Below are 110,495 nucleotides of genomic sequence, written 5' to 3'. Positions count from 1 at the left end.
TGTCCCAGGCAGGTGGTAAGCTCAGGAAAAGGACCCACAACTTGTCAGAACCTGTGCTTCAAAGAACACTCAGCAAAATGAGTGTGTGTGTGTGAGTGTGTGTGTGTGTGTGTGTGTGTTAGAGTCTGAGTATGCACATCCTCTACATTCTCCCCAGACCCACTCCCATCTCAGACCCACTCCCTCAGTCCTCTTCCCTGTCTTTCTTCACCTGCTTCCCTCTCCCAGGAATTCCTCTAACGCTCTCCTCCACCTGTCTAAATCCTCCCCACCCCTGAAGGCCTGGCTCAAAGGCGGCGTCCTCTAAGAAACTTTCCTCACCACTCCACCGTCACCACAGCTCTCTACCCTTCATTCTTTACCACCCTCGGTCATTGGTTAGCCTTTAATTAGACACAGCCTTGTCTTGCTGGCCAGTGGTTTATGCATTTAATTCAGGGACTGTGTCTGATCCATTTGTCAACTCTATGGCTTGCCCAGCAGGGCTGGGTGCACAGCTTAGGAACAAGAAAATACTGGTTGGTACATTGTGTGTGTGTGTGTGTGTGTGTGTGTTTATTTATCGTCTCTGGATCCTAAGGGGTCTACAATGTGACTGAATATATGTATCTTGTGCAGCCCTTCATTTAGCCAAATGACATTTATTGTGTCTATGTGTGTGCAGCTTGTGGGTGTGAACCCTGTCAGTGTGCTATGTATATTGTGCAGGCATTTGGGGCATCTCTGTGATGTATGTATTTTGTGTGCATGGGAACACATGAACTGTTGATATTGTATGTTATGTCTGTGCAAAAAAACCACAATCTTAAGAGTCAGAGACACAGGTTTGGGCTCCTACTCTGCCACTTACTTAGACCTGATTCCAAGCAAGTTAAACTCTCTGGGCCTCAGCTTCCACATTTATAAAATAGGGAGGATAATCCTACATTGCTCTAATCCTAGAAATGTATACCTACTAGAGGTCTATCTTATAGGATTTTATGAAGATGAAGGATGCGAAGTAACTGGTGTGAAGTGCCCAGCACAGTGGGTTCCGTGTGTGTGTGCGTGTGTGTGTGTGTGTGTGTGTGTCTAAGCCAGAATCTTGAGCCCAGGGAGTGTCTGACCTGGACTTCTAGACACCCTCTCCTCCTCATGCAGCCCCTGCCTGAGCTCCCACCCAGAGAAAATCTAGTCTCAGTGGATGGAGGAGGGACGTGTCCCTGCTGGTAGCAAGACTAGGACTCAAAGCGGCTTCTGAGCAGCTTGAACTTAGACTTGTTGTACTTAGTGATGAGGTCCAGTTTGCTGTGGCCCAGGGTCAGCCGTTTCTCATCCCTAAATGGGCCACTGCTACTACCATTGCAATGACCACCTGCAGGGCCGCCGGCGAGGCCAGGTTCAGGTCCCTGCCTGGCACCCTGCAACTGATGGTACTTGGTGATGAGGTCCAGTTTGCTATGGCCCAAAGTCAGCCGCTTCTCATCTCCAGAGCCTACTCCAGGTTTGCGAGCAGGATTCGGTCCAGGGAGACCATTGGGCCCAGGCCCCTCAGCCCGGAATGGGCCAAACTTTGTGATGAGATCCAGCTGGCTGTGGCCTAAGGTCTGCCGTCGCTCATCTGGACCCTGCTTGCCAGCCCTGGCTGAGGAGTTGGGTTCAGGGGGCACTCTGGAGCCCCTGGCCTTGGGGTACTGTACCAGGAGGTCCAATTGGCCATAGTTGTGGTTTGGAGACAGCCTCTTCTCCTCTGGTGTCCGATTGCCAGGTCTGGGGGAACCTGACTCAGGGGCACCCCCAGCATCCTGGGCCCGAGGCAGGAGATCCCGCTGGTTGTATCTCTGTTTTGGGGACAACCTCCTGTCCTCTGGGGCCTTCTCACCAGGCCAAAGGGAGTCTGAATTGGCAGTAACCCCAGCATTAGGGCCTCCTGCTTCTTGGGCTCTGGAGAAGGGGACGAGGAGATCCAGCTGGCCATGGCTCTGACTCAGAGACACCTTCTTCTCCTCCAGGTTGCCAGGTACCCAGCGACCTCGTGGGGGGCTAGGCTCCTGGCTTCCCAGGAGCCCATTCTCTGGGAGCCGGGACAGGGCTGGGCCACCCCGGGGCAAGGGGAGGAGGGGGCGTGGGCGAGCAAGCAGAGGTGACCCCACTGCCCGGGTCAAGAGACTGGTGCCATTGTGGTTGAGGGCAGGGGAGGACTGGGACCATGGAGATGCCCCCAGCTTGCCCAGGTTGGCCCTGTAGGGCCCTGGTAGGGAGCCATGGTTAAGATCTGACAGCTGGCGTTGCAGGGAGGACTGGCCACTGGCCTCACAACGGGCAGGGCCTGGGGAAGAGGACCCCATACCCGTGTCACTGCAGCCACCATCCCCTGGTAGAGCGAGGTAGGAGGAGCGGCCCATGAGAGGGGAGCACTTGATGCTGTTGAGGCTGGTGCTGGAGGGCGATGAGGATATGGGGCTCGGGATGCCATGCCTGAAGGCCAGGGCCACCGGAGGAGGGCACTGTGCCCTGGCATCCTCACCGACACAGAAGCCCTCCACAGGCCGTGATTCAGCATACAGACAGCGGAACTCCCGGTCAAAGTCTTCCACGATGCGGCCCCTCAGCTGCAGGACCATGCTAGTGTGGGCCTGGCTGCAAAGCCAGGTGAAGCTGGGGGCAGAGGGTCAGGGTCAGGAGACAAAGTTCAGGACTCTGGGGCTAGGTAGGGGTCACAACCAGAAGAGCATACCAATACAACTGCACCACGAGGGCCCATGAGAGGGGACAGAGCTCTGACTCCAGAGTCTATGAGAGTCCTAACCAGCTTAGTGGACTTGGGTACGTGGTTTCCCATCTCAGGGCCTCAACTTCCCCATCTGTAAAATGGACCAGGGGCAAGGTTTCCTGAAGCCCTTCCAGTTCTGAGGTGCAATAGTTATTTTCTATACCAACGGCATTAAAGTCCTTCCACAGGGCGAGTCCAGTGCCTCCAAGGGCCTAGCCTGGGGCTGTCTTGCTTCCCACACTGTCCCCTGAGCCCTGCACAATGCCTGACATGGGGCAGCTGCTCAGTCCATGTTGGAAGAAGTGGATGAATGAAGGAAAGGTCAAAGCTGCCAGACCCCAGGCGCCCTGGCCAGCCAGTGGCCCAGCCCCAGCACCCTCTCCCCTCCATCCCACTTGCGCACCTGTAGCTGCCGGCCACCACCTGCTCACAGTCGATGATGATGAACTTCTCCAGAGCCTGCCCGGTGAAGCGGCGCCCTGCCTTGCTGCAGTATGTGTCCCCACATGTGCTCCGCACACGCATGTTCTGCACCAAGGAGGGACGAAGGTTGGGGGCCGACCTTGGGAGAATGGGGCTCAAGCCATGTCTAAATCCCACGGGGATTTAAACAGCCGAGGGAACCTGGTTCCCACTCCCATTGACCTCCAATGCTTCCTGGCCCCCCGACTGACTCCTCCGCTCTCCCTGACCCCCCCCCCCCCCCCCCGGTTACTGCCCCCCCCCCCCCCCCGTCCCTTACTGACCGGCAGGTGTCCCGCATTGAGGTCCATCTTGTAGCACATTTCCAGGAAGTGCCGCAGGTGCTCCTGAGCCAGAAGCAGGTAGACAGGGACACCACGCCGGCTGGAGGCCTCTATGAGGTCACAGAGAAGCTCCATGTCGGTGAAGACGTCCATCACCACAGCCACCACCTGGGGGAGGGAGAGAGCTCAGCCCTGCCAAGGACACTGCCCAGTCTGGGGCAGGGGCTGGATCCCAGGAAAAAGCACCGGACTGAAAATCAGGCCAGAGCCTGCAAGAAAACCTGCATGGGAAGGGCTTTCAGCAATGGGCTAGACAAGGAGTTCTTCATTTAGACACAGGGAGGTGTCACTGTCTGAAACCCCAAGAAGTTGTTTGCAAGTTTTTGTGTGCATTTTTTCTGAGGACAGAGTGTGCATGTGTCATAAGATTCTCAAAGATGTCTGTGGATTAACTGCACCAGCTTAATGCTCCACTCTACGTATGGGAAAACTGAGGCCCAGAGGGGGGAAAGAGTCAGAAGCAGAACCCAGGCCCCAATTCCCCATCTAGATCTTTACACTCTCCCCCTAGTACTAGCTCAGAGACTGTCTGTCTGAGGCTCTCTTCACAAGAATCAGAGCTGCAAGCCAGTTACTGGAATCTTGATTGCGTATTGCCAGACATGCCTGTTTCCCTGTGAAGCTACAGAGATCTGTGTGACATCTTACACCCAAGGACTCCCTCACTTCCACCCACGCCAAGTGGGACCAGGTTTCCTGCTCAGTTGAGGGGCTGGAGCTTGTGGCCTCTCTCATAATGGCCTGCCTCAGAGAAGCCCTGAAAACCCCCAACTGTCCTTTCCCATTGAATAGATCTGCTATGAGAACCTCCTCTCCCAGTCTAGGCTTAGAGGCAGGAGGAGGTACAGAGCAAAGCACTCCAGCTCGAGCCACACAGAACTGGGTTCAAACCTGCACTCTGCTACTTCCTAGTGATATAGCCCTGGGCAAGATGTTGCACCTCTGGGAGCCTCAACTTCCTCATCTGCTAAATGGAGATAATGATAGCTACATCTCAGAATTATGGGGAACTAAATGTAAAAATACTCAACACACAACAGAGGCTCAATAAATGTTCCTTTCCTGCTGCCTCCTTGAAAAGGAGGACATTGGCTGACAGGGAAAGGAAGCTCTTTTCAAAGTCACTCAGTGACAACGCAACGTGGAAGCCTGACTTCTGGCCCAGAGGTGGAGGATCTAGATGTGGGGTGAGGAGGCAAGGCTCTGGGGGATGCCCTGGTCCATGCACTGTCCTGGCCAGGAGTGGGTAGAACAAGGACAGGCACGGAAGATCAAAGGGGCAGGGGTGATGACAGCAGCCACCTCACTAACAACTTCATTCTCAGTGCCAATTAGGCCTGGCCCACTCCTGCCTGGGGTGCAGGCGGGTCTTCCAGGAAGGCTCTGGAGGGACCGGTGGGATGCCAGCATCCTGGCTCCTGATCTGGGTAGCAGGTACCTACCAGGCTGCTCCCCCAGACAACAGCACTGAGGCCAACCTACCTCAAATCCTGCCTGGGGTCATCTGATGCAGTCCCCTGCCTCTTGAGTGAGAGGTCGCCTGCTTCTGGCCCAGCTGGAGATACAGTGCAGTAGGGGCGAGGGGCAGATGGGGACTCGCACCAGAGGCAGGGCTGTGCCTGGGGCCGAGGGCCTGAGTCAGGACCCTTTCCTTTCTCCCTGAGCTCTTCACCAGCTGACTGGACCTTCCTGAGCAAGGCCCAGCCCCTCTCTGGCTTCAGTTTCCTTCTCTGTAAGTCAAAGGGGTGGCTCAGATGTTCACCAAGGTTGTGGCTCTTAGTTTGGGGATCACACACCTTTTTTGAGAATCTGATGAACGCCGTAGACCCTCTCCCAAGAAAGATGCAGGAAGACTCCCTCCCTGCAATATCTACACCTTGGCATGCATTTTTAGGGTGCTTGTGGAGTCCCTGAGGGCCATCCCCTGTTCTGTGCTTATCCATCATGTTCTTGAGTGCCAAGGGGTTACCAAGGTGCAGGAGACACCCTCCCACCTTTGAGGAGCTTGTGATCTGAAAGAGGGCAGAGGTTCTAGTCCCAGTGCTGCCTCTACGCCACTATCTGTCCTCAGGCTTGTCCCTTCCCTCCCTGGGGCTGTCTCCGTATCTGTGACATCAATGTCTGAAGAAATGAAGTCCTTACCATGCGTGCCTGGCTAAAGAGGAAACGCAGAAGGTCTTTGATGTTCTTGCTCTTGTCCCGCTGGAAGTGGACCACAGCTTGGGTAGGGCTGAAGCCTGTGGCCTGTGGCACCTCAGGCCAGCCCAAGTCCAGGTCTGGGGGGTCTATGTCGGAGGCCATGGGAAAGTAGGTGCCTGAGGTGACTTCGGAGAGTAGGCTGAGGCGGTCTGGCCCTGAGGCCTCCAGTCCCTGGGCTTCTCCGAGCTCAGGAGTCCCATGCACATGGCTGGTCATGTAGTCCACATCCAGGCTGCTCAGGAAGGGCAGTTCCCGCTCCTCTGAAATGACCCGCAGGTAGGCAGCCTCACCCCGTTCGAGGAGGGCGTCGGTCGCCAGCCGGGCGGCCTCGCTGTGCTGTAGCACCAGTGGGGCGCTCTCCCGCCACCACGGCCGCTTCAGCTCCTCCACCCTCCCTCGCAGGGGTCCCGCCATGCCCTGGGCTCCCAGACCCCCAGGCCCTAGGCCTCCAAACATGCCCACCTAACTAGCTGCCGTCACCCTCCAGCAGTCTCCATGCCTATACCCGGGCTGGCTGCAGCAGGAAGAAAATACCAGCAAACCTGTCTTCTGCCTGCTCGCTCTGTGTGTGGCAAGGCCCCCAACCCGTTGCCACCCTAAGTCAGAGCTACGCTCCGCCCTATTGCCCCTGGCTTCTGAAACCTGTCAGATCAGCCTCACCTGTCTGCCTGTTGTTGGGACTTGCCCTCCTAGGAAAACATCAGGGGTAGGCTCTTAGCACTGTCCTGCCCCCACCCCGCCCCAGCATTGCCTGCCCAATCCCCACCAGGCTCCTAGCAGGTGTCCTCCAAACCCTGACCTTCCAGAGCCCTCGTGGGGGTTGTATGATGGTCCAGAGGGGTCCAAGCCTGCTCAGGGACACACACACACACACACACATGCATACACCAGGGTGGGGAAATGACTCAAGACACTGAGGTAAAGACGTGAACACACAAGCAGACAGGCTGACTGATATACTGCGAGTTGACAGACACAAAGACAGACTACAGGCTGACATGCGCAGACCACACATTTTGATCACACGTAAACTGACCCAAACACTAATTCAGAGAACGGCCATAACCCCAAACATACCATAATTGATACTGCAAGCCTCAGCATACCTGCACACAGGCTCTAAAGAGCTGAAGGGAGTGTCACATAGACCTGCCAAGACATCACCTATCTGTCCCTATCTGGGCCTCTTTGCTCCCATAATGGCCCTGTCACTTTCCACCTCCATAGCTGTGGCACTCACAGTCTCCTACAGCTTTGAGCCCATCCTCCAAGGGTCTAGAGCAGTGGTTCTCACCCTACAGTCCCCAAGAATAGTCAGGATGTGTTAAAATGCAGATCCCTAGGCTCCACCCGCCTGATCAGGCTTCTGGAACCTGCCTTTCTAACAAGTGCCCTGGTGCATCTGCATTGAGCCAAGGCCCACCCCTGAGAAATGCTGCTCCAGATGGCTGCGTTTCCAACACCTTCAACTCCAGGGAAGCTTTTGGCCTGGCGGGGATCAGACTGCAGCCTTCTTCCCCTCCTCAGGAACTGAGTAGTAAATGGTTGGTGAGAAAGCTTGTTTCAGAGGATGCGGGACACACTGCAAAGTCAGGAGATAAACAGGGCTGGCAGGTTCCTTATCTCTGCTCCTGATGCGGGCCAAAGTCCCAGAGTCTTCAGGAGTGTGGGAAGCTTTGCTCTGGAGAAGGGGGGTCAGCTGATCGCAGTTAGCTGGGAAGGCAGGCCAGGCAGACGTGGTCACCACAGTGCCCAGTGTCAGCTTGAGGGACCACCTTTCTGTGGAGGGACGAGGTCCAATGAGGATGGCCAGGAGGGCAGGAGACCTAACGCCCTGTCTCAAGGTCCTGTTTAGTACTGACTGTAAATTGGTTTATCTGGTCTGTGATCATGTTCTTCTGTGTCCACAGAGCTTCACACGGGGCCCAACACTTTATGGGAGTGGGGGACTGGTTAGGGCTCTCAGTGTCAAGCTGGGCCCTCGGGCCAAAGATGAATGGGGCTGGGCTTTATCTTTAAGGAATCTACAAGTGAGGGGACAAGGCGGGCAAGAGAGAACCATAGGCCAGGAGCTGAAATGCTGGAACATTCCATCCCATCTCAGGGGTAGGGGTAGAACTTGGAGCACCTGGCACTCAGAGGAGGCCCTTTCCTGGGGGTGAGGAGGCTCTGTAGGGGCACGGGGTTGAGTAAGCAGAGCCAGACTGTGGGAGGGCAATGAGCTGTTGGGGGTAGCCGAGGTGGCGCCTTCATTAGGGCCTTATCTCCAGATTTGTTTAAGGGGAGAACGGGGCCTTAACCTAGGTCGAAAAAGTGCTTCTGGGAGAGGAGGCAGTCCTGTTTCTGTGTTGCTGTCTTTATCTGTCAGTGTGTGTGTGTCTACCTGATGGTATATATTTTTGGCTCTGTCTTTTTAAAAATTATTTTCATCTTGCAAAACTGAAACTTTGTACCCATGAAACACCAGCTCCCCATTCCGCCTCCACCCAGATCCTGGTCACCACCACTCTACTTCCTATGAATTTGACTGCTTCAGGTATCTCATAAATTGGAATCATACAGTATGTGTCCTTTTGTGACTGGCGTAGTTCATTGAGCGTAATGTCCTTAAGGTTCATCCATGTTGTAGCCTCTGTCAGCATGTCCTTCCTTTTTAAGGCTGAATAATATTCCAGTGTGCGTATCTACCACATTGTATATCCAGTCACCCACTGATGGACATTGAGTTGCTTCCACCCTTGGATTACTGTCAATAACGCTGCTTGAACGTGGGTGTACAAATTGGGCTCTGTATTTTTGTATATTTCCCTCCACGCCCACATTTGTATTAGATTCCATTTTTGTAGGTAAAAAACACAACACTGAATACTGGCAATTTTTTATGGCTCAACTCAATATATATACCCATACCTAGGCAGCACTATACCTGTGCATGTTATGTACACAGACATACTGTGACGTCTGTGCACCTGCTTGGCTGTCTTTAAGTATCTAGCTGCACGTCACCATATATTTACCCATGTGTGCATCTGTGTGTATGAGGTCTGACAATTAAGTGCGCGAACTTGTTGCAACGATATTGCTAACCTTTTTTTGATATCAAAGGGATTATTCATTATGAATTTGTACCAACTGGAGAGTTAACCAAGTTTACTATTTGGAAGTGCTGAAAAGGCTGTGTGAAAAAGTTAGACGACCTGTACTTTTTGCCAACAAGTCACGGCTCTTGCATCACAATGCACCAGCTCACACGGCACTATCTCGGAGGGAGTTTTTAGCCAGTAAACAAATAACTGTATTGGAACACCCTCCCTACTCACCTGATCTGGCCCCCAATGACTTCTTTATTTATCCAAAGAGAAAGGAAATATTGAAAGGAAGACGTTTTGATGACATTCAGGACATCAAGGGTAACACGACGACAGGTCTGATGGCCATTCCAGAAAAAGAGTTCCAACATTGCTTTGAAGGGTGGATTAGGCACTGACATCGGTGCATAGCTTCCCAAGGGGAGCACTTCGAAGGTGACCATAGTGATATTCAGCAATGAGTATGTAGCACTTTTTCTAGGGTGAGTTCGCGAACTGAATTGTCCAACCTCATACATACTCCTGTGTGCCTAACTGGGTGCAGATCTGTTTGGGTGCATGAGTGCTTGGGCGGCAGCGGTCTTTAACCCTAACTCTGGACTGTGGTACAGGGAGTTCAACTGAGAAGAGCAGGGATGGGAAGATTGAGTTGAAGGGACCCCCGACATTCTGATAATGAAAGCATGTAAATCAAATCGAATCCCCCAGGGATGCAGCGCCCCCACCATGGGCTGAGTGGGTAAACGGCAACGTGAGGGTAGATAGATAGATCCTGGCCATGGGGCTGGGCCTAAGGCTGGGGACCCAGAGTGATGGGAGCCATACAAATAGCTAAGCCCAGACCCTGGCTGCTGTGTGTTGGGCACCTTAATAACTGTTATTAAGAGGAAGAAAAATATTTTCCTGTCCAGGAGGTGTGTCAGGCGCCTGTTGGCATCATTCTGCCATCCTGGGGGCCATTTAGCCTCGTCTCTAACAAGCCGAGTGGCGCCTGTGCAGGTGACTGTCCTGTGGGGGTGGCAAGAGCAGAGGCTGGGCTGCAGCCCTCCAGGTGCAGGATGCCTTGCTGCCCACACTGCCACACACCTTTAATGTGACACCTCTGGATCAGGGGAGAAGCAGCCAAGGTGAGTAGGGGAACCAGAGTGTGCCCAAATCCCTTGAATCACGGCAAAGCGACCTAAGATGTAGAGATACAGGGACAAGTGGTTAAGGATTCCAAGACGTTGGCTCAAGCTGGGTGTTAAAGGATGAGAACAATTTCAAGCTGTGCAGAAGGGCAAGCAGGCGTTCCAGGCTAGAGGACGAGAGGGGCAAGGGCATGCCTAGTGAGGGAAGCGGGGGGACGACGCCCGGAAAGGGCTTTCAGAAAGGCCATCGGGAGTCACACTGTGAAGAGGGCCTTGATAAAGGGCTGGCTTTCACAGTAAAGATGGCACAGAGGTTGGCAAGATTCCTACAGCCATAGTTTAGGATAACTTAGGAAGCAACCCCCCAGGGGGAGAGTGATCCAAAGCACCAGACTCTCCGAAACAACCCAGATGGGTGTGGCTCAGTGTCCTCAAGCATCACAAAGGCCGTCAGGAGGTCACACTGGCTCTGGTAGTAGTGGATGAGTCACAGTGGCTAAATCTGTAAAATGGGACCAACACCACCCCCTCTACCAGGTTGTTGTGAGGAATACACGGACTACTGTGTCAAGTGATTGAGAGGAGGAGGAGGAGCTCAGTACGTGCTGAATTCTGAAGCTTTTCCAGCTCTCAAAGGGCAGGGGCTCGGTGAAGGCCTGAAGACAAATGACGCAGGAATGCCTCCTGGTCAGTCTCTGGCCACTTCTGGACCAAAGGCTGGCCCTGAAGGTGAGCATGGCTCCAGGGCTGTGTCAGGGGCGTGTGGCCCTGAGATTTGGCCCCTCATCCCAGCTCACAGGAGACGAGTCCCTCTCTCCACTCTGCAGACACACCCGTCCCCAGCACTGAGCACTCAGGACCGCAAGGAATGAGAACTTGGGCATTCTATTTCAGAATGGTGGTTGTGTCTGGGACTAGACTGCAGACACGGTGATAACGGGGTCTCCTCCTTTCCCTCACATCCTCTCTCCACCCCTTTCCCTTTCATCCCATCCAGTAGTGGGAGACTTCTCCCCATGCCACATGTTTCCGTAAGGGGGGGGATTCCTGCCCCACTCTCCTGGAGGAGAAGTAAAAGATGACCACTCCCTCTTCTCTCTGCTTCCATACTTGCTCCTTCCTCCCCAGTGGAGGGGCAATGGCTTGTCTGATCGGTGGCTTAGAGGAGGAGCTGGGCTCAAATCTTTCTGGAGTTCTCTCTTTTGTCTTATTTCTCAATTCCTTCTGAATTTGGGAGGGGAAGAGAGATCTTACCTATTGACCCCTTAAGCCCCCAACGTAATTGATCCAGTCACCTCTTCCTCCCTATCCCATTCCAGCCCTTCCCTCTGTCCATCCCACCCACCCTGTATGGATTGAATGCCTTCTTTAGGCTAGTACTGTGGCTCCAGAGATGAGTAAGACGTAGTCTCTGCCCTGGAGGAACTCAGTTTAGTGCGGGAAGGCAGACTCATAAATAATTATAAGCCAGAGATTAAGCTGAGGTATAAACCAAGCACCTGGGATTTAAGAGCTCATGACCCATTCTGGAAATTTAGAGGAACTGTGGTCCTCTCTCCACTCCCACAATGAGGGTACAGCCCTGTGGCAGGCTCTCTCCCAGATGGTGACTAGCAGGTGAAAGAGCCGTCTCTGTCCACAGGAGGAGAGACGAAGAGGGGAGGAGCAAGCCAGCACAGGCCTATGGGTTCTGAAACCTTGTGTGAGCCCCAGGGCCTCAGTCTCCCAGCTGTAAAGCGAGCGCCCTGGGCCAAGGGTCTGCAATCCCTGGTTGTGCTCACACTGTATTCCTTCCCTTTTTGACCTTACAAGTTAGTGCTTGAAGATTCCCTCCCTGGAAACCTCCCCGTCAAGATCTCTAGGACCTTTTCTCCCCTCAATAGAAGGGAGAGGGTCCTTAACCTGGGCGGGTCTGGGTCCTAGGCTCACCAGTATGTCTCAAGGGAAGTCCCCTGGAAGCCACAGGAAACTTGTGATGGGGGGCAGGGTAAGTGGGTAGAGGATCACAGCCAGGGGCCTGAGGTCTGACCGGCCCCACCTGAGGCTACACCCAGCGGGGGGGTGGGCACAGCACGGTGGAATGCAGTGGGGAGAAGGCTGGAGGTGGGCAGAACCAGGACAAGTACCGGAGGGACGAGGGAAGAGCTGAAACACTACGGGACTGGCCAGTTCTCTGCCCATGAACCTGCCAGCTTCCCTTCCTTCCCACTTCACCTCAGTGGCTGACACACTCTAGATTCCTGAGTGGCTAGACTAACACGAGTGCTCCCCTTTCAGCCCTCCCCTCAGAAATACCTTGTCCCTGGTCTGTTCTCAGGAAATGGTTCCCTCCTCACCTCCAAAGCCTAGGTTCTTAAGACCAGGCTTCCGCTTTCAGAGGGAAATAATAATAATAATAATAATTAATAATACCACCCAAGATTTATGAGACATTTCCTCCCACTAAGTAATCTTTCATCAGACTCCTCCCCACCCCCACGCACATCTTCAGCTGCTTCCTGTTCTGAGGCCTTCATTTTTACCCTGCTCTCCTAACTCCTGATTTTCCTTCATTTCTGCTCAGCTAGGCACCGCCCGACACCACCGCTGATGCCACACCCTGCCTTCACCCTTCGCAACTTCTCTCAAAAATCTCATTCCTGAAGTAAAGCCCTTATGCCTCGCCACTGACTGCCTGGCCCCCACTCTCCACAGCGCAGTATCAAGAGCCTCTTCCTCCCAGAACCCCCTCGCTCCCACCCCCCCACCTCTACTCCCTATTTTCCCTTCTTTGCCAGTTCCTCTTCCTATGAATCCTTCCTCTGAATGCTCTTCCCTGTGAATGCTTTCCCAGTCCCTGGTCTACCCTCTGCATTTCACCTCTGGAAGCTCGTCCAGTTTCGGGATTTCAAGTGTCCCTTCTATACCCAAGACAAGGCCGGTCCTTGGCTCCTGCCCTATGCCCCACCCTCCCTGCGGATCTCCATCATCTAAGGTCTTCCACCAGACTGGCTCCCACGCAAATACAACCACGGTGCACCAAAAGCAATGGGGACGGGCTCAGGAGACGAGACTGTTCAGCGTTACTACGGGGTCACCTTCACCATTAAGTGGTTTCTTCTCCGTGGATCTGTTCCCCTGATGCATGATGGGGCAATAATCCCTGCCCTGTCCCATAGGGCACTGTAATTAGCACTTGGAAAAAAACAACGCAAAGATCCTTCTTTTCAGGCTCCCGTCTTCCGCCAGACACCACCATCTCCCAGCTCCCAGGAGAGCGCTGAGATTTTTTTCTCTGAACTGTCTCTGGTGTTTGAACTTCCCTTTGAATTCCTACAATCACCCCCCAGGCCTTCAAGCCTAGATGTCTAGAATCCCCTCCTGACTCAGCCAATCCACCCTGCACACTGCCGTGCATCTTCGCAGGTGGCTCCGTTTCCTGTCAGACGCAGCATTACCCAGGCTACCCCCATCCATGGTCCCACCTGGATCTCTGCAAACTTTTCTTCCCTTAGCAACCAACTCGTCTGGTCCACTTGGGTTTGAAGAGCTTCCTGTTTCCTGCCTTCCCCTGGGCAGCTCCTTGCTTCCTGTTCTTCCCTAAACCTTGCCCATCCTGTGTGCCCCGAATCCCTTCAAGGCTTTTCTGATTTCTAACCCCCTTGTTCTCATTTTTTCCTGTCAGTATGTGTAGGTGTCCACACAACATCATGTGGCTGGAACACTGCTTTAGGTTTCCTTTTACTTTATAATTGTACCACAACTGACCCTTTCCCCATCTAGTACTCCTTTTCCAGAACAAAGAGTGTTGGACGTGGGTGTCAGAGCCACCTAAGTCTGCATGCAGGGTAAATTCAGGCCTCCCTGAGCTTGTTTCCTTCAGCCGTAACATGAGCTTAATAACGCTTACCTCACAGAACTGTCACTGAGGATTAAATGAGATAACAAGTGAAAATACCAGTGTCTGCTACAAAACAGAAATGCAAAAAATACCGGCTGAATTGTGGCCTGAGCTTCAATCTTAGCTTGATGTAAGAAACAGCAATTATGTATGATTTTTCAAATTTTACACAAAATGAAATTTGAGAGGTACTATTCACTATGTTGCTCAGGATTTCTCATTTAAAACCCCTATAGTACATTCTTCTCTGAAGAGTAAGGAAAACATTTGTTTCTTCTGATGAATAAGTACACTTCCTCATATGCCACAATAGGAACGGCATAACCTTAAGGCTTTCCCGTTTCTCCCTTTGACTGCCAGGAGGCTCAGAGCGAGGGTTAATACCTAATTGCAGATTTCCTCGCTGACCTGCGGGAGGCAGTGTGAGATGAGGAGAGAGCAAGGGCCCTGAGCGTGGAAGGTGTGGGCTGGGGCACGCGTGGCCCCTTCTTACCCCGGATAACCTGCCAGGCCTCTCCGAGCCTTAGTCCCCTCACTTATGTAAAGTGGGGAAGAACGATGAGAATAATACCTATTTATAGGACTGCTGTGAGATAATGATTAAAAACACTTCACAAATTACCCAAAAAGTCATATGAAAGTTGGATATTAGCAGCCCAGATTTTCTAACATGATTATTTTCCTTCTTTTCCCTTCCAATACTTGCAGCTTATCTTTTAGCCCTTGTTTTGTTTTGTAGTTTTATTACAACGGTGTCTTTTAATTTGCTGTGATCCTTTCTGGAAGTACACAGAGTATAAATAAGTGACAAAATTATTCCCAGACAGCAATCTCCCTGAGGGCAAGAAATCATGTCCTTCACTTATTTTGTTGAGTAACAATTTACAATAGAAAAAACATGTAGCTATATAAAGAATGTTTTTGTTCCTACCTAAAGGCCAAAGGAGGTACGTGATACTGAATTGTTAAAATAAGCCAAATTGTAGGTTAGACTGAGAACGGTCCAGAAAGGGGCTTTTTTGTTGGGGTTGTACTGATAATAACTAATGATTCAGTCATTCATTCCTTCTTTCATTTGTTAAAGCTTACACTGATGTCTACTATGAGCCAGGCAGTCTGCTGGGAACTGGAAAAACGAAGGTGACAACCCAAACCCAGTGCCCACTCTGAAGGGGCTCACAGTGCAGAATGGGGGGTGGGGACGTAGAAGAGTTGCACCAGAGGACACCGCCTGGGGCAGACAGGAGACGGGAGGGTATTTGAGGACCTGTGGCATTTCTTTAGTCAGAAGAGGGAGGGAGAAGGTCCAGGTAAAGAACACACAGGGTAGCCTCTTCAGGTAACCCCTAGTGGTTCAGTTTGCGCAGGGAAGAAATGGGTTAGCGACTCACAAAAACAAGCAGGGGTCAAAATAAGAAGAGCCTTGTAGCCTCCAAGCAGCCTGGATTTTATCTTGAAGGGGATGGGGCGGGTAGTCAGTGAAAGACGCCAACAGCCAGAAAGTGAGGGCTTCGGGACATCATAGACCAATCTGGACATGACAGTCCAATCTGGCTCTTTGAAGCAGCTCCGTATACAAGTTGCATGCAGTGTTTGATGATTACTCATCTGATGAAGACGGGACTTGCCTCCCAGGCCAGGACCATCTGCTGCTGGAAGTATTCATATAAGGGCCTGTCTGTATGAACGAGGCCAAATGGGATGTTGAGAAGCAGAATCAAGTTCTGGACCAGGGCTGGACTAAAGGACCTCTAAAGTTCCTTCCAAGTCGGAGATCCCATGATTCTAAAGCAAGCCCGGTAGCTGAACTGGGATCTGTGGCTGGGGAGCTGCTGTGGGCAGCAAATGGGTTAAGGCTCAAATAACTTTTATATATGAATTAATGTGCAGAGTTGGGAGCCAAAATCTGTTCCATTAATTTTTCCATCCATTCCAGGAGCAGTTAGGTACACACAGTAAAGTTTATTTTGGTGCATGGTATACTTCACTCCATTAAAAATAAATTAATCAGCAAATTCCTGCCTGGCTCAGCTCTGGTTTATGTAAATAGTGCCCAGCTGTAATGAGTTACAAGGTGTTATTATCTCACACACACAGAGGAGGCTTCACTCTAGAGCTCCGTTCGCAACAAAAGCATCTTAAATAAACTCAGAGAAGGCGGTTTGATTTGTAATGTTTTCACAGAAGTGGGATATACCTCACCCATATAGAGTTTCTTTATATGACTCATTTTATAGCAAGTTAAATGAAGGAAGTTTGATGGGGGGGAGGGGCAATATGGTTCCCCGCCCCCTTTCTTCAAGTTAAAGAAAATCCCCCAAGAGATGACCCATACTCAGAGGGAGGAGGGGACTGGGCCTCAAGTGCTCACACCGAAGTGGCTCCGCAGCACGCACTCCAGGAGTTGGGAAGGGCGTAGAAAGGTGGGCACGGGGCTGGGTCCTGGGATGGCACAACTAAGCCAGGAAGAATGTTCTCCTCTTTTCCCCAGTATGTCATATAAGGGGGGAAGCAAGAGAGGGCAGACAGCATGTTCCTCACCTGGTTCATTGGAGGGTGACAAAAGGTCCTTTGTTCTTGAGGCCTCTATCCAAATGACTTGGGAGATGACAAGCCCTTGGCCGTCAGAGGCCTCTGGGGCCCCAGATGACGGGGGCTGGCAAGCTGTGGCATGGCCAGAACAGTGACGTCTCCATGCACTGGAGGCAGAAGCAGCAGCAGAGACCCTCCTGACCCTCTCCCCATCCCTGTCTCGGAGCTGGGCGGTACTCAGCTTATAGCATCTGCCACCTCGATAAGTTTCTAAAAGACCCTGGAATAAAGAAGAATCATGGCAGAGTGAAGTCTCTGTTTCCTTTAATGGCCAACTCAACCTCAAGGCTCAAAGCCAGGGCACAGAGCATGGTTAACCTGTCTTGACTCAGCAGCATTACGAACAAGTCCTAGGCCACAGTGGGCGCTTGGTGGGGGTGTCGCCTTTCTAGCCTCTGTCCCTTCTGTGGCCTTTGGGAAACGCTGTCAATCACAAGGCTGCTAGAGGGCACTTGGGAATGTGTGCTGGGAGCTCTTGCTCAGGGCTTCTCTTGAGGAAGAGGACACCCCAGAAGAGCTTCTTCCAGCACTGTACCCAACCAGGTCAGATTCCTGGGCGCACACTAAGAGGAAAAGCAACACAAATGGGGCCAGGTATTTGACAGAGGCTGTTCGTAGGTCAGTTCAGGCCACTTTCTTCAGGGTCCTGAGCCAAACAGGCACCTCTCTCCTGGCGGTTCTTCAAAACCAGCTGGCCAGCTCTTTCTTCAGAGGGACAAGCCCATCAAAGACCCTCGTCATTATAAACTGGGGAATGGGGCTTCAGGATGCTCTGAGGATTCTTCTCCACCAGAGGGCGCCAGCTGACCTCCCCTGTCAGAAGCAGGTCCTCACCATTCATGGAGTCCAAGTACTGAATCTGCAACGGGGACAGAAGGAAGCAGGAAAGGAACAGGGCAGGACAGACGTGAGGTGGCATAAGCAATCGGCTTTCCAAAGGAGAGAGTGGGAAGGGGGCATGAGGGAACTTCTGACTATCCCAGGCCAAGGGATGCTGGGGGCGGGGGGTGAGGGGGGCACACGGAGAACGACCTCTGATCTCCCAGATTAAGTCACTGGGGAAACTCTTTAGGAAATTCTCCATCATGCCTCTGAACAGACACACAGACACACAAGCCCTGACTTTCAGGACTGAAAGACTTCTAGGCAGAATGTATCAGGAGGAGACATGTCCTTGAGGTAGGTGTGTGTGTCCATCCATTCAGACTAGCAATGGTACCCACGGCAAGCCAGTCCCCTTTCTGAGATTTAAGTTTCCTTGTCTGAGAGAGGGGGTAGTAGCATGCACCCCACAGGACTTACGACAAGATTAAATGACAGAACATGTGTACACTGCAAGTCACTGGAACTTTTTTCGTTTTAACAACGTACATCTCTAGTGAGCTTTGACCCCTTAGTTGGTTGGTCCTGACTCTAGTCAGTGGGTTTCTTCCCTCTAGGATGGATGGCTGGGGAGTTTATGCCCCTGAACAGCTCTGCAGAGAGGGGACACCTGTGACGGAGAACAGGGACGGCTGCAGGGGAGGTGTGGTCAGGCAGTTCTGCAAGAAGCAGGTGATCTATTGAGTGGCTGAGTCTCAGGAGATACAGGCGGTCTCTGGGAGGAGTCCCCAAGCTGCTGCTAACAAGGGGGGCAGAAGAATGAGAAATGCTCGAGTGGCCAGGCAAAATCTAGGGTGAGCTGGATCAGAGCAGGGGTCAGCACTGGATCCGGAAAGACGGGGCTCCATTTGGAGGTGAGAAGGCATTTGGAGGCTGAGGGGAGGGGGCAGGAGTCCGGAGGCCTCATCTTAGGCCTTGGGTCATCTCCCTCTTCCAAGAATTCCTTTATTCCTGTTGTTTCATCTTCAGGCTGCTGACCCTCAAACTGAACCCGTCTCTCACATGTACCTCAGGTCTAGATGTCCACATGTCCTGCTGGCCTCCAGTGCAAGATCAACTGACCTATTACCTTCCCTAAATCCACTTCTCTTTCCAAATACTCCGTTTCTCTCCCTAAGGCCACCACTACGCGCATCTCCTGGGATGGAAATCTCAACACGATCTCTGACTGGGTCTCGGGCCCCCTACCACACCAACCAGCACCGGTGCCGGACTACAGTTTGCTCAGCTTCCTGGTCTCCCCGATCCCCTCAGTCAGACTTAGTCCCTCCTTTCTTTGGCCTCCACAGCATTCTGTTCCTACCTGTGTCACCTCACGGACTGATTGATTCCATGTTAGCCTTGTGCCTGCCCAACTCCTTGCCTCAAGGATATGACTCCTTGAGGGCAGGACGAGGATTTATTAATCTCTGCTTTGTGAACAGTGCCTGGCACCGTAGGTGCTCTGAAGGTTTGCTGATGGAACTGTAAACTGAGTCCCCAGAAAAGCTCTACGGTTCCCTGAGAGTCCCATCAGTTTTCCTGATGCCTGCCTCTTGCTGGGGCAATATAGAACTTCTCGTAGAGGCACTGGGATGGCAGCCCCTTCCTTTAGGACCCACAGACAGGTCCCAGCTGTGTCCTTGTCGTGGCCCCTGGCACAAGCCCACCACAGCAACTGGAAACATTGGGCTGGTCCCTCAGAAAACATAGCATTTTCTTTGCCAATTGCTACTCCTGTCTGAGGGCGAGTCCAGTCAACAGTGGTGAGTCTCAGAATTCTCTGTGGGTGGGGCCCTCTGGCCACAGTGCCTTCTCTCTGGCTCTGGCAGATCTGAAGAATGATCAAACAGAAGTCCTGGCTTTGGGGGTTCTCTACCCTTTGGGTCTGAAGAGCCTTAGTTTGTAGCTTTTCCAGCAATGAACCAGCAAGACTGGTCCTGTTGACCGTCTTCTCATCAAGAACCAGAGCCTAGCTTTCCATTTTCTGGTTATTGGGGCCATGGACACAGGTGAATAAGAGAATAATTATGGGGTTAGGCCCCTTTAGCTCCAGGGGCCAGGTCCATGAAAGAAAGGTGTGACTCATGGGACAGCCTGAGCTGGTGAGCCGTCTGGAGCAGCTGAGGCCTCCAGTGGCTACATGAATCACCCGGCTTAGGGTTCTAGGCCAGCTGTGCAGGCTGACTCACTGGGAGACCCTGGAAAAGCCTCTATGTTTCTCTTCCTTGCCAGTCAGCTCATTCATCTATAAAGTACGGGTTTCCCCTCAATACAAGATGATGGGGCAGAGAGATCACAGAGTGAATTCTGAGGAAAACTGTAGCTTTCTCCTAGAAACCTGAGTGTCAGACAGCCCTGGAGAGCCAGAGGGGTGAGGAATGAAGTGGCAGGACCCTACTTGACTATGCATAGCAAGTACCCCGTGGAAAGAAGCTTGAGGGGTCTGTGGCATGCTGCCTGGAACCCAGACCTGCTAGAAATCAGGAGCAGGAAGTATGAATCCTGGAGCTCACAGAGGGTACAGAGTGGAGCTACAGTGGGTGGCTGCACTGTACCCCATGCCCGTATCTTACAGTACTGTGTGCCCAGGATCTAGCATAGCACTTGGCATGCAGAAGGCAATCAAATGTGTAGTGAATGAATGATTAAAAGTTTCTGAAAGCAGGAGACTACTTGGTGCCTTTCCTTCCATTCCCATTCCCTGACCTCTTGCCTAGCTCACGGTGGATACACAGAAGGTGCTCTTCATTGGTGCCCAGTGCTGAAATAATTTGGTCAGAATTCCTTCAGACTGGCCTCTGGGAACTCAGCCTCTCAGGATCCTCTGACACTCTAGCACCGGCAGACATCAGGAAGGAATGCTTTCCATGAGACTCTGGAGAGGAGGGGAAGGGCCACTCACCTGTTTCCTCACATATTCCACCAACAATTCAAGTTGTCGAGGGTCTTCACATTTCTGGTTGAAGAAGGTTCTCCAGAGGGCAGCAGCCAGCCCGTGATCATCTGAAAGGATCCCCTGGAACACAGAGTACAACTGGTTTTCCGAGGAGTGTGGAAGAGCCATGATACAAAAGCTGGGGATATTGTGAACATGTTAGTAACCCAAGAATTGGCTCAGGACATTACAGATACTACAAGAAATGGAGAAGATACATAGAGCTGGAAGTGGTCTTCAGAGAGCACCTGGTCCAATTCTTCATTAAAATATATGAATATAGAGAAGAACATGAGACCCAGAAGGGCTGAATGACTGACTAAGGCTGACGCAGAGATGGGGCTCATGTCTGGTCAACCCTCCCAAGTCACCGTTCCCTCTACACCACAGCACTGCACCCAGGCAACACTTGAGAGGCTAAGAAGAGAAATCATAGCAGCTGTGGTTCCATTGCTCTCCTCAAGGCATGGGCTCGGACTATTTTAAGTGTGTATTTTTCCCCAGGAACAGAGGAGGGCATGGACTGCACCTTCTCTCCTGGGCCAAGGGTGCACATCTGCAAGGAAGCTGGCCCTTTGGGAAAGGAAACTAGGTACCTTGGCCTCAGAGTTACCCAGCTCTGGGCTGGCCATGGCTGGCCCAGCCTCTAAGTAGAGGAACAGAACAGCTTGTTTGGCAGGACTGCTGTGGGTCGCAGAGAGAATGCTCCGAGCCTGTGTGCATGTGTGCCTATATTGTCTCTTCCGACACAGAGGAGACCTCTGTTGAGAAGTCCAAATATCACAGAGGCTAATCAGCAGCTGGGCCATGGACTAGGGCCATTTTCTAGCTTGGACCTCTAAGGGAGGACAGGGGGAGGGTCTTGCTTCCTGGGTAAGGGGGACTGAAGGGAAAGGCCCTGAGAAGTTGCTCTGTCCAGGTGCCAAGATAGTGTGTGGAATGAGAAAAAGTGCTGACTGGGAGTTAGACGGCTGGAGCAAGTCCTAGTTCTGCCATTGCCAAGCTCAGAGATGGTGGGCAATTCACTAAACCTGAGTCTCAACTTTCTCATCTATAAAATAGAAATGAAAATACTTGCCCTTCTCACAGTATCCTTGAATTTATAAATGTAAGATAATGTCAAGGTGTTTTAAGTGCAATATATCAGATACAAAGATTAAGAGCTTGCTTTGGCAGGCAGCTGTGGACATAGTTGAAACAACAGTGGGATCTGGGGATCAGACCACCTGAGTGCAAATGGCAGCTCTGTCACCTGATAGCTCTGCAGGCTTTGGAAAGCCACTAGCCCTTCCTGAGCCTCATGGGCTAAACAAGCATAACAATATCCATCCCACGGAGTTGTTGCAGGAATTAAGAGAGATAATAGCCATGAAAGGTCCTGAAAGTGGTAAATCATTACACAAAGACCCAGGACCATTTATTCGACTTATGCTGTGGGCTGGCCTCTGGGGCATCGCAGTACATGAAGTCTGGCTTTAGTGCTGCTGCCAGGAAGGGCCGTGTCCCGTATGGGGTACTGACAGTTTTGTGGGAAAACAGTCCACCTGTTCCAAATGCCTCTGCTAAACACCCCTAAAATTCCACCACTTGAGAGACTGTCCTGGCACAAGGGCCGAGTCAGGAAAACCAGCTTCTTCCGGTAGATGGGGATAAGAGCCAAGGACAAGCTCAGGCACAACACCGTTTTCCGAGCTATTTGCTAACACAACAGCCTGCCTGTGTCTGAAGTGCCCTGGGCACATGCCGGAGTGCTGCTGGCAATGACCCACGTGTGCTACGCGGGAAGGAACCGGAGTGGGAGCAGGTATTCTGAGGACTTGGAGATGAGTGCAGAGCACAGGACAGCAGAAGCCTGGGAGTCATGGCCTGTTGTAAACAGGCAGCCTCGCGGTGGGTGAGATGGCTGGGAAGGGGCTAACCCATAACCAGTTCCTGGGCTGTCAGAAGGAAAAGGACGACTCAAGACTCTGATTAGCAGTGATAGCAGCCTTACTATTCCAGATGGCTGGAATTTCTGGACCCTAATGACTATGTATGCCAGGAAGAACAGGTATTATTATCCCCATTTGAAAGAAAAGTACACTGAGGCTTAGAGGTTATCTAGCTAAGTGGTGGTGGAACTAGGACCAGAATGCACTGGTGAGGTCAGGGGATGGTGCCTGACTAGCTCCAGAGTGAAAGTGCAGTAAAAATGGCTGAATAAATCCACAAAGCCAGCTTCAACCTTCTTGCCACCATGCTGCTAGTAAATCAGTGAAAACAAATGGGAGACTGGTCTAAGAGAGTATAAATTTCAAAACTAGGAAGCAGGAAAGGAAAAACGGTGCGTGAGAGCCAAATACTAGGTTGCATGGCAATTTTCCCACAATCTACTAGGGTGCCTACTTGTTTTCCCTCACGATACAGTACAAGCATCCATCAGGAAAATTAAGACACCTAGGTCTAGAATAACTGAGAGGACGCCAAAGGGACTGTCCTGGCTCTGGTTAATAATTAAGGGTTCAGAGTAGCAGTTTCCCTCAGTGAAGACTGACTTGACACCACTACGTGCTTAACATGATGCTAAGAACACAGAATCACAGCAAAACGGTCTCAGCTCACAGGCAGCTTGCAATCTAGTTGAAGGAACAAAGCTAATGCACATCAAAGAGCAGCACAGAATTAAATCCTTGAGAATGAGCAAATGCTAATCTGTATAGAGAAACTCTGAGGTATACTCTGTACATGGCTGGCTCATTTTCTTTTTCTGGTGATGGAGCTAATTACATTTAACATTTTTTTTTCCACTGACAGTTGACATACAATATTGTATAAGTTTCTCGTGTACAACATAGTATTTAGACATTTATGTAACTTAAAAAGTGATCAACCCCAATAAATCTAGTACCCATTTGACACCATATGGTTATTACAATATTACTGTATTATTTATGCTCTACTTTACATCCCCATGACTACTTTGTTACTACCAATTTGTACTTCTTAATCCCTTCCCCTTTTTCACCCACCCTCCACCCTCTTCCCAGTTGGCAATCATCAAAATGTTCCTTGTATCTATGAGTTTGTTTTGTTCTTTAGATTCCACATAGAAGCAGAATCATATGGTATTTTTCTTTCTGTCTGACTTACTCCACTCAGCACAATATCCTCTAGGTCCATCTATGTTATTGAACATGGCAAGATTTCATTCTTTTTTACGGCTGAGTTATAGTCCATTATATATATGTATCACCTTTTCTTTATCCATTCACGTACTGATGGACACCTAGGTTGCCTCATGTCTTGGCTATTATAATTAATGCTGCAATGAATATATGGATGTACATGTCCCTTAAAAGTAGTGTTTTGGGTTTCTTTGGATAAATACTCAGAAGTGGGATTACTCTGTCCTCCTTTGTCTCGTTATAGCCTTTGTTTTAAAGTCTATTTTGTCTGGTGTAAGTATTACTACCTCAGCATTTTTTTTTTTTCTGTTTCCATTTTCATGAAATATCTTTTTCCATTCCTTTACTTTCAGTCCATGTGTGTCTTTCAATCTGAAGTGAGTCTCTTGTAGGCAGCATATGTAAGGATCTTGTTTTCTGATCCATTCAGCCATGCTATCTTTTGATTGGAGCATTTAATCCATTTACATTGAAAATAATTGTTGATAGATATGTAATTATTGCCATTTTATCATTAATATTTTTTAGTTTTTTTTCTTCTTCTAATTGAAGTCACTCTAACATTTCTTGTAATGCTGGTTTGGTGGTGATGAACTCCTTTAGCTTTTTGTCTGGGAAAACTCTATCTGTCCTTCTATTCTAAATGATAGCTTCGCTGGGTAAAAAATCTTGGTTGTAGGTCCTTACTTTTCACCACTTTGAATATTTCACGCCAATCCCTTCTGGCCTGCAAAGTTTCTGCTGAGAAATCAGCTGACAGTCTTATGGGAGCTCCCTTGTAGATAACTAACTGATTTTTTTTGGCTGCTTTTAAGATTCTTTGTCTTTAAACTTTGGCATTTTAATTATGATGTGTCTTGGTATGGGCCTCTTTGGGTTCATCTTGTTTGGGACTCTGCACTTTCTGGGCTTGTGTGTCTATTTCCTTTGCCAGGTTAGGGAAGTTTTCCGTCATTATTTCTTTAAATAGGTTTCCAATTCCTTGCTCTTTCTGTTCTCCTTCTGGTAGCCCAATAATGCAAATGTCGGTACCTTGATGTTGCCCCAGAGGCACTCCCTTCCTTAAACTATCCTCATTTTTTTTGGATTCTTTTTTTCATTTTGCTGTTCTGATTGGGTGTTTTCTGCTACCTTAACTTTTGAATCACTGATTTGATGCCCTGCTTCATCTAATCTACTGTTGATCCCTCTAATGTATTCTTTCTTTGTTATGGTATTCTTCATTTCTGACTGGTTCTTTTTCATGTTTCCTATCTCTCTGTTAAAGTTCTCTTTGAGATCAGCGAGCATCCGTATCATCAATGTATTGACTCTTGTGTCTGGTAGATTGCATGTCTCCCTTTTTAGTTCTTTATCTGGAACTTTGTCCTGTTCTTTCATTTGAGACATGTTTGTCTCCTCACTTTGGCTGCCTCAGTGTTTGTTGCTATGTAGGCTGCTATGTCTCCCAGTCTTAATAGGGTGGCCTTATGTAGTATGTGCCCTGTGGGGCCCAGTCATCTCCCTGGTCACCTAAGGCAGGGGTTTCCCTTATGTGGGTTGTGTGTGCCCTCCTGTTGTAGTTGAGACTTGGTTGCTGTTTGCATGTCAATGGAAGGGATTAACCCTCAGGCTGATTATTGGTGAGGACTGGCAGAGACTACAGTGGAGGAGCTGTTGTACAGGGGCTGACACTACAGAGCAGGATTTGCTCTAGCAGTGCTCCAGTGCCTGCCCAGTCTGCTCTTTGGGTGTGCCGTCTGCAGTGGCAGCTGGGTGGTGCTCTGGCTCAATCTAACATTGGCCACCCAGTGTGCTGGCCCCAGGACCTTCAGGGAGGGGCCCCACCACAGGCCAATTTCAGCTGCAACCTGTGCCGCCCGGGGCCACCTGGCATGATCCACAAAGAAATCTGCAAATGGCAGCCACCCACACTGGGCTTGGAGGTGTCTGGGAGAGGCCAAGCCTTGAACTGAGTCTGGCTGCCAATAGTGCTGGGCTTGTGGCTGTTCAGCAAGAGGTATGGGGCATGCTAAGGCCAGATGCTGCTTGTTTGGGGTTTGTGAACCTTTAAGAGATTTTAGGGAAGTCCGAAGCATGAGTCAAGACCGGCCATTTGTACTGAGAAGCCACTGGAAGAGGCTTGGGTGGATCCACAAGTTGGGTGGGATGAGATCTCAGGGAATCACCAAGGTGGGGCGAACATTGTTAGCCAGGTTTATGGAGACTCAGATATGGCAGCTGCCTGCCTTTGCACATCAGGAGTGGGGAGCGCTCAACAAAGAAAAAATGGATTCTGCCAGCACTTCTATCTGGGAGAAAACTGCTCTTCCAGCACTCGTCCTGAAGCCAGACAACTCTGTTCCTCACCCCTCACCCCCAAATCCCCATATGTCCCTGGCACCTTTTGAGCTGTTGCCCCAGTGCTGGAGCTCAGAGCGACTGAGTCTGTCAGCAAGTAAGTCTGTGAGTGGGCCCTTTAAGAAGAGCACCTGGGACTCTAGCAGCCCTCAATCTCACTCTGCCACAATCTCCACTGGTTTTCACAGTCAGAAATTGTGGGGAATTCTCTTCCCAGTACTAGATCCCTAGGCTGGGAAGCCTGGTGTGAGGCTGGGACCTCTTGCTCTTCCACAGTGACCCCACAGTGACCTCTACAGCTGAGGTATCTCTCCCTTTTTTTTTTTTTCCCCAAGATTTTATTGGGGTGGGGGAACAGGACTTTACTGGGTAACAGTGTGTACTTCCAGGACTTTTTCCAAATCAAGTTGTTGTCCTTTCAATCTTAGTTGTGGAAGGCGCAGCTCAGCTCCAGGTCCAGCTGCCGTTGTTAGTTGTAGGGGGCACAGCCCACCATCCCCTGCAGGAGCCGAAATGGCAACCTGTAGTTGAAAGTATGTTCTCCAACCGAGTCATCCGGGAGCTCAGCAGCAGCTCAGCTCAAGGTGCCGTGTTCAATCTTAGTTGCATGGGCGCAGCCCACCATCCCTTGTGTCTCCCAATTCTTAACCGCCACACACGCGTGTGGGACCAGCCTGTTCTGCCTCTCTGTCCCTCCTACCAGTGTCAAGGTGGTTTCCTCTGTATGTCCTTAATTGTAGGAATTCTGTTCAGCTGACTTCAGGCAATTGTCAATGATGGTTGTTCTGTAGTTTAGTTGTAATTCTGATGTGGTCGTGAGAGGAGGCAAGCACGGTGTTTACCTACCCCACCATCTTGACCGGAAAGCCCGGGCTGCTCATTGCTGAGTCTTAGCTTCTACGACAACTCTTCAGAAACCTTCGCAGCCCACACTACGTACACTCCCCTTGTTACGCTCTATCACTGCTTTCCATTTATAGTTACTTATTTGTTTACTTGTTTACTGCCTATCGCCCCATTAGAAGGTGGGCTCCAGTGGGAAAGAACCAGACCATGTTTGCTTTATTCACCAATATACTCCCAGTGCATCACACATGGTAGGCAGTTAATAAATAACTTTTAAATTGATGGATGGATGGAGGCTGAAATTCAGAGTAAAAAAAAGAGATCTAGAGAGGTCAGGGAAAGCTGTGTGGGAGTGGGGGCCTTCAGGAATGGAGCATATTTGGAGAGTTACAGGACATTCTAAGCAAGACAGAATAATTTCAGTTCACTAAATATTTACAGAGGGGTTGCCTATAAGGTGCCAGGCTTTCAACCAGGCCCTCAGGGCCAAAGCTGACAGACTCAGCTACTACCCTTTATACCCAGTTGTCCAGAAGAGCCTCAATCAGGCATGGCATGTCTGTGGGGCAGTGAGGCAAATGGCCTCACTTAGAAGGCTACACATTGGCAGGCAATGGGAGTTTAACACATGTGGATAGGACTTGTCACAATGGGGACCGTTCACAGAAGGCCTGAAGTTCCACGGAAAACTTTGGACCTAATATTGCAGAAAACAGGAAGTTTCCCAAAGTGTCTAGGGTGGAGGCATAATCCAAGCACGATTCTAGGAAAAGGGTGCTACAGAACAGCACTGTCCACTTGAAATTTCTGATGATGGAAATGTTCTACAGCTGCACTGTCCACTACAGTAGCCACCAGCCACATATAGCTCTTGACCACCTGAAATCCAACTAGTGAAACTGAGGAACTGAATTAATTTTAACTTAATGAATTTACATCAAAATAGCTGCATGTGGCTAGTACTAGATAGCACAGCTCTAAGACCTTGTGACTCCCAGGGTGGTTTGCAGAATTACTGCATCCATACCACCCGCAGCTTGTTAACAATGCAGAATCTCAGGCCTCACTTCAGACTTGCTGAGTCAGAATCAGAATTTCACCCAGGTCTCCAGGAGATCCGCATGCATATTAAAATTTAAGAAAAACCATTCTAGAGTTGCACATTAAAATTACCTGGGGAACTTTTACAATTACAGATGCCTACCTATACCAGTTAAATCAGAACTTTTGGGGCATAGGACCCAAATTGATATTCTAAAAAGTGTCCCAGGTAATTAGTACATTTCCCAAACTTTCCCACTCTTAAGAGTTATCTGAGCTACTTGTTGAAATACCAGGCCCCACTCCTATTGATCTGGAATCTTCAGAGAGGTTCTCAAAAATTAGATTTGAAAAGCACCCCTGGTGACTTGTGATCAGGCATGTGTTTGAAAGGTGGCTCTGCCAAAATGGACTGGGATGGAGGACGGAGAAGAGACACAATTTAGAACCTCTTTATTAATACTGGTGAACGGAATCAACTGAGTCATCTGCAATAACGACCTCAAAAAAATGCTACTAGAGACTTATATCGCTGTAATTCTAAGCATCATTCTTTATACACTGTAAGGTTTCTGAAGTCAGAACGCATCTCATTTAACAACTGATGTATAGATTTAAGCAGTGTTTCAACTCCCATTCCACTCCTACAAAGTTCATGTTAAATTAATGATGTGTGTGGTATGCAATCTAATTGCTCTCTTATAACTGAGGATATCTTGTTGTTTGGGAATCAGGAAATCTCAAGTTTAACTAGTGCTATGACCCTAAGCAAGTCATTTAACTTAATTTTTTTTGTAAGCTTATCTCCTGGCTTTAATTATTATCTTCAGGCTGATAACATTTCCCCAGCCTGAACTCTAGTTTCTTACTTTCATTCTTTTATGCATTTCCTCCTTTCCTCACTCTTCATCTACCACGTGCCACGCACCATATTACCCAATAGAAATACAAACCCTGCCATTACCCAGAAGAAACCCCCACCCATCCAGGATGGCAGTTAATACTAATATAGCAAGAACTGTGGAGTCCAGGGAGGATGGAATGCGCTGAGCCTGGGGAAGTTCTGGGACTGTTTCCCAGAGGGATGATAAATCTGGAGGTAACCACAAAATAAGCATAAAAACACATGGTTTATTAAAAAGATGAGGTATGATGAATCCTGGTGGTGTGCACACAGGTGTTCATTACACCATTCTTTTAGCTTTTCTATGTGTTTGAAATTCCCATAATAACATGGGAAAAAAGATGAGACAGATGCTACGACATGGATGAAACCTGAAGACATTATATTAAGTGAAATAAGCCAGACACAAAAGGACAGAAACTGTAAGATTCCACTTATATGAGGTATTTAGAATAGTCAACATCATAGAGACAGAAAACAGAATAGTGGTTACCAAGGGCTGTAGGGAGTGGAGAATAGGAGAACAGTGTTTAATGGGTAGAGTTTCAATTTGGGCAGATGAAAAAAGTCTGGAGGTGGATGGTGGTGATGGTTGTACAATAATGTGAATGCACTTAATACCACTAAAATGTACTCTTAAAAATGGTCAAATGGTTAAAATTTTGTTATGTATATTTTTTAATTACAAAAGGAGATAGATCTAAATGTTCTAATGTGTAAGAATGCCCAAGACATGTTCTTTAGTGAAAAAAGTGAGTTGCAGAATAGTGTGTATAGTGTTAACTCCCATTTGCATAAAGAAAATACATACATAGGTGCTGGTGTATAGCGTATGCATGGATGTCTGGAAGGACACCCAACAGACTATTAGCAGAATTCTCTGGGGCAGGGAAGTTGGCAGGATAAGAAAGAGGCCTTCTATTTTCTACTTCAACCACTTAGGTACAGTTTTATGAATTTTTAAAATGAGTATGTAATGCTTTTATAATTAAAGCCAAAAAGTGTGCGACTTTTCTGGCAGATGGCACTACTTAACGTGTGTATGTCTTCCTCTCTCTAGGGGCACCAGGAGCTACGAAAGGGACTGATTTGCCTTTGTTCCTCCATCTAGCTCCCCACAGGCACTCAATAAATGCTGACTAGTTGAATGACCTGCCCATATTATAAAACGCTCTCTTTCCCAAGCACAGGCAAACTAGGGCACATGAAGATGAGGAAATAAATACTAAGCCGTAATGGCAGGCAGTGACAACCCCTGAAGGTCCGGTCAGAGGCTCTCGTCAAAACCTCTGCTGGGGAGGCCACTGTTCAGCCTAAGGCTTAGCAAATGATCTTACCTCATCGTATCCCAAGATTGCTGCATAGAAATTATTTGTCATAACCATCATGTTCTTCTTCAGGATATACGGGTTAACCTACAGAAATAAAATGGCAAAAACGAAAGTATGAAAGAAAGGAACACACCAAATAATAGGATTTTTGGTTTTTAGCTGTCACACACTCTTGGTAGAACAAAGAGAGAGGGTCTCAAATAGGTCAAGTGTCAGTCCATCCCCATTTCCCTGATCAGTCAGGGTACTCTCCAGACTGACAGCTTCTTTTAGGTTTTGATGCCAAATTACACAAAGCAGTAACTCCGTTTAATGAACTGAGCCCCAATTATATGTCAGGTTTTGTGCTAGATCCTATGAGCACAGAGTAGAAGAAACAGTTTCTTGACTGAAGGAGCACACAGGTTAGTATGGGAAAACAGACATGTAAGAACTACTGTTGACTCTTGAACAACATGGGTTTGAACGGTGCCGGTCTATACATAGATTTTTTTCAGTAAGTACCTGTACTGTTTTTGATCCACAGATGGAAGTCTGCGGATGAAGAAGGCCAAATGTATTGATCTATGCCCTTTTATAGAGGGCACTTGAGCATCCATGGATTTTGGTATCTGCAGGGGGTCCTTCAACTAATCCCATGTGGATACCGAGGGTAGTTAAGTTTTTGGGGAGTCAAAAGTTATACGTGGATTTTCGACTGAGCGGAGGGGAGGGGGGGCTCAGTGTCATATTGTTCAAGGGTCAAGGGTAATCGTCCTACAATGTGTTGTCTCAAAAATCTATTCCAAAAGGGGTGAACCATGAATGAATTTTAGGATAAACGGTCTCTGCTTGCGGGATTGGGGACGAGTTCTCTAGGAGGCTCGTATGTTTCAGTGGAACTCAGAGGAGGAGTCTGACAGTGAGGGGTGGAAGAGAGGAAGGACATCCTAGACAGAGGGAACATGGAATACAAAGGTGCAGAGGCAGGAAAGAAAATCTCGGGAGTACCAGGGAGGGTGAATGGGCAGGAACACTGGAAAGATACATTGGGTACAGGTTAGGAAATGTCTTAAGGACCACTCAAAAGAACTTATTGTGGTAAAAGGACAGAAGAAGGAAGTGACAGAGGTAGGAAGAAGAGGAAGAGAGGCAGGATTCTGAGAAGCTGAGGAGAAAGGCGAGACTCTAAGGCTGTAGAGAGTAGGGGAGAATAAGATGGGCTAAAGTAGTAAGATCGTTACTGTTAAGAGACTATTTTAGGAATGCAATTCCAGTGAGACCATTGAGACCCTGGTACGATTCCTCTTAGAGAAGGGCCAGCAGAGCCTTCTGAGCCTAGAGTGCAGTTCACCGAATGTCTTCAATGGGGTAAAACTTTGGCCTCTGGGAATATGACCTCCAGGAATATGCTTGAGGGCAGGACCCAGCTTTCATTCCTCTCTGGGATTCCAGCAGAAAGCCTGGTGTAATGTGTAATGTTTAGTAAGGACTCATGGAGTATTTAAGCTGACAAGTTTTAAAAACAACCAAAAGTCATTTGGACCTTTATATGGAGAATAACAACCCTGACCATAACCATGCGCGCCATCATCTCCTCCATTTACAGAGGACTGGTTAAGAGCCAGGTGCTTTATGGACATCATCTCCTCTAATCGTTGCTGGAACTCGAAGAGGCAGATGCTCTATAGTCACACTTTTACAGACACAGAAAACAGACTCAGACGGGAGAAGTGACTTGCCCTAGGTCCCACAGCAAATTAGTGATAAAGCTGAGATTAGCATCTAGGTGAGTCTGATTCCAAAGTCCGTGCACCTTACGTACCATCAAGTTTCTGCCTCCAGGAGGATCATTTTACTTTAGATCATAAATCAAAGACTGAGTGACTTAATCTCGTGGTGTATAACTGGTCTCTGAAGAAGGGCAGAAAGGAGTAGTGAAGGATTTAGTTCAGGAAATCTGGGTTCAAGTCGTAATTCTGCTACACACATAGGATGTGATCTTGGGTAAGTCAAGTAACCTCTGAGTCTATTTTGTTGCCTTTTAAATGTCCTACACACAGGGCTGGTTTGAAGAACAAACGAATTAGCATGTATTCATTCATTAATTCAACAATGCATGCTGAAAGCCTTGGTAGGCTGTGACGAGCTCAGCAAATGCAAGGGATTATGAGTAAATACCTTCTGGTTTGTTTACATAAAACTGAAATTGGTTCCAATACTTTATAGTCAGGGATAATTTTCAAAAAGAGAGAATTGTGAAGCTCAAGACTGGAAAATGTGAGATTGGGTGTAGGCTGGTAGTGCAATCCATGACCTTTCCCACCCACCTTCAACCCAGGCCAAATTAGCCACCATCCTTTGTGTTCCCAAAGCTCTCTGTCTAGAGTTGCTTGGTTTAGAGTTGCTTAAGGACCTGTCTCTCCCTCTAGTCTGTAAGCTACTCAAAGCACATAAGGAACTCTGTCTGAGTAATCTCAGCACCCCTGACACCCAGTCCAGGGCCTGGCCCAGAGCAGGGTTTACGACAGGCATGCTGAAGACCGAATCCTTACAAGGGCCTGATTGCCACACATAGCGTGGCCTAGCCAATGACACCCATTTGTTTGTTTCCTTTGTTTTGCTGCTTAGTACCTTCCATGTTTCTGAAATTTCAGAAACATATACTGCCCAACTTCTACTGCACCATCCTCCAGAATGGGCTGAGGTGAAAGGAGAGTCAAGGAACAAGCCAGAGCTAGAGTTAATTCCTTCCGTAATGTGAGGATAGGACTAGAGCCCGAACCTGCTGATACTCATTCGGGGGGCTCTCCCTACTCCCATCCTAGTTGTTCTCCTAATTGAGCAAGAATAACCACAGCCATAAAACGGACAATGTCAGAGGTGTCAAACACAAAGGCGGGAGTGTCTCTCAGAGGTAAACACATACTGAACCTCCTCACAGAGCTGGTTTATGTGTTTCATCAAACCAGGAGACGTTAGAGCTGCAAGGGCCCTCAGAAATCACCTAGCTCAATCCCTTTGAGGAAATGGTGAACTGAGACCCCAAAAAGAGAAGAGACTTGTCCAAAGTCACACATCAAGTTAGTGTCAGAGTGAGGATTAGAACCGGATTTCTGGATGAGTGCTTTTCCTACTTCACCATCTGCAGGACATTTCCAGAGATCACCAACACATTAATCTACAAACCTCAGTTCTTGCTTTCCAGTAAGGTCTGTTTACATATGAACACACTTACTCCTCTCGGGACGCACCTGCATTCTGGCTGGCTATTGCCCAGGAGAACGGACAGCAGGAGTGCAATTCCTTATTAGTAAGGCTCCTCTGCCTCCTTGTCCTACATTCTAACTCTAGTGACCTGTGAGCTGCCTCTCCCCCTCACCTCTAGCTGAGAGATGGCAAGCTGCCACAGCTAGGAATGGTTTGCAGATATCATCACCCAGGCTGGATTAGATCATGAAAAGGGCCCTTCCTGGAAGAGGATGGAAGCTTGATCAGTGCTGACACATGATCTGCAGGCAACAGGTGAGCGTAAGTGAGAGCAGCTTCCTGAACTACTGGACTCACCCCGCTGGGCCCTTCTAGCCAGCCCATTAGCCAAGGGGAGCTGGATATTCCCTCTGGTGAACCTCTGTTGGGATTTTATTCTCTCACTTAAGCTTTTGTTTGCTGGTGTATAGGTTCTGTGTCCCCACTGCTGGAACATTCTACATGGAGCAGCACCCTGCCCACGAATATACAGATGGACAAACGGGAGGAGAAACTCCTCCCAGATAGTGTTGAGCTGTTTTCTTATTAAACTCTTATCCTGTCCATAATGCTTTGCTTTTTATAAAAACCCATACATACAGCACCACCACAAGGAAAAGGTTCCTTTTATATCAGTTACTCATATTTTCCCATTTATTTAAGCTATTAAAATTCATGCAGATATTTTATAAGCCATCAGGATTTGGTGACTGGTATTACTGAATGTTTAATAATAAACTAAACAGAAGAAATCAGAGGGTTAAATGATGACTGCAATTCCTGTAATGACTTAATTAAATTTTTATTGAGTACATAAACTATGATGTCATTTCTAGCCAACCCTGAGTCTGCTTTCCCAGCATGTCACAGGGTGGGAGCACTCAATAGGAGGCGAGGCTAAATGAGCAGCAAGTCTCAGCTGAAATGGGGAGGGGAGCAAGGCTCATGTAACACACTCAATAAATTATCCGTTCATTTTTAAACAAAGTCCATGAGTTATAATATATTTGCCATGCACTTTTTATGACATAATAAAAATGTTACCTTAAGGATTACTTAACACATACTACAAATGTTATAGCAGGGGCAGGCACAAGGGGCAAAGAAAACAAACATGAGCAGGCCAGGGACGGGTCCTGGAGTTTATGTCCCGGGGGAACAGCATAGTATATTAAAAAGGGAATGCAAAAAAAGGGAGGGGGGGGAATGCAAGAGTTCAGGGTTACTAATCAGCCGATTAATGAATGAGACAACCAACAGGGAGCACGAGCAAAGCAATAATGAATCTTGCAAAGCACATGTTTAATTAACATAGTATTCTCAAGGAGGAATATTAGCTTTAAAGAGATGCCAGTTCATTTGAGGCCAATTCACTGCCCTTTCCCCTTTTCGTTTATGTGACTGCTTAACAGAGGAACCAGATTATGTGGATGGGGGAACCGATGGAGGATCCAGCTTAAACTCCACGAGCGCTACAAAGTTCTTCACGACCTGCTCCTGGTAGTCTTTCCTGCCTCGCCTCATTCCACCTCCCCACCTTTATCTCACCCTTCAGAGTAAACCACAAGCAAGTTCCACAAACATGTCATGTTCTCTGACAGTCAAGTGCACTGCTGCTGGGAACCCTCCTCCTTTCTTAATCTACTGGGATGCTAACTCCTTCTTACCCTCTAACACACAGCTTACAAATTTTACCTTCTACAAAGCTGCTTCTCTCCCCAGACTACAGGTGCCACGAAAGTGATCTGAGTCCACAAACAGGTCCCATAACTCACCGTTTACCATGTGCCAAGAACTATGCTGAGAGTTTTATACATATGAGCTCACTTAATCCTTCCCAACAACACTGTGAGATGGGTACTGTTACGATCCCCACTTTAGAGAAAAGGAAACTGAGGTTTGGGAAGGTTAAGGTTACACAGCCAGGAAAAAGTGGGTCAAGATTAGAATCCACAGGAGTCTGACTCTAGCACTTATCTGTGTTGGAACAAACACCCGCAATAATGTGGCTGCAACTTTGTGTGCTCCATACCTCAGGTTATTTGTAGAGGCAAGCCTAAGAAGTCTGGTCTGGTCTTGGGTAAACACAACTCAGGGAATCCCAATCCCGATGCTAGCTGGAGATGGACTAGCAGATGGGCCATGAGTGGCTAGTTAACTACTATATCCGACATCGCTAGTACAGCTAAGCCCTACTCCTGGGAAAACTAGGGGGAAATGGTGTAACTGGGCTGTGGGAGAATGGCAGGTTGGTATGGACAACACAACTGATAAGCACGAAAGTCAGAATAAGCTTTAAGGCTACCAGCTTGAGGCCAAGTTGCTAACAGTACCAGGCTGGTCAGATTTTGTTAAAAGTAACGAGCGATAAAAGGTGGCTAGAGTTGCTGACTGAAGCCTAAGGAACATATCAAATTTGTCATAAGGCTAAAACACAGTGCAAAAGATGGCAGGGCAGGTTTTAGTTGTCTTTCTAATATCCAACAGTGTCATTAGCAATGCTTTGCAGAATCAACACAACAAGTCACAGTCATTGCATGGCAATAGGCTATGTGCACTGAACCTCAGCCAATGTATTTCAATTTAATGCCAGGAATTAATTCAGTGCGCAGTATCATGTGAAACACACAGAAACAGGTGAGAGTAAAAGGGAGAAAAGGGAGAGACCAAATACACATGTGTGCACATAACACATTTACTTGCATTATGACTAAAAATATCTACTAAGGGTCTTTTAGTAATGATCACAAAATATAACAAATACAACTAACTCTAACTGTATGTGTGTGCGCGCGCGCGCGCGTATTAGAGATGGTACATGGTTAGCAAGCAGAAATGCAGAACCAGTAGCCTTAATTTCGGAATGGTTCCAAAGTACAGGAGCCTTTTCCTCAGGTTTGGAAAAGAATCAATCAAGAGATGGCTGGCCTTGGAAATGACAGTCATTTAGCCACTTGACAAGGCATTCAAACACATCAGTAAGTCTGTAATCACACTGAAAAGAAGTTGATGAGGTGCATGAAGATCAAACTATCATCCCAATTTAATCTTCTATTCCAGGACAAACAGATGAGAGGAAGATAACGCTATAGTCTACTCTGCTTTCTGAAGTTTTTGATTGTATCCCACATGACAAGTTTCATGCATAATCCAGTTAGCGGGTCAACAGTGGCTTGAACAAGTCACTGTTGTAACAACAGCACTGATGGCACGAAGTCCTAAAGGAAATAACGTTGGGGGCCTCCACTGAAAATCTGTACTGATAATAATTATAATGGAAGTGGGAATAATACGCATACATCACATTTGATTTGATAATGCTTTCACGTATATGATCTTATTTGGACCTCACAATCATACTTCGCCCTCCAGCAGCTCATAGACTAACTGCTACTTTTCTCTTGATTCTATAAACAAGGAAACAGAAGCAAAACTGTCAAATGATTTGTCCCAAAGTCCGGACTTTTATCTCAAGACAACCAGTCCCTAAATCTAGTGTCTTCTCTGTACCGTCACACCTTTCTGCTTCTGATGAGTCATATCAGAAATGGAGAGTCACACAAGCAAAAAGCTAAAATTGCTAATTTCGGTATTTTGGAAAACAAGAGTAAAAATCTGAGTTGTTGAAAAAGTATCCTAGAAACAAAATAAGATTCAACAAGCTCAAACACACTGTTAGCATGTCTGGACCAAAATAAATAAATAACAGGATGAAAAAAGATTTGACTAGGTAGGCATAATAAATTCCCAGAGCAAATCCCTGATCGTGAGCTGATAAATGAGAACTGTGAAAAGGTAATCATAATTGAACATACGAAAAGAAATGCCACCCACAAAGGTCAAAAAGTTGTCTTTCCTCTATTATTATAATAGTCAAGAGTCTTTGCTTTAGCTACGACACTTGAGAATAAACATGGAAAACCAGAGACATTTCAAGGAAGGATGTCAGATAGGTATGGTCCTATTGGGTTGGCACTGATCACAAGCCAGGGCATTCGAGATTCTAGGGCCAAAGAGAAGCACCCAGAGGCTGTTCCATGGGTTGGCCTGGCTGTGTCCATCACCAACCTCAATGGATCAGCAGATCTTAGAGGTACTCTGATACTGTCTGGGGTGAGTATCACTCACTCTCTCTGCAAACCCTCGTTAGGGTTGGGAACTACTCCCCAACTCCATATGAGTTGGCTAGCTGTGATCCTAGAACCCTGTCGCCTCATAACAGAGATGGGCAGAGTCCCAACTCATCTAATCAGACTCTCACTTCTGAGTAGAGATATCCAAAGATAAAAAGCAGCTAAAGTTGGGTTATCCCAAAGAGACTATATTAAGTTCATATTACTACTACTAGGATCCCTAAACTTCCTTGTATCTTTCCTCCTGAGGACTGTTGTTACACTCTCCTTTCCATTCTATAAGCCTTGCTACCCTCCAATACATTCCCTTGTTTGCTTAAGTCAGCAGAAGTCAGTTTCTGTTGCTTGCAATCAATGGATATACTGTCAATTCAATAAAACCTCTCCATAATGACATAACGAGCTAACATTTATTACATGCCTACCATGCGCCAGCATATGTGTTATCTCTTTAATCTCCACAATAATCCTAAAAAGGGGGTGTCATTACCGTCATCTTATAGAAAAGGCATCACCTCATTTTTTGTGAGCCTTTCAAGTTCTCCAAAGCTTGTTTTTTTCCTTCACATGATTTTTAATATTGCTACCAAGAAGACTTACGGTATTATTTTAATAATCTATTTATAGGCTGCGTCCCCACTCTCCCACTGCATTAGACTGTGAACTCCTTGAGGACAAAGATGGCACACTGCTCAGCACCCATCGGTACAATGAATCAATATAATATTTGTCATAATAACCTTATATTATTGATGTTCATGCACTTTTACAAATTTCAAGAAAGCTCCCTGAGTACAAGGATTTAGGGAGGGGGTGAGAAAGTTTGTGTACATGCTGTTGCTCTTTTTGTGGTTTTCAAATACAACTCTAGCTTAAGGAGACCCGACTCCTGTCCTTTTCAGTCTGTCCTCACCTGGCCTCTGAAACCGCACACCCCGCTCAGACTAATCTCTTCCATGAAATAAGTTTCACGACCACCTCTAGTTCCATTACTGCCATCTACTATAGTTCTAGATTTGGAGTCAAAAGCAGTTAGAAGTAAAAAGGAGAGCTTCTGACTAGACAAAGGTAAGAAAACACAAAGTGGGTAACTGAATTTTCCTGTCACTGGTCTCTCCAACAAGGTAATAACCAATTAACTCTCTGAGGTGAACAGGTTAAACATGAACAGATCTCTGATCCTTGCCTGCTCTATAACAAATGCTATGGAAGAATAATTAGGAAACTTTCTAAGAAGTCCCTTTCTGCTCAAACTCCCAAGTTTAAGAAAGGGCTTATGCCCTACTAACAAGTGCCAGTGCATGAAAGTTTTGGTCAGGCTTTGGTTTTCTGTTGTTAAATACAAGATCTGGAAAGTGAAAACAGTTTATTAGTGATCACTAATGGCCAATAATCAAGGGAGAACCAATTAGCAAGACAATTTACTGAAGTATAAGCCAAAGATAATAACATTCACACCTACTAGAACGGCTATAATTTTTTAAAAAAAGAAAAAGGAAAATAAGTGTTGGTGAGGATGTAGAAAAATTGGAACCCTCATGCACTGCTGGTGAGAATGTAAAATGGTATAGTTACTGTGACAAATAGTTTGGGATTTGTCAAAAGATTAAACATAGAACTAGTCTCTGACTGATCCAGTAACTTCATTCCTAAGTATATATCCAAAAGAACTAAAAGCTGAGACTGGAACAGATATTTGTACACCAACGTTCACAAAACATCATTTTCAATAGCCAAAAGGTAGAACCAACCTAAGTATTCATCAAGAGATAAATGGATAACAAAATATGATAGATACTAATTAGGTTGGTGCAAAAGTAATTGCAGTTTTTGCAATTATTTAACCTTTTTTTTTTTTTTTTTTTTCTTCCAGGACTTTTTTTTTTTCCCCAAGTCAAGTTGTTGTCCTTTCAATCTTAGTTGTGGAGGGTGCCGTTCAGTTCAGCTTCAAGTTGTTGTCCTTTCAGTCTTAATTGTGGAGGGCGCAGCTCAGCTCCAGGGCCAGTTGCCATTACTAGTTGCAGGGGGCACAGCCCACCATCCCTTGAGGGAGTCGAACCCAGCAACCTTGTGGTTGAGAGGACACGCTCCAACCAACTGGGCCATCAGGGAGCTCAGCGGCAGCTGAGCTCAAGGTGCCGTGTTCAATCTTAGTTGCAGGGGGCGCTGCCCACCATTCCTTGCGGGACTCAAGGAGTTGAACTGGCAACCTTGTGGTTGAGAGCCCACTGGCCCATGTGGGAATCGAACTGGCAGCCTTCGGAGTTAGGAGCACGGAGCTCCAACCGCCTGAGCCACCGGGCCGGCCCCGCAATTATTTAATCTTTTAAACCTCAATTACTTTTGCACCAACCTAATACAATGGAATATTATCCACCCAAAAAAGGAATGAAGTTCTGATATATGGTACAACATAGATGGACCTTGAAAATACTACGCTTAGTGAAATAAGTCAGACAGAAAGAAAAATACTGTGATTCCCTGATATAAGGTATCTAGGACAGGCAAATTCATAGAGACAGAAAATAGACTAGAGGCTACCAGTGTCTGGGGAGAGCAGAAATGGGGACGTTATTTCACGGGTACGGAGTGTTTGTTAAGGATGATGATAAAGCTGTGGGAAGAGAGAGTGGCGATAGTTACATAACATCATGAATGTATGTAATGCCACCCAATTATACACTTATAGGTGGTTAAAATGATAAATATGTATATTTTACCACATTAAAAGCCAATTCCAATTACAAACGGTTCTTCCCCTACAAGTATTTCAATCTGTGACTTAACTATGTGTACACGTATATTAAAGCCTCTCATGACATTGACCCCACTCTGAGCAGTGGTATCACGACATAATTTATGTTCCTTGCCAGACCGTAAACTGTCTGGGTACAGAATACTACACTGCTCTGTAGTGCCCAGTATATGTTTGATAAGCATATGCTGAGTGCTTACTACACTCTAGACACTGTGGTACATGGAGGTGAAAGGTGAATAAAACACAGCACCTGTCCTCAAGAAGTTTGTAATCTCATGTGAAAGACACACCACACACAAATGATTAAAACACTCAGCACACTGCATGTAAAAAATGGCAATGGTTGAGTCTGGGGGTTGAAAGGCTTCCGGGTGAGGCAACATTTATTATACTGGGTATTAAAGGATGAACAGGGATTAGAACTTTTTAGACACAAAGAATGGTATGTGCAAAGCTACAGAGAGGTGAACAGTATAGCGTTTTTCCTAGGAAAATCTGTAACAAAGACCTCGTGATGGGAAAAAGCAGAAGGTAGAGTTGGAAAGGCAGTTTGTGGTTGACTGTAAATGGCCTTAAATGCCCCATGAAGGAAAGATCAAGAAGAGTTCTAAGCAAAGGGAGGTTGCAGGGAACAGCATGGACAGATTTATTGTCAAAAAGTAACACTAGAAGTATGGACCACATAGCTGGGAGAAGGACCGGAGGCAGGAATACCAAAGGAGGCTGTGCCATAGCTCAGGTGGGAGTTAGTAAGGAACTGAATTAATGTAGGTGGCAAGAGTCACAAAGGAAGAAAGGCTTTCAAGAGAAATGTCTACAGCAGGCTCAACAGGATTTGATTGTCAAGTGGAGGAGAAAAGGTAGGCCGTGACTTGCATATGATCAGACCTCACTGAATGCGAACTGAAGACAGAATTCAACAGTTCCACGTAGTCATAAGCTGATGACTTTCTGACCCTGGCAGCACTGAGTGTAGACAACCAGTCTTGTAGGGTTTTAGCAATCACTGTGCCCTCAATGTCTCCTATGCTGTGGTAATGGAAAATCTTACTTGGACAAGATGTAATATGAGCAAGATGTGTATTTAGCTTGAGCCCGGCAGGCGTCTCCAGTGGAGCAGGAATACAGTGCACCAGGGCCTGGGTGCCTGAGCCCTTTTCCCAGGGATTTGTTCACTACCTGTCAGTGGGTATCATTCCTCTGGGTCCTCTGCATTCTACCTGCAGCCATGAGATGTGACTGCTGTCAGCTAGAAGATGCTGATACACCTTAGCTTCCCAGAGACATCTGCAGGCTCCCAAATGCACCCTGGACCTCATGCCTGACTGACTACCTTTATTAGTGCAGAAAAGCTTCAGGCACAATGCTGCCTGTTTAATGATTTTCTATTACATTTAGGTAGACCGGGGACAGTGGAAAATTACAGGATGCACGCTACCCATCAACACTGGCCATCTTCAATGCACTGACATATAAGCCAAACAGCTGAAAATGGATAATTAACAAGTTCATGAGTTCTTTGCTAATGGAGCCTGGGCACTGTCACTTGTCCTGGGTGCTGAGGATCTAAACAATCTAGAGGACCTACACGCAACACTGAGCTCACTGACCCCGGCCAGAGTCATTTCCCACTCGGCAATTCCAAGACACACAGCACGCTGCCTGGACAGCAATATTTTCTCAGAGGATCCAAAATCGTGAGAGTCCTCGCCCGTTCATCAAATAGCGCTGCCTTCTCTCTCTCTCCCTGCGGTAATGAGGAGCAAAAGAGATGGGCCACTCTAATGAAAGGGATCACACAGGTTAACTGGTGACTCCAGCTGGGCAGAGGAAGTCAGACCAACGTCTGTCTACAGCCCCAAACAGCAACGTGGACATTTCCACTCTTCTCCACGGGTCACAGAATGCTTGTTTTTAGCCAAGCATGTTTCCTTACCGCTTACTATTCAGAACTGTACGATTTCCAAATTACTGACCCTGTGGTAATCTGAGAAAGAGGCTGTTCCCTGATGTAGCGATAAGGAAACAAGGGCTCAGAAAGGTCAGGGGAGTCTCCCAGTTATCACTCAGCTCATGGATGGTCGAGAGGTTCACAGAAACAAGGTCTTCTGACTCCCAGTCCAACACTCCTTTATTGAAGGCTCACACCAAATTGCTAGTCAGCTGATATGTTACCGAATCCTGAGAAGTATCCTGAGAACGGCTGAGCCTGGATTCTGGGTAGGAGCAATATGATCACTCCTGCCTGAGTAATGAGGGGACCCAGAGTGAAGGAAGGCGTGACGTTCAGAGACTCCCTGAAAATGCAATGGACACCTGGCCTTACGAGCTCTGACAGTGGCCCCACCTCTGTAGGGTAATTCTTTTCATCCTCTTTTTTTCAGTAACAGGTTCTTAAAAGGGTAAGCATTTTATCTAAAGGAGAAAGAAATGGTGTATCTGTTAACGAGATGTTCTCTCTAGCCACTTGTATTCAAGTCCCATTTGGACCTCAGAAACACTATGAAATCTAAGTAAATTCTGGACCCAAGAGCTCCATTTCCCTACCTTGTGACGCTGGGAAGACAAGTCTCTGAGTCTGTTTTTCCATGAAAACTATGCAAAATTGCCTTTCCTTTTTCCATTATCATGTGAGATAAAAATGCTTAACAATAAGCGATAAAATGACTAGCAGCAAACGTCTATCCAACCCTCAAGCACTGTTTCGAGTCTCACATGTGCTAACTCATTTAACCCCCACGATGCTGTAAGGTGAGGTGGGGACTAGAGCAATCCCTATTTTACAGAGAGGAAACTGAGGAACAGAGATTAAGGACCTTGCCCAAGGTCACGTGGCTGGAGTGGATCTAAGCCCAAAAAGTCTGGCTTCTGTGCCCAAGCGCTCTCAATCACTGTGAACTGCCCTGGAAAGAAGTTTACAAACCCAAGCCACTCCCCCACCTGAGAAGCAGGCCTGGCAGATGCCACCCCTTTCAGCACCTGGGGGTCTCCTCCTCTCCTACACCATCCTGCCATCACTCTCAGCCCTGCTCTGGGCCAGTTTCTCTAGGGAGTCTGCAGAAAAAAAAAAACAAAAAACCAGCGAACTCGTATCTTACTTGTTTATCTATTTAGTTTGGAACTTAATCTAAGAAAGAGACAACTTCATTTCTCTTCTTGCCATAAACTAGATTGTAAACCCTGTAAGATCACTTCTCTCTGATATACTCTCTACCAATAGCGTTTCGGGATTAGCATGTGGTGAGGGGCAAAAATGTCCCTTAAATAAATGACTGAATGAGTGCAACAATCCTTAAGAGAGCCATACAAATTAATAATGCTGCTCGACCTGGAGGGGAAAAAAATTCAACAATGCCTCCATCCTTCACCAAATGTACCCTCAGGGCCAACCAAGCACCAAGCAGTGTTGTGGGAGCTGAGGCTACAGCAGTAAGCGAGAGACATCTCGAACTCCTGGGGCTTCCATTCTAGGAAAGGGAGGGTGGGACACAGCAACATACACAGACTGCTACATGGTAATTTAGTGCTATCGCCAAATCCTGTCATTCAAAATCCTTAGGATGAGAACTGCCCAGGGCTGTGGTGTACAGATGTGGGCACAGGTTGGGAATCTGCTGCTGCTAAGGGCAGGCCAGCACTGATGTGAGAGTAGGAGAAACTGACTGGGGACAGACGAAGGATGTATGATGGAAGATTGACTATAAACTCCTGGAGGACAAGGCTATGTTTTGGCCCCATCTGTACCCCCAGCGCGGGGCCTAGCACAAAGCAGGCACAGAGTGAACACCTCATGATGGTGCAGAGCACCTGGGCACTGAGGGAGAATGGAAAGCGCCATGCCTCCATACACATCACTGCTCTGCACCGCCATGCTGGGTAAGCGAGGGTCAAGGGGATAGCTGAGGGAAAGTAATCAAGAAAAGTTTATTCAGAATATGTTTTACCCACATATCTAGCACAGATATCTCAATAGCTATGTTAATCTTTGAAGGATTATCTTTACTTCATTCTACTCTTCCCTTGGAGCTTCTTGCAATGCAACAAAACTACTTGTTAAATCTAGAGGCATTTCCTGTGTACCTCGACTTTAGAAGTTTACCATTGCATTGGTAGAATAAGACATAAATGTAAATCTGGAGTGGTCAGGGAAGATTTCAGGAGACAGTCGGCAGAATATGGACAGGCAGAGGCCAGAAGAAAAGTTCTGCAAGCAGAACGGATAATAAAATGATGGTGAATCACAGAGAGCCTTGAAGACAGGTTAAGGGGTCTGGCACAGATCTAGCAGGCGCCAGGGAGCCATTGCGGGTTTCTGTGTGATGAGTACTTGACATAAGAAGTGTTTAGGAAGATGAACTGGGCTGTTGAATGATTTGCAGGATGGATCTGAGATAATGAGAGTCGAGAGGCAGGGGGACCAGTGAAGCAGCTGACAGTGAATTTAGGTGAGAGGTCAGGACTGGATCTGTGTGTCAGTAAGACAACTTAAGTCCTGTTAGTGGTTGTTTTAAAGAAGGGCTCCGGGGGCGGCCAGATGGCTAGGTTGGTTAAAACAGGAGCTCAGGGTTGCTGGTTCGATTCCCGCATGGGATGGTGGGCTGCGCCCCCTGCAACTAAAGATTGAAAACGGCAACTGGACTTGGAGCTGAGCTGCACCCTCCACAACTAGATTGAAGGACAACGACTTGGAGCTGATGGGCCCTGGAAAAATATACTGTTCCCCAGTATTCCCCAATAAAAATTGTTTAAAAAATTTATTAAAAAGAAATAAAGAAGGGCTCCGTGTAGCTCCACCTGCTCCTTTGAGGACCAGACATGTTACACTTACAGCAAGTATCAGTGCCACTCAGAAAGGATCAGCCAAACAGATGGCAACTGACATTGAAAAAGAAGTCCCTCCTTTCTAGGTTGGCCCCTTCAGTTCCAAACAATCCCACAGGCTCATACGCCCGGCATTTTACGGAAACAAAGGGAACAAGGGGTGTTACAGCTGCCTCACCAGTGGATCCAGAAACACTCACCGTACAACCAGAGCAGCTGCAATCAGTGTCTGGCTCTACTGTATCTTGGGTCTGACCCCTAGGTTCCAGAATTTTTTCACAGAGCCCTCCAGATCTTAGCAGAGCCACTGCCCTCTGGTAGTGCCCAGTGAGGGGCTAACCCCACAGGACAAAGGAGCAGAAGGCTGCCAAAAGAGAGGGGCATCATCAATCTTGCATCATCAACTCAAGAGCTCCTCAAGGTGCTACTGCAATCCAATCACTCCTTTTTCCGAGCACACTATTTACAGAAAGCACTCGTTAAAATGCAAGTGTTATCTGAGACCATTAAACTATTATCCTAGTAGCATCCATTCACGATTTAGCATTAATCAGTTTGTCAGGTAAGGTAGCAGGAGAGAACTGACTCTAGAAAGTGAGGTTAGTACTGAATTCATTCACTAACATTTGATGAAGACCTATTACACACTATAAACACTGTGGTAGTCACTGGAACTGACCTTAAAAGGTCAGAAAAGGTCTGTAAGCTAGAAGGACAAAATGGAGGGTGTGTGTGTATGGTCGCTCCAGGGAATGGCAAAGGTGACAGTATGATGTAATGAAAAGAGTAACAGAATGAATCAGCAGTGAGTTTAGTCTCTGCTCTGCTACTAATATGTGACACTGAACAAGCCATTTTTCTTGCCAGGACTAAGTGTCCTCAACTGGAAAGGGCTGAATTAGGATCATCACTGCAGCTGTCAAGCTTCTAGAAGGTTGCCGGCCACTGAAGTGGTCCAAAATATAAACGTTGCTTTGCAATTCTGATCAGCTACGGCAGTCTGGACTTCCTTCACAAGTCCCAGGAGTCTCCATCTAGTGGGATTTTTCTGATTTCCATATCCACCCACTGCTTCAGACCAGAAAACTCTAGCATGTTCTGAACCCCACATTTGTCCCCAAACCATGTGAGGCTTTCCTGGGCCTCTGAGCTGAGGATATCAGGAACGGGGCCAGTTCTTCAGGGCTACAGGGCAAGAGAGGCTTGGAGAACAAGCAGGAAGCCTGGCAAATTGCTATTCATTCTTATAAATTCTACCCTGGCTTGGAAAATTCTTATTTTTTTCCCCAAGCTGGAAGGGCCCTTAGAAATAACCTGGTCTAGGTTCTTCATCTGAGACTACTAGTTAATGTAGAACCAAGTCATTACAAGCGTCCCTACTCTTGTGGCTTCAAGACTAGTTGAGTGTTTTTTCAAGTCTTCCTTCCTCTCCTCCCTCTACAGGAAGGCTCTTTGGCAGTCGACTCAGCTTGGGACCTAAAGCACAGCAGACAATAAACATTGTCTTTGAAAGAGAAGAAGTAGGGCCATAAATATACACCCAAAACACCAAAGACAATGGAGTTCACTTGATATCTGAAGAATCTTAGCAAAAGGGCATGGGACAGGGATGCAAGTCGCAGTGCGGAGACACTGAGAAGACCACTGAGCACCTAATGGGAATTGTCTCCTCCTTCCCCCACCACCAGGCACACACCACAAGCTTGCTGATTCTTAACCCCAGCAGCTGAACTGCTCAAGGCCCAGAAAAGGGGCAACGCGCACAGTTTACACCTTTTATTATTCTGATAGAAATTTCTCTCGAGAGAGCAAAAAGGGGTCAAAAGTCCAAAACCAAAAATATATGTCTTTATAAGTCAGAGCAAAGAAGCATTAAAGCAGTTATTAAAAAAAAAAAAAGCCTCAGTGAACAGAGCAGAGTAGGAGGTGTTAGAAAACTCACTCCAAGTAATTTATTCGCTGGGAACCACAAAGGGCTTTCCCAAGAACAGCAAAAACACCATTAATTTCCCCAGTACCCTCCTTTCAAAGGGCTCCAAACACTTCACACATATCGTTTTAAATTGTCCTCAAAGGCTCCAAAATAAGGGGTTACTATTTCCCCAGGTTCAGATGGAGAAACTAAAACATTCATGCCTGCCCTGCTCTGCCCAAGTCACCCTAACAGATTCGGCCAACACGGACTGTGCGCCTGCTCCACATGGAGCCCAGCCCATGCCAGGGTGAACAGGAGATACAACAATGAAAGGTACGATCCCCACCCTCCAGAAAGTCAGAATCCAGTGGGGCATGACAGATGTGTATAGAAATCCTTTTGAAATAAGGCAGCCAATGTCAGGTGCCATCTACCAGGTCCAAATACAGCACCCATTTTATCAAGTGCCTACAATGTACCAAGCAACGCACTAAGTCTTTACCAGCATCATATTGTGTGTGGCTTATCTTATAGAGGAAGGAATGGAGGCAATGACAAGGTGGAGAGACTTGCCTAAGGTCTCAAGGACATACTATGGCAGAGCAGGGATTAGAACCCAGGTCTACCTGGTTCCAAAGCCCATGTGATGGGAGGTAACTGCTTGGGAAACTAAGTGCTAGCCTTTGGACAGTTTAGTACCAAGCGCCCACATCTTAGAGGTGGACAGCATAACACGGGAGCCCTCACAAAATTTGGGGGGAATGTCCTGTTTCCCTGGCCCCAAATTGTATCTGTATGTACTAATTTGGATTCTCCATCACAGGGACTGTTCTTCTGAGTCAGGAAACCAAAGGGAAGAGTCTTCCAAAAGGGAACAGAAGGGTTGAAAGGTCCTGAGCACTTTTTGTTCCACTGGTGGGCACTGGAAGCAGGTCAGGGCCAGGGGGCGTGGGGTCCCCTGGATGGCTTTAACAGAAGGTCTGGTGAGGTCATGGTACGCATGCCAGCAGAGCATTCTTTGCTCAGTGCCGGAGGGGAACTCCTGCAGGCGAAGGAACCCCTTGCTAGAGATCCCTGGGGAAGGGCCTTGCTTGGTGACAGCTCTGCAGAGCTGGGTAATCTTTGTCTCTTTTGTCAAGGCTCCATTTTGGAAGCCAAGGAAGAAAGTACCAGGCTTACAGGAAAAAGAGCTTATGGGGCAGCAGGCCACTGTCCCTAGACCAGACAGGTCACAGCTAGCACTGTCAGCCCTGGGGAATCCCTGGGTCTTGACAAGAGCCAGGTTAATACAGAGGCTCTATTTTAAGCCCACAGGACCTGAGGCTGATGGGGGAAGAAGATACTCCAAATTCTGGGAGCAAAGCTGAAACGGGAACTAAGGAAGCCCAATCACCAGTCCAGCAATTCTTTCCATTTCATTCATGACATCCTTCTGCAATTGTTTTTAAATCTTAATTTCACCCTAACAAAACACCACCAACAAAAACCCTTTGATGGAGCCAGATACCTCTGTGTACTATTATCTCATTTAACACAAGTGACTTTGCTCCGATCAATGGATGGGTTAGTAATTAGTTCGCTCATTCATTACTTATATTCTACCTACTTCAAAAAAAAAAAAAGGTTCACATTGGCTTACTATAAAAGGCACGTGGTAAGGCCAAAACAGCAAAAAGGTTAAAATCAGTGAGATCTGGACTTGTGACTTGCTATGGTGGCCACAGCCAAGTCCTTTAACTTTTCTGCCCCTCAGTTCTCCTCAGCTGCAAAATGGGGACACTCTCATCTCTACTTGTACGGATTAAAGCAGATGGTTTCTGAGAAATGCCTGGCACAGACGTGAGCCCAGAGTATGCATCTCAACCAAAACAAAAGTAAAAGAGTTAAGTAATAAAATGTGTGTGAGGGGGAAAGGGGCTAATGAATAATGATATCAAAAGCTCTAAATACGAGAAGCTCTGTCCTTTCAGGCAACAGGGAAGCAGGACTGTTAGACCCTTCTCACTGTTAAATAAAGGGAAGCACAGAAGTTCATCAGGACAGAGAAAGTTCTTCATTCTACATGCAGAGGCTCATACACACACGAGCGAATGTGAACGTGCACACACAGACGCACGCATGCACGCTTTGACTATTTTTCTCTCCAACAGGAACAGGGCAAACGGCTCTCCAGAGCCCTGCTGCCCCTGACCCACACTACTGCTGTGCGACGAAGTACTTCAACAGTTAAAACATTTTTGTGCCAATATTTTAAGAGTGCAGAAGGTTCCAAATTACATGTAAAATAAACAATGCCAGACTGTGAAAACTCTTGGCTGCAACGTTCTCTGATGTTAACAAGAGTTTCTTTATTACTGTAACCTTTCAGAAGTGAATAAAAATTATTTCTCTGCCCTAGTTTTGCCCTCCAGTAAAAGGGAAGAGAACAGTGACCATGGAAAGAGCTGTACAATGACCTCTCCTGAAGGCTGGGAGGCTGGGAAGGGGGCAGTTTAAAACACAAAGCCTTCCATATATGTTTCTAGTCAAAGGTTAGAAATTTAGTTTGTGCCGTGCTGATCATATTGTAAAATTTTACGTTCCTAATATTTTTATGTAACTAAAACCCTTAGGGGGACGAGAGGGCATTTGCTAGAGCCCAGACTAAGCGGGCGCTATGGAGAAAACCCAAATCTTGACCAAGACTCCTCAGTCATTCGTAAATCTCCCTACTCAGAAACCGAGTCTGAAGGCCCCTGAAGAAACAGGGAATAGCTACGGGTGGGCAGGACTGAGACAAAATATGTTACTTTGCAGACCTTTGAGGCAATGTGAATATTGGACACAGAAGGATCTCAAAATGGAGCTAGTCTGGATAGTCTTCTTTCACCAGTGCGGGAAAAGTCACCAAACGAAGGCAAACATGCTTTGTCCTCTCACTTGTCGGCCTGTATCCACACTGTTCCTCTGCTAGGGATGCTCTTCTTGCATAGCAAACACTTATCTGAAAAGATACAACCCAAATGCCATCTACCCCAAGCTTTTCTCCTCTGGGCCTTTCAGCAATTTTCAAATATCATAATTTCTTAATACTGTAACCACCTGTTTATGTTTGTCTTTTCCTACTAGACTCGGGAGTCAGGGACAATATCTTCATCACCTTTGTATCTCCAGTGCCTAGCAGAATACCTAGAAGCTAGCAGGCCACAATAAAATGGATGGATAGATGGGTAAAACCTTGTTTGTGTCTGGGAACAGAAATCAGACAGAGAATGATGAACTGCTAAAAAAACAGAACACAAGCTCTGGGATTTAACACAAGGCTAGCTTTTCAGACTTTCACAGAGTTGCAGAATGTTAAGTCTGGAAGAGAATTTAGAAATCATCTAGCTCTCCTCCCCAGAGAGGTGAGGTGATTTGACTTACTCAAGCTCACCCAGAGAGCAGCCAGGCTGGACAGAACTCCTTCCATTATACCATCTCATCCCTTCTCTCTACTGTTGAAAACTGTAGGTGTAAATATTTATTTGGCAGCAACATGAGACATATGATTAAGACTACATATTGTGAGAATGTTATTTCATTATAAACAAATGAACAATAGATATCACGCTAGGAATTCAAATAACTTGATATAAGATACGATATCTGAGTTGCTCAAAAAGCTAAACACAGAGTCACCATATGACCAAGCAATTCCACGCCTAGGTATATACCCAAGAGAATGAAAACATATGTTCAGACAAAAACTTGTACATGAATGTTGACAGCATTATTCATAAAAGCCAAAAATTGAAAATAACCTAAATGTCTATCAACCCATGAATGGATAATAAAATGTGGTATAATCCATACAATTGACTATCTATAAAAATAATGAAATACTGACACGTTACAATGTGAACCTTGAAAACATTATGCTCAGTGAAAGGAACCAGACATAAAAGGCCACATATGATATGATTCCATTTATATGAAATGCCCACAATAGGTAAGTCCATGGAGACAGAAAGTAGTGTAGGGAGTGCCAAGGGCTGGAGGGGGAGGAGTGGGGAGTGATTGCTAATGGGCATGAAGTTTCTTTTTGAGGTGATGAAAATGTTTTGGAATTAGATAGTGGTGACGGTTGCATAACATTGTGAATTTATAAAAAAAGCACATTTAAAATAGTGGATTTTATGGTTTATGAACTATGTCACCATTTTTTAAAACGGAATAAAAAAATGATACAATTTCTGCCCTCTAGGAGCTAACAATGTAACGGAAAGAGTCAAGACCAACATACAGAGATACTGAAGAACTCAGACTCAGCCTTATGTGACAAATAATGTTATGAAACTTAGAGGAAGAAGGCAACACTTCAGTTTAAAATCTTTGTGCTTTTACTAACAATTGTCACCCCAATAAATTAAAAAAAAAAAGAAAAAGGAAAAAAAAAATCTTCGTGCTAATGCTAGAGCCACCTTTTTAATAACCATCTTGGCAGGCAATACAGAGTTGTGATTAAGAGCATGATCTCTAGAGTCTGGCAGGTTTGGGTTCCAATCCAGGCTGCCATATTTACTGTGCGAGCCTGATGAAGTTACCTGACTGGTAGGCTAAATAGTGGTCTCCCAAAAGATAGCTATATCGTATTCCTGGAACCTATGAATATTACTTTATATGGCAGAAAAGAACTTTGCAGCTGTGATTAGATTAAGGCTCTTCAGATGGGGCGAGTGTCCGGGATTATCCAGGTGTGCCCTTAATGTAATGACCTGTAACCTTAAAAGAGGGAGGCAGAGGGCTCTTAGACCCAGACAGAAGAGAAGGCAACGTGATCACAGCGGCAGAGTCTGGTGTGATGTGGCTGCAAGCCAAGGAATGCCAGAAGCCACCAGAAACTGGAAGGAGCAAGGAAAAGATTCGCCCCTAGGGCCTCCCAAAAGAGCACAGCCCTGCTAACACCTTGATTTCGGCCCAAACTGATTTCTGGCCTCCAAAGCTATGAGAGAATAAATTTCTGTTGTTTTAAGCCTCCAAGATTGTGGTAAATTGTATACACTAACCTCTCTGAGCCTTAGTTTCTTCATCTGTAAAATGAGGATAGAAATCCTACCTATCTCACAGGTAAGATTGTTGTAGCTTGGAAAGTACACCGCAAAGAGAACGTGCTCAATAAACGTTAGCCATTACCATGGGTGAGCTCTGTATTGGGGAGTTTCTCTGTATTATGCTGAAATCCTCATGTCACTAGCCCATGCCCAGACCCTGCTCTTCTTAGCAGGGAGGGCCAGTGATCAGGAGACCTGAATTGTTGCTCTTCAGTTGGTTTCTAACTTACACTTACTCAGCTCTCCCAGGGCCAGTTTCTCCCTCAGTTAAAAATGAAGCTCAGACAAGAGCAATGGGTCTCAAACTGGGGGGTTTGTGAAAACAGATTGCTGGGTCCCGCTTCCAGAGTTTCTGATCAGCAGATCCAAGGTGGGGCACTAAACGTGCATTTTTAACAAGTTGCTACATGATGCTGCTGGTCTGGGGAACCACACTTTTTTGAGAATCTCTGGACTCGATTATTTCACAGTTCCTTTCCAGTTTAACAGATTCTCCAGGCACATCTGACAGATGTAGCACTCAAATAAGAAACACTGCTGTATCAGGCTGAATAACAGCCTTAACGCTAAGTTCCTTTCCTGGGTAGAGAGTGGGGGGGAGGTGGTAGCATGACTATGAGGTACACGGTAAAGACTAGTTTTAACTTTTGAACTAAGCAGAATGAAAAATCTTATGCAATGGTGGGAACAGGAAGAGGCTGTCCCATTATCCAACATGCTGGCCCCATTTTAATTTATCTTAATCCCACCTTTCTGCCTTTTTTACCAGACCCCTCCCCCTCACACTCTCCTCTAGAAACACATCTAGGTGTCTCCTGAATTCATTTATTGGCTTTGCCGTGCACAGTATAATACTGCCTTTGTTAGTCTCCCGGCCCAGCCTCTCCGAGCACCAGTATTCAGTCTCGGTGTTCCTCTACTCTTAAAAAAACATAAGCAAGGAGTCTCTGAAAAATAATTGTAAAATCAACTAAGGCAAATTCAGACGATGTGGAGACATTCAGACTCTAAATGCTGGAAAAAGAAACAAATTCAGAACATTGTTAGCATTCTCATCTGTCTCTCCCCCCCGCCCCCCCCCCTTAATCTCTATTAGTCCCGTTGAGTAGGAAACCTCTGCCGTATTGGATTAGAAATTTTGAATAAAAAGTGCCTCAGGTTTGGGACTGCACTGAAGAAATGGAATGCCTCTGGATTCAAGAAAAGCTGTCCTTTTGGTCTTTGGAAATCTTCAGTAATACGACCGGGGAGAAGGAAGCTACCACGGGGTTGGTTTGGGGAAGATATAAAATGGACACTGGACTGGGAATCAGCATACCCTAGTCGGGGTCTTCATTCTGCCGTTTTCTAGCTGCACGACCTCAGGCAAACCAATTAACTTCTCTGGGGCTCCCTCGCCTCACCACAGAAATGAGAGGGAGGGAACAGATCTGTGGTCCTTACCCTGAGATGAGCCTAAGAAATCTTCTGGGGAGAGTTTTCAAGTTATATACAACTGAGCCCCTTCAGACTGAGAACCATTTAATGAGAGAATCTCTGAGACAGTCTAACGTTCTAAGCTTCACCTAGTCTATAAAGTGGATTAAAAGTACACATGACGAGAGAGCCAGGGAACCCATGAGGCAGGGCAGGAAGAGAAAAACGAACTTGGGGCGAACTTGGGGCGGGGGACAGTAAGCAAAATTGAATGCAGGTGTGACATAAGATCACTCATTAAGTCAGTATGTGGAAGATAGTGCTGGCCAGACACTAACAGCAGAAGCAAGTACCTATATTCACCCAGCAAATATCAAAAGGCACTCTGTTTAAGACCTCAGGGATCCTAAGATCCTTACCCCACCTAATGGTCGTGACCTACACAAACCCATAATTACAGTACAGTATAGTACTTTCTATCTCAGTTCGTGCAAAGTGCTGCAGGAATACAGAGCAGGGAGTAGCCAACTACCCTAACATTGTTGGGGATGCTGGGAAAAGCTTCTTGGAGGATGTACTATCCAGCTGTGTCTTGTAGCATCATAGCAGAGAAGACAGGGGTTACGACCACTTCAGACAGAAGCAGCAGCATAAACAAAAGACCAGAAGCATAAGAAAGCATGACATAATGTGGCACCGGTGAAAATCTGGATGAGTGGAGCATGTGTTTGAGTGTATGTGTGCAGGTACTTGTGCATCAAAAACCCATATGAGGGTGGAGTTTGTTGGAAATTAGACTACAAAGGCAGGTTGGAGCCAGAAGGTGAAAATTCTTTACCCCCAGTTTTTACTTTTAAGAATTGCAAACTTATAAACATGTATGATCTTTAGATTCATAATTAATATTTTGTGGCATTTGTTTAGCTCTATCTACAATTGACCCTTAAAAAACATGGGTTTGAACTCTGCAGGCCTACTTATATGCGGATTTGTTTCAATAAATACTGTAAATGTATTTTCTCTTTCTTCTGATTTTCTTAATAACATTTTCTTTAGCTTACTTTATTATAAGAGTACAGTATAAATACATATAATATACAAAGTATGTGCTAATCGACTATTTATGTTATCAGCTTCCGGTCAACGTAGTTAAGTCTGAGGGAGTCAAAACTTCTATGTGGATTTATTTCACTTTGCATGGGGGGTGGGGTCAGCGCCCCTAAGCCGTGCATTGTTCAAGAGTCTACTGCATACATACACACACACTTTTTTTTCTTTTGCTAAACCATTTGAAGATAGTTGCAGGTAACATTTCACCCCTAAATACTTCAGCATGTATCTTCTAAGAATAAGCACATTCTCCTACATAGTACTACAAAGGGTACTGTATGCCATTGCTAAGAAGTTTGAATTTTGTCCTATATGAGATGAGGGCCCTCAGAGATTCCCAGACCGAGGAGGCACATACTCAGATGTGGGATTTAGGAAGAAAACCTCTGCCAGTTATACGGTGGGAGGGTTCAAGAGTGGGGAAGTCCAGGAGCTAGTGAAGAGGCCATGTGTGAAAAGGAGAGATGATAAGGATCGAGATGAAGCAGTGGAACAGAGGAGAGAAAAAATCCAGATATATTTTGGGCAGAAATTGGACAGGCTGACTAGATGCAGAGGATGGCAGGGGTTGAAGATGACTTGAAGAATTCTGTCTTGGGGGGCTGGATGGAGGGTGATGACATCAGAAGTGAGACAGGAAACACAGGAAGAACAGATTCATGGAGCTATTTATCCTTTGTCTGCTGAGCGAGACTTATTTAGAAGTATTAGCAACCCCTCAGGGAGGTGTGGAAAAGGGTTTTGGCTGTGCCTAATGCACACAGCTCTATGCAGTATTGTAACTATGGTACAAAAGATAATCAAATGGAATAGGGCACCCAGAGAGGCTGGAGGCAAGAGATGTGATGGGTTGGAGAGCTAAACAGTTCTGAAATGATGAGCTGAATCGGGATTACTTAGCATGAGGAGTAAGTACTTCAACAGATCATAGAAAGGCAGGACAGGGCACTGAGGGAGCCAAAGCCTTGAAAGTGGAATTAGGTCACTGTCTTTCTCCTACAGAAATGCCATGAGATAAACTGTAGTTAACAAAAGGGGATCAAATTCACTCATTCACTGACTCATTCAGTCAAGAAAGAATTTACTGAATGCCTATTATGTACAAAACTCAATTCTAGGAGTTTATAGGAACACAAAAACAAATAGGAATTAGACCTCAGGAAACTTACAATCTCTAACTGAAGGTAAAAATAACCATAAGAGAGATAAATAAATGATCATGTGCACAGATAGGAGATTCATGCTTTATTAAATTTCAAATACAGAAAGGTTTATAACTTCTCTTTCAGGGACACGCCCTGAAATAGTGATCCAGTATGGCACTCAGGACAGGCAACCAGAGCCATCAGACTGGCATTCTGGGTGCACGTACCCAGGCATAGAATCAGTTGGAAAACCACCTAAAGCACATACTCCACACACTCTTGCTCGTAAGGCCTGAGGGTATAAAACTTGTGTAGAGAAAGGAATAGAGACATACATCTTCATTTGGACCCTATTTAAATTCATTAGCCAATTCCAAAATGGAATTGCTCTGCATTCTAAGAATTTAGCCTTCTCTCCCCTAATGAACAAGTATCCACTCCAACAGCTTAAGACATTTTAAAAACTTTCAAAAGAACGACTGATATCTGAGGACAAACATATATTCTGATTTTAAAGGCCTCGAGTCCAAGGGATGTCTTTGTATTTACACTCCACCATTCATACTATTGACCACAAAAACATACTATTAAATTGATTCTTATATTTTAAAAATATACCTTTGGCGGTTACTTTAATTGTGATCTAGAGATACAAAGTATAGCAAAATTTTTACCTCATGGTAAAACAGGGGAGTTTGAAGATCTGGAGGTGGGGGGAGATCTGAGTGGAATTACAGAAGCCTGGAAGGAAATTTCCAGAAAAACTAAAATATGTGTAATTGTTATTTTTACCACCCCTTATAGATTTAAAACCTTTGTTAGTTTAGAAACATAAAATACTGTATGTACAAATTGATTTTTTTAATCAAATAATTCCATTAGAAGAGGGGAAAGGATGGAAAAAGAAAAACTGAGGGTAGAGGAAACAATTTGCTTTTCTTCCAATATTTAAGACTAACAAAGCAAACACATGTCCTCCAAATAAAAAAGGATACCTCCCCACCCCACTTTTTCCAATACTCGTGGTAGGCTTCCAAAACGTTCTTCTTCCATCAGCTGTTTACTGGGCACACATTCAGCCAAGGGGCAATGATGGGCACTTTGCAGACTACAAAGAGGGGTACATGTGATCCTGCCCCCCTCCCCAACCCACTTCCCCTGGAAGGTAGTCAACATACACGAATGACAACGACACAAATATAGACAGTGAGAGCCAGAAGAAGGGTACATATAAATTATTACGACACTTCCAACTAGAGGAAACTGGGATTGGCTTCCCGTTTGGGGTGGAGAGACGTGAAGGAGCTGGGATTGGGATGTTAGGCCAATCCAGGTTTATGTACCGCAGGAGGAAAGGCACAAGACAGGAAGAGCAAGGCCTTCGGCTTGGCTGGAGCGAAGAGTATGTGAAGCAAGGATGGAATGTGATGTTCACGGAGTGCTTACTATGTGCCAGGCACATGTGCTAGAAGGTTTTACATATTCACGGTTCAAGAAGAGCTAAGGGAAATTAGATTGGAAAGGGAGGCTGGAGTGTGATCAGAGAGAACCTTGCAAAGCAAAATGCTGGTACTGAAAAGCAAAGTAGAATTTTACAAAGGCGTCCAGTTCAGCCCACAGCTCCACCTCTTCCTAGGTCTTCTCTGCACCAGCCCATCAGGCAGTTCTGCTAGGGAGAGCAGTAGACCATCAAGTAACAGGAGGGTCATCCTTATTCTGGAATGGTGCTAGCAAAGAGTCATCTGAAGCCCTGTGAAGGCACCTAGCATGCCAGGGCCCACTGATAAGGATAAACTTGTGCAGTGTCTTAACTAGCCCACCCCCACCCCTTCTTCCCACCTAGTCTCCAGGGCTTGGAAAGCTTAAACCTGCTCATTGTAAGCCACAAGGTGGAGATGTCTGGCAGGGCAGAACTGAGAGGAAGTCGTTTAGCCAGCCTAAGGTTACCATTAACACTTTGAGCCACTGCCTTGAGCTAATTTTTATGTTTGTTTTTTAAGTTTGGTTGAAATGTCACAAATGGAAAAATTAAGTAAAGCGCCCCGGTTAGCCACAAGACTGGACACACCTGGCTGCAAACCCAGCAAAAGAAACTTACTTCATTAGTAGGGGAGGCAGAAAGTGAAATTTACATCTGAAATCTGCCTGCACCAGGAGAAAGAGCTGAGGCCAAAGGCGCTGTCTGTTTTTACAGCTGTGTCAAGTCTTAGTTCTCTACTCTTACCAACACTCAGGAGTGAGGCAAGGGCCCAAGGAAAAATGGTCTCCAACCTCTTCAGCTGCAACTCAGCTCACAAAGGTTTTTAAGAACCAGTTAATGAAATAAAACAAGACCAGATGAGGTGATATAATGAACTTTATTTCCACAGCTAATTTATATGTTTAAATCCTAAATAATGTTTTTTTAAAAAGTCAGAACACTCTAAATTATTGATGTGATTTTTGTAACCTCAAATTTAACACTTGCTTTATACCAGCTTCACTGAAGATATATGAGTCTGCCTTATTTTTCACAATAGTTGGGCTCCTAAAAAGCTGGCAAAAAGCAAATTTTTGTAAAATGAAAAAGTCCCACCAAACGAGACTGCAATTCTAATTTCAAAGTGCTTGATTCGAATTTCTGATTCGTCATTAATTCATAAGTGGCTCTATTAGTTCTGAATGTTCCCCACACAAATCCACTCAAGTAAAGTAATGGCCTCTAAGAATTCTTTGGCACAAGAAAAATCACTACTACATTGATCAGTCTTATAAATCCTTATATGAGTTTTCTTAAAGATGTACACCTGGGATGCCAAATAACACAGATAGATTTGCAAATTACCACCTTCAAATCACAGGTTGTCCAAGCTGAAAAGAAACTTGGAGATCATGTAGCCCACCTCCATTCCCCCCCCCCGCTTTTTTTTTTTTTTTTTTTAATGAAAACACAGAAATACAGAGGAGGAAAGACTTGCTAGCCAGAGTCAGAAACAGGCCAGACTGGCTCTCGACTGCCTACTACTCCCTAACTCTCCAGCCACATGACCCTAACTTTCCCGTTTCTTTAGGTTGTACACACAGAGAAGACTGAAATCCCCTCTACATACACAATCACACTCACAACTTAGAAGTGTTGAATATATAATTTTCTTGCCTGTATAAAGGGTGTCTGCTTATACCATAAGACTGAAAACGGGGGATCAAATCGATTATAATAGAAAAGCAGTAATAGTAATTCCTCAACCCTTCCAAATCTCTTATTATTTTTAAATCATCACCTTTTATTTATAGTCTTTGTAACTAAACTGGAGCTGGGCATTTCCCTTCATCAAGGTGCACTGAAGGGTCTACTTGGGGAGCATTATGGATCATCTGAAACCCTGCTCTTCAAAGTGGAGCTGCCCTTTCCCTCCCCTGCCCTACCAGTGGCACTGGCATCACTGAAGCTTTATAGAAATGCAGACTCTCTGGTCCCACCTCAAACCTACTGAATCAGAATTTGTATTTTAACAAGGTCCCCAGGTGAAATATAGGCACACTGAAGTTTGAGAAACACTGATCTAACACACTTCTCTACAGGGCAGCATCATACCTAGAACCATACAGATTTTTTTTAAAAAATGGCTGAGTAAAATGAAAGGATAAAAAAAAGGAAAGAGTAATGCTTGCAGGACTGCACGGATGTACACCTGGACCAGAAACTAATAAATCAAGTATGATTTACCTGAAAGATAGATGGGCTTTAAAACAGAACTTCAGAGGCTGAAGTTCAATTTCTTCACCCAATGTTTACTGTGGAAGCAAAAAAACTGGAGATAAGAGAGGTCTCCTGCCTTTATAAAGCATAACGAACATTAAAAAGTAGCACAGGAGAAGGCTCAAAGTGTTGAATATTGTGCTGGAGATATACATGGAAATCCAAAAGGAAATTCATGGAGGAGGGATAACTAAAAGGTCTTCCTGTGACCCAGAAGTCACCTATGGCTCATTAAGTTATTCAGGTTGGGGACAGGCGGCCCACATGGCTCTAGTAGTCCAACTTCCAGCAGTTTAGTCAACAGTGATAAGAAAAAAGGCTAACTAATAGAAGAGCTACTGTGGAACTGCATGGCAGTCAGCCAAGGCTTTAGCTAGCTGGGGGTATCACGGGTCATCATTAACGGGATGATCTGAGTCGCCAGCACCACCCTATGTCCACTGTGTGCTGCCGAGTTGGGTAGTAAGTACTTGAGAGCAACTGGAACACTCAGCTGGATGAATAGCCTAAGGCTGCTGATCCCACTCTAGGCAGCTAAGACAGCAGAAAGGCATGGCAGGAAGAAAGAAAAGAAACCAAAGAGCGCAATTACAAAGACAGTTGAACAGTGACTCCAAAATAGATGATGACGATGACGACAGCATCTAAAACTACGTATGACATATGCTATCACCTTCTTAGATTGAACCGATATGCCAATGGGCTATTGTCCCAGAGAAAGGCACATAAATGCCAGTGAAGTATTCCCATGTTCACTGTGCTTCCCATGCAGAATCTCTAAAGACAAGAGAATTTGAAAATATCCTCAACCACACTCTCAGTAGGCAACCATCATTTCCATAACTTAGTCTCAAAGACTATCATTTTACACACATAGTAAGCACATGATACCATTAGACAATAACATAGGGATATGTGAAAATAATTACAATAAATGAAAGTAAAACCTGGGTGAAGATCTTCCACTTAACGCCCATGCAGCATGGAAAGATCTCCAAGACATATTATTGAGTGAAAAAATGGAAGTTGCATGTAAATACATAGAGGATGATATCATATATAATAAAATATATACACCCAAAACCAATACTCAAATTTTCTGTGGATAACAGGAAAAAGTCTTAAAAGACAAATGCAAAGTAGAAACAGTGATAACTTCTTGAAAGGAGGTAACTGGCCAGGACGGGGATTTAAAGGGATTTCAGTCTTAGTTAAAACATTTTGAATTTTAAAAACAACTCTAAAGCAAAAACACATCTAATATACATTAAGTTTAAAAAGCCAAGATGTAAAACAGTGTGTATAGTATAAGCCCACTTGTGTTATGTTAAAAGAATTACAGTTATACATTTGTATTTGTATAGAAAACAACTAGAAAGATACACCAACTCTTAACAATGGTTACTTCTGGGAAGCTGGACTAGGGGAAAGACACTTGTTTTTTCCATTAAGTGCTTTTTACTAATCAATTTTTATTCTATGAACATGTATGACTTTTATAACAAATCTATAAACTTTGTTTACTTCTCAATCTACAGAGAGAACTTTGCTCTGTAATGAAAGAAACCAAATTAACCCATTTTGTGACCCTGTCTGATGGTTCTGTTTTAGATGTTCCCAAGCTGGGAGGCAACAAAATGGGAAAAAAGAAAGAACTACAATCTAATAAAACATGGTCGAGACATATAAAATACACAAAATACACAAAGGAAGAAAGTATTTATATAACCAACTGTATTCTAATGTTTTTGTTTCATCTTTCTATTATATTCTCTGTTATATATATACTACATAGTTTCCTTTCTCATGTTAATGAGTAAGTGTACTAATGTGCATTTCCAGAAGGTACCTTGCCAAAAGTATTCTTGGTTGTTAGTGATCAAGGACTTGTTATTCAGTACCTGAGAACAGTATAGGCCCATGCCAGGGTCTTTTCATTCAACCTAAATTAGAAGAGGACTGGTTCAAATGTTGAATCAGTGTCAACAGCATAGTGTCCTTATACTGGATTATTATTGGATTTCCTCCAGTCACCAAATTCATTCCTATCACCATGCTTTGGGCTTAATAATCCCATCTCCATACACAGGGAATCCTCACACTTGCCAGTGTGTGCAAACGTATAAATAAAGCTGTCTGTGGCTTATCAGTCTCCATAGAGGCAGAAGTGACTCTAGCTGAATTACCACTTGGCATTAGGCAGCATTTCACAGAAATCTAAAAGCAAGGCCATTCCAGAACAGACAAAACTTCAACTCAGTCCCTCATTGTAGTTTCCAGGACCAGAATCTCACAGCACTCACTTACCCCCATGACTCTGCCACGCTGTTCAACATCCTCCCACATAAAATGAACTATGACGCGACACATGTATTTCCCACTCCGGCCTTCCTGCTTCATTCGGACGAGACACATCCTGGGTGGGAAGAAGACGTAAAGAGTCACTGGCTGTTTGCATTTTTCACATCACACATTCCCACTGAAGGTCAGCTCATCTGAGTGAATTCAGCAGAGCAGAGAATCACAAAACTGGAAGTGATTTTTAAAAAGCTCTTATTGAGGTATAGATACCACAAAGTACATAAATCTTAAGTGTACAGCTTGATGAATTTTTACATATTATATACATCTATGTAATCACCACCCAGATCAAGACATAGATTATTTAGGGCACCTCAGAGGTGGAAGGGACACATGGAAGGGACCACTTCTGGTTGTAGAAGATAAGGAAGTCTGAACCCTTCATTTTACTGATGTCAACAGGAGTCCTACAGAGGTAAAGGAACCTGCCCAACATCACAGAGTCTGTAAAGATGGGTAAAGTACTGAACTGTCCAATATGGAAGCTGCTAGCTACATGTAGCTATTTGAGCACTTTAAATATGGCTAGTGCAAATTGAGATGTGGTGTAAGTTTAAGATTTCAAAGATTTAGTTCAAGAAAAAGAAGAGAAATATCTCAAATTGTTTATACTGATTACATGTTGAAATATTATGAGATATATTGAGTTAAATAAAACCTATTATTAAAGTTTTCATTTTTTTATTTTTCATTTTTTTATTTTTGCTTTTTTTAATGGAGCTACTAGAAACTTTTAAATTAAATATGTGGCTTGCATTATATTTCTGTTGCACAGCACTTGTCCAGAATGTAAATCACAGAAAGTATTATTACTTTCATCTGTGAAATTATCAAATTGTTTCCCCCATTAGAATGTAAGCTCCACTGAAGGTAAAGAACAAGTCTGGTTTTTTATTATCACTGTTATTTCCAGAGTTATGTATAGTAAGCACTCGATATATATGTGCTGAATAAATAAATGAATAAAACACCTCAGGAACAAATTCAGGGCTCCTTCCCCTATACCACACTGCCTTTAATCAATCCAGAGGGCTCTGTCTGCTTAAGACCTTACATAAGAATATAAGAATTATATTTATTAATTCATAAGTACAATATTATAAGATATTATAATATAAGTATAATAAGTACAATATTATAAGATATTATATATCTTATTTAAATATATAAGAATATGAACAGGGTCATCAACTTTCCAAGCTAGTTCCTAATCTCATTCTCATACTTATTTCTATTATCTCTCATCAGTTATTTAGTAGCTACAACTGGACTAATCACCTAAAAGACAATTCCTGCTTTAATTATGAAATATTCAGTCTGAACCAACAATTGTATCCCCACGCACAATTAATCCTGCCCATTACAATCTACTAGTAATAGCATGGTACAATGGAATGATTCCAGCCTGGCTTGCCCCAACATCTCTGTTAGTAGCTAAGATGGAGAAAAGAAAACATACTTATCAAATTTGCAGATGACAAGACGCTGGGCAAGAAGACAAATATGCTGGATGACCCAACCATGAACCAAAAATACTTCAACAGGCTGTTTCAACGGGCTGAATCTAGCAGAATGAATTTGAACAGGAATAAATCTAAGGTCCTGTACTTCGGCCTAAAAGAACCACTTATAGAGGTACAGGATAGGTGAGTAATGCCTACCTATGTGTGAAAAAGCCTTACAGGCTTAATTAAGTTGACAGTGTATGTTTAGAGGGAGTCAAGAGGATGATGAGGTTGCCCCCAAAATGTATGTGGTTTTAGATACAGTAATGGAGATATGATACCTTCAATGTGCAAAGTTCAATCTTCTTTCTACTCAGCATAGATTGACTCTACTTGGAATACTGTTCATAGTTTTGAACATTATGTTTTAAGAGACAAGAGAAAGAGAAGAAAGGTCAGAAGACATTTAGGAGAGCTGCCTTAAATATTGTAGAAGAGTGATTAGACTGTCTAAGAATTTAGAATCAGAACCAATGTGTGGGCCACAGAAAGAAAAATAATTAACATTGAAATAATTAACATTGAAAGCAAAACTTTCTAACAAGGGAGTTTCTGAAGATTCAAATGATGGAATGGATAACCTCAAAAAGTAGAGAACTGCCTACTTCTGAAGGGTGAACACTCGTAAATGTTTGGTAGGAACTCAGCTATCTTACAGAAGGTTGACAACCTGATCTCTATCATCCCTTCCAACCTTGGATCTGCTGAGGCTGTGATTCTAAATGTGCAACCTCTGAACCCAGTTAGTGCCTAAGAAACACCATTTGTGACCATAAAAACAGCAGGTCATGGAAAAAGATTTGGCAACTTTATATAATATAGGGCATATTCCAAGGCAGAAACAAACTGGGGAAAGTTCAACAGTTCTTTTTCATAAGATCACTCATGTCAGCCTCTCACGTGAAAAGAACTGTGTGTACTGATGCTTAAGTGTCGTCAGAGGCCAATTCATCAACAGCTATAGTGAGGTAATGGAATTCTTCATTTATTTGAAAATTCTGTAGTTTGTTAATACACCTGCCCTCTGAGGTTTAAAAGGCACAGATTTTCTCAGGCCATAAACTTATTAACTGTATCAACATGGAGTGAAGTATTTTTTGTTTCACAGCTGTTTGTTCTGTAGCCCTTAACCGATAACAGTAAGCTCAAATGGTCATCTGGATTGAAAAGATAAAGCAAACTGAAGACACATTCAAGATGCTAACTGACAATTCACTCAATGAACATAAACTGAGTTCCTGCTGAGTGAGGGAATGTATATGGTTGGATTCTGTGGGGGTTAGAGTGATGGTTAAAAAGAGCCCAGCTTCCAAGGAACAGTTAGTCTCCTAGGGGAGACAAAATACCATGTTTCCCTGAAAATAAGACCTAGACAGACAATCAACTCTAATGCATCTTTTGGACCAAAAATTAATATAAGACCTGGTATTATATTATTTATATATATATATATACACACACACACACACATATATATATGTATATATATATAATTATATTGTATTGTATTATATTATATTATATTATACCTGGTCTTATAGTAAAATAAGACCAGGTCTTATATTAATTTTTGCTCCAAAAGATGCATTAAAGCTGATTGTCCAGCTAGATCTTATTTTCGGGGAAACACCGTACACCATATACAAACAGCCCTAAAAGAGAATGTGGTAAATATCCCATGAGAAGCACAAAGTGCAGTGAAGTTTGAGAGGATTACTTTTAGCTGAGTGGGATCAGAGAAGGCTTCATGGAAATGAAACATTATACCTGGGGCTTGGAAAGATGAGCTGAACAGGTAGAGACAAAAGATAAAGAGAATTTCCAGCAGATGGAACATTCTGAGCAGAGGCAGGGAGATGGAAGAGCTCAGCACACGTAAGGGAACAATGAATCCTAGATTTTGTGGGAGGACAGGTATAGGAAACAGAAAAATATGCCACAGAGGTTATGAAGGGCTTTGAAAGGCCATGCTAAAAAGTCTGGATTTTACTCAGTAGACAATGGAGAGCCACTAAATGTTTTTCAGGAAGAATGGTACAATAAGATTAGAACCTTGGCATTGAGAGCAGATGAGTCTCTAAGAAGTTAACGTCATCAAAACTGGAAAATGACAAATTTGGTGAATATTTACTTAGCAGAACTACAGTATGCAGAATAGTCTGATTCAAAACTATAAACTAAAGTGTGCACCTGCCTTTTGAGAGATACGTAACAAGCAAAGCTTATTATAACCTATACCTATTTTTGCTGATACCAACAGTTTAGAAAACATGGATTCAAGTCTGCTAAGTGAAAGGAGGGCAAATTCTAATTACTCCTAAAACACTGTTCCTAATTAGTTCAATAGACAATTAGTTGATGTAAAACACTTTCAAATACAAAGCTCTACAGTAAATTTCATCACACATGACTAACGTTATAAAATCAAAACAAAGAATCAGTCTACTCATCAACAAGAAGTATAATGAAGATTCTCCCATGAATTTGGGAAAATAAGATTCTGATCCACAGAGCTGTCCACTCACCAGCACCACGTTCAGCTAACTAAAAGCTCAACTAATTTTTCCCCGAATGTGTTAATCCAATTCTCTAGGTAATTAAGGACAGAAAGTAGTCCTGTTGTGAAGAACTTCTGTGTTTGCCCTCTTCAAGGAGAAAGAACAGAAGGTGGGGTCCCACATCTTAGAAAGTCGGCTGCCTGGAATGTCGAGACCGAGCAGCCGAAGGTCAATTCTTGGGCCACCTGACCTTGAAGCCTACACATTCAGTCTACTCCTTTCTCTATTTAATAACTGTTTTGAATAGGTAATACATGCACATGGTAATAAAAACTAAGTCTCCTTCCTACCCACTTTCCCCAGCCAGCCAGATCCTCTCTCTAAGGCAACCACAGTTAGAAGTTTCTTAGGAATCCTTCCACATATAATCCACAAACTAATATGGATATGTGTTCTTTTTACAAAAATGGTAGCCTCCTTTTTCCCTATTTTTCACAATGATAGCCTCCTACGAACACTGTTCTTCATTGAGAAAATACTTAAGCTGCTACAAGAGGATGTAAGTGAAGAAATTGCAATTCTAACTCTATGTTTCATCCACAGATACCACAGTCACCCCAGGAAAACTTTTTTTAGGTGCCAGAGATAATAGATTTCCACCAATTTACAGCAATTGTTAGGGTAACATCTGATCTAGCTGAATTGAGCTTATCTGGCAATTTTCCCTATTCTAAAAATGACAGGAATACGAAGAAAAAAATCCTTGATAGCAAAAATGAACAAGTGCTATAATTAACAGCTAACACAATTGTGTGCCAGGCACTGTGCTGTGATTTAGGAGCACTATTTCATTTAATCCTTACAACACTCTACGAGGCTGGTATTCTTACTATCCCATATTATAGATGAGGAAACTGAGTCTTAGAGAAGTAACTTGCCCACAGTTACAAGCCTAGTAAGTGTCAACAGAGATCTGAACCCTGATAATCTGATCCCAGAGTCATATTGTTTCTCTGCCTCCTTTAATGACTAAATGAAACCCTCTGGATTCCATTTATTCTATTTTGTATTTAATCCTCACAAGGGCAGTAAATTTAAGTTTCAAAACTAGCATCACATTAGAAATAGCATATCAGAAGGGAAAAGACTGGCTAACTTGAGGCTACAACAACAAAAAATAACTCCTGGTAGCCTAACAAGAAAGGAAAAAGGATCGGCCTGGTGGCTCAGGTGGGTTGGTTACCGTGACTAAGCTGAGGTCGCGGATTCGATTCCCACATGGACCAGTGAGCTGCGCCCTCTACAGCTAAGATTGTGAACAACAGCTCCCCCTAGAGCTGGGCTGCCGTGAGCAGCTGGAGGTTGGCCCCGGCTGCTGTGTGCTGCCCTGGGCTACCGTGTGCTGTCGCGGGCTACCGTGTGCTACCATGAGTGGCCAGTGGCGGGCAGCCAGCGTGAGCGGCCGGCAGCCAGCGTGAGCTGCCATGAGCCGCTGTGAGCGGCCAACCAACGACCGGCGACCGATTGCCTCAGCCCGAGAGAACGCAAGGCTCATAATACCAGCATGGGCCAGGGAGCTGTGTCCTACAACTAGACTGAGAAACAACGGCTTGAACTGGAGTGAGGGTGAGGGAGGCAGAAGAAAAGGGGGTACTAAAAATTTATTTAAAACAGAACCAAAAAATAGTACAGTAACCTGAGGTTCAATAGGGAGGGTAAACCCACCCCATACACCTCAAAGAAGACAGCCTGGCAAAATCAGTTACAAATTATCAGGGCCTCCTGAATCATCCAGAAATTGTTAAAGTACGTTGGAAAGTGAAAAGAAAACGAGTGAAACAAATTCAAAATGGTAAACAAAAAAAAGATTTGATGATCCTGGTACCCACTGCAAAACTAAACTAACACTTGGCACAGGCTCTGACCAAATGACAATGTCTGAGTCAGTAAGTAAACCATTCCACAGCAACTGAGAATACTAGGTTTAAATAAAGGAAGAACAAAAGAGCTCTGCTTCAATTCACATCGTAGATGCCTTCCTCATAACAAATGCTTAAATTAAATGTTCAGAGGTCAAATTACATTTTGCTACTGATTCAACTTCATAATTTCAGAGCTCTAGCTCTGTTCTGGGGAGATTAGAGAAGGAGGGAGGGGGGACTTCCATGCTAAAACATAATAAAAACTGCTCTTAAGAATGCAAAATAAACTTTAAAAGGGATCATCTTATGCTCAATTTTGCTGTGAACCTAAAACTGCTCTTAAAAATACAGTCCATTTTTTTAAATCTTTTTAAAAAGAGACAATCTAGATTAGGACAACAGAAATATTTTACAATGAAAATCGATTACCTGGAAGAAGTATATAAAATAAAAGACTGAATGTTTTAAAAAGAGACAATCTAGTAACAAAACAAACAAAAAATTGTTTTAAATAATTAATTTAATCTTTCACTTATCAAGTATTTACTGAGCACCTAAAGTATAGACTTAATCTGCATAAACTACTCTGTTTAGGAGCAATTCCTAAAAGAAACTAAAAATTTATTTAAAACAGAACCAAAAAATAGTACAGTAACAAGTTATCAGGACCTCCTGAATCATGCTGTTTGATGCTGTTTCTAAATCTACAATTTATTATTGAGGTTTTAAGCTTCACAGGACTATCCTTGTCTCTCAGTGATTCCAGTGGCTCATAAATAATACTGATCTCTTTTACATATAAGGAAAGCAAATAACCCAGCTAGCAAAGTAAAGAAAAAAAGGAGCGTTCAAGCCCTACCTAGTCTGATGGCTCCCTAACATCTCTAAAAGGCAAGTGCAGAGGCAGGAAAAGGGAAGAAAGACTCACTGACGAGGAAACTCAAAAACTAAAGCGTTGGGATATTAATTCTGCCTATGTCAAATAATAATGATTACTACCATTTATTAAGTCCTCCCATCTGAGACTTGTCACTGTAAGAAGTGTTTGCATTCACTATCACTTTCAATCTACCTAACCACCTGACTAGCCTAACTATCCCCATTTCATAGAAGAGAAAACGGACGCTCTCAGGAGGTTAAGTAACAAGATTGCACAGTGGAGAAGAGAGGAGCTGGATGAAGCCTGAGCTTGCCCTTTCTTTCCCCCAAGCCACAGTGTCACCCACTGTCAGCATTGGCCATTTCCCCCATTCTGTGACAGCACAGCTCCAAGCGCCTCTTCCTGCTGAATCAGACGAGGAGAAAGACAACAACACTGCCTGCAGAGTTCAAACGAACTGAGAATTTCCCAGCCATGCTTTCCTCCTCTCTGCCTAAATCTGGGAGGGAAGAATTCTTGTTATTCCTGACGCTGACCTCCTGCCATGTACTGGCAGCTCTGAGTATCCTGTCTCGCTTGCTCTATTTGGGCCTTCTGATAATGCCAGTTGTGTTTTGGCCTGTTTCTCCCTTACGGTAGTTTAGAAGCTGCTCAGAGCGGATCTGATTTTGAATTAAATGAAGACTAGTGGGCACTCAGGCAGGTCTGTCACTCTGCTGCTATGAAGGAATCCCAAAGGGGACTTTTCCATAGCTTGTTTCCCTTATTCTGCCACCAGCTGAGGCCAAGAAAGCAGAGTCTGCATGGCCACACTCAAGCCTCCGCAGTGTGCTAATGAATGGGTTTATTTATTTGTGAGCTGGCACGCTGACCCTTTTCCGGGACTGTGTGCATGGCTATCTCCACCTGGTTTCCTAAACTCTCTCCCCACCAGGCCTAAACTTTATGTGGGGAGCATGGGGGCCACAGGACAGTCTGTGGGCAAACAGACAAGTGGGGTGAGGCACTTCCTGAAGCCATCTCACCTGACAGTGAGCCTCCTCAAAGAGCTATACCTGCCCTGCAGCCTGCCTGTCAAATCCACTGTAAAGAACAAGCTCCTGGGTAGCAGGGACCAGTGCTCTTAGGTTATACAATGTTAGTAAAATGATGCTGCATAGACCTTTGGTTTGGGGAAAAAGCTCCAGGTGTGGGTATTTGAACAGAGCGACTGTAGCTGGGAAAGGGAGAAAGCGAACATGCACAGGGCCAGGGCTCACCATATATAGCAGCTCTGGAGCTGCTGGAATCCGGCGTAAGCTCAAAAGCCCTACAGCTACAGCAAAACTGCTCTGGTGGTTTTAAAGAGCCCTCTTGCAAAGACTGGGAGTGTCTGCCAGGGCAGTTCTCCGGCTGGACTGAAACTGGAACCAGTCTGTTTTCCAACCCCTTCCCACCTCCACACTTTACTTCTCTTCTTTCCCAGAGGCTTCTTCCCCTAGGCATATAAAAAAACATTTCAGTGTTTCCCCGTCTTAAAAAAAAAAAAATAACAAAATGTTTTCCCCCCTCCGTCCTGTTTCTCTCTCTAGTGATCATCCTCTCATCTTTCCTTCTCACTTGGAACGTCTTAAAAAGTAGTTTACAATTACTTCTTCCCCTCTTAAAAACTCCTAAGACGCTATGTCCTCCAGTTCTAGCCCCAGAGGCCAACACAAACTGCTTTCCTTGACCATCCCCAGGAAGCCCCCCTTCCCATGTCCCCATAAGAGCTGTATGTCTGCTAAACACACTTATCACCCTTTGCTATTTTCAGATTTACTTCTTGTCTCACCCAGCACACAGACAGTGAGTGCCAAGAAACACAGTTTCATATAGTTGGTGGTCAGTGTTATTCTGTTCATATTCAGAAGAAGAAACCCTTCTCCCCATGACCAACAAAAGGGACACTCCAGCAGGAAGCAAAGTGTTGCCGAAGGAGCAGTTCACATAGTTAGCTTTGGATTTGAGCCTTGGATCTTCCATTACTGATAAACAGGCCTGTGACAAATTCCTTAAAACCGCCTAAAGTTGTCTCCCCATTTGTAAAATGGCGGTTGGACTAGATCTGCGGTTTTAAAACTGTGTTCTGAGTTTCCATGGAGCTACGTAAGCATCCCTTACCAGTGGGTAGGTTGTAAAGACCTGAAATGAGCAGGTCATTCCCACTTCTTCAATCCGAGCAGCAATACTTTTATCTATTCACACATTATGACTGAGAATAAATTTTCATTTTTAAAAGACTCTGCTGCTAAAAGATTGAAAACCACTAGGTCCTTCTGCCTGGAATGCTTTTTCATCCACTCTTTGACTTGTTAACTTCTACTCATCATTCAGGCGTCATTTTAAATGTCATCTCTTCAGTGAAGCCCTCCCTGACTGACCCACACCCCCAACTAAATTATGTCCCCCTTTTCTCTCACAGAGCCCTATTATTTCCTCTCATAGCATCTATCCCAATTGTTTTATTAATGATTTGTTTGTCTCTCTTCCAAACTCTAAGCCCTATGAAGGAAGGAAACAAATCTGTTATAAACAGCAGGTTCAATTAGAGAATAATTGCCATAATTTTATGGATTTATGTTTAAGAATAAGCAGGTACTTAACTAAATAAATATTATTAATATTAAATATTATTAGCATCACTATTAAATAGTGTTACTATTAATAATTAATTAGTTACTTTGGTGGTTTTATACCAATGAGGAAACAACTTAATACTTTGAACCAGCCAGACCCACACTTGAATTTCCTCTCCACCACGTACTAACTAGTTCTTTAGACAAGTTCTCTGACTTCTCCAAGTTTCTGATCCCTTATATGGAAAACAGGAATGAAGTAGTTGTAAAAATGTGTGAGATAATATATGTAAGCAAATAAAATATAATATGTGTAAAGGACCTAGTAGTTATTATATTTATGATACACAAGACTTTAAAATAATTTTTTAAAAATACAAACTGCATTTTACTCCCTCTCCACTTGATCTCGATCATAGGCATATTCTACTTTTATTTGTTCCATTCCATTTGCTAAAATTAATTTGTGCATTTAGAAGGTACTAGTGTTCCATGACAAGTTTTAATAGATGAGTCTCTACAAACGTATTAACACAACGCCAACGTGACTTCCAACCTCACACGCGTCACCACCCAGGGAAACTTAAGTAGGAGTAAAGCTTTACCACTCTCACCTGACAGATAGACATGGGCAGGACCCTTCCAATTGCCACAGGAGCCAAGTAGGATCTGAGGCCATTAACTATTTTATAAACATTTATTGATGAAATCTAAGAGTAAGACATGGAACTGAGGGGAAGAAATATCTCATTTTCATATCTTTCTGAATAGATAATAAAAATTCTCGCCCTCGATAACTTCATCATCCACAAAGAAGATTAATATATATGTGATAAAATATAAAAACGTTATGTGATGAGTGGTATAATAGAGGTATCCAAAACACTAAGGGAGCACAGAAGGGAAACTAACTCTGCCTTCAGAGGGAAGGACAGGCTTCAAAGAGGAGATGATATCTGAATTGGATAATGAACGAAAAACAGGAATTTATCAGGTGAAGAGGAAGGAGGCCTTTTAGGCAGAAGAAAACTTCCTGCAGAAGCCTTGATATTTCTATTACATAGTTTTGCTTTTTCGTGCAGAAGAAGGAGTGGTGGTGGTAGTGGTGCCTAGAATGGACCAGATGAGACTGGTAAAGGCGTTATATTTGGTGGGATATAAATGCCATAGTAAGAAATATACTTTATCCTGAGAACAATGGAGAATATAAGAAGTGTGTATGTGTCTGTGTGTGTACTGATCCAATTTGTATTGAGAAGTATTAATCAATATTAAATATTATTAGTGTTAATTGGCACAGGCAGAGAGAAGTTGCAGGCCAAAGACCAGTTTTCTGCTACTGTTGCTTATGACCTAGTGAAATCAATTTAATGGGTGACATCTTGAATTTTTGTTTAAAATGAATTCAAATGGAATAGAAAATATCAGAGATTATCAGACATTGTAAGAGTTTAAGTTTTACAAAACTCATATATCAGATACATGTATGTGTTCTGGTTCACAACGTAAAATGCATTTGTTACTATGGGTCATGGATAAAAGAAGTTTGAGTTAATGACTGATAACTAACCAGATGAAGGGAGTGAGGGAAAAGGCAAGGAGGGCTCCCAGCTTTCTGGTGTGGGCGCCTAAATAGATCATAACACCACTGACCAGACAGGGAACGGAGGAGGACTGCTTTTATCAGGTCCACTGGGGATGGTGGGGAGCCCAGACAGCAACCTCTCTCAACATTTTTTCAGCAGCTACAGTCAATACTAATCTTGTTCGGCAAAGACAAAGGACACACAGGCATTGCAGCTGCAAGCTCACATGAATATACAGCTGATAAGGCCCCTCTGGAGTGGTCCCAATACACAGAAAAACTTGAGAATTAGAGAAAGCAGACAGGATAAGAAAAAGATCAACACCTCCTCCAGGGAACTAATGGGATGTGGGAAATCCTGCCCCTATTCTAAGAGTCAACAGGGAGCCATCACCCTTGGGAACCCAAGGAAGCTTTCTGGAAAGTCCACTGCCAGGATATTCTGTTTATTATTGTTTTCATGGGGGACGGGGACGGTATTCTTCCTCCTTTAATGACTACTCTTTAAAACTCACCACCTCTCCCTCTCACTACCACCTACAGGGAGGTATTTAAATCCTTATATATCTCCAGCAAGTCCAGTGAATCCTGTAATGTTGGATTTAGCTATCCCTTGGTTATCCTCCTTGGACAGAAAAGGGCTAGAACACAGCTTCTGCACAGACTTGGGGTGGATCCATTGCTCCTCCACCTATCCCTGACTAGAGAGTTCCCCATGTTTTCTTGGAGAATCATAGAACTATTGGTCCCCAAACTATCTTTCTGGGGATCTTTCCCACTAACCTGCCCTCCACAAACCTGCCCCAGGCACTTCAGACAACAGGCTCCCCTCAAATACTCAATGTTCTTTTTTTTTTTTTTTTAACTCCCTCCCCATTCTTTCTTTTATTGTGGTCAAATATACGGAACATAAATTTTGCCATTTAACCATTTTAAGTATACAATTTAGTGGCGTTAATTACGTCCACAATGTTATGCAACCATCACCACTATCTATTTTTAAAACTTTTCATCACACCAAACAATTCCTTCACCATGAAGCAATAACGCCCCATCCCCGTCTCCTCTCAGCCTGTTGTCTACTTTCTGTCTCTATGAATTTGCTAATTCTAGGTACCTCGTGTAAGTGGAATGATACAATATTTGTCCTTTTGTGTCTGGCTTATTTCACTTTCCATGTCTTTTATATGATCTGTTTTGCTCCTGATATCCTCTCCATCTAAATGCCCTCCTTTTCTCTGACAGAAATTCACCCTTCATGGTGCATCTCAAATGTCACCTCTACTACAGAGCCACTCTTTATCCAACACTCCCCCCACCACCACCACCACCACCACATTTGGATTTAACCACACCTCCTCATGCGTACATAGGATCTACTTGTGCCTTGGGCACAGCACTTCCTTCACTGTCTTCTATTACAGGCAACTGTACTTTATGTCTGTTTTCCACTAGACTAAGTTTCTTGAAGGTGCACATAATGTCATAGCCTTCTCTCCAACACCTACAGTCCTTAACACACAGTAGGTCCTCAATAAGAATTTGCTGATTCAAACTGAAAAGCTACTGCTTCATTTCACCAAAGCCTGCAGATCATGAGAACTAATGGAGGCAGGGTGGAGGGGAGATCAAGGGGAGATCTGAAGCAAACAGGCTCCCTCCTCCCACCTAACCAGTGGTGGAACTCCCCACTCCTCTGAGAAATTAAACCAACCTCAGCAAGAAAGACTCGGCGACACGTTTGGAAATGGTGGCCAACTTGAAAGAACTACAAGTAGTTTCAAGGTTCTCCCAGCTGCTATTAGTCAGGTATTGACCTTGGGATGTGGTCACAGGGATTATATATTTTATTTTGCCATCCACTCCCTCTAACACTCTGATACCTCTAACTATATGGGCAATAAAGAGTCTTTCATACAGGCTCTGAATATTATCTTTGAGCTCCTCTGGGAACAGCCTAGCCTCCTCTCAACCTTCCCACCTTTCCAATGAGTAATTCTGTGCCACCTCTGCAGTCTTCCCTCTTGAAAAACTAGTTTTTCTCTTAGTATACCCAGCTTCCCTCCCTGAGGCTTTTCCTACCTTCACCATTCACAAAGAAGGTAGTTTGCCTTCTCAGCTGCCTGACTAAAAGACATGGCACATTTCAAAGAAATAGGTGGAACTAGTAAAGGTTTCGATAGTTGACCCCATAAGCACTACTTACTCAGATTTCTTATAGACCTTAGCCATTCTGATTTACAACTGACCATTTGACATCTTATCTCCCTCACTAGATTGTACGTTTCTTAGAACTGTTGCTAATTTCCAGCAAACGGCCCAGGACATAGTGTGCACTCAATATTACCTACCAGCTTAGCAAAAAAAATAACATAAAATGAACTGCCACCTTAGGCCCCTTAGCCAATCTCAGTGACTGAGTTCAGAAGAAATATTTCAGAGATGATCAAAACCAAAAAGTCTTTATATAGTAGTCAGTCCTGTGATGCAAAGCTCAGCTGAACACGGTCTCAAACAAGGGTCCTTTTGACAGGGCAACCATTCCCCACGTTCCTCAGATACTCACTATGGTCAAAGTAGTAAACTTAGTTCTCCAGAATTTACTTTCCCAAGACCTGGCAGTTCAATAAATACATTCCCCAGCCCCCACTTCAATGTCTCTCCTATATCCTTCTGACCTTTAATACTGGGTAACATTAGATGAAAAATTAATTTTTTTTGGCTACTTATTTTGCAGCTGAAGAAAAAATATACTGTTTAAGGTGTTAAATATTTTTACATGCAACAAACCTGGCATGAATCTAACCTGTATGCACATTTTAGAGGTACAGGCGTAAATGTCAGTGCTATAATTTGTTATAGGTTTCTGATGACCAGCAATGAAAATGACCACGGATTCTCACAATTCAAACCACTTTTACGTAAATGTGAACTTTCCTAAAACAGCCAAGGGAGAGAACTTTCCATCCAAGCTCATAGAGTCTCTTAGAGATACTGATAGCATTGTTCACTGGGTTAGGTGTTCTTTTGAGAAAATCCTACAAATATTAGTTTCTTTCTGCGACTACGCTTTGACCTTTAATAAAAATTTGCCTCAAGACACCAGTTCTCAAAATCAAAGGAACAGTTTTTAATGCCTGAACAACTGCCATTTCATATAATCAGCCCTGCTGAAGGCTATACGTTACAAGTCAGCAGTGTTTAAAAAAAAACAAACACACATTTGGTGACTTCACTTACATTGCTCACTTACCAGACGTGAAGAAGAGTTATAAGAAACCATGAATTGAATGTATCAGGCATCTCACACCCTAGAAAATAATAATATAGTATAAATGTGTGTGGGTTTAGAGGAGGAATATTGACTATATTTTAAATACTGGTAGGAATGCGTTCAACTACAATATACAGCAGTTACAGCGCTCTCTGCTTATGCTGTCAGAGTGGGCCGGGGGAACCACTGCACAAGGCCACAGATTGAAAGAGCACTGAATGCAGTCAGGCAACCAGCCTTCTAGTTCCAGCCCTGTTATCACCTTGCTGTGCAGCGTTGGGGAAATCAATTCTCTCCTCTGAGCCTCCGTTTTCTCACTTTGTATAATGGCCCAGATGATATCTATGGTTCCTTCCAACTTCCATGCAATTCTGTATTCTTCTCCCTTCCTGGTCTCAAATTCTTTGGAAAGCTAGGCAGGCACACCTTGCCTGCTCCACTGTTAAGTACAGGCTTTTTCCACTTGAGCCCCACTGAGAAGTCAAAGTTCTTCTAGTCTCCTTTTCCTGTCTTCTCTCTTTAAGGTGACCCAATGTGCTACAAACATGGGTGTACTGAATGATTCATCCAAAATAAATGACCAGGAGAAAGAAGGGGAACTCCGGGGAGCTGCGGCTGAATGAGAAAGCAGAACAAAAGGCTGTTCATCACCTCCAGGAATGACAAAACTGGACAGGACTTCTGCCTTGGCTTAAGATACCAAAAATCAGGTCAGTGCTCAGACATCCAAGCCTCTCAATTCTCACATCTCTAGGAAATGCCTCTGGCTGGATGAGGGGACCCCCACTGAATGTATTCTCCTTATTCCATGACAAGGAGAAAAACTGGAGCAAAAGGATAAAGAAAAAAGAGAATCAGTGGGTAGAATCCGTCCTTTGGAGCGATGATTCAAACAATGAAGTACACAATGTACTAAATGATAACAAATAGGGGCCATTAGGAGAGAAAACACAGAGCAGGACCCCTGTGAGATATACTCACACCACCAATAATAATAAAGATCTGTCATTCATTATAATAGATGATTTACATGCACTGGCTCAATGCATGTAAATCCAAACAATCCTACAAAGTGTGTACTGGTGTTATCCCCATTTGACAGGTGAAAAAACTGACTCTTAGAGAGATCAAGACGATTGCCCAAGGTCACACAGCTATGAAATGAGACACGTGGGATTAAATTCAGATCTGCTTGATTCCAGACACTGGTCTTAATTGCTAACTGCCTCTCTAATACTAACATCAGAAAGGAACATTCACGAAGGGCCCATACTTCACGCCAGGTCCACTGCTAGTCATGTCAATACATTATCTCACTTAACCCTCATTTTAACCCTGAAGGGAAGCCTTATAGTCCTCATTCTAGAGATGAGAAAATGGGCTCAAAAGGATAAGTAACTTGTGGGCAGCAATTATATTAACAAGCGAGTGGCTGGGCAGGGGTTTAAGTCCAGGTCTGTCACAAAGTGACACCAAAATATTCTGGTGAGCTTCCTGGGAGGTGCCCAGCAGCTGTCAAGTGGACTTCCTCTTGGAGCCCAGCAGCAGGGAGGTGAAGGCTGGCCTGGCTGGTCATACAGCTATTAAGACACATGCCATCTGAGAGTGGGCCAACCACCCTCCACCTAGAACAAGAATAGCCATGAGAAACTCTCAAGCCCGGATCTGAAGTTGGGTCTTTTTTGGATGCTAGAACAAAACATTAAAAAGAAAAGTTTTCTTGGAAGTCTGTCTTTCAATCTGGAAAATGAAATTTGGCTGCTTCTAAAGGACAATCTGTTCAATTGCTACCTCTACATCAAAGCTTCTCAGCAGCCTCCAGGAGCGTTTCCAATTTTCTCAGAGAGGGAATCAGTTCTTGGGCTGAAAGCACAGACAGACAGACAGGCCAGCAGCTGGACTTGGGTCATAGTTTTCCCTTCTGGGGGTCGGTTCAGGGCTGAGGATGGGAAAAGAGCTGGCATATGATTGACTCCCTGTAACCACTGGGGTCAAAATAGAAACCCACAGCGTAAAGCCCTAAAAAACAAGACCACTGAATGTTTGACTGTGAGCAACATAAAAACACAGCAGATTCTTTAGCTCAATGAAATGTGCTTTAACACTTCAAAGTTGAAACCTGCTGAAGTCTTTTGCCATAATCACACTCTTGCTCCAATACACACTCAGCGCATTATTTTCTGAGGTGAGGTACTTTCTTCCTCAGCACCAAGTTGGATAAAATTAAATAATTCATTACTGTTATGGGGAGGCAGTATTAACATAGTTGTTTGTTTAATGCAGGCTCTGGGGTCAGACTGCCTGATTCAAAACCGTGACTACCTCTCACTCGCGGACGTGACTGAGTAAAGTTACTTAGCGTCTCAGTGCCTCAGTTTTCTTCTCTATAAAAATGGGGAGAACAAGAGAACCTACCTTATAGGATTTTTGTGAGGATTAAATAAGGCCTGTAAAATGTTTAGCAAAATGGTTAGTATTTAATAGGTACTCATAAATATTCACTATTATTTTTCAGTGAGTTATTTAAACACTGGGGTTTGAATTATCTTTGAAAAAACTCACAAATTATTTAAGACTGTGTCAATAAGATGATGAACTTCAATCATTGACTCAGAACTTACTCATTAAAGAGCCTCCTCTCAAAGTATCATCTCTTACGGGCTAACCACCAAGCAGTCTGCAGACAACAGTATGGAATTAGACACAAACTTTACTGATTGGCCACTTCTGATCCAAAGTGCTCTTCATGGCAGAACTGCTCTCCAACAGACCAGTTAGCAAACCCCTGTGTGCTCATGTATACACAGCAGTGGGCTGCTAAGGTAGCTCACCAGTCAGAATCCCTAATATCCAGCTCTCAGGATCAAGACCTTTGAACACTTTGGCTCTGAGACAACAGTCTACTTTAGCATTTTCTGGGGGCCTGCCCAAGAGGCTGTAGGCATATTGTTTACTCACAAACAGACTGCAAGTAAACAATGCATTCTTATACAATCAATCTTCATGAAACTGGCCTCACTTTTGTTGGAATGAGGATGACACTGGCAAGCTACCATTATCCTTTTTAAAAATTACTGAACTCTCAGAACTCTAAAATACCAAAATCCAAGGGACCAATGGCCACTTTAATGGTGTAATCTTGTGAAGCAATATTCTCTTCTTTTACCCTAAACCTGTCCGGCCTACTCTTTAGAATCTCAGATGCAAAAAGTCAATCTCATTATTTTATAGATATTCTTTATCTGCCTCCAAATGGTACTTTCCAGATTAGTTCCCTTTTTTATTCACTAGCCACGGTTTGGAACCACTTTGGTTTGATTTTAAAATGTAATCTATCCACAAATGACAAAGATGGATCAGAATGGAGCATAATATACAAATGAACATTTTATGGGTCTAAAAGGCAATTATCCAAATGAGTCTTAGAAAACCTTGCGTAAGAGTGGTATCACTGAAAAATGTACGGCCTCCATAGTTAGCTATCTCAAAGAGCAAAGCTAGGACAAAGCTCATTGAGATGTACTCCTTAATATATAATAAACATCAGTTTACTATATTAATAGGGCATCTCATAGTTCTCGTTTAAGTATAATAAATTACAAAAATATTAAGATGGACTACAATTTCTAGTTTGAAGTTATATTCACTCACAAACAATATGTTATAGTGGAAAAATTCCTACATTTTAAACCAGGTGACATAGGATCAAGACTTGACTAAGCACCTTTGGGCATGTCTTTAGCCTCTTTAAGTTTCAATTGCTTCTGAAAACAAAACAAAAAACAAAAAAGGAAATAAGAATATAAAAGCCTTGCCTATCCCACAAGTTTTTTAACTCCTAAATGAGAAAAATGTAAAAGCATGCCACGTAAATATAAATTTTTAGTATATAATGGTAATAATTTTTATGAACTTTTATTTTTATAAGTAGATTACAACAGATTATAAATTGAAACATGATAAACTAAATATGTAACAGTCTCATTCGATACTAGAATATTAACTCAAGAATCTTCAACAGTAAGGACTAGCTTTGAAGATAGCTTCCACAATAATTATAATACTTTTCTGAGTTATTTATTGAATCAAATATTAAAGACATCTGAGGATGAGGTTTTAAACATATCTTATGGAAAATACTTGAAAAATCCGGCCTCTAATATTAATAGTTTTTTCATCATGTAGAGAAAGAATATTTTCTCCTTTCAGACTAATTTTTTCTAAAATGAGAAATTGTTAGAGATTAAAAAGCAGGAAAGTTTTCTTTCTTTACTATGAATAAATAGGAAATGGAAGGTAGATACTAAATTAGTATTACAACTGAGTATGGTATTTTAAATTTCTAATATAATATCAATTGGCTGAAATAGTAAAATAAACAAAATTTGCATTTGGTTTTAAAAAAACAAAATAGTTATTAAATCATCAAAACTGCATCCAGCTTTCTTCATTGTTGTTAACATAATTATATATAAATATTTGCTGCCTGTGAAAAATACCAAGTTATTTTGGTATTTGTTTGGTGTTTGTTGCTTTGAGGATAATGGCTGTTACTAAAGACATGCATAGACACATTTCCTTCCAAAATCTGTGGAACTGGAAATGGCTTAAACATTCCCAATGACTTTACAAGCATCTGCTTTAATTAACTTTGTTTATAACTACAACAGTTTACAGCATCAAAATGAATACTGTATTGATACAATCAAAGGCTAGTAGTGGTAGTCTAAACTAGTAAATCCCTTTTGGAAAGCAAATTATCAGTGGGCTATAAATAATAAAAGTATATGTGCCTTTTGACCCAATAAGTCCTTGAACAGAAAGAAGAAATATACTGAGGCACATTCCAGGATTAACTAAAACAATTAACAACTAGAAATAAAAGAGGACCGATTGGCAAAAAGTTGACATCAAAATGCTAAGTAAAACATCCAGAATGTAAAACAGGATTCTGTTTGCATGAGTATTCTTTCATACAAAGACGCATGTGTGGACGAGGGGGATGATAAATGTCAAACTACTAGATACATATTTAGGTTTTTTTCAAACTTGTTAAAATGTTTTATTTACAGGGCTCTTCTAGTCTTTGTTTATTCTATTAAAAGAGAAAAATAAGCAGCTTTTATTATGCACTTTGTGAAGGAAAAATGATTTTACTAGTGACTTGAAAAAAAAATCTATCCTATTAATACTCAATCATAAAAATGAAAAGTAGATTTCTTTTCCTTTTCAGAACTATCAAAAACAGTAACTTACTTAGAAAGAATTCCTCGAAGTCAGTTTTCTTCACACAGTTAGTATACATGCGCAGGGCCGCAATCTTAATCTTCTAGACAAAGAAAATAAAACCAAACTCAAGACATGACCGAGTGGATGTTCTATTGCCATTAGACATAAGTCACAGAACTTTATGTTTCTTTAACTAGAAGGAAGGGTCCAAACCTGTCTCTATGCAATTTAATAGCTAAACCAATATAGATATTTCTTTCTACTTTTAAAGCGAGTCATTCATACAGACTTCACACAAGTTTCACATTTCAGGACTTCAGCATGAAAATGTCAAAAGGTTTTTCCAATATTTAAATAAAACCTCTTCTTTAGTTCAAGCCCATTTCACCACATGTGAACCTCTAAACCACTGAACAGCATCATCCACATTAGCTCTTTATAATCTGAAACCCTTTATATTAAAAAATTACTCATTCCTCTGACCAAAATCAAACAAATAAAAACCTTAATCCTTCAATCTTTCTTCAGAGGTGCAATTTTCTATTCCATAAGTCTTTTTTTTCCTTGGGGAAGATGTCATTTTTTTCTGTATTTCCCTAGTTTTATAATTAGCTGATTAACAGAAGACCATATTTATAAGAGTTTCTAATGAATATAAAATATAGTAGAAGGACTGACCTTTAACTATTTTCCAAAGCAGTAAGAATTCTCTTGGAATCTTGATATGAGTGGTGGTTTTAATTTATTCACTGAGCTATATACTTAAGATTTGTATGTTTTACTATATGTACATTATGCCTTAATGAAAATAAATCTAAAAATAAAAACTAAGTTCTTTTAAAAGTTGAACTGTAGGTCTGAAGACCAACTCAATGCTAAGTGAACAGGTATTTCCAAGAACTTTCGAAATATTTCCTTAAGGATACAATTAAATAAATTAGTACATCAACAAAAGGCTTGTAGAAGCTTATTTCTTCTTAAAATGACAGAGAAAATTATAAACTCAAATATGCACAGACTAAAAAGAAATATGCACAGTCTGAGAATGACATAACAACTGAAGAAAACTAATTTAGAATTTTAATAGAGGTATGGTTCTAAGGTTCAAAGTCACCAAAGGTATTTATTATAGCCAATACTCCATGGGGTGCCAAAAAATGTATAAACATGACTTGTATTCATCTTTTGTTATCGGTATATATTGAGTATTACAATTTTAATACAGTTTTTTCCTTTCTTACAGTATGTATACATTTTTGAGGCACCTTCTGTATATAATGTTCATATTTCTCTATACTCTCTAGAGTCTGATGGGTAGAAATACCCATAATAAATTAAGGAAGACTTATGTTTCTTATTATAATTAAGATTTTTTTATTTGCTAATTTGAGGCCTGTCATGATTTCAAGGTTTTTGTCTAAAGCTCATATAGGGGAAAATAGAACATGTTAACAAGTGGAAATCAGATATACCTATATTGGGAGTAAATCAGCATTAGAAGGCCACAATTAAACAAAATCCATGATAAGACACTAGAAAAAAAGGGCAAATTAAGCCTAGAAGCAAGCAGAAAGTATGATATAATAAAGACTAACAGCAGAAATAAAATTGAAGATAGAAAAATAATACAGAAAATTAAAGAAGTCAAAGCTAGTTCTTGAAATATCAATAAAATTGGTAAAATTTTAGTCACACTGATAAAGAAAAAAACACAAAACAGAGAAAATATAACTTACCAATATCAGGAATGAGAGGGGACATCTACACTAGAAATCTTGAAAATAGGATAATAAGGGAATATTATGGAAAACCTTAGGCCAATAAATTTGATTACCTAGATGAAATGGACAAATTCCTAGAAAGACACAAACTACCAAAACTCACTAAAAAAGAAAAATAACATGAATAGTCCTATATCTATTAAAGAAATTCGATTTGTGGTTAAAAACCTTCCCACAAAGAAAACTCTAGGCTCAATGGCATCACTACAGAATTCCAAACATCTAAAGAAATGATAGCAAATCTACACAAACTCTTCCAAAAAACAAGAGAAAAGAACACTTCCCAGCTCATTCTATGAGACCAACATTACTCTGATAATTAAACCAAAGTCATCAGAAGAAAACAAGAGAGCCTTCATAAACATAAATACAAAAATCCTTAACAAAATATTAACAAATCGAATCCATCAATATTTAAAAAGGACAATTATCAGGATCAAGTGGGATTTATCCCAGGAACAGAGAGCTGATTTAACGTTTGCAAATCAATATATCAGTAGGCTGAAAAACAAGCCTGTTTAAGTTTGTTAACACCTGCAGGTTCTTGGAAATATGTGATACAACACATTTTGGGAACCACTGGTCTGGACAATCACCAAACTGATGATATCCTAATGATACCATTATCCTATCCTTTGGCCTTTGACAGACCTATCCTTGTGACAGGGGGTTAGGACATCTGCTAGCTCTTCACTTCATTTGACAATTTACTAAGTACCTAACTCAGTGCCAGGCACTGATTTGGATGCTGGGAATAGAGCAGTACACACAGCAGTCAAAAACTCCTGCTTTCATGGAGCGTATGGCCTAGTTCAACTATTGACACATTTATCATTTTAAATACAATTCCTAACAGCCTATTTCTTGATTTGTTTTTAACTCTGCAGTTTCCTTCAGGTTCTTAGAGTGTCCTCTAGGTTCATAATTAATCACCCCGCCTGGGAAAGGCAGACTTGCCTCCAAGGCCCAAATCTTTCCTTGAGAAGGAGCTTTTGTCCCACAACATGTTCATGAAGAAAGCACTCATCACAAATAATGAAGACGTCACCAGATTGGCCAGTGTTATTTATACAGTGCTCATATTGGGGCAATCAGGAGCATTTTATAGTTCCTCACTTTTCCTACAGCAAAGCCAAGTCTTTAGCGAGCCATTTTCCTGGACAAATGTCTAAAGGAAGTCCCTTAAGACCATCACACAGGGACTGGAAATAACAACTTGAGGAGAGAACCTCTTCAAGATTCACGTGCTAATCTAAGTTAAGGAGGTAGGTGGACTAAATTTCCCTCCAGTCAAACATACAAATTGTTCTGGTCCTCAGATGACTTCGTGTTTATTTCATTCTAACTTTGGAAGACTTCACCGGTCTACCAGACTAAAACAGAAGCACCTAAGACAACTTTTGGAAATGAAAATCAGCTCTCCCACTAACTGATGCATTTTGTACCATCCCACAAGATGAAAAACAAATCTAGGAAAAGGCTTGCATGAAGGGAAAGGGCTCTGAAGTCATCCGAACCTTCTGTTCTGTACTGGAATTCCTTCTACAGCATTCTTGATTCATGGTCAACCATCTGGGCTTCAAACAAGTCCTATGACCCTGTGAGGCTGCCTCTCCTACTGAAGGACAATTCTTAGATTATTGTTTATTGAACTTAAATCTGCCTCATGTAACATTCACTAAACATCACCTGGCCACTGGAATACTTCATATTAAGTATCTTCATTTTGTTTTTCACATTTGCCCCTCAAATACCTGAGAAGAGCTATGTCTTCTCTTTTCCAGGCTGAGTATACCTATTTCCTTCACCTATTCTTCATTCAACATGGTTTATGGTTTCTAAGGCCTTCACAAGGCTCAGTGCCCACTTCTGAATGCATTCCCATTCATCAGTATCCTTCAGAACTGGAACAATTTTTTTTTGCTTAATGCTAATCTGGAAACTGCCTATTCTATGACATGTGGCTGAATCTAGTAAATGTTGTCCTCGTCTCACCTGACACTGCTACATAAAGATAATGACAAAGAATGCTTATTTCAGAATAGTCAAATAGGTAAGGAAAAGCTACACTTAAATTCCTAAATATGAATCTAAAAGAAAAATGGAACTCCACATGAAAACATTACAGAAAAAGATGGAGGAAAGATGGTTGATACTGCTAATGTGGACAGACAAGTAGTCATTTTACTCCCTAATCAAAGACATGTAAAAAAACACAAAACTCAAAGAATCTTGCCAGTGCAATCCAAAACAAATGTCTAGCCATAGATTTCTGAGTCAGCATCTGCTTAAAAGGGCTCACAATCTTTCAAAATGGAAAGCTCTACCTACATTTTCCCACATAAATTATACCAAAATGTCATATTCTGATGTTCTGAAGTCATGAATTAAAAAATGAAGGTTATAGAAAGTAGACATGGCCACATCACGAAAGATTTTTAAAATGCAAATATTAAAGACTTAGTTCAGGTCACAAGGGAATTAAGAAAAATCAGAGGCTAACTTAAGCTAAAACGTAAAGAAATTTTCTGGTGATTTAATAGTCTTCCAAATGGTAGCCAACTTCCCCTCTGGAATCAGAAAAAAACAGACTAGCAAAAGTGTATAGAAGCAACCAAGAGGAAGAAGCAAACAAGTGGAACCCAACCATCAAATTACTAAAACCAATTTTTTTTCTCTTTTCCTTCTTTCTACTCTCATTTCCCTTTCCTTTAATTTCTAATTTTCAAGCAAAATACTTATTTTAAGTTTTTAAACCCAAATGCGATAATCACAACCATTTTTTAATAGAGGAAAAGATTGTGGTTAATAACATTACCAAACACATCAATAATTATCAATTGTCAAAGAATTATGATGTAGAAAAGATAACTTTAATAAACGTAACTAATATTTCTTTTATGATTAAGAAGGCACTTCATAACTTTTAATGTCTCAAGAACATCATTATTATCTAGTATGTGTGTTATTTTCTATACTTTTCATAGCCCCTTACAAACAAATTGTTTGTGGAATCACTGTTCGCGGTTCAGAATTTATGTAAAAGGGAGATTATAGAGAGAAGCCTATGTTCGCGACAGTGAGAATTGTTAGGAAGACAACCAGACATTACAAGAAGAAATTAAAAGTAGACGTCTAATCAAATCGAAACTCTAATTTGAATCCAATTCGTTAAAATGGTATAAATGGCATTATTTGGTCATTTTGGGCAGAGCTATGATGTTTTCTAGAAAAGTCTTCCCTACTGCTTTGTGTTGGCTTCCTTTAATATATAACTTATGACTGATTAGGCTTATCCAACCTTCTAGCAACCTTAAAAGGCACTTATACTATAATGGTAGAGAGAAACTCGTAGTACTAGGTGATAACTGGAATGAGAAACACTGAATGGCCAACGTTTTATTTAATTGGTTAGAGCCATTGGTTAAAAAAAAAAAGTCTGGGGCAGTATGCACCTGATGCAGAGAGGACATTCATTCAGTTATAACAACTACTGTGTAACAGTAGTTATGTGCTAGGCCAAGAGTTGACTAGAAATGATACAGCTAGCAAATTTCCCACTATAATAAGTTCAATACAATAATCGAGTGAAAATTACTTATGAATAGAGATTCATCAGAGAGTAATGTTTCCTTAAGAACACTGTCCGTCACATCTGACCTGTCTAATTCCTTAGAACTCATCTACATGGCATATCATGTAGCAAGGGCCTGGAAAGCGCAGCGCAGTCTTACTGGCTTGCTTGCTACTGAGATATCTCTGAGGAATCAGAGAGAGTACTTCAGCCTCACATGTTGTATAGATATGTGTAGATCTGACTTAGAAAGGAGAGCAGGGAGGCAACAACACATTTTGAAGCTTTCAAAATAATGTATGAATTTCACAAAAGCAAAGCAGAAGCTTTAAAATACACCTTCTATGAGGAGCAGAAAACACAAAGCCCAAACAGAAAATGAGAAGAACTTAAAAGACTTTACCCATTTACTGTATTTCAAAGGTCCTGTGAATCCCATGGCTTCTATTATCTTCGTGAAGACACCAACCTTCTCAGCAAGCTGTGGAGAATCCTTGGTGGTAGAAAGCTATTTAACCAAAAAGAAGGGGGCCAAAATTAGTTGCAAAAAAGATTTTTTTTTTTTTTTAAAGAATACTTTTGTTTCTCATTAGGTCTAAGGGCATTTTTATTGCTTAGAATTTTTTTCACCTCAAATTTCTAATTCTCTTTTTTTCTGGTCATCTTATCATTCAGTGCAAACACATCTGCAACTCTACCTAATAGATGTCCTCCAAATTTCAGAACAAGACATACCCACCTCACTGACCATATGCCTATGAACCCATGTCTAGGAAATGATAGATTTGGGGTATCAGAATAAAAGTTCTATGAAAAAGAGTACTTTTTAAAGAAAATCTTGACCCTCATTTCCCAAAGAACAATTCTGAGAAAAAGAATATTCTACGTTTATTTATATAACAGGAAAAAGAAAGAAAAATACTGTCTGATAGCAGTCAAATACTCACTGGATAAATGTTTTTGGACTCTCGAATTTTTTAGTATAACAAATTTTATTAATGACTATAGAAGACATGAGTCTTGCAGTTTGCAAATAAACTCCAAGGAAAACTCTGTTCTAATGCTAAGCCTCTCCAAATGAAGGCAGGCTATAGAACCAATAATTCTCCAAAAGTTATATATTACTTTATGTTTAACATGTAAAAAAATTCATAAGGACTTCTTTCTCTAAACTATTTTTCAGGTAAGACAGTACAATTGAAGAAATTAAGCCTTTGGTTCAAATATTCAGTTGGTCTGTCACTTATCATCCTTGTGACCTTGAGTAAGTCATTTCACTTCCCTGAGCCTCACCTTCTGCACTGGATAAAATTCCTTTCCTCATCCCGCTAACAATTTTGCTGAGATTCAAATAAGAACTCCTGTGTGAAAGTACTCTATAAACATAGAAAGCACTAATATTCTCACCTTATTTGTGGTGTGATACTTCCTACTCAGCTGCAGGTCTATTCCAGGAATCTGTTCTGATGCACCACATGCTAGGGACTGTCTCATCTGAGGCCACTTGGGAATTTAAAAAACAAAAACAAAGAAAAAAACAAAGGTAAGTAACACTGAGCATTCACTTAGAGGGTGCATCTAATGATGGATTAAAGGAAATAACACAGTAATCCCCCATTATCTGTGGTTTCACTTTCAGTGGTTCCAGTTACCCGCGGTCAATGCAGTCTAAAAATATTAAGTGAAGGGCCGCCCTGGTGGCTCAGGTGGTTGGAGCTCTGTGCTCCTAACTCTGAAGTCTGCCGGTTCGATTCCCACATGGGCCAGTGGGCTCTTAACCACAAGGTTGCCGGTTCAAGGGATGGTGGGCTCCGCCCCCTACAACTAAGATTGAACACTACACCTTGAGCTGAGCTGCCGCTGAGCTCCCGGATGGCTCAATTGTTTGCAGTGCATCCTCTCAAACACAGGGTTGTCGGTTTGACTCCCTCAAGGGATGGTGGGCTGTGCCCCCTGCAACTAACAACGGCAACTGGACCTGGAGCTGAGCTGTGCCCCCCACAACTAAGACTGAAAGGACAACAACTTGAAGCTGAACGACACCCTCCACAACTAAGATTGAAAGGACAACAACTTGACTTGGAAAAAAGTCCTGGAAGTACACACTGTTCCCCAATAAAGTCCTGTTCCCCTTCCCCAATTAAAAAAAATAAAATAAAATAAAATAAAATAAAATAAAAACATTAAGTGAAAAATTCCAGAAGCAAATAACTCATAAGTTTTAAATTGCACGCCGTTCTGAGTAGTTATGAAATCTCACCCTTTCCATTCTGTCCCACCCGGGACGTGCATCAGCCCTTTGTCAGTGTATCCGCGCTGTATACACTCCCAGCCCACTCATCACTTAGTAGCTGCCTGGGTTATCAGATCCACTGTTGCAGTAATGCAGTGCTTATGCTCAAGGAACCTTTATTTTAATTACTAATGGCCCCAAAGCTCAAGAGTAGTGATGCTGACAATTCAGACACGCCAAAGAGAAGCCAAAAGTGCTTCCTTTAAGTGAAAAGGTAATTATAGTACTATAAGGTATTTTAAGACAGAGACCACGTTCACATAACTTTTATTACAGTATTTGATTATAATTGTTCTCTTATTATTAGTTATTGTTGTTAATCTCTCACTATGCCTAATTTATATATTAAACTTTATCACAGGTATGTATGTAGAGGAAAAAACAAAGTATATTTAGGGCTTGGTACTATCTGCAGTTTAAGGCATCCACTGGGGATGCTGGAACATATCCCCCATGGATAAGGGGGGACTACTGTATATGTAAAATGCCTTTTATAAAATAATAAATAATAGAAGCTTCCATCATCACCACCATCATTGTTCAAATCAGTATTGCCTTCCTTTTATGTTCACACGTTGCATTTGAAAGCATTTTGGCAATATAATAGCAAAACTATTTACAATTATTATGTGCCTTACATATATTACCTTATTTAATTATTACCATAACTCTATTAGGTTGGTATTATATAATCAAGACCAATAAATATAGTTTTGAAAATAAATTCCTAAGGAAAAAAAACTATATGCAAGAGATCCTCATTGCAGAGTGAATATGGGTAAAACTGAGGGGAAAGTCCAATAAATTAAGGTACTCAATGGAAACTCAGGTAACCCCTGAGATTTTTTTTTTAATAGACTTTATTTTTTAAAGCAGTTTTAGGTTCACAGCAAAAACTGCACAGGAAGTATGGAGAGCACCCATGCATCCGCTCCCCACACACGCACAGCACCCGCTACTAGCAACATCCCCCACCAGAGAGGTACGTTTGTTACAGTCAATGAACATGGACACACCACTATTATTCAAAGTCCATAGTTTACATTCAAGATGATTATTTTTAGCAACATGAAAAAATACATAATATGTATATTACAAACACATAATATGTATATTACAGGTAAAACCATGAATGCATATGGATAAGTCTAGAAAGGAACTCACTACAGAGAGTCATTTTGCTAAGTTAGTAGAATTATGGATGACTTTAGAATCTAGTTTCCACACTCTGTAATGTTATATTACCTTTACAATACAAAAGGGGTCAGCAGGGGGCAGGAGGAGGGCTAACCCTTCAATTCTGGTTTACGCCAAAAAGAGATGAGACACATGAAATGAAAAATATTTTTTCGTTAATCCTAACAAAGGAAAAATGGAATTTTTAATTGTGGAGAGTTACTATTTACTTTTATTTCCAAACAAGGATATTCAAAGATTAGTCAGGATTCTTCTGGTCAGTCTCCAGGACTCTTGTGCTTTAATTCACAGGCCTCCAGCAGGCTTTGTAAAATACAGACTAAACACAGAACACCTCCCATTACATCACATAATTCAATGTAATGGTTCATCCAGAACACAAAGCACTTAAACAGGTTCAAAAAGCACAACCACCAGCAGTTTCAGCTTTGGGGCAAGTTCTCTTCTATTAAATTATGTGATCTTGCTCTTCCCCCACAGCTCCAGAACTAACCAAAGTATTCCTTCCATGGCTGTCTCACCACCTGCTGTATTTCTGTCCTACCATTATTCGTGAGTTAACATTTGACACTACAATGAACGAGTGAAGTACCTAGGTATCTAGTACCGAGAACAAGATCTATTTTTCCCATACATACACACCTCTATAAGCACACACATTTCCTTTTTTGTACCTCCATGACCCCCCAAAACAATTCCCTTTGACCTTCAAGACATCATTTTTCCTTTGTTTAAACTGAAAAGATATCAATATTTTTTTGTAAAAGAGGAAAAAAGACCCTGAAATACTCAAATGTCACCCTTCTCTGACCATTTTATCTAAAATAGTTTCTTATCATCCCATTATTCTCTATCAGAGCAGTAACCTGTTCATGTCATTCATAGTACTCATTACAGTATATAATTATTTAGGTACTTGCTTATTTTCCATCACCACTACCAAAAATATCCACGAGGGTAGGAACTAGGTATATTATCAGAATCAAGTACAATGCATGGTACATGGGAAACACTCAAATATTGATTGTAGGAACAAACCCAACCACCTGTATGGTTATTTCTTATTATTTCCTTCCTGTCCTTATTCACACACACACCATGCAAACATGCCTCATTCATCCAACCCCTGTAAAATGCCCAGGATATGTCAGCCCTTATACCAGGTTTTAGGACACAAACAGAATCCCTACCCTCAAGGAGCTCATAACCTTGTGGAGAAGAGAAAGAAGATTCACTACATAAGAGACAGACAAATATCACATTTTAAAACGCTTAAAGATCACCTACCCCCACACACACACATAAAGTGTTAGCAAGGATGTAGTGCAACTAGAACTCTCATAGACTGCTAGTGGGAGTCTAAAATAGTACAGTCACTTTGGAAAATCATTTGGCAGTATCTATTGAAGCTGAATGTGTGCACATCCTATATGGCTCAGTAATTCCATTTCTAAGTATGTACCACAACAGAAACGTGTACATACTGTGTTTCCCGGAAAATAAGACATAGACGGACCATCAGTTCTAATGCATCTTTTGGAGCAAAAATTAATATAAGGCCCAGTCTTATTTCACTATAATAGAAGACCGGGTCTTATATAATACAATATAAGACCCGTCTTATATAAGATCGGTTCTAATATAATATAACATAACATAATATAATGTAATACCGGGTCTTTAATATAATATAATATAATATAACATAATACTGGGTCTTTAATATAATATAATATAAGACCAGGTCTTATATTAATTTTTGCTCCAAAAGACACATTAGAGCTGATGGTCTGGCTAGGTCTTATTTTCGGAGAAACAAGGTATGTCCACCAAAAAACATGTACAAGAATGTTCATAGTGACACTATTAATAAAAACTTAACCTGGAAACAATCCAAATATCCATCAACAGAAGAATGGATACATTTATCACAGTATATCCATATAACAAAATACTATACGACAATGAAAATGAATAAATTATTACTACACAGAGCAACATGGGTGAATTTCTAAAACAAAGTTCAACGAATGTAGACAAACACAAGAGAGTACATACCACAGGTATAAAAGGCAAAACCACTCGATGGTGTTCAAAGCGAAGACAATGGTTAACCTTGGTTGGGGCAGTAACTAGAAGAAGATCAAGAGGGCTTCTGGAGTTCTTCTACTTCTTGATTTAGATGCTGGTTATGTTCAATTTGTAGTAATTCACTGAGCTATATGCTTACGATTCATGCCTTTTTCTAAATTTTATTATACTTCAGTAAAATGTACAAAAATGCTTAAAGATGTGGAATAGGCAGTGTAAACAACAGAAATTTAGAGACGGAAAAGAATGACCTAGAGTCATCAGAAAAGACTTTATAGAGAAGCCTTAAGAAGTGGGCAGGAGAGACAAAGTGAGTGAGAAGGCAGAGATAAGGAAGCATAGTGTAATGAAAAGAGAAAAATACTGAGTCAGAAGACGTGGGCTGAAGCACTACTACTCCTATCTCATAAATTTGTTCGGAGAAACAAATAAAATAATGTATGTGAAAGAGATGTCTAAACTATAATGCATAATATAAATGTAAAGACCCGTTCCAGACAACTCCAATAAGGTCTTTTGCAGGCGGCCCCTTGCTAAAAGGAATATAAGGTTTCTGCCCTTATATTTCACTTCCAAAAAGGTTCTGAAAGTGAAGAGACTTTGAGGGAGGGAGGGGGGAGAGAGGTAAGGAGGGAAGGAAGAAGGGGAAGGGGAAGGGGAAAGGGAAGGGAAGGACTCAAGCAATTCTTGGATACCATGGGTATGTTTGGTCCTTTTAGCAAAACTGTAAGGTCCATGGCAGTCTATCTTATATTTCTTTTATTTCCTAACCCAATGCTCAACTCCATTCTGGGCATGGAATTAACACTCAATAAAAACTAGGTGGATTGTTGATTTTTTGTGTTTTTTTTTTTTAAATTGAAGGACAATCTGGAGAAGGTCCAGAAAAGAACCACAGGAATGATCAAAGAGATGAATAAAAGGTCTTAGTGGAAAGGTTAAAATGAACTAAGGCTGTTTAGCTTGGAGAAAGAGAAAATGAAGAACTAAGGAGTAACTTAGAATAACACTTGAGCTGGAAGAAATCTTAGAGATCTAAGTCCAACCTTTTCATTTCACAGATGAGGAAACTAATACCAGAAAGAGGCTGAAACTTAACGATAGTTTTAGCACCAACTTTTTTTTTTTTAAGTTTCAATTTATAGACAGTGAGGAGAAAATTTACCCAAGTAGCATGAACATAAATAGCAAAAAAAAACTAGCTACAACTTATTGAAAATCTTCTATATGCCCAGCACCTATATATATGCTTAGTGTTTTACTTACGTTTATCTCACAACAACCTTGCAAAATAGATGCTATTCTTTTCTCGTTTTAGAAATGAGGACACTAAGGTTTAAAGAAGTAAACTTCATTAAGGGATAGAACATATATTCAGAACTATCTTCTTCACCCTATATCAAGCAGCTTTCAAAAACCTACGTAGAGTTTAAAACACAGGCTCATGCACACTTAACAACCAGATCTTGATTTCTAAATATTCTAAATACCATTCTCCAAGAAAAGGAACCAGGGCTCCTTGGAGAAATTGTTGAATCTCGGGCTAGAGCAAAGAAAATACAATATGAACCTGAAATATCTTGTGGTACCAGGAAATAAGGAAATGTTCAAAAAATGATGAAGGCGTGATGAAAGGAACTTGAAGGAGTTCCCAATATCCAAAGCTGGAACAATTTGATCAACAAAATAAACAATGAGAATAATGGATTATAATTCATAGAAGAAAATAAATATCCATGAGCTCCTTCTAATATAATTGAATAAATAAATAAATGGGGAAGAAGTGACAGCTCTTTCTTACAGTAGAATTCAATCAACAATGTGGTAATGATAGAAATAGAAAAATCACCATTAAGCAAATACACAGTGATCAGTCAAGAACCATCAATACAATTACCACATGATGTAGCAATCCCTCTTCTGGGTATACAGACAAAAGAATTTAAAGCAGGATCCTGAAGAGATACTGGCACACTTATGTTCACTGCAGCATTATTCACAATAGCCAAGATGTGGAAGTAACCCAAATGTCCATCAACAGATGAATGGCTAAAAAAAATGTGGTATTACATATAATGGAATATTATGCAGGCTTAAAAAAGAAGGAAACCTTGTTATATGGTATAATGTGGATAAGCCTTAAGGACATCATGCTAAGCAAAAAAGTCACAAAAGGACAAATAATGTATGATTACACTCTTACATACTATGGAATGTAGTCAAAATCACAGAAACAGAAAGTAAAAAGGTGGTAGCCAAGGGCTGGAGGGGGTAATAGACCCGTATAATGGGTATAGAGTTTCAGTTTGGAAAAATGAAAGAGTTCTAGAGAGCTGTTGTACAATAATGTGAATATACTTTCCACTACTGAACTGTATACTTAAAAATAGTAATGGTGGTAACTTTAATGTTATGTGTTTTTTACAACAATTTTAAAATGAATTAATATTACATGTCATTTTAAAAAAAGAACTGATTGATGTTAAAAGTAGTGAGCAAAAGTATGAGAAACAGAATATTTGCATAGTCTCAAAGTATCTTCTCACAAGATACTTACTAATCACAAAGGAAAAACACAACTTCATAGCTGGAGAACCTGACAGGCACCAAGATAATAACCAACTGATCAAAGTTAACACCACCAGTAATAAGACATACTGGCATCACGTATCCTCTGATCTGATGCACCAGAAAGGAACATCACATTTGCCAAAGATACATAACCTCAATCTAACTACAAGAAAATATTAGACAAACCCAAATTGAGAGACCAAAAAAGGACATTAGGGGAAAAAACTAGTAAAGCTAGGAAAAGGTGTGCAGATTAGTTAACAGTATTATATCAGGGTTAATTTCCTGGTTTCAATAATTGCACTATAATTATATATGATGTTAACGTCAGAGGAAGTAAATGAAGGGTATATGGGAACTCTACTATTTTTACAACTTTTCTGTAAGTTTAAATGATTTCAAAATAAAATTTTTTTAAAAAGTCGATTCATTAAAGTATGACAGAACTTCAAGAGGTTATGTAGGAAAGATGGATGAAAGTACAAAATCCCTAGCTTTTTGAAAATAATAGAATTATAGCATTTGACACTACCTTAGAGATCATCTGATACTACCACTCATTCAATGAAGGACCCCTCTATTTCATACCCTAACATACAGCCTTCCAACCATTGTCTGAAATTGACAAAGTAAATTCGACATTTACCATGTCAAAATGCAGCCCACACATTCTATTACACCACAATTCTAATTAACACAAAGTTTTTCCTCATTCTGAACCAAATTTGCCTCCCTGTCAGACATGTACCTGAGGATGTCATTCTGAGACAAAGGTTTCCAACCAGGGGTTCTCAAAGATGGGAATATGTGCCAGTGAGGTACAGTCAATAATGACAAAATGTCCAGTTTACTACACTGGCTAAAATTACATCTTGTCAGCATAAAATAAACTACCCTAGCTATTTACATGAATGTTTTGCTATAACACTGTCCCCAAGCCTAATACAATACCTGGTACATATTAGGTACTCCAGAAATGTTTATTGATTCAAAGAATGAGACACAAGTCAGAGATTCATATAATGAGTTCCCCCCTCCATCATCTATGCACACACAAGTAACATATGATTTAGAACCATATGATAAATTCTATCAAAATTTTCCAATGCACAAAAAGCAATAGAACACAGCCCCACTCTGAAAAGAAATAGTGGCCTGACTACCCAGAGTAGCTACCTCTTCTGCACAGGCATATTCTCCTTCATTCAACATACATTTAGTGTCTACTCTGTGCCTGGCTTAGTGAGAATCCTAGAAAATACACGGACAAACAAGACCCGTCTTCAGAAGGGAAAAGCTTGCATACTAGTTGGAGGGAATTACTCTATATTTTATATTTTTAGTATATATTTATATAAACATATATACAGATGCCCTTTGACTTATGATGGGGTTACGATCCAATAAAACCATCCTAAGTCAAAAATGCACTTAATACACCTAACCTATCGAACATCATAGCTCAGCCTAGCCTACCTTAAACGTGCTCAGAACACTTACATTATTAGCCTAATTTGGACAAAATCATCTACACAATGAATACACTGGAGGGTGTCAGTTGCTTACCCCCGGGGCTGACTGGGAGCTGCAGCTCGCTGTCACCGCCCAGCATCACCAGAATATTGTACCACGTTAACACTAGCCCAGGAAAAGATCAAAATTCAGAATTGAAGTATGGTTTCTACTGAATGAATATCACTTTCGCACCACTGTAATGTCAAAATATCCTAAGTCGAATCATTGTAAGTCGGGACCATCTGTAGCTATATATATCAAAAATAATTTTTTTGATATAAAGTTAATGGCTACCGAAGGAATTCATATAAATTGGTAAGAAAAATGAATTCCCAGTAGATAAATGGAAAAATTATATAAGCACACAATTTTCCCAATCTAGAATACAACTGACCAACATAGAAAAAAATGTTTTAACCCCGATAAAGAAATGCAAAGCAAAACAAGGTAGCATTTTCTACCTAATTAGTTTAAATTTCTTTTAAAAGCACCCAATTTAGGGGAGGTAATGATGAAATACTAGTTATATGTACATTGCTGATGGCAGTATAAATTAACACAACTTTTTGGAGAAGGAAACTGCTCATATCCTTTGACCCAGGGTATAGCGTCCTAGGAATTAATCTATAAATAATTAAAAATAAGAAAAACTATATATCAAGAAAATGGTAACTACATTAAAGCCTATAATGGCAACAAAATTTGGAAATAATTTTAATATCAAACAAATGCTAAGTAAACAGACTAACACACAGCCATTAAAAATTTAATTATAGAGGGCAGCCACATGTCTCGGTTGGCTAGTGCGCAAACTCTGAACAACAGGGTTGCTGATTCAATTCCCACATGGGCCAGTGAGCTGTGCCCTCTACAACTAGACTGAAGACAATGAGCTGCAGCTAAGCTTCTGGAGGGGGGCAGAGGGATGGCTCAGTTGGTTAGAGTGCGAGCTCTCAACAAGGTTGCCAGTTCAATTCCCACATGGATGGTGGGCTGCGCCTCCTGCAACTAAGACTGAAAACAGCGACTGGACTTGGAGCTGAGCTGCACCCTCCACAATTAGATTGAAGGACAACGACTTGGAGCTGATGGGCCCTAAAGAAACACACTGTTCCCCAAAATAAATTTATTTAAAAAGAAAAATTTTAATTATAAAATCTATCTACCAACATGAATAATGTCTGCTCAAATAAGTGAAAAGGCACCAAAATGTAAAATATTTTAAGATACCTAAGGTAAAAACAGTACACACACACACACACACACGCTCGCGACTGGAAAAGAACCAGCAGATATTTTCAGGTTTGAAGTCATGAGTGATGTGTTTTTTTTCCTAAAACTCTTAAGAGTTTATTTAAGCAAAAATCAATTGAAATCAATCAGTACCAAATCAGAAGTGGTTTCCAGCTCTCCCAAGTCATGAGTGATTTTTATTTCCTTTATTACTAAATTATTTGTACAATTAACAAAAATCAGAAGGAAAAATCTCTCAAGGAGGGTCCAAGGTAAAGTACATTATAATGAATGATGTGGTCAGTGGTAAACTGAGGCCTCAAATAATTGTTCTTCGGATTTTATGTTCATGAAAAAAAAAGAAAGAAAGAAACATTTCTTACCCCAAATCAAAGTGGTTATGAAAAGAAAACTGAAGCAAAGTTAACTCTGAGATGAATATCTGGAAACACTCCCAACAGTAAAAAGCGTCTGACTATAGCATGGTATCCTGGGCTAAGTTCCACTGCCGGGGTATTTAGAAGCAACGCCCTAGACATCATACTGTAGGAATCAGGCCTGAGACATACCACAGAGACCCACAAGTGGTCTCATGAGGTTTTTCCATCACACAATTTGGTTGGCTAATTTATAAATACATGACATTTACACATAAACACTAAGGTTTTCATACCAACCAAAGGAACAACAAACCTTACCTGGGAAGTGCCAGACAGAGCCCTGCCACACTGTCCCTGTGTAGGACACACAGGTACCAATCGGCTGCATACTGGAAACCACTGGGAGATGCTAATCCGGTCCCTCTAGAGAAGGAAAAAACAGTCCGTCAAGAATCTATAGCAGACTCCACGTGTAGAAGGCAAAGAGCGTGTCTAAGCTGAGAAATCCTGCCAGAACAGGGCACATGAAAGGAGCTCCTCCAAAACAGGACGAGGATCAAGCCTCCTCATGCTTATCTCTTCAAGGGTAAGACGTACTATGCCCATTCCGGATCTATGAACTAAACACTCTAGAAAGAGCTGACTCACGCAGCGGAATATGTGCTCCCTGTCAGGAGAGGAACAAAATAAGCAGACTTGGGGCATTTTACAATGAAATTATCATTTAAATTAGAGTTTGCAATATCTTTTCATAAATACGAATTTATCTGATCTTCATAGAACCCCTTTAGATGAGCAATGCTAAGATTACCATCACCCCCAAAAGGATGAAGAAATTAGGGCTGAAATTTTTAGGGTGGGAAAACACATTTGGGCAACTGGATTTCCAAGACAAAAGAGAGATTAAGTGGCTGCATTATGATGGTGGTTCAATTTTTCCCTCTGGCATTACCAATCTCAGAAAACTCTAGGCCAAAGTAAAAGGCTAGGCTGGAGAAAGGAGGACCTCTATCTTGCTAAATGAGAAGGCTACTTTATTTTATAAATCTGAAATACATTCCATTGTATAAATGGCATCCATGTATACAGCACTAGAAATCTCTATTCTGGGAAACAACCCTGAGGAATCCAAGGGTTTCTTTCACTTGACTTATAGACCTTATAGGATCATAATGAGGACTGGATACACAAATTATTTGAAAACAATTTGCCAAGCATAAACTATGATATTAGGAGTCAAATATCTGGATTCTAGTTTAAACTCAGCTACTCTAATATGATTTTTATAAGTAATTTAAACTCTGCAATCCTCAGTTTCCTCATAGCAATTATTAGTAGTAATACTTATGAGCACTATGTGCCAAACATTTTTCCAGATATTTTACCTATATGAATTCATTTAAACTTCACAATCACCACCCAATGACTTAGGTATATTTTTATTATCCTATTTATATAAAGAAACTGAGGTATGCGGCAGCTGGATGGCAGTTGGTTAGAGCACAAGTTCTGAACAACAGGATGGCCAGTTCGATTCCCACATGGGCCAGTGAGCTGCGCCCTCCACAACTAGATTGAAGACAACGAGCTGCCACTGAGCTTCCGGAGGGGCGGCCAGAAGGCTTAGCTGGTTAGCGCGCGAGCTCTCAACAACAAGATTGCCGGTTCAATTCCCACATGGGATGGTGGGCTGCGGCCTCTGCAACTAAGATTGAAAACGGTGACTGGACTTGGAGCTGAGCTGCGCCCTCCACAACTAGATTGAAGGACAACTATTTGGAGCTGATGGGCCCGGGAGAAACACACTGTCCCCAATATTCCCCCATAAAATTTATTTAAAGAAAGAAACTGAAGTATGGATAAGGAACTTCCCGAGGTCACATACTTAATAAATGGCAGGGTTAGGATTTGAACCCACATAGCACAACTCCAGGATCCATGCTCATTTATGGGAAGAAAGCGTCAAGAGAATCTCTCCAAAGTACCTTCTAGCTCTAACACTCTATGACCCAGTCTTGAACCAATTAAACCACAGCATAGTACTGTGGAAAGAGCCATGTACTTGGAGTAAAAAGCACTGATTTGATTCTTAGCTCCACTGTTAGTAAGCTACGAGCCTTTGTTGCTTCTACAAAATAAAGAAAAACCCTTCTTTAATTTTTCTAAAAATAAAGAAAAATGCTTCTCAGGAATTTATTTTAAATCAACAAATGTACCTTGCAGTATATCCAACTCAGTAAGTATTAAGTTTAATCTGAATCTCCATTTCCTTATGAGCAGGCAGGAAAGGGCAAGGGTGAGGTTAGAATTTTAAACCTAGAGATGCTTTCTAAAGTGTCTCAGTTCTAAAACTGTGTAACTTTCTAATAGGCCACTCATAGACCTTGTTTCAATGAAAAGCAAAAATCAAAAATATTTTATTTCAGCTGAGATTTGATTTGTAGGGATGGTTTTCAAATGAGAGGTAGTTACTGGCTTTTTTGTTTATTAATGCTGACAGATTTACCAGAATCATTCAATATCAGATGTTCCTTTCCTAAAAATGTAAACATGGGATAAGATGCAATGGGATACAGATTCATGTCCAAAGGAAAAGAAACAGTAAGAGAAAATTACCAAGTAGGAACAATGAAAACTTTTGGAAGATTTTCTGAAGAATTTCATCATATTTTTTCCAATGTCAACAAAATTTTTCTCTGTAATTTTGGCTCTACTTGGGCTTATGCCAATACTTTAAATCAGTTCTTATTAGAAGAAAGGAACAATCAGCTCTGTTCTTTCCTTCTCCAATCCTACAACAGCAATTCTTGTCCAAACCTTTAATTGAAACTGCTGAGGTGTAACAGAAAGGGTGTTTGAATCCCAAGCCTGCCATGAAACAGCTGTATGACCCTGAACTAGTTTCTCAATTCTCTGGGCCTCCATGTTCCCTTATGTAAAGGGGAAATAATAAAAGCTACCTCACAATAGTGTGCCAAGGACCATTTGTAAAAGCACTTTGATAACAGTGAAACACACACACAAAGGCGTCATTATTGTTATTAACAATTGTTACTGAATTACGTAAGTAAGCGTCTCTTTCCCCAGCAAACTATCGCAGCAGCAAGAACCGTTTTCTTAAAATATTTTGAACCTGGAATTCCCTTCCTCAAAAGCTCACAGTGGATCCAGGGACCTCTTGAGTCAAACTTACATACCCGATCTTTACCAACAGGACCTGTCCAGACTCATCATTATACTTACATACCCTGCCCTGTAGTCTCCACTCAGCAGTTCCAACACCTGACTCAGATTCTCTGGTTTGGGAATCACCACTCCACTCTACACAAGCTAGTCCCCTTGTAGTCAGTTGCTCTGGGACTCTCTTCTTCACTCCTACCCAAACCAAAAGCTCATTTGCTTCAAGGAGTCTCCCTATACTCCAGGTTCTGGTTCTACTGACTCTATTCTGCTTTTTCCTTTCCGCCTCTTCTTTATTTATAAGTCTGTGGAAATACTTATGGTATCTCCCTCTTACAGGTACTAATTCATTAGGCCTATTCCAATTAGCAAATCTCAACTACTCCCAAGTTCAGAAAAACATTTATAGCCATTCCCAGTTAAAATTATTGCTCTAACTTAGGAGAATATATACACCATTACTAAGTGGGAAACAGTTTTATCCTTTTTGCCTCACCCTTCAAAACTAAAATTTTAAAGATAGAGTTCATGTTTTCATTTCCTATGCATATTGTAAATTGCAGGTGATTTTACATTTATATTTCAAAATATTCTGAGAGCCCAACTTTTTTTTTTTTTTTTTTTTGCTATACTTGAATCAGTCCACTAACCAGTACGTTTCTGCATGTGGTGTCTAAGATACATAGTATTTTCCTTGGCTCACACATGAGCTCCAAAAGGCTTTACAGGTAGCTGATTCTCCTCTTCCCCATAGCTATGTTTTACAAAGTGACCTCAGACACTGACTTAGCAAATACTGAACCATTGCTCCTAGGGGAAATACAGGGTTAGCTTCCTGCAAAGCTCTGTTTACAACATTTTCATCAACCAATCAATACATAACCTTGTTCTACGTGTGTTTCTGTTTGAAGATGCCTTATAAAATATATACTATTGATTCATTAACAATGAACTCAGTCAACAGCACTATAATTCACTCCTGAACAAAGTTGTGTAACACACACATTTTCCCCATAAGAAATATCACAGCTTTCTTGCACTCTGCAACACTAGAAGCACATCAGCACTACACTTGGACTCCATTTTAAACAGGAAAATCACCAACAAAAGCATAAAAATGCAAAAAACCATGGCACTAAATAGACCTTACAGTATACGAGGTGAAACAAGGAGGCAGAGTATTGCCTTATTCAACCTCAGCAAGGAACATGCATGTTGTAGCTCAAATTTTTCACTCTCTGTACATGTCCACAAATGACTGCAAAAGCACCTTGAGTATTGATTTTAGGACTACACATAAATTTTAGCAAGTACAGAATGTATCCCCCTTATCTGCCTGGGATACATTCCAAGACTCCTGGTGGACGCCTGAAACCACAGATAGTACTAAACATACATTATGTTTTTTCCTATACATACATATCTTTTCACTTAAAGGAAGCACTTTACAGCTTCTCTTTGGCATATCTGAATTGCCAGCATCACTGCCCTTGGGCTTTCGGGCCATTAGTAAGCAAAATCTGGGTTACTTTAACACAAGCACGGGGATACTGCCAGCCGTCAATCTGATAACCAAGATGGCTACTAAGAGACTAACGGATGGGTAGTATACATAGCATGAATAAACTGGACAAAGGGATGATTTCCACTCTGAGTAGGACGACGTGAGATTACATCATGCTATTCACAATGGTGCGCAATTTATTTCTGGAATTTTCCATTTAATATTTTTGGACCATGGTTGACCATGGGTAACTGAAACCACAGAAAGCAAAACCGTGGATGTGGGGGGAGGAGGTGACTACTGTATGTGAATTGACAAATAGAGAATCTGTGAATAATGAAGATCGGCTACAGTCAGCAACTCTTTTACTCTGTAATTCTCCAGTGGTGCTTGTATTCTCAGTGCCATCAATACTAATCCAATTCCATCGTCCAAAGGACAAACACTACTACAGCAAACTCTCCTGCAAGTTACAATATGGCATGCTACAAACGGATACTTACACAGACAGGAGGAGCAGAGAATGTTCAACCATTCCTTCAGTAATTACTGAATACTATGCCTCCTCCCATTTTGTTGGGGGTATCCAATCAGAGCTTTCAAAAGACTCAATACATACAGGAAGGATTTGAGCAAAATCAGGAAATATATTAACAATGAGGGGTCAGGTTTCTATCACAGAAAGGAGTTTACAAATATGAAAAGGCAGAAGGGTAGAATAAACCCTGTGTATTGGGTTGGAATTAAGAGTAATTGGTATGGGTTTTTAATACATAGATAAATAAATAGATGTATGTATGTTTATGCATATGCACACACATACATATATTTCCCACCATTGTCCTGACAGGGCCTAGAGCAATGACACCCCAGTAGCAATGACCACAGGTAGTGTCCAGACTAGGTTTCTAAATAGCAATATTCAGTAAAGGGAACTAGTCTTCTCTGGAGAAAAGTTGACTCCTGAATGGGACTGATGCTCCCCAAAGCCTTATTCACAAAGAACTGGCATTATTTGGTCTGTCTGGTAGTTCCTTGGAAGACTCCATTTCCAAGGCTGTCCTGGAACTCATCCAGTGTGAAAAATGTTTTCAGGAGCACTGATTGAAAAAAAATAGAGGCAACTGTTTAACTTCGTGGCTGCCTGAGGCAATGACTAATACTTGTAGAAAACAAAAAGCTTAAAGGGAAAAGCAGGAGAATGAGAGGCTCATAGGGGCTTTGAAAAAGCTCTGGCGTATTCCTTCATGAATCTAAAGGCCATGCACGTGCACAGGACTGTACACATGCCCAGAGCTGTGCACATAAACAGGAAAGACCTGAGAATGCCCTAAGCTCTCACCTCTGGGTGACCCTGAGGCTCTACACAGGCAGGAAATGATGGTTAAGGCAGAGCTGTCAAATGACTGGCAGAATGTTGAAGGCATGCCCCACCATGCACACAGAGCCCCTCAGCAAAAACTGGGAGACTTATTGGTTCCATGCATTTAAGGAAATCTCCAACCAAGCATTATCTGACCACCAAACAAACTGAGCAGAGACCACACAATAATTAATGTTACATAATTAATTCAGAAAGGCCACTAAACAGAAACAATAACAAACTCTTGGAAAGGAAAGAACTGATTTCCAGAGTTGCCACATTATACTATTTGAAGTGCCCAGTTTTCAACAAAAAATTATGAAACACATAAATAAAAAAGCACTGTCCATATATAGAAAAAGAGAAATCAATAGAAATTGTCCCTAAAGAAGCCCAGACATTAGACAAACTAGACAAAGATTTTGAACCAACTATTTTAAATATTTAAGATCTAAAGGAAACCATGTCTAAAGAACTATAGCAATGTATGAGAACAATATCTTACCAAACAGAGAATACCAATGAAGAAATTATAAAAAAAAAAAAATTCTGAAATTGAAAAGAACAATAAATAAAATGAACACTTCACTGGAGAATTGCAACAGCATATTTGAGCAGAAAAATCAGTGACCTTAAAGATAAGTCAGTCAATTGAGACTATCTAGCCTGAAGAAGAGAAAGAAAAAAGAATGACGAAAATTTAACATCCTCAGAGACCTGTGGGACACCATAAAATGTACCAACACATGTATAATGGGAATCTCAGAAGGAGAGGAGAGAAATAAAGGAACAGAAAAAACATTTGAAGAAATACTAGCAGAAAACATTCCAAATTTGATGAAAAACCAATTTGTACATCCAAGCTCAATTAACTCCAAGTCGGATAAACTCAAGAGATCTAAAAATAGATAAATGATAAAGGATTGATATCCAGAATATATAAAGAACTCCTATAACTCAACAACAAAAAAAGAAACAATTCAATTAAAAATGGGTATAGGACTTGAATAGACATTTCTCCAAAGATATACAAAATGGCCAATAAGCATATGAAATATGCTCAACATCACTAATCACTAGAGAAATGCAAATAAAAACTACAATGAGACATCACCTCACACCCATTAAGATACAAGAAAAAAAAACAGAAAATATTAAGTGTTGACAAAAATGTGGAGAAACTGGAACTCTTGCGCTTTGCTGGTGGGAATGTAAAATGGTGCAACTGCTATGAAAAACGGAATGGCGATTGCTCAAAATATTAAACACAGAATTATCATCCACTCCAGTAATCCCATTTCTTAGTTTATAACCAAAAGAAATGAACATAGGGACTCAAACAGATATTTGTACACCCATGTTCATTGCAGCACTATTTCACAATAGACAAAAGGTGGAATAACCCAAGTGTCCACTAACAGATGAATGGATAAACAAAATGTGATATATACACACAATGGAATATTATTCAGCCTTAAAAAGGAAGGCCATTCTGATACAGGCTACAACATGGATGAACACAGAAGATACTCTGCGAAGTGAAATAAGCCGGACACAAAAGGACAAATACTGTATGATTCTACTTATTTTAGGTACTAGAACAGTCAAAATCATAAAGGTGGAAAGTAGAATGGTAGTTGCCTGGGGCTGAGTAGAGGGGGACATGGGGATTTATTATTTAATAGGTACAGAGCTTCAGTTTTGCAAGATGAAAAGAGTTCTGTGGATGATGGTAGTGCTGATAGCACAACAATGTGAATGGATTTACTATCACTGAACTGTACACTTAAAATAGTTAAAATGGTAAAATTTTGCATTTATGTGTATTTTACTACAATTCCTTTTAAAAGTAGAATGGCTTTCTGCAATTTCGAATGCTGTCAAAGAAAAGCAAAAATGATCACCAATGCCTAGGACCGCTCATAACACTTTAAGTAAGATCCCGTCGTACTACTCAAATGTCCAGCTCCTCTGCTGGAGCTACTCAGCAATGGCAGGGTTTTGGTTTCCTCCTCCTTCCCAAACCCATCATTGATGAAGGGAAAAAACTGGCCAACAAGACCGAAAGAAGAAAAAATAAAGGGAGACTAATGAGTGCTTCAGAAACACTACCTCCCTGTGGTTCAATTTTCTTCATCTGTAAAATGGGGGAAATAATAGTGCTTACCTTTTCAAAGGGCTGTTGTAAGGATTAAGTTTACATATATAAAATATTTAAGAGTGCTTAGCACATGGTAAGTGCCCTATAAATGTTAGCTATCAATATTATTGCCTGAGAAATCTCAACATCTTGCTTTAAATACAACCTTTATCTCAGCTCTCTCTCTCTCTCTCCCTCTCTCTCTCTCTCCCCCCCCCCCTCTCCTGAACACCAACTCTCCAGCTGCTAAAAAAAAAGAAAACCTCCAGCTGGATATTCGGATATTCTCAGTGGACACTGCTATTAACTCAGTCATCAAAAGCTGACCTGGGACTTACTATTAGATTCCTCCCTCTCCCTCACCCTCAACATCTAACCTCTCACCAAGCCCTGTAGACTCTATTTCCTCTTGAAACCACCCCTTCCTCTTTAACCGCACTGCCCCTCCCCCTTAATACAGGCTTGCATCACTTCTTCCAGGATTACTTAAGCAGTTTCTGACTGGCTTTGGGGACTCTAATCTCAGCGCTCTCTGATCCATCCACAACTGCTGCAGGGATGTATTAAAACAAAAAGCTAATAGTGGGTATGTAAATGTTTACTATGTTGACTTTAAAAAAAAATTTTTTTAATACTATCTTTTAAAATAATATTTTAAAATTTCAATTCAAAAAATGAGAGGAGGAGGAAAAATGTTTCCCCAGACAGTGGTGGTTGGGGGAGGGAAGAGCATGAGGAGAAAAGAATTACAAAAGGGCACAAAGAAATTTTTGGGAGTGATGAATATGTTCATTATTTTTATTGTGGTGATGGCTTTTCAGGTGTATGCCTGTGTCAAAACATCAAATTGTACACTTAAATAAGTGCAATTTATTGTATATCAATTATTCCTCAATTTAAAAAGTTTAAATGGGGGGGGGGGAGAAGGAAGTAAATGCATCAAAAACCTTTCGAAATAAATCTTCCTTTGCTTAAGATACTTCAATAACCCCTTCTGCCTACAACTCCTAACCATGAGCTAGAAGCCCTGCCTCCTCTCCTGATATTTCCCCAGAAGTGTCCCTGAGCCCAACCAAATAAATTTAGTTGCAGTTACTTGGTTGTCCAGCATTCTCAGCACAAGCGAATGCTTCTCTTCTATGCTCTTGTACCCATTCTCTATCTTATGTTCTCTCATTTAGGTCAGGCATTTCTCCCTGATGGATGCTTATATAATCTGAATGATAATAATGGCACAAAGGAGATGCTTATCCTCAGGCTGGGTTAGGTGCCTCTCTACCCTGCTCCCACAGCACCTGGTACCGGCTTCTGTCACAGCATTTCCAGTACTGTATTAGTAGTTTTCTGTCTCTTCTACTAGATAATACACTTAGTAATGTCCATTGGTTTTCATCCTCAATCCCTTGGATAGTTCCTGGAATGTAGTAAACACTCAAAATAGTTGCTTAACTAAAAGGAAGGGAAGAAAGGCATTTAAACATCCCTTGTATCAACTGATTCTCTGATAAACCCTACCAATCTTACTGTTAAAATCTGAGGCTGGGAGAAGGTAGGTGACTTGCTCAAGGTCACACCCACAGTAAGTAAGGGAGCCAAACTCAACCTAAGGCTCTTCAGCCTCCTAGACATGTGCACTTTCCTGTACTTGTGAATTCTTCAGAGTGCCTAACCCAAATTCTTCAGAGTAGGTGATCAATAAATATCCGCTACTTTCATGTTTACTAGTACTTTCCACTAGTCCTAAGGGAATTTCCATCGCTTTGCTACACATTACATTATACCATACGAAGGCATCAAAGAATCACAGTATAAAGTGAAAGTGACTTTCCTTATCTAAACTTGTTTTTCATCTAAAAAGATGAATAGAAAGGAATAAATAGAAGTAAAAAATCCTACTAACAGAGGACAGTTAGAGAGGTGGTTTCTATGGATGCTACTACTATCTAAGAAGAAATGAACCTGAAACAGTGCACATGCTCAAGAGCAAGAATATTCAAGATAGCTGGGGCATCCACGAACTTCCAAGATAAGTCAAGATATTTCAGGTATACAGCCCAATACACTTTTCATCATCTTTTCCCCCAAATACCCATCTTAAAAACTAAATAACTTAGGACACCCTCGTTGCCATTTCCTCAGCAGTCCTCAGATCTGAATCAATTTCTGCCCTGGCATCAACAATTACTTCAAGTGAATCTTTCTGTGGGTTATAGAAGCTATTCTTCATACAAATATTTACTGAACAGCTCCCAAGGGTACTGCACTTTGCTAGGCTGACGAGGAACAAAAGAAGTCAAACTGCAGTCCTTGTAAGCCACATATAAAAAGATTAGAAACAAGAGTGTAAAATAACAATTCAAAAGATAGCCAGAGGCAGGAGGACTAGGCAGTGTCTGCCATGAAAAATAACATCCTTGACCCAGTTTTGAAAGACGTGCTAAAATTATAAATTCTCCCACCCTTCCGTGATTAGGAACTAAACTCTGTATCTTCCTAACCTGTTTCTGCTGCCATTTTCCTTCTCCTTTAATTCCTAGAGGTCACAGTATGCTAGAAGGATCGGAACTGGATCACAAGAGGTGCAGTAGCTCCCCATAAGGGTGCTAAGAAGTCTAACAGTCCTTCCTTCCTTCCTTCCTTCCTTCATTCATTCATGGAACAAATATTTATTGAACACCTAACGTGCCTGGCACTGTGCTAGGCAAAATGAAAAACGATAGCTAGGACCCTGGTTCTCGTGCAGCTTTCAACTTAATAATCTATAGTAGTATTTCACTTAACTGTAGTTAAGAATCGACGTACTGAGATCTGAAACAGACTCAGAGAACCTCAGAATCCGAAGGGACTGCAGATTAACGTCCTCGTTTTTCACATGGGGACCCTGAGGCCTGAAAGTGACTTGCCCAAGGTCACACTGTGCATCAGTGACAGAACAGGGACTAGAACCTAGGTCTCTCAAAACTCCAATCGGGGCCCCATGTGCTGCCTCTTCTTGAGGGGAAGCGGTCACAGGTGGTAACTGAGGAAAAACAAACTTCATCAAATTTAGGTCCGATGTCACTCTCCCTCTCCACCGAAAAAGGGGAAGCTACCGCCAAACCCATGGGAGAGGGAGGTGGGAAGCTGCCTCTGTTTCCCCGCCGAGAGCGGCGGCGCAGCCTCGCGGCCGCACAGGCCCCCCTCTGCACTTCCCTCCAGTTTCTCCGGCCCCCGCCCTCTCCGACTCCAACCCCAGGGCCCGGAGGACGACCATACAAAATGATTCCTTCACTCACAAGGACTCGCACCAGCAACGCCATATTCCTCAATAACCATTTCCGGGTGAAGGGTGGGCTTCCGGAGTCCCCGCTGCCGCCCCCCCCCCACAAGTTTGTCCTTTCGCTGGCGGGTGCCCGGCAACGGCGGCGCAGGCGCATGGAGGCGCGGCGCGCACGAGCGCGCGCTTTCTCCGCAGTACGCGAGGCTGCGGGGCCCCGCACTGGCCAGGCGCGCGCCTCCCGCGCTCTGGTCTACGCCGGAGAAGTCACAGAGGGGCGAAGTCCTCTTCGCAACGCCGGTCCTCCTTGACCTCTGGCGTCGGGGTTTTTTTTCATAGCTCGCCTTTCTCCCCACCTCACTCAGGCTCACTACTCAGCGCCCCCTTGGCAGAGCCCTTCCTTCCCAGACTCTACCCCGAGGAAGATCCTCCTCCTTTTCACTGGGGTTGAAAAAAAGATCTTGGGGGATCCCAACTTGAAGGTCTTCCTAAAAAGAGTCTAAGAAGGGGTGCTGAGTCCTTAAAGTCAGGGGAAGAGGACGGTCACATGCTGACCTGAGGCCTGAACAGGAAGGAACTTGGGTTTCTGATTTGTTGTTTTAATGGGAACACCTTTCAGTACAGATAGGAAATGATTGTAAAGAAGAAGATGCAGAAGAAAGAATCAAGGACGTAAGAAGTTCACTGAGGACGTGGGAGAGAAAGGCCTTACTTAGCTAGAGGACCTCTTCCATTGTATCCTAACTTAGCTAGAGGACCTCTTCCATTGTATCCTAACTTAGCTAGAGGACCTCTTCCATTGTATCCTAAGAGCAGTAGAGCTGAGAAATGTGTCAATGCCCCTGGGGTTGACTGGAAGCAGAGAGACAGGATGTTGAAGGAGTTCCTCCTTCCTTTTCATTCAGTCAACAAAAACCCATTGAATGTTCACTAAGTGGTGAATACAGGACAGTTGTGGATACTGGCTTCATGGAGTTCACAGACTGGTGGGGAGGCACAGAAAAGTCTAGTAAGCCAATGAAAATATAAAATAATTAAAACTTGTGGTAAGTGCTTATGAAGGAAATAACTAGAGAATAACATGGAAAATGAGATTTTAGGCACTGTAGCCAGGTAAAGCCTCTGAGGAAGTGACGTGTAAATTGCAATCCAAAGGATAAAAAGGAGCTAGCCATAGAAAGTGATTTTAAACATGCTATTCTATCAGCAAATATTGGGAGAGTGAGAGAGGGAAAAAAAATTTGAGGATAAGAGTCCTGAGATGGAAAAGAACAAGGATTTATTTCAAGAATCCAAAAAAGACCAGTGTGGTATTGAAATTAATCTTAATCAATTTAAAGAGATAATTAAGAGAGC

At 42.6% G+C, this 110,495-nt stretch overlaps 2 protein-coding genes across 2 annotated transcripts; both read right to left on the bottom strand.

Annotated features, from left to right (window-relative positions):
• Positions 1–202: 202 nt before the first annotated feature.
• On the bottom strand, positions 203–6,418 carry FAM83C (family with sequence similarity 83 member C). The gene is made up of 4 exons (XM_033095023.1): positions 5,701–6,418; positions 3,499–3,666; positions 3,156–3,280; positions 203–2,637 (listed from the first exon to the last, which is right to left on the bottom strand). The coding sequence occupies exons 1-4, from the start codon at positions 6,211–6,213 to the stop codon at positions 1,218–1,220; spliced, it is 2,226 nt and encodes a 741-aa protein (XP_032950914.1). The 5' UTR covers positions 6,214–6,418; the 3' UTR covers positions 203–1,217.
• A 9,368-nt stretch (positions 6,419–15,786) lies between these two features.
• LOC117016145 (ubiquinol-cytochrome-c reductase complex assembly factor 1) lies at positions 15,787–109,305 on the bottom strand. The gene is made up of 10 exons (XM_033095258.1): positions 109,159–109,305; positions 98,015–98,119; positions 87,824–87,919; positions 86,820–86,924; positions 81,089–81,161; positions 75,812–75,869; positions 61,518–61,626; positions 29,880–29,957; positions 20,215–20,328; positions 15,787–17,307 (listed from the first exon to the last, which is right to left on the bottom strand). The coding sequence occupies exons 1-10, from the start codon at positions 109,297–109,299 to the stop codon at positions 17,173–17,175; spliced, it is 1,014 nt and encodes a 337-aa protein (XP_032951149.1). The 5' UTR covers positions 109,300–109,305; the 3' UTR covers positions 15,787–17,172.
• Between the last annotated feature and the right edge of the window lie 1,190 nt (positions 109,306–110,495).

Source organism: Rhinolophus ferrumequinum, chromosome 23 (assembly GCF_004115265.2).
Source record: "Rhinolophus ferrumequinum isolate MPI-CBG mRhiFer1 chromosome 23, mRhiFer1_v1.p, whole genome shotgun sequence".
Lineage (NCBI taxonomy): Eukaryota > Metazoa > Chordata > Mammalia > Chiroptera > Rhinolophidae > Rhinolophus > Rhinolophus ferrumequinum.
Note: the sequence above shows the minus strand (reverse complement) of the source record. Positions and strands in the feature narration are given on the sequence as shown.

Excerpts from the sequence above, each read along its gene's own strand:
- FAM83C (XM_033095023.1), bottom strand. The coding sequence starts at position 6,213 with ATGTTTGGAGGCCTAGGGCCTGGGGGTCTGGGAGCCCAGGGCATGGCG. Across the intron at positions 3,667-5,700 it reads TCTTTAGCCAGGCACGCATG|GTGGTGGCTGTGGTGATGGA; the intron begins GTAAGGACTTCA and ends TCCCTCCCCCAG. Across the intron at positions 2,638-3,155 it reads GTGGTGGCCGGCAGCTACAG|CTTCACCTGGCTTTGCAGCC; the intron begins GTGCGCAAGTGG and ends CTCTGCCCCCAG.
- LOC117016145 (XM_033095258.1), bottom strand. The coding sequence starts at position 109,299 with ATGCGCCTGCGCCGCCGTTGCCGGGCACCCGCCAGCGAAAGGACAAAC. Across the intron at positions 86,925-87,823 it reads AGTATCACACCACAAATAAG|CTTTCTACCACCAAGGATTC; the intron begins GTGAGAATATTA and ends TTGGTTAAATAG. Across the intron at positions 61,627-75,811 it reads ATAACTCTTCTTCACGTCTG|GATGTGTCTCGTCCGAATGA; the intron begins GTAAGTGAGCAA and ends CTTCCCACCCAG.